General features: G+C 43.7%; 1 protein-coding gene across 1 annotated transcript; it reads left to right on the top strand.

Moving 5' to 3' along the window:
* The first annotated feature begins 15,468 nt into the window (after nt 1-15,468).
* On the top strand, nt 15,469-72,338 carry grin2ca (glutamate receptor, ionotropic, N-methyl D-aspartate 2Ca). Its single transcript, XM_079367205.1, has 13 exons — nt 15,469-15,602; nt 33,445-33,889; nt 44,208-44,809; nt 49,487-49,601; nt 54,120-54,331; nt 59,758-59,926; nt 61,751-61,904; nt 62,001-62,126; nt 62,868-63,097; nt 66,011-66,171; nt 66,283-66,470; nt 68,362-68,594; nt 69,349-72,338. The coding sequence occupies exons 2-13, from the start codon at nt 33,461-33,463 to the stop codon at nt 70,969-70,971; spliced, it is 4,242 nt and encodes a 1,413-aa protein (XP_079223331.1). The 5' UTR covers nt 15,469-15,602; nt 33,445-33,460; the 3' UTR covers nt 70,972-72,338.
* Nucleotides 72,339-105,048: the final 32,710 nt, after the last annotated feature.

The raw sequence follows: 105,048 nt of genomic DNA, 5'->3' as shown, positions 1-105,048 counted from the left end.
GAAATCTATCTCTTTCTTCCCCCCGGATCGAGCAATCACAATCAGGGTTCAAATGGAAAAGAAACGAGGGGTCAGAGTCTGAACTTATGATGGGAACAAAACCAGTCATCCCAGAGTCATGGCTGTTAAAGTCTATCTCAGGACACGAACGTTTGAAGAGCCGTGTATTGGTGCTCAGTGCAGGCTGCGCTGACTCACTCGTCCTACTTGTAGAAACATGACTGTGAGGACGTTTAGACCTTTTTTAAGCGAGACACAAGGAGCAACTGCTGCAGCCTCCCTCATGTGGTAAATGATGCTGCTGTAAAAGACTTTAACGGAGGTGTTTGAACATCCGCACGTTCGCCTTCTCACGGCCACATCAAACTATCACATGGAAAAGAAAAACACTCTCTCTTGACAAAGAGACAGAGGGACTGAAACCTTGTGACCTCTTTGGACCCCCAAATCCCCACATACTCTGTGCGTTATGTTGTTCGTTTTGCACTGTTTTTTTAGACAGTCTCAGGATCAGTATCAGACAGACAATGAGCAGCCTACGTTCCTTCAAACATGATGCAAATGTACACAGGTACTAAATAAAAGACATGAAATCACAAGCAGGACAGTTTTTGCTAAATTGACTCCAATGACCCGATGTGTCAATGCGACAAGTCATTTAACATCTCCTTAAAAACCTCCAATAATAGCAGCTCATTAAGTTTCAGCTCTTTTTGTAATTTGTTCCAAGCTAGCTGTAACACCTTTTTTTCTTCTGGTTCAGTTCTGACCTTTTTGTAGCAGACGGCTAAAGAAGATCTCCAAAAACCAAAGACTGTAAGATTCTGCACTCGTCTGACTGATGTAGGTCAGACAGTACGAAGGGAGCGCACCTAAAATAGCCTCGTAAATAATAAGTATATTAAGAACGCGTCAGTGTGTTAGTCCACGTGTACACAAAGAAGACGATCCAACGCACGCACACAACAAACCGTGATGAGTGAGCGCCTTTCAAAATGAGCGGTGAACCTCAGAGCTCTGTGATGCACAGAGTCCGCAGCATGTGAAGCTTTGAGACGAGGCGCGCATGTATAAAACATCAGTACAGTGCAGCACGGAGAATAACAGATCTAAACTATGCACAGATCAGTGTCTTCTGTTGTAAACAACGAGGAGGTTCAAGCCTTGCACAAAACAAATGGTGCAAGCGCCCAGGGCAAGATGTTTGAGACAAACACTCTACGAGGTTTTACACAAAAAAAAAATGTAAATTGTTAATCAATATGTGTTTCATATCTGATTCTAGCAGCCTGTATCGTGGACTTCTGGGACACACTTTACAAACAGGTAAAGCCTGGCTGAGACTGTGGGATGATCGGATTCCCCCTTTCCAACAATCCCGAGAATGTAACGTATATAACCCTTATAATCTGACCTCCAGCTCTTACTGAAGAATAATCCATGATTTAGGCGTCTCCCCAGACATTTCTTCACCCACACTGTCTTTTTTTCCTCTCTGCACAAATCATTCAACTCTTTTGTTTACGTGCGGTCACGTGAGTGGGTGCAGTAAGGTCTTTTTTATACCTGCTTTATGAAAAGTGTGAGGAGATAACACTTGACATGATTTCCATATCTTGTAGTGGGTGCATTCTTGAGATAATGGCGAAGAACATCTGTTGCGATTCTCTTTGTGTGAGTGTGTGTGTGTGTGTGTAGGTGTGTGTGTGTGTGTAGGTGTGTGTGTGTGTGTGTGTGTGTGTGTGTGTGTTATGCTACCAAGCGGCGACCTCCAGTGTTGAAAAATGAAGACGATGTGGAATTGTAAAGGAGGGAGGGCTATGTAACGGTTCATCAGGAGTCTTGAAACCCGCCTCAGCTCCACCTCTCAGTCTGTCGTCAGGTGGCCTGAAAGTTTTAAAACTCCTGAAGTCTGAGCCGGGCTCAATTTGAGTCAAAGAAGTCAAAATGCACCAAAGTAAATCTGATGAAAGAAATACTATTTTTCTGCAAAAATTGACTCTATAATGTGTTTACAAGCTAAAAAAAAAAAAAAAAAAAGCCCCTGACATCATCGTGTCCCCCCACGTCAGAGACAAAAACTTAAATTAAAATACACCACTGGTGATGTATTTAACAGGCTGTATTGCTTGATTTCTTTACTGGAGGTGTTGTTTCATTATATTCCCACATGGTGGCACTATTTACCTCTCATACATTCCTACCACAGGCCTCAGCGGCTTTAACCGTCAAGTGTTTCATCTTTGCTCTCGGGCTCGGCGTCTCCTCTGTCAGACACCTGATCCTCCTCCTGCGTGAAATATGATCTCCCCGTTTTATTCACACACGTAACGCTTGATTAAGGTCAGATGAGGATCTAAAATATGATAAAAGCATCTGTTGGGCTTCAATAGAATCTGTCAACCCAACTACAGCAATTGACCATAATCACACAATTATGAAGCGATGAGACACTTTGGCTTTATGGGGAGGGTGCTTTGCTAAAATGGCCCCACGTAAAACCCCATCTGTACAAATGGGCCTTGGATTTGAGCCAAAGCAGGGGCTAAAAGACCCGATATATCAAGTCACAGCACATCTAGCAGAGGGGGAGCGGCAAAGCGGCTGACAGAACGCCGAGTGTGTCGCTGTCAAAGGAAAACACGGCTCAAATATTTGTAGCCGCTATCAATTCTGTAGCGACAGGATTCCCCCGTGTCATTTCGGTGGCAAATAAAATTAGCGAAAATGATTCACGAGCCAAATGACTTGTGAATGCAGAGCAGCTGATAACACCCGTTTCATTTTCAGTTTAGTCGAGTATTTATGTGACACCAATTAATCTCAGCTGTCGAAAGAGACGGCCTAAGAAGGGTTTTTAATTTAACAGTGTAATTAAAACATGTGTTTTTATATCCACACATTTTTAAAGGTGCCGAAAGTCAAACTGTAAAACACAGCCTCCCCGCTTTTCTTATAATAATATTATAATTATATATATAATTTAATACAGGGATGAGGGATTTAACTATTAACGAGGCATTTCTTATGTATGTCAAGAAAAATAAGAAAAAAGGGATATTTTGTAGTTTTATTGTCAGAGAATGAAATTGTAGTTCGTGTGAGTTTATATTGCGTATCCAGTCTCATGACATGAATCAGATCCTGAGTTCAGAGTACAGATGCGTCCCTTTATGAGCTTTGGTTATATTATTTGTTGTAAATTCTCATTTTGCAAATGAAGTCATAATAATCAAACTGTTCTATGTCGGGCCTTTGAATGTCTTTAAAGATGGAGTCAGTAGCTTTGTTTGATGCAGCTTGTAACAAACCCTCCGTGCAGGACGCAGTGTGAACGTCTGCTGCATGTACCGACACTGCAAGCTACCGCATGCTAGCACAAGCTAACCACCTGCCTGTCCAAAAAGGAAGCAGACCAACTCAACGTCCCTGGGTGAAAGCCTCGTTTTGGAAAGAACTTTTATCCTTGTGAAATTCAAAGTTCGAATCCAAAGGCAACTGGACTTGGTTGAAGATCTCCGACAGGCTTAGCAGTTCTAAAATATTTCGCGGACATTTGGTTAGCATGCTAATGACCTTTAATTGAATGAATACGTCCACTTCAATCGTTTTTCTGCCAGTTCGTTTAGTGTCCAATCACTGAACTGTATTCACTCCTAAACTCACCTGTGCGCCGTCATGGTTGGAGGAAACACGCCAGCTCCCCGCCCAGAAACATCCCGCGTCAATTAAACCAACACAAATCCGCTCTGCAGACACAGCCTCCCTCACACATGGAGGCCCGGAAGTGAGGATTAAACAACAACATTTTTACATAAGTCTATATTTTACAGCTTTCATAGCTCCCTATCACATTTAATGAAATCAAAACCACTTATGTAACACTTTCTGTTTTCCTTTCCACAGTGCTTTCATGCTTCTCTGTGTGTACGTGTGTGCGTGCGTGTGTGTGTGTGTGTGTGTGTGTTGGGGAGGTGTGTGAGTGTTTGTTGGTGTGGATGTTTGGGAGCTGCAGATTCTCCGAGTAACTCAGACGGAGGAGGAGCAGCAGGCTTCTTGTCTGGAGCTGTAGACGGAGCATCCATCAGCTCGGCACCGCACCATCTGCTGCTAACACCACAGCGCTCGGTCCAGCTAAGTGCCATCTGCAGCCGAATGCGCTCACATCGCTCGGAGAAGTTTCACTTCTTTGGACGCGACACGTGACGCTGAGTGGATCGTCAAAGAAAACAACCGGCGATGCTTCCTGAAACACTTCTGGGTTTTTTTTCTTCTTTTTTATGAGATGAGGTGCAACGACAGTTAAACAGCATTCGCCCTGACATGGAATGTGAAAGGGATTTGACACTGTCTTCAGTTTATAAAGTGTAATTACACATTGCATACACTAGGGGGAGACAAACGCTCAGGAGACACACAAAGATTTACAGTATAATCTTTTTTTATTCTTGAGGCACCAGCAGCAACGCTGAATCTGACCACCAGGTGTTTTAAAGGTGAACTACCTTTTCATTATGTGGCTTTTAAAAGTCTTTTTATGGCCGTGGTCAACTTTTTTTGGTTTATTTTCAAGGTTTTATCTTTGGGCTTTGTATGCCTTTATTTTAGAGGTAGGAGAGTGGATTGAGTCAGAAATCACTGAGAGAGAGAGAGAGAGAGAGAGAGAGAGAGAGAGGAATGACATGCAGGAAAGGAGTCACAGGTTGGATTCCCGCCTGTATCTAATCCTCGGTACATATAGGCTACACACACCTCCAGCCTTGGTCAACATTTTAATCATCATATTAGTTCCTCCATATGTCTTTATTCCATACTGCGTTGACGTCTATTTTGTGTTTTAAATATTTGCGCCTGCTGCACGGTCGCCTCACAGCGAGGACGCTCCTGCTTCGTATCCCAGTTGGTGCATGCGTGGGTTCTCTTACTTCAGTCCACAGTCCAAAGACATGCCTGTTAGGTTGATTGGTGACTCTAAATTTCCCACAGGTGTGATTGTGGCTGGTTGTCTGCCTCTATATTTCAGCAACAGTCCAGCAGCTCTGACACAGTAACAGCTGGAGAAGAGGTCTAGATAACGGGAGTATTAGCACCTAAAGAAAGTCACCTGATGTCCCGGGCGACGCTGGAAAACCACCTCTAGATAAGTTGTATGTTTAGCATGGTCAGCAGAGCGCCACTCTTTTTAAACATGTCGCACACTAACCGTCCTGTGTGACACTCTCTCCACGCTGGGCAGCTTAATGTGATTGTGGTTTAATACCCATCATAACAGTGAGGAGCGGCCGTCATTAGGAACCGAGCCAGCCTCGAACTCACCTTCCCTTCTTCAGCCGGAAATAATGACAAGAATCCTGAAAAGCTTGAGCGCTAAAAATGGAAACAAAAAGTGCTAGGCTCGACAGAACGAGAGCTCGGGCCGCAATTTGTGGAATTAAGTGAGCACACTGCTGATGACCCGCGGCATTGTGGGTAATGCAAGGTCAGACAGGGGAGTCGGGTGATCTGAGGGCCGGGCATTAAAAGAGTCACTTTGTTGGCACAAAGCCGCAAGTCATGGAGAGCAGAGAAGGATGAAGGAACGAGGGAGAGAGGTTCAGAGAGAGGAAAAAGAGACAGAAGGAAAAATAAAGTGGAGTGTGTGAGGAAAGAGAATTACTTTGAGTTAATATCTGCGGCACATGATGCTGAACATCAGAATATATAGTGTTGAAAGATTTCATGAAAGATCGAAACAGTTCCTTTGTTAACATGACACAGAAGGTCGACACCTAGTGGTGTTGGATGGTAAATCACTCAAACTTTCCCACAAACCTAATTAAAGAAAATTTCACAGAGAAAACATAATGAGGTAGAGAATCAAGTGGAACCAAAAGTTAAAGCAAGGACTCGTGATTCCTTCCTCTAATGCACACTTCATAGGGAGGCTAAAAAAGAGAAGTCTTTAAATCTGCCTCCTGCAGCTAGGACTCTTTTTTTTTTTTTTGTTCTTTTTATCCATTCCCAAAATTAACTCAATTAGTTCCAGCTTTGTTCAGCGGGATGATGTAACTACTGGAGGGCAGTTTCAGCAAACAAGACCTCAAACACCAAATGAGGTACGTGGATTAATACCAGTCCTTTTGAAAGGTTTTTATTTTGTGGCTGTTTGTGAATTCATTGTCGAGATACGACAGAGGATCGAGAGAGTGCGCCTCTGTATATGGGGCTCATACTAACCAGTAGTAATAGTCATATTTAACAGAAGAAAAAAAACGTGCAATATGTAGGTAAATAAAGGAGATAAATTACTTTTACACTTAAAATGTTTGGGTCAGCAGTTGAGGTCTGAAATCAGGTGAATTTTCCAAACTGCTCTGATGTGATTCACGGTTAGAATTACAAACCTGGTGATGCTATAGATCTAACACAAACTCTGTCCTCTCCCTCCCTCCCTCCCTCCCTCCCTCTCCCTCTCTGCTGCCCTGCGCAGGATTTAGAACCACTACTGGTGTCCATCTGCACACCGGATTTAAAATGTGGCTTCGCTGTGACCCGTCTGTTGTCCGAGGCCTCTGGAGACGGAGGCAGGAGAGGACGCTGTGCCAGGAAACGCTCGCTCACTCTGACAGCCTCCAGCCTGCACAAACATGTGCACTAATGCTGCCTTTTAAATCACTATCGAGAGACACCCGGCGTTTAAGTCAGGCAGTCCACGCGGAGGTTGTCAAACAATCAGCAAATGCTTTATTCTGCACCTTTAAGGACCTTAGCTGGTTGCTTGTCTTTGCTTTCCAATTCTCATCATACATCAAATAGTTTACGAGCTGCAGGGTGTTTGTTGGTGCAGTTGGACCTGTGAAAAAGGAGGGTGCACATGAGAGAATCTGTGTTGTGGGCTATCATGCCCCTTGGTTTAATGCAGCTTACTGGGTGTCTGTTCCAGCCAAATCCATTTTTATTCACCCTGAGGATTATGGGACTGGTTGGCACGGCTGTCCTAGTAGCACCAAAGCCAAAAAAAAAAAGAGGAGCATGCAGGTGGATGCCCTGCATGCAGAGCGAGGAAGATTATGGAAATTGCATGTTTCCCCTCCTCATATGTTCACCTTTTAAGCCCAAAATCTGATTCAGTGTTTGGAAGTGTGTAAAGTTATCCCCGCGAGCGACCTTTAGAGGGCGCTGACACACCGCGGTGGCGACGAGAGCAGCTGTCAGGTGCAGGTGCTGAGGACACACTTCTCAGCCGCAGCGTGTTGTGTGAAGTCTCAGGGTTGGTGCTAACAAGAGCGGCTCGCCTGCAGAGAGCGTCCTCAATCAGACCTCTGAGCCTGTCAGCGCACACAGGAGGGGAAAGAAAGAGGAAGCTGCTCGCTCTGACGTCTCATATTGTTTTCATCCTCACACTGCATGCTCACTTGGATGGACTTCAGCACTTTCTTAATTTCTTTTTAGATTAACACAATGAAATGCTTTTTAACCCCTTTAAACACTTTGGAGGTCAATAGATGTGTGTGCATTAGGTCGCGTTTGTCTTCTTCTCTTCTAATGGTGTCAGACGGGGAAAAAGAAGATGTATATAAATCAACAACTTTGCGCCTCATGTGGCTTCATGCAGTGATCAGAATCAGCACTCGCGCTGCCCCAAACCTTTTTATCTTAAAGGAAAATCTGATGTGTTAAATGATAAAGAAAGGTTTTGATTCTTGAGTCTGTTGGGAGAAAATGTACTGGAGGCCCTCCGACCGGCATTCATCACCGTTAGAGTATGTGTGCCTCTTGTTTCACTCCCAGACAGTTTATTCCTCCATCAGTTTTTAATGATAAACGTTCCTTTTTTTGAAAGCAAGAAAAAAAAAAAAGAAGAAGCATGCAACGTGCAGCCCGGCAACGATAGAGAACGCCGCTTGATGGCGCCCCCTTAGGGAGGGGCCACAGACAACCCAGGGCCTGTCAGTGGAGGGAGGGAGGGGCCCTGATTGGGTGTCTTTTCTTTTGTCTGTGTGTAGTGTGGTCCACTTATGGTCGTCATGACAGTAAAAAAAAAAAAAAAAAAAGATAAAATCGGTTGCATACCTGAACATGGTTCTGTGATGTTTAACATAAAATCCAAAAGAAAACTATTTAAGAACAGTTTAGATAATGTCTAAATCACACAAGATAGTTTATTAGTATTGTTTAATATTACTGCACACTGTTGTAGTTAGTCGTGATAACTTCAAAACAACTCCAGCTTTAAATCCAGAAGTATTCATACCTGAAATGATACCACGGTTACAAACATCTTGTTTTTTCCATCATCCAAACTGGGACGCTGAATGAGTCGTGCAGGCTCGTTCTCTGCTGCCTGCTCGGTCTTCAGAGAGGGATACAGACCTGCTGCAACCACCTGGGTTATTTTCTTTAAAGTAGGAAGAGTGAAGGAGAACTCTGACCTAACGCTAAGCCTGCCTCCCGACATCCCGAAAATCCCTCTCAGAGTGGGGCTGATGTTCTGGAACGTTTCAGGACTCGTTGGCATACCTGTGACTCAGGTTATATAAACCGACTTAACAAGTGACTACAGGCAGATTGTGGTGTGTCGTCGGAGCACACAGAAAAGCAGCAGGGACTTTTAAGGGAAGGGGGTTTAACTCCCCTGCATCTTCAAGTCTTCTTCCACTGCTGAGACCCTGAGGCGTCACTTCTCTCTCTACTGTTCATTAAATGGGTTTTGATGACTTGCATTACTCCGCTCTGGTGTGCCGTCTGAAAAAGACGTTTTTTTATTCGTATACAGATTGGACGACGTAGTTACATCAGCTCTGAACACAAGTGTTCAAAAACAGGAACTAACGAACTGAAGAGCTGTGCTCAAATATTTCAGGAAGGAAATTAGGACTCGTAAAAATAAGATGTATTCTTCTCCCTGCTCTTTACCGAACATGATAGGATTCTTCCTGTTTTCCTGTGAACATCATCTGTGTTGGAATGCTGAGCTCGGTCGCGGATGGAGATAGATGTGAGCGTATACACTTGAATGTGTAGCAGACAGGCTCCATCAAGATGCCACAGAGTCTTTCTGCATCTTTAGCTCCTTTTTTGCTCCTCTTCTTTTCAGGCGACATCCAGCAGGAAACAAAGAAAATGAATTGGGGGGGTTGGGGGGGCGGGCCCTCAGCAGTGATGTTGACTTGTTTACAGTCACTGCATCATCCATCAGGCAACAGGTCGAGGCTTGGCATGTCTTCCCAGAGAGCACAGATGCTTAATGGCATGACAGGTTGTGTCCGGGCTCGGAGGCCCCGAGCGAAACGCCTCTGGCTGCAGGACGCAAACCGCAGACTGCCACAGGACGCCGAGAGCACTCTAAATTCAGGGCGACGAGGATGCAGCTTGAGACAAACGCCAGGTTAGAACAGACGTGTGACGAAGAGAGGGTTTTGTATCGCTACCTTTCTTTTGGAAAGCCTCGCCCAAAGCCTTTAATTTACATAATTCATGTATTTAAATAGAGGGAGCTGTCGGCTGTGAGGACTCGGGTTCTGAATCAAGTGAATCAAGTTATCAGGATTGGGATTGGTTGGTGGAGAAATGCCCGTTTCCTTCCTGGGCAGTGCCAGTGTGTCCTTGAGCAAGACTGCTTCAGGCCCTGTGGCAGCTCCTCCCTCTGACACTTTAAATCAGTCCCTATGTGTGCACGCTTCTATTTCCTACTTCACTTTTATTTCCTTGGCAGAGACTCACTAATATCTGGGCACAGATCGAATGTTCTTTGTGTATCTCATCTGCTGTTGTTTAACAAAACTCGCCCTAAACCCGAGATGTTTCCACACAGTTGGAGGGGGGCTTCTTTTTGTCGCCCACCGCAGCCAACCGTGTAATATTTGTTCAGCCTGTGCGTACGACATTCACGTCGATGCTTCAGCCTCTCCTTTCAGGATGTTTCATGAAAGGCTGCCGCCGCAGGGTGCGCAGATTGCTATGACAGCTCCCTGAAAAGGAAGCCAACACATTTTTTGGAGCTTGATTTGATATGCAGGAGAGAAGTGCATGCATTTTAAATTCAATTTAAAAAAACTTTATTTGTCCCCATGCAGGGGGCAATCAAATTAATTATCTTATTATATAAGATTTTTGGTTGTTCCACAGTGTTTCCTTTGTGGTTTTATTTGAAGGACAGTTCAGATAACAGGGACGACTTGTTCTACTTTAATGATAGAACAAGTCAATTTTATTTATTTTTTATTTTATTTTTATTATACATTTTGTTTTTAAAGTCTTACTTTGCCCCCCCCAAAAAAAGATCCAAATCAACACTTCCTTCCTGAATCGCTGCTTTACTAAACGCCACTACAACACACTGTAGGCCGACAGCAGCATGTGACGTTCTCCGTCTAACAGGCGGAATAAATCCAGACATTTGATCAGTCTTCATCTACACGCAGCATGTTTGAGATGAGCATTTGTTAGTGGAGATTTGTTTTCTGTTGTCGGGATCAGGGTGTTGGCAGAGTGCGCCGAGAGGCTCACTTTGCAACAGAGAACCCTGTGTGTCAGGGTGTAAGCTGAGACGCTATTGGTCGATATTTGGAGACGACGGAGATAAATTGGGCCCCCCTCTTGGGATCTACAAAAGCCAAGTATGGCCTTTTGCTGTGCTGTTCTTTTTTTCTTTTTTTTCCTTCTGATCCCAGACGTAGACACACCTCAGCAAACAGCTCCAAGAAAGAAAAAAAAACCTGCTTGTGAAAAAGAGCGCTGTGTTTGTACAATGACACCAGTTGGAGTCACGGCGACGGCTGACGTGATGTTTGATTTTTTTTCCTCCGTCGAGATATTATTTTGGGTCAAACTTGCCTCTCTGCCATATTGTCCGGTGAAGCGGGACAAGCCAGGCCACAAAGAGAGAGCATATGCCTTCCTTTCCCTATGCTGCCGCCCCTGACATGTGTTACTTCCTGCACAGCCCACCTGCTCAGCAAAGCCTTTCACTCTACGATGAATACGAGACTAAAGCAAAGTGTCAGTCTGCAGACTCCAGATTGTTGAAATGGAGAAATATGAGAGAGCTCCACTACACGGTTGTAATGTCTAATCCTCATGTCAGCCATTTTTAAAAAGTCACATTTTCAAGTTTCAAACCTATTCAACACAACTGCTCAAGGTTTCAGAGTCATGTGATGCACATGGACAAAGTCTGAGTGACGTCACTAGTCTGTTACAGAAGGCAGCCGCCATGTTGGAATCTAACGACAGGCTGGTTTTGAGCCTCTTGGCAAACCGCTACAGCGCCACTTCCTGATTGGCAATCGGATAAAAATCAACACTGTTAAGTTGTTGAAAAATATTCCCCTCCTCCCAACACTGTGTGCTGATTGAGACATTATCAAATCAGACCAATTTTGTTTGTTGAACGAAGCTGCGAACATGTTTGTCTGCTAACGCTTTGTGACGTTCATGCATTGAGAGCGTCAGGTAAGAGGGCGGGGTCAGTCACAGTATCAGTGGTCAGTGCGTTGCAGCATTACGTGACCCACCTTGGACGACACTCGGCACTCGGCATCTGTACCTTCTAAAACAAGCTGCAGCCGACGTGTAATTATCCGGTGGTTTACAGTCCTATCTGTTTGCCTTATCGATCATGCATCGATCCAAGAAAGCCAACCCTCTATGCTGTTGATCACAAGCAGGGGATTCATGGATGTTTATTGTGGTGCGGCAATCGATCTGGGTGACGCGGCCCTGCCTCCACCATCGGCCGCAGAGAAACAAATACGGCCTCGCTGACACATCTCTCAGCGCCGTCCTGACAGGCTCATAAAATCCCTCTGATGTCCTCCTGCCTGTGAGAGGGGATTCATTTTTCCAGGGATCCATCCACAGGGGAGAAATTAAGATTAATGGCTTCTTGTTCTCTGCTACAGTTTGCAATTGTCTTTTTGTGAGGGGAGACTCTTCGCAGCCTGTGCAATGATATATATGCAAATGTGACCTGGAAGTGCTACCAAACTCATGTGTTTAGAGTAAAAGCAGAGCACAGGAGCTAAAGTTAAAAACGTTCAAAATGTGGGTCAAGGTTATTGGATTGCACATTATTGACGGTTTATCATGCAGATCTGTTCTTGAACTCCAGGGGGGGGCTCATATCCTCAACCCAAACAGGTGAGTGGAGCTAAAATAGCCTCAGGCGGGGAGTTTGTGGCGAATTTCAGAGGAGAGGGGACAGACATGAGTCACCCGTCGACAGCCTGCAGTGGTCTGTTCGAATCCAGGCTCAGTCTCAGCGCGGCTTCGTGTCCTGAAAATCTTTCTGACCTTTCAACAAAATTCAACTCTACACGTCCAGTGCACTCGAGAAAACATCTCCATGGTTCTGTGCTACGCAGAGGAAGACACAAGGTGTGAAAAAAAAAAGGAGGGCCGGAGCAAAGAGGGTTGCTGATAGTTTTGATTTTTTTCAATATGGTGCACATTTACCTCGACGTTAGCCTAGCTTCGTAGCGCAACAAAACACAGCTCTTCTGCTTCAGTAAAACTATAACAGTGCAGTTTATTCATGCTTTAATGAAAAATCTGCTGAGGGCAGTTAGAACCTTTCACACCAGTATGGACGAGAGTGCTTGATGGGTGCAAGTCGTTTTTAGACAGACGGTTCTATTGAACAATAATTCAACTTTTCTAGACGTTGCACAAAAGTTCAAATTGTTTAGTTCGACATGCCGGCCTAACTTTATAACACAGATATTTTTAAGCTGCTGTTGTTGAGTTTAAGCTTGTTAAGCGAAAGAGCGTAAGTCTCAGATTTAGTCACTTTCCCTCCGGTAGGAATCAATACTCCTTCAACCACAGTCGGACATATTTCCGCTGAAAGCACATTTCCTATGTGATCAGTTCTTTCAAACTTTGAGAGACTCCTAATTACCAACGACAAACTGCAGCTGGAAAGCCCCCAGTTTTGAAGCACTTGGCTGCTGTCCTGCCGTCGTGAAGCCAAGTACAGTAGATTATTGACTCTTAAATCACCACACTCCAGAAATAAAACAAGAAGAAAACAATCTGCCACCTCGATTTGTTTATCATCGCTTCCTAACAGACCTAATCAGGAGTTATAAAGAATGACTGACGTTATTAAAGATGGCAGGTAAAAGACGAACACTCCTCAAATACTGAACATTCAACTCTGGCTCATATAGATTTATGTTGATTAATATAAAAATATTCCTAACCAGAACTTAAAGTGATAAGATATACAACATCAAATATCGAGTGAGCTCTGGTCTTTGGGCTGGACTTCTGGTATTGGCATCTTCGGGCAGGCTCCCACTATAGGTAATCTTTACCGTGCCCGAACGTGCAGTTCATTGACAAGTGTGCTTCAGCGCGGTCCGGAGACGACTGGGCCTCGTGTGAGTCCTAATGAAGGGAGGTTTTAATGCTGTGCATTAGCTTAAAAAAAATCACAAAATGCACCTTTAATTTAATGAGCAAGCATTAGAGCTTATCAGTCAGCAGACACGTGAAATGTTATAGAAATACTGAAGACTTAGTTTAAATATGCAGTGACATGCATTCAGGAAGCTCTAAGCTACACAATGCATGCTGCTGTTCCTGAAGAAGCTCTTTTTCCTGTCTTCTTTTTTTTTCTTCCAAATCGATGTTTTCCGGTCATTTTCCTTCTCTTAGCGTTTTAATCTGCGTCTGCCAGTGACAAGAAAAATGCATTTTGTTTCCTGCATTTGCCATTCAAGATTGTGTTGCAGACATTACAGCCTGTTCTGCAGCTGCAGGAATTTCCAAAACTATTCACCTGATAAGTCATTTTGCCCCCAAAATATGCAAAAAAAAAGTGCATGAAATACCCTTTGATATACCCGTACATGGAGAACATATACTGTGAATAAATGACTTCCCAAACATTCTTACACACGGTATCGTCCCTCACACACCGAGCTATTATTCCCAGAGATTACAGGAAGAAAAAGGCGAGCACTGATTCTGCTTGTCCCAGAGAGCATTTCAAGGACAAACCTGTTGATGTGAGCTGCAGCATCACAGACGAGACACGGAGCAGAACGAGGGACGCCAAAAAAGACCCGAGAATGAGTCGATAAATGAAAGATTCTCTGGGCAGAGTGAGGAGGGATGATGCATCACACGGTTGGGGTTGGAAAAAAAAAAAAAAGAGGCTGTAGTATGTTGAGAGTTGTGAGGCGGCCGGCGCTCCATCGGCAGAGGGAGGGAGCGAGGAAGGGAGGGAGGGAAAGCGAGAGGGAGGGCGGGCGGGAGGGAGGGAGAATGAGAGGATAAATCCTTACTACATAATGATTAGAGCTCACAAGCCCTTCCTGTGACACCGAGTGGAGGAATCAGGATTACAGCCGGTCAGAGATGCCAGAGTGAGAGCTCGGCTGATGACGGAAGGAGGGGCACAGGTAGGACAAGAAATAAACAGAACAACAAGTGCAAGTCACCGAAGACTACAACAACAACAAAAAACAAGGCGTGTTTCAAGCGGAGGCATCAGGGAGCAGAACCAAGACATTTCAGAAGACACAAAGTCCTGAGGCTGCTTCACATCTGTCCGCCTGTCCCGACCATCTGTCACCGGCCACTGATACCCTCGCTCCGGGCAGCTGGATCACATCTTCACCTCTTATTTTTCATGGAGCAGCCACAAGAGTGCAGCTCAAATCAGAGGGCGAAGAAGGGAGAGGCTGGGAGAGGAAGCCAAGGGTCACCCTGCACAATCTGTGATTGATGGGACTCACAGTGTGGACAGGTGTCTCAGCCAAAGATGGAGTACTTGTGTGTCTCTCAGCAACAAACTGAAGAGCTGAATGTTTAAGGATTTGGCTGTTTTTTTTTTCGTTGTTGTTTTTTTTTTTTTTTTTTAGCACTAATAAATAACAAGCTGGAAGTTTCTGGCAGCTTTTCTGAAGACTCATTCTCCCCGCCAAGAGTGGATTTATCTTTTTCCCCAGAGGTGAACAGCTGCTGAAGAACCCTCCTAAAAAAAGACAAATACTCCATGGGCAAGATATGCACACTCACAGGCTTTACCTCAAAGCATTCTGGGACATCTTACCTGAAAACCCTCTTCCGAAGGAGCTGTCTCAACTTTAAGTCTTTTGGGAAGATTTGGCCCGGAGCACAAGTGTAGCACCAGACAGTCAAGATTTGTTTTTTTACCTTTTCCTCCTTCTCCTCGAGCACCCGCTCACTTCAATCTCCCTCCATCACTCCGTCCGTCCGTCCGTCCTCCTCCTCTTCTTCTCTCTCTCTCTCTCTCTCTCTCTCTCTCTCTCTCTCTCCCCCCCCCCCTTTTTTTTTCACCAGCGAGTGATAATGTGACCTTCTGCCAAAGTGCTGGAAACCATGCCACCGTCGCAGCGGGCTCCTCTGTTGCTGCCACTGAAATAGACTCAAACAAGTGCAGGAGAGGAAGAGGAGAGGGAGGAGGGAGAGGAACGACAGGAGAGGAAAGAAGAAGAGAAGAGGGCCAAAAGAGGAGAGAGAGAAAAGAAAGAGAAAGGAGAGAGGAGGGGGTAAAAAAAAAAAAAAAAAAAACAGGAACAGGACAGCTGAAGCTGAGGACGCGGGATGAGCGGTGACGAGCCGTGGCTGGATGTGGATTGCCGACACAGGTAACGGATCACCTTCACGTGTCACTTAGACATCTCTTCACGACACACGATCACATGATGTATCTGCTTGTTTATCAGGAACGGTCCAAGATGCTCTTTTTTAACTTGTGTTGCAAAGTCTGGAAATGCTTTCTCCTTCCCTCTGTGGTGTTTGGAGGTGTGTTTTAGTTTGAAAGTCCCCTCTCTTCCTCCTGCCCCCCCCCCCCCCCCCCCCCCTTCCTTCTAACTGTCAAGAGAGAAATTATCAGAGCAGGGAGAATCAGATCCAAAGCGGGATTTGACAGCATCCTTGGTGAGGGGGGGGAATCAAACGGCACACACTGTTTGGTTTCTGAGCCTGTTGTAGGTGTGTGTTGTGCTTGTAACTGTTGCTTTAACTCACTGAGCTGCTGGCGGGATTAAACAGAGCAGATCGATGCGTCATTGTAAATAGTTAGAGCAGCTGAGAGGGGCTTTGATACCTGCCCACCGGACCCAGCATGCCGTCGCTGTTTGCTGCTGCTGCACGGGAAATTGAGCTGTCACTGAAGGGCGACTTTCTAGGATGTGAGAGAGCGAGAGGCTTCTGTCATTATTGAAGGATCCACTCGCTACATGTACTCCTTGAATACAGAACAGTCTTTTATTTTGTTTGATGAAGAAGAAGAAGAAGAAGAAGGAGTCTTGGTAACAGGAAGCTCAGTTTACCGAGTCAGTTTTAGAAATGCTTAAAAGTTCACAACACGTCGAGCACAGAAGCATGAAACGCTGTCACTGATGTCTTGGAGAGAAATGTACACGACCTTTCAAGGAGAATACCTGGCTGCATTTTTAACCCTTGATCTTGTTGAAACACATTTATTTTATTCTCTTGCTTTATTCAGCATCAAAGAATGAGCAGTAAGGGCATCCTTAAAGGAAGATTTGCACATTTTAATTGTTATCATTAAGGAAAGAATCCCAATAATGTTAGGTTGTTTTGTTGAGCTACGAATATATTGTTGTTTTTGGGAAACCTTAAACTTTTTTCAAATCAAACATTGACTATTTATTCTCCTATAAGATATGTAGCTGTGTGTCTACCTGTTAGATTGTTTATTTTGGATTATTTGGTATAACACTAAAAACACAATAGTATGCAAATTCACCCCAATTAAAATTCCACTAAGATATTGTTGGACGATCAATTCCCATTTTCTGTCACGTAAAATGTCTCTGAGTGTTGTGACATTGACGAACGTCTGAAGCTGCCGTTTCTGCACATAATCAAAAGGAATCTTTTTAAATGAGTTTGTCTTCCTGTAATGATGCCAGACGCTCTCACCAACCAATCTGAGCACGCTGAAAATGTGCCCTTTTAGATCTTCTTTAATTACCGTGAGTCCAGTGCAGTGCTGGTATGTTGGGAACCAACTGGAGCACTCCTAAAGTTATTGAATGTGTAAGTCATTTCAAAAGTGAGAAGCATAGTATAAAAAAGGAGCGAGGGGTAAAAGAAGATATTCCCTCTTAGGTTCACTCAGAGAAACGATCACGCACAAAAGGCAATAAATCAACAGATAACAGAAAACAAGAGCAGCAGAGCAGAGCGAGAAGGAAGCCATATTTCATATTAACACTTTCACAAGATCGGCCCAAATCGTCAGCTGCAAAGTGTAATAAGGTGCAGAAGCAGCTGCTTATCAGCGATGTGTTTCCTCATTACAAAGTGTCAAGAATCTGTCTGAACAAAGGGGCCAAGTCATCCATAACACTCCACTGGATGTGACTGAACCGCAGCCTCTCTTTATCTCAGAGCACTTGCTTCCTTTGCTTGTTTCCAAAACCGAAAATCGCCCGTGGCCCCCGAAACTGATTGGATGGAGGAATGAGAGTGAAAATGGCTTCAATGACCATGTGAGGTCACATGTCAGAGGAGGGTACAGGTTTGTGTGTTTGATTGGGAAACATCAGAGGTGACAGGGATGAAGTGAGAAAAAAAAGTTCCACTGGATCTGTTTCACACCTCTTTTACTGGCGTCTGTAGTTGAATTTAAAGGGCCAGTGTACCATTTCTGGACACAAGTGTTGTTATAAAAAATCTGATAAAAGGCATGATCATTTTCAAGTCTCCTCACATACAGTAGAAAGTGTCGGATAACCAAAGTTTCAAAGAGTTATTTCATCTACATTTAGAAGAGTGGGCAGGTGCAAACGGAGCACTGAAGGAAAGCCACTTTCAAAACCAAAAATGTCATCAGCCAAATAGTTTTAGAAAGTCGAACATTTTTTAAATTTGCTCGGCCTGAATTGGAGACGATTGACGCCAATTTTCCCTCCCCCCACTAATTCTAACAACTCCTAGGATGTAGCACTGTAGTCTTTTGTTATGGTCAATAACTCTGATCACTAAACTGATTGGTGTACATTGTTGACACATAAATTCAGGTAGTACAAGAGAGACCAGTATTGATACTGGTTTTAATATCAGAACAGAATATTCTGAAGGATGAGCTCAGAGAGATGAATCAAAATGGGTCAACGCTCCGTTCTGGTACTGGTTCCTGTGACTCTCTTTAAAGTCAATCAAAACCTACTCATGATCCCGCCACAGGTTTTATGTGTGAAGAATTCAACAAAGGGAGTAATGTTCCCATCTATTTTTGCAGCTTCTTTAAGTCTAGGGAGATTTATCAAAAAAATCATTCTGTGAACTACTTTCTTGTTCTTGTGTTATTTCTCACATTAAGGATGGGAAATCAGTGATCTCGTCACCATGGTTATTTTGATTCTATTTACCGAGATTAAATTAGATATCAGTCTTTCTCTAACTTTAATACAAAGAAGTTGAATACAGTTTCACATGTGGTACTAAAAGCCTTTTCTTTTTTGTTAATGAATATGTTTCCTTAAACTCAATCTTGTAAATTAAAATGAATAAGTGTAGTCATAAAACAAATCAGGGATCTGTAAGAGTCATAAAATGTCCCTGACAAGTTTAAACTTTGGACTAAATCATTCACCCTGTAGGTGTAGGTTTATCTCTGTGCAGATAAAATGTTGTTGCTTTTTTTTACCAGTTCCACCTGAGGATGAATGAGCCTGTGGAATGAGCTGCTGTGAACAGTGCGGCACCAGTTAGGCAGGTGAAAAATGAATGTTCATTATGTTATGCCAACCATATCTAGCTTCAGTAATTGGATGTACAGGTATATGCACGTGTGTGAAATAAGACCGTTTGGATGTGCATGTGTGTGAAAGTGTGTGTCAGGGCAACGTGTGTGAGGAGACAAGAGTTCTCAGCCCATTATACACACACACACACACACACACACACACACACACTCTCACACACACGTGCACAAAAACACTATCAGTCAGGACAACAGACTGACAACCATGATGGAGGAATCTCCTATGCTGGATGTCAGGCTGCAGTACAACACTGATCAATAACACTCCTGATATATTGTCTAATTAAGCAGATTTATTTTGGTTTAAACAGACTGCTGTCACACACACACACACACACACACACACACACGCTTGTTTGCCATCCATGTGAGGACCAAGAACCGATGCTGACAAAGTGAGGACCGTCCTCACATGTACCTGTTTTTCCTTACAACGGTAAACAGTGGAAGGTTCTTTTCAGTATTACACTCTTCAAGTCTTTTTCCTGAAAATTGTTCCTCAGACTGATCTGATTTAGATTAATAGAAACAGAAAAAAATAAAATGTTATTCGTACATAATCCTGTTAAAGTTGGCTAAAAATAGAAACTATAATAGCTTCAGCATGTATTCATATATCTGCTCATCCATCTGGCTGTTTGTTGATGACATCATTATGTTACATTTGGTAGGATGAAGGGAAGTCACAATACCAGATTTATAAACTTAAATATAATACTGGAAAAATCTAATGATATTGACATATATTAGGGATAAATTGCCAAACTTACAGTCAAACTCCTGCACACTCATACATCAGCAACATTTAGACAGCACGCTCTCTCATTGGTTAAAATTAAAGCATTGGTATTTCTCACTGCTACCAATTAATAAAATAACAGACTGTTTTTTAAAGGCACAGTTGCAAAAGTGTGCAAAGTAATGAAACGTTTACCAACCTAAGATTTAAGATTTAAATTGAGTTGACAAACTTGATCAGGCTGCAGAAGATTGTTGTTTGTGCGATCATCTTTAAATGGATCCAGAATAATGAAACATAACAGCAAAAGCATAACTTACACAACTAACAAGAAGAAGAAGTTTTGGTGACTTGACTCATATGAAAATACTCCAAGACATGACATGAACAAGAAAAAAACATGAATGAAGTCACTGCATTTTACTGTAAATAAAACAATATAAAATTCCTCGAAACACTTTTCCCTAATTTACTTTCATTTAACCCTAATTTCAAAAACTCAAATCTGTAAATAATTCAAATTATTTCCAGTCTGACAAATACATGCAAAAACCCCCAATATGTTTTGTGTTTTTTTTGGTCCACATTTTAGTGTTTGTATGTGTACATTAAAAGCGTCATATTTTTGGTTTAATTAATTAATGAAACATTTCCCTTAGGCTACGTCCGGGGTTAAAAGCAATTGAAAATATGTCAAGACTGTTGGCATTGATAAAGGTTAAGATGCTTAATGCATGTAATGAGTTAGAGTTTGTAATGTGGGATTATAGGGAGGTGAGTAGGTAGTAACCAGGCTTTTCAAATAGCACAAAGCAGCTGTCATCAGTTGTAACATTACATCCACAGGACATGTTCGTGCAGGAGGAGGCGTTGCTAATCTTACTTATATTTAGGAACAAAGCTCCTGCCCTACATCCAACCACCACGTCCCCTGTGAGTCTGTCCATCTTTTTTTTCTCCTTTTAGATCTCGAGCCAAAAATTAAATTGCTTAACTGTGGTGTTCAGGCCTCATATTGCTGATCTGCTGTGTAATATCAGGCGTTGTCAGAGATGTGATCCTGTTTTTAATCGTTTTAAATTTTCCACAAAAAAAAATCCTTCGTCATGCAAGTGGTCTCCCTGAAAACACAACATGCCCTCTTATGTCATTCTGCCTTTTTCACAGAACGTTGTGTTCATATCACAATTACATAAAGAAAGAAAACACATCCATTGCTTACAATGGCGTTCTGGAAATCAGTGTCGGTCTCAAGACCGGTCTCTACCCCACTTTTAAAGGTCTCAGTCAGGACTGGAAAGACTCCAAATTTTAAATCAAGATAGCCCAAAACCACCACTGAGTGGCCTTTATGCCACATGATTAATTTGATTCAAAGGGAAAACCTTTAATTCAGTCATAATTTGATTTTGACACCCTGGTTAAATCAGCAACCTTACCGGTTACCGTGTAAGTGAGAGACATGCCCGCTCCTACCCATTATGTGAGTATATGTAAATAATAGAGTATTAAACATAAATGGTAGAAGTACGGACAGTGACACATGGGAAACATGAGCGAAGAGCAGCAGTTTGTTTGAGAAGGAATCTTTATCAAAGGCCGAACAAAAACGTGTCCTCACTATCGAGGCTTAAACAAACCATTAGGATGATTAATCTATTTTTAGGGTTCTTTAGTAAATTGGGGTGCGCTGTGTGCGGTTGCATGTGAGCTGGAGCATCTCGCCGTGTATTTGTATCCAGCGGAAGGGGAAGAAATGACCTCTGGGTTTTATATCTCATGGTAAGCGGCTGCTTTGTCAGCTGTCCAGCTCTTCCGCTAACACTTTGAAGCGATCTGCTTAATCACTTGTTGTAAAAATCAGACCTCACGTCATCTTCGCCGTCACAGGAAGAGGAGAAGGAGGCTGACAGGACATGGGAAAGACAGAAGGAGGGAAACAAGAGACCGGGGAAATTGGGACAAAGAGATAAGACAGAAGAAAAAAAGAAAGAAAAACAAGCAACCATGCTTGCACAGAAAACTCTTTAAAATGGATATTGCACTGATTGACAGCCGGGCAGGGCTGTAAAACATTTACTGCAGGGGGAGTGGCAGAGGCTGCAGGATGTCTGAGCAATTTATCCAAGGTCATGAGAGAGGAGTAGTACATTTCCCTTCAAATCAGGCAATGCTACATCACCAGGTGACCCTTTTTTTTTTCCCCCGCCAATTTATTGACACCTGACAGGGCCACTTTTACATTTTCAAGCACAGATTGTGTGTTGTGATATCGCAGGTGAACGAGTCCTGGGAGGGGAGTGTGTGTGTGTGTGTGTGTGTGTGGTGCTCTTCTACTATGTAAGCTATCTGATGAGATCTTAAACTCAGGGCAGAAGAACTCTGACAGGATGTGTTGCTCTCTCTCCCCAAGTTTATGACTGCGCTCACGGGCACAACAGAGACTAGAGGCCCATTTATATTCATGGTGCACCTCATCTGACGTCCTGTCCCTGTTGAGAGGGAAAACTGACACGCCATGGGCGAAGGAAGCGGGGGGGGGGGGGGGGGGGGGGGGCTGTCTCTTCTCTCGTCATTCTCCTGCCTCTTGTGGATACTGACACTAACCTGTGCATGTGTAGCATGCGAGGGTGCATGTGCAATTTGTACTGCGGGAAAATTGATTAGCCTAATTGCTTCCATTCAAAGCTGCATGTACTGCTTAATTTTTCACAATTAGCCCTGAGCTGTGACACGGTGGGGAGGGTCCCACGTGAAGGATGACGATAACCTCACGAACCAAGCTCGGGATAAGGAGACGTCTCTCCCGAGTCCGAACAGAAAGAGCAGGTCGACTTTGCGTGATGAATCTAAAGGAACCGGGCAGGACACCCTGCACGAAAGCCTAACGATAAGTGACACAGGGTTTCCTGGTGGCTCAATTGGGAGCAGCAGCTTGTGACTGTGGCATCGCTAAGGTTTTTTAAGATTTCTTTTTTTCGCTTGCATTTCACGTCCCTCCCCTTCCAGAGCCTCGTGTCACTCTCCACTGACACCTAACAAACACAGCCCAAATGCTCAGCAGACCTAGAGAGATAGTGCACATAACAGACGACACGCTCTGGCACCCGGCTGCAGGTTTCAGGAGCTGCAGAAACACCCGGCCCCCGAAAAATGAAGAATTGTTTTCACTTAGTGTTGCAGCAAAGATCAATAGATCATCTACGGAGAAAAATAAAAAAGCCACAGTTGTTTATGACGTGATCTGATTGCTTTCTAGGGAGCGAGGTTTTACATTTTTGAGCTGCAATTATAGACATTCAGTCTGTGTCTCAGTTTGAACAGTTTCATAACCCCGAAATTATCCAACCAGCAATGCCAGCAAATGGTTCTACAGTACAGTACAAGAACTTGTTCCTAACACTAACACGTTCCTCCATCAAGATCAGTAATCTGACTCGAAGGGGTTCTTCTTCTCTTTCCGAGGCCAAACCGATGAAAACTGACAGAAATGAGAAAAGTCTTCCTTGATAAAGGTCCTGAAAATAAATTAAAAAGCTATATTCCTTTTCTTGCAAACATTTTTCTTTTACTTGAGGAATTTGAAAACTGGATCAACCAGCGTGTTTGCAACCTCAGGTGGAGAGAAGAAACTAAAAAGTGGAGAAAAACAACACTAAGTCTGTTTCGGAGTAAAGTGGAATCTTGTATCTTTGATGGATTTGTTCAGGATGAACTTTGATCAGTTTTATTTAAGTCGTGAGTCGTGTTCAGTTCAGGTTACAACAATTTAAAACATCCTGAATGATATTAAGGTTGTGATGTGGGCTGAACCTTTAAATAGCAGCAGGGACAGAAGCAGAAAACAATGTCAGAGCAATTTAATGCACTGATAGGAAAACACACACACACACACACATGCACACACAGATGCAAACACACAGGATAGATTAAAAACAAAGTGGTATGCTCATATGTGGATTAGAGCATGTGTATGTGTGTGTGTATGTCAGAGATCAGATGTATGTGTGGGCAGTCGCCGAGTCGACAGGGAGAGCAGGCTTGTGACAGCTGGACCAGTGGCAGGGGTGAAGAGGGGGGGGTGGTCTGGTTCTGCACGGGCAGCTATGGTTTCAGCTTAAACAGGGTCTTACACTGATCCCTGCTCTACATACAAATGCATGAAGCTGAGCGATGAGGCCGCCAAAGACTAAACAAGGACTTTTGTACTCGTGATGTCACCTGCCGCTGCAGGTTTAAAGCCAGGTCGACCCGCAAGGTCAAAATAGTAATACTAATATCAGTGCCGAGGCCAGTAAGCCTCAGGTGAGCATCCATCCATGTGTTATAGCAAAATGGATTACATTCACAATGCCATTGTAATCTCCAACCTCCCAAAGATTATTACCCTCCAAACACTTGCACACACAATCTGTCCATTGTGGCTGCACGGTGAGCTGACGGAGCCAACATTGTCTGATTGAGCGTTGCACTCGCCATAAATGTGATAAACAAAATGGGAGAGAGATATATCAAACATCTGTCCAATGAGACAGTGCACAGGCCTGTCTCCTTGGATACAAATATATACAGCATGTTGCTCTGTCTTTTAATCTTGTTTGAGCTGCATTTGATTCTTTCTTTCACTATCAAACAACTTTGACTATCTCAGATTGTTTTAATGTAAAAAGACTCAAGCCTCATCATGTGTTCAAGGTTATCCGCCGATGCTGCCGCGGGAGCTTTGCTCTGGATGGGATTTCAAAGACGGAACTGTAATAAAGCACAACTACAGTACATCGCTTTCCATCTGCTGTGGCATTTAAAACCTGCTGATCACTGCGCTTCCCATTCTATAGAGTCAGAAAATCCAACTGCTCAGTTCAGCTCCACTTCACGTTGGGATATTTAAATCCTTTAATGCATAGAGACACTAGCCAAAGCATGGATACCCTTCAACTGATTCCTCTCGCAGTATGTGAAAGTTTACAAGACATTTAAGGACACTCTTCACTTATACAGTACCCCATCTCCCGCCTGCAGTCCTTATTCAGGGGCAGCAGTAAAGAGCACATCAGATTTATTGGGATTTCACCCAGACAGCTTTTCATCTTGCCAAGAATCAATCATTTGCCATGTACAGTTAACGTATTGGCGTATATGTCTTAAATATGTCCGCAGAACCACTGGCAGAGAGTCTATGACAGAAACCAATCCCAGAGTGAATCTTGATATACCGTCATCTCCAGGGGTCAAAACAAACAGATAAATTACATGTGGCTGGCACTGAAAGCTTCCATTGTGTTTGGGGTCCAACACTGGAATAACTGCTGGACACTTCCTGAGGTGAAGATTTTTTTTTTTTTTCATGTGACAGCTTGAGGAGGCCATTCATCAAATAGCCATGATACAAGAGGAAGTAGTAAATCCACAGACAGCTTTAGAGATGGTCAAGAGGGTGAACTCTCTCAGCCCAGCTGGTCAAACCTCGTTCCATAGCGTGCATTATACCGGAGGGTCGCCGGTTCAAGTCCCGGCACGGACCAAGTCTGGAAACTGGTCTGGTAACTGGAGAGGTGCCAGTCCATTTCCTGAGCACTGTCGAGGTGCCCCTGAGCAAGGCACCGAACCCCAAAACTGCTCTGGAGCGCTCGCTGTGGGCAGCCCCCTCACTCTGAGACCTCTCCATTAATGCATGTCACTAGAACCCTGTTTGTGCATGAGTGTGTATCTCGGCCTATGTGTGTGTTAGACAGAGTGTAAACCGAATTTCCCCTCGTGGGATTAATAAAGTATAAATTATTATTTTAAACAACGTCAAACTTTTGGACTTATCAAAAGCCATTAAGTACCAACTTTTACTTACCAATCCCTTTATTCTCTACGTTCACAAACTGTGCCAATTTGCTTTGGAATTGATGAAGTGCATTCGTATCAAAAATGTTGGCCCCGGAACACTTTGACCCAGTTTCATCTGTTTAGCCTGAAGGGTACAGGCAAAATTCGACTTGGTTTAAGTTAAGAAATGCAAATTCAAAAATGTAAATAAACCAAAGTTGACCTCTTAACCTCTGTCTCTTTGGTGAAAGTCCAGTCTTATTTCATAAACTTGTCCATTGCCCACATTGGCCAACTCCTCCCAAGCAGACGTTAGTGTTATTTCTTCACTGTTACCTGTCTTGTAGACTTGAGCATACAATATGTCTGCAGATGGGATTAGACTGGAAATAGCTAAAAACCCTGCAGTGACTGAGGCAGATGCACAAGATTTCCAAAAGTCCTTCAAAATGGCTAATGATTGAATGTGATTTATTTGAATGGTAAATTGACTTGAGCTTGCATAGTCTAGTATCAATACGGGGTTAGGTTTCTTGCCCAAATGTAGATTGGACATGTGGCTCCGGGAGCTGGGAATCGGCCCCCCCATCTTTTAGGTGGGGAGCCAACGGGCTCTACCAACAGATGAAAACTTTATACATTATGTATTTCAGGCTGTATATCTCGTTACAAAGCCCCCCAAGACATATTTGTGTTTTCATTATTCTCTAAAGTCATTTTCGGAATTATCAATTTTGGCTGTTTGGTCTTTGAAATTAGTTTATTCTGTATCTTGTCCAGCTAGTTCCCGTTGACCCCCAAGCCACAGTACCAGCTGTTCATGCATCTACACACACGTTGTGTCCTTTGTGGGTTTTTTTTTTACAGTGAGTCAAATTCAGCCAACAAGCATCCATAAACGCACAACTTTGCCTGAAAGCATTTTCAGAATGACCATAACTCGCTGTTTGGTCTTTGAAATGAGATTATTTTGTGACTTGTCCAACACTAATCACATCATGACAGGTTTTTATTTCTCTGTTGTTTGCAATCAAAGTTTCTTTATTTGTGTGGAACAGCTTTTCAAACATGTTAATTGACATTGTGGGTGTCCATGAGAACAGAGACAGCAACAAACACAGTTGATTATTATCTGTCTTACAATTCTCTGACTCATCATTCTCCAAATGATCAGTAAAGGAGGGTCAGTGAACAGATGCTGGGTTGCAGATACATCTTTGGTTCTGGCTCTGTATCACAGCTGGGTCACAACAGTCTTAAAATGGGTCCCATTTAAACCAGCAAACACAAGCTGTGGTTGTAAGTGAAAGTAAAAAACACAAAATAAAAGTCAGCTTTGATGTTTTGTGGAGAAACTCCAACTGAGTCAAGCCATCAGTATTTCTGCATCCAGATGTTTTTGGCCTGTCGGCTGTTTTTGCTCGCACTGGCCTCAATGATGATGCCCAGGATTCAGATTAGTTAAATGCCCGTGGATTTAAGGAGCTTAGCGGGGCTGAATTTTATTTTAACCACAGCTTAGTTAAATATACTCATACAGGTAAAAGCAAAAAGAGGCATTGTAATGAGGTCTTTTCTCGTGCTGTGTTATCAGTGCTTCGAGTCAAATCTAGTGGTATCACAAAAACATTCACGTTGGCCTGCTAAGTGTCACAAGCACTCCTGTGAAAACTTCAATTTGTCACTGAAAGCCACCAAATGAAAGTGAAGACGAATTACTTCAGTCTGGGAGTGAAAAATGAGGAAGAGGGGGAAAAAAGTAAGAGCCGATAATGACAATTAAATGTAATCCTGCCGTAACTGTTATGGAGAGAATATTTTAATCACATAACTTTCGTTTTTTTTCGGAGGGTGGGGGGGCGGGGGTAACATGCAGCAAGGGCTGAGGTCGGATTCGAACCCATGGCTGCTGCAACAAAGACTGTAGCCTCTGTACACGGGGCAAACGACAGAGCTGTTGGCTATCCAGCGGCCCGTGGCATTTGTTCTTCGACATTAAACATGGCCTTACTTAGATAGCAGACAAATGTGTCTCTGTGGATGTGTTCTGCTTGCCTCGACCGAGTCGAGTGTGTCACCCCTGAGGTCACATTTGCTGTTGAGCCCCATCCCACTCCAGAATCAGAGCTCTGACCATGTACAGCAGGTGTTTCAGTACCGATCCACTTTAGATACTATCTCTATTCAAACTGTAGACCTCTTCTTCAGGCTGTCTTTTGTTCTTGTGGACATTTCTCTTTTTTTTTTTTCTTACCACGCTGAATGTTTACAGGAGTCCGGATGAACAGCTTTCTGCGTGAGTGCCAACTCTGTCCACCCATCCATCCACATCAGCTGCCTCCCATGTGATAGTTTCTGGGGGTATAACAAAACAAGAGATCTGATTCATGGTGCAGCTGGAGGTCTTTCTCAGTTAAACCTGTTGTCTGTAGGTATTTAAGGGAGAATTGAGGGGTTTTTTTCCAGCCAGGAGGATGAAGGATTCGTTGTCAGGGGAGTCACAGCACGTTTTTGATTTTAAGCCAAGCATCAAAGCAAATATTGATGCTGCAATCATCCCGTATGGTGATGCAGCAGATCCTCACTGGAGGGGCCTGTTTGGGATTAATTACCTCCTTCGCTCGTTTACACTGCGCATATGAGGTCTACTTTTTCTGTACTCTGCTCTTATTAATGACAGAGAAGTAATGGAGAGATGTCAGTGAAGTCATCGTTTACCAAAAGGCTCGGTGTCCCAGACGAGGAAGAAGAAGTTGTTGACTGTTTGGTTTGACGGATGGAGGACGAGTTTATCAGCGTGCGAGCCGCAGACGCACATGCATGGGTGTATTGATCATGTGGCAGAAGACAGGACAGATGCACATTGTTAACCAGCTGCAGCACAGGCGTCATGCCCAGAATATAAAAGCTGTCATTAAACACTGCACCGCTGAGACCTCGCCACACCGTCAGATGTGTTTAACACTGCGGAGTCTGCGGTCCCACGCTAGAATGAGCAACATCAGGAAATCAGTCCAAGGACTCGTCACCTTTTATCAAAAGATTACACTTTCCTCCTCTGACTAAACATTTCCACTATGCCACAAATGTGCCACTAAAGATACCAGAAACAACTGCAGCAACATCCAACATGCTGAAAATACATGAACAATACAAAGACAGAAAACAACTACAACGACAGCACATTGGTCGCCAAGTAGTGAGAGCATGCAACCCATGTTCAGGCTATAGTTCCTCCAACAGACAACCTGGGTTTGAATCCGACCTGTGGCTCCTTTCCTGCATGTCATTCCCCACTCTCTCTCTCTCTCTCTCTCTCTCTCTCTCTCTCCAATTAAAAGCTTTGTTGACGCAAGAGATCCAATCACATTCATCCCCACGTTCACTGTCTTGTGATGGATTCTTTCCAAGTTCAATTGGGAATACATACATTCACTGCAGTTAGATACTCTTGAAGTTCTGTTTTATGGAGACTTCAAAAAAAACGAGACCAAGGTTGGGTGCCGGTCGCTTCGTGGATAGAGCGCGCGGGCGGACCAGGTTTGAATCTGACCTGTGGCTCCTTTCCCACTTGTGATTCCCCGCTGCCTCTCTCTACCCGCTTTCTGACTCTATCCCTGAAAAAAGGCATAAAAAGCCTGTATTTGTATTTTGTAAAAAATATAAATAAATAACCACGGTTGATAAATGAAAATGCAATGTTTGATTACACTGATAGGAAAAAGGTTTATAGTATGAAAATAGGAAAAGAAATGTATGGTTTCATAAAAAAAAAAAAATAATTACACCGCATATAACTTTCTCCACCAGGCATTATTATTCTCATCACTGCATCTGCCAAAGTCATACATATAGAGCAGGAAGTGTCAATGTGTGCAAGAAATTCAATTCACCTTATCAACTATATTCAACACACAGCAGCAGATAACAGGCGGAACATGCAGCTGTGGATATTTGCATTATTACCTGTTCAGTTTATCAAAACGTCCGTGCGTCAGTATTGTGACGAAAGCAGGAGGAAAGCAAATTATGTGAAAGTGTGATAAAGCTTTTTTTTTCTCTCTCTCTCTCTCTCATGCAGCCTCTATCTGCACCTCTTGAAGCGAAGCTAATTCTGCAAAAGGAAGTGCTTCCACCGTATGTCACCCACTAGAGGGGGATAAGCACATCTTAAATGTTTGTTAGTCAAACAACACTGAAGACTGAGAACACAGAGGGGCCCACTGACTGACCGCCGCTGTTCAAATGTTTCCTCAACTCAAGTGTAATTAAATCTAATCTTTTAATAGATAGTTTTTACGCCATTAACGTGTTATTTTAGCCTTCATTATTTACTTTCTATAACAAGTATTAACTTTGAAGACAGCCTCATCATGTTTCAGAGACCAGTTGTTGCTCAAACTTCTTTAAAAAGTTAAGATGAGAGAGCTAACACATGCTGCTGTAGAGTGTATATGGATCACATGTGCAGGATGTGGACGTTTGTCATTCAGAGCACAGCTGTGCTAACAAACTACATACAGTTCAAAACTTGAGTGTAGACCTGGGCACAGCAATACTGTAGCTCAGTTGGGTAGGAAACTGGACCATCTTTGGTGCATGCCCTTGAGCAAGGCACCAAACCCCCCAACAGCTCTGACGTGCTCCATGTGTTGTGTGTCTGTGTCAGCATCTGTTTAACTCAGGCCTGTGTGAGAGGAACATGTCTCTCAGTAACAGAGGCCCTCAGGGAGACGGACTGTTATGACTGCTGAAGAGGTAAATGTTAGCCTGTTAGCTTGTGGGGAAATGCAGATGAGGAAACATCAGGCCTACTTTTTTCTTTTTTCTGTTTTTAATGTTCACAAAGTTACTTTAGCCTGTTTTTAATGTTCACAAAGTTACTTTAGCGTGGTCAGATCAAAGCAGAGTCTGTCCACAATCCAAGAAAGGAAAGGTATGGATTTGTCTTTTCAGTGCAGGTTAATTATCAGTCTCAAAGTTTTACTTTTGTTTTTTTTGGGGGTTTTTTTTAAACTGATGTCTGTTCGTCCACAATCATCTGTCTTTAATCAGTGTTTCGACCTCTCAATTTAATTTGTAATTTTTTTGTTAAATTAGTTGTTTGGGATTTTGGTAGTAAGATTTTGTAAGGAGTTATTTCTTTAAAGGTGTCCATATATATGTCTTAAGAGCATAATGTATACATGACATCATGAGCAGAACTGCTCCTAATCTAACCTGCATTTCACAGGGACCTTCTATCTGCTCCAGCCAGAGCCAAACAGACTGTGTGCAGAGATAATTCAGGTGTGATGTACCTGATCATGCATCCATCTCTTAAACCAACCGATGTCCACGCTGACTTTTTCATCCTTAACTCCAGAGCGATGCCTTCCTGCTGTTGTGTACACATGAGTGTTTTCAAAGGATTTTTCCCAAACGCAGATGAAAGCTCTTTCATTTTTTTCTTTTTTTGTATCTTTGCTGTTTATGGATTCTGCTGACTTTTAGCATTTCAGCAGGTCGGTGCCCAAAAAGAAAAAATAAAATCTACAAAGCCAATCTGCACTTCAGCTGCGTCGCAAAGCTGACGGCGCTATGAGAATGTAAACATCAGATAAGGTGTATTGGAAGCTTCTGTAATCCTAAGTGCTTTTCTGTTGTTATTTCCTTGCCTTGGTATTAGACGGCATGTTGACAATACAAAGCCTTGCCTCAGAGTTATTGATGACTCATACCCTGTTTGGTTTAATTCCGTATCCGAGGTTTGACCTTCATATATCTGCCTCAGCTGTTTCCCCCGCCTTGATTAAACGCACAGAAGGTCGAAGCTTTTAAGCATTTTGACCACGTACGTTTTCCCCTGTCAAAGACATTAACCCTAAACTACCGCGCTGCTGTCGCTGCTGAAACATGGCTAATGTCATTGAAAGGAATGTGGCGAATGCCCTCTCACGGTGGGGACTAATCAATTCATAAAATGATTTACGAGCCACTTCCTACCTGGAGAATCGCATGTAGGACACAGCACGTACAGCTTCCTGTGCGTGTGTGAGGTGTTTCATTTGAAGTTCAGCCTGTGACATGAAACACAATCACGTGAAAGATATGCAGGAGATATGCATCCCTTCTCTTTACTGCCGACCTGTTTCACCCCATGGCCAAAGAGCGTCTTGTGCATTATCCTGCTTAAATGGATGTACAGTAAAAAACTATGACAGCTTTCCAATCATCTTTAAGCAAGGACTGCTGTCTTTCAGCTCATTAAATCGTCCATTTATCGGTGACGTCATTACATTTTGTTACATGAGTCGTAAACTTCGAGATTCAACGCCTCAGGCCTGCAGGGAGCTGGGGGTTTTTTAAATCAATAATAACAGGGGCCTTAATTATTCCTGCAAAAGGGAAATAAGGTTTCTGTGTTTTACGACAACACATTTGTCTGTTAACGATGTCATTACAATTGTTTTGTATTTTCAACACAAGAAGTCAAGGCAACTGTGTTTGGCTGCAGGAAATTGCTGTTGGAATATCCCAGTGTAAACTTAGACTTACATTACAGATTTAAGTCATATGAAGCATTGATAGATATGATGAGAAAATGACCACTGGAAATATTGTGCACCCAGTTTATAAAAAAAGGGTTAATTAAAAAACTAAATGTTATTAATTGAAGTTCCTGTAAGGTGCTTTTAGTTGGTTATATAACTGACCAAAATTCCTCTTAACGACCTAAACTGAATTTGGTTGATTCAAGGTCGAGTCAGTAGCTTTTCCTGAACAAATACAAAAGTAATGCTTCATTCATTTACCAGATGCTGTAATCAAAGGTCCAGCTCCAAACATGCGTCTGACTGGATTTTGATGTTTTGGTTGACTGAAGATGTTATCTGGGTGCAGAATCTGCCATGGCGTCCAGTAGATTTGTATCTGCTCCCAAACTCACCCTCACGCTTTCATTGGTTTTGGGGAAAACATATCGATATAGCTCACTCTGTCCCACACAGGATGTAGAGCTGGGAGCGAGCTGCATCACACAGCGACACGGAGCCCCGTGCAATATCCAAATCTCTTGAAGTTTATACACTACAATCAAGCCGGAGGCCATGACGCCTGGCAGGGATTATCAAGGGATTACAATACATTCACCCCACTGGGATTCCATCACATGGTGGATCAGATCTGTGTGACAGGGGACCAGTGTGCAACACTCCCGCAGGGCCACCAACACAACTGTGACAGATTTCACAAAGAGCCTAAGTCCGTCTGACAACTCAACACAAACCAGTGTCTGGCTACAATGAGAACGCTAAACTGATGCTACGGGCTTTATCATCACGCTGCCATCAAGTTTCTGCTCCATTACCTTCCATGGAGCAGAAAGCAAAGCAATTAGAGGTTTTTGGAAGAAGTGAAGATGGTTTGGCTGGGAGGTACTGGTTGTGGTCTATTAGCAATGCAAAGCAGCCCAAAGAGCTTTGATTCTTTCAGATTTGAATGCCTTGGTGAATACAGACTTTGCCGTTGTTATAATTGAAACATCAAAACCAGAAATTAACAATTTCCCAAATGACTTACAATTCATTATAATCAGACTATACAAGTCAATTATTTGTGGCCAGAAACCATGCATGCAGACCCTTTGTCAGATTATGTTGGAATGCTTCGAGCCACTGGAGAAAAAAAAAAAATTAAGCAACAGCATCAAAAGTAATGTCACGAGAGGAAAATTACAAATCCTCTTGTTCTCCATTTGTTGCATTAAACACTGGACACCATCTGTTGGGTTGGACCGTTGAATACGACAGCAGCAGGGTGGCAGCTGCCACCCTAAGACGTAACAGCCTGGCCACAGCCTCATGTCGCACGCTGACACACTCTAAAAATACAACTCCAGCCTCCGTTAATGGGCTCTTACACTGTCTTAGTTATGGCAGACAGACCGGCACACTGAGCAGAGATAACGCTAAAAACGTCATTAAATCAAAATCAGCCAACTCGAAACAAAAGGCAGTTTGGTGGCCCGCCCAGCTGGGATTACTACGTATTATCACAACGTTTAAAAAAAAAAAAAAGACAACAGCTGAACCTGTGTATCTAATATGTCAATGCCCACTTCTGACCCTTCTCTTCCTTCTGCGTCTCCCTGCAGGCAGTAGGTGACTGAGATGGGCGTTCGTCTAGGCTGTATGAGCGACTCCCCGTGGTGGCCGCCGCCGCTGCTGCTGCTGCTGTTCTGCACCCTCCCCGGCTGTTCGGGAAGGCCGTTTGTGAATCCGATGCCCTCTGTGAACGTAGCGGTGGTGTTCAGCGGCTCGGCCTACCAGACGGAGATTAAGGGGAGGTTAAGCCGGGAGAACTTCATGGACCTGCCTCTGGAGGTGAACCCCATCACAGTGCTGGTCAACAACACGAACCCGCGGGCGCTGCTGACCCGCATCTGTGACACCCTCTCCACCAACCGAGTCCATGGGGTGGTGTTCGAGGACAACGTTGGCTCAGAGGCCGTGGCACAGATCTTGGACTTTATTTCCACTCAGACAGCTGTACCCATCGTTGGCATCAGTGGAGGATCTGCTGTCGTCCTGCCGTACAAGGTCAGTGTGGGGACACGGTTGGGGACGGCTGGTTAGGGATTAAGAGACTGATTGTTGAAATCTCATTGGGGGAACTTAATTGTATGTTGTCTATATGTCGAACGCATTAACGATTTAAGGGGAATCTTGATTTGACCAAATCTTGGCCTACTTTATATAAATTTAGTGGCCTGTATGAGCAAGTACAATCAGCTTTGGACTTGCACCAGTATATTTTCAATTCCCAGCTGGTTAACCAGCTGTAATGGCTGGATTTATACTCATCAGGGCAAATGCACCCACTTAACGTCCACTAAAACTGCATGGATTTTCCACTCCGATCTGACAAAAGCAAGGATGTGATCACTGCAGAGACAGACTTTTGTATAGGAGGAGACTGAACCTGAAGCAGCCGATTTATGTTAATCTCAGATTCCACCAAAAATCATTTTTCAACTTTAATCTTCATTCTAAGACAACACAGTTCTACATAAGAGTTGTACACCTTTCACACGACTTTCTAAGCTTTGACTTGGTACTGAAGGTCTAATGGTAAAAACTGAACACAGAGTCTCACTTAATGCGCCTTGCAAGCCTGACCGTATCTCCAGGTCATTTTCACTGATTTCATTCAGTCTGCTTCTAACTGCAGCTACCCGGAAAGCTTTATACAGTAATGAACACAAGAAATGACAGTATGAATACAGATTATCAGTCGTTAACAGCAGCAGCAGAGATGCCACAAGCTAGAGTGAACCTTTCGACTGTAAATCACGCGTAATTTCCTAATGTTATAGGCTAAATGACAGACTGGCATTCATGCGCTGAAAGAGGCAAGCCAAAAGCATTTCATCTTTTCTAGCTGTCATCCTCGTTTCTAACTGCTATAAATTCAGAGTTTTAGGAGACAGAGGCAGGAGCTGCGGATAGATCAATCTCAGAGCTTGAGGAGAAACCTGCAGAGTATTGTGTCATACAAACAGAAACGCCAATAAATCACACATCAGTGATGAAGCAGGTCCCAGCGTTTTTTATTCAGACCCTTTCATTTGAGTCGGGATGTTCCGACGATCTCCGCAGAAAGGCTATCATCAGGGAATCTGTGATGAGACGGCAGCATCTTCAAAGACTCAGGTTTTCACAAGGAAACTCTCTGGCAGGAGGCGGAGAAGTGTGCAAACAATAAGACAGAGAGAGTGCTTTTTGTCCTCAGGCCATCGTGCTCTAATGTAACAGATCCAATCATTTGTTGGTAAAACTGAAGCTAAAGTTTCCCTTTTACATTCCTTATTTGAGAAACTTATGGAAGATCTTTACTTAGGAGTGAAACTAGCATTGAAAGGAGGAACGTCAACTCTGCTGCATAAAGTAGAAGTACTTCTTAGTACCTGCATGATGCATGATGATTCTCTCCATTACTTTCCTCTCCTGATTTTCTCTCCTGAATTTCTTTCTTTGATAATCTCGACAAGTTAAATCAAAACACTCAGTGACTAAAGCAAAAATAAAAATATAAATAATTCTCGTATTTGGAGGATTCATTTTGGGAGCAGTCAAAAAAATCTCACTGCAATTCCAGTTGCAATGACATTAGTGTTAATGAGCAGCAAAGGACAGGGACAATCTGTCACGTTAAATTGACAAAATGATTTATTAATTTCTGAGACAGCAATTTGATCATGGAGGAATTACAGCTGCACAAAGTAAAAAAAAAATCATTCAGGGAACTTTGTCAAGGTCAAACTGGAAACGTGATCTTCACCGATGCAGTAAACTCAGGCTGAACTTTCTCACTGCTTAACGGTGACACGCGTGGGGTAAATATCAGCATCTCTCTGTGATTGGGGGCATAAAAAGGGGACATGTGACCTGACCCCCCCCCCCCCCCCCCCTTAAATTCTAAATCCAATGCCAAGCCAAAGCGTTGCCTGTCAGGTGAGGGAAACATATCAAGAGACGCTTGTGACACATGCTGTCTAAGCCTTCAAACTGCCTTTACAGGTGAAGCTGTAAGATGGAGCTGCAAAGACCCATCTTTGAAAACATCACCATTTACTACAAACGGCTCAGCCACGGAGATCCACTGTAATCCTTTTAGGATGGCTTTTTATTTCTGTCACTTTAGCGCTCACTGCAAAAGAAGACAAACCACCACCATTTAGAAAAGAATATGTTCCTTCTTTCAAAAAGAAGAATAAAATTAAGACATTAAAATGAACAAATTAGATTTACTTTTTTATTCCATGCCATTAGGATGATATTAATCTCTAATCCAGGATGTGTATAAATCAATAAGAGTGGAGAAACTTTCATTGAAAAGAAACAAAATAGTATCATGATATGGACATGTGGGTCTGAAATACAGTACAAAGCATCATCATAAGAACAATACACCTGAATATGCATCAGATGAGGAACAGATGAGGGTTGAAGGATTGGGCTCTCTGCGACACCACAAAAACACAAACAAAGTTTCCATCTAATGACGTTTACAAAGTCGAGTGTGCAACAGAAAATAGTTTCTCATAATTATCTTTATGAATTCATGAATATGGGGAAAAGATAATAAATCAAATGCATGATGATTTGCACTATCACCTGCAGCTACGTGAAAGTTTGCACACCTTTAAGTTAAATGATAAACTGAAGTACATGTTGAGCTATAGTCACACATGATCTCCAGCAGGACGGCCTGCGCCACACACGTCACGTCATCACAGCTGGAGACGTCGGACACGACAATGACAGTTTTGGTCCTTTAGGATTCGATGCGAGACATATTCACAATGTCGTCAAACATGTGGTAAATAACATTCTGCCGCACAGAAAAGAGTCTGAATTTGCATCAACAAAGACAGGTAAAAGTCAGCACACACCGACAACCTGCTTACAGCGAGTGTCCCTGAATTTCTGTCTTCAAGTATCTGCCTCCCCCAAGTCTGGGTAAATCCAGGGGCAACATTCTTGCTGTGTGCGTTCGCACATAAAAATTTCACGGTGAATGTGTGAAAACATCATTGGTCCGTGAGAGACCACTTTGTGAATAACACTGAAACAGTCGTTAAAACTCTGATAATATGATCTTGGAGCCAGCTCTCCTGTCAACTGCATCCATTTCAGAAAACATGTTGGGTGATATTGTCATTAGCATGGCTTCTCAGGGGCGATAAAAAAGATGTCATTTAGCAGCTAATGCCTCCTGCTGCTCATTCGTACCCTGACAATTGGAACGTGAGGACAGCAACAGCGACTCAATCATAATAAATCTCCCAAACACATGTTGTATGAGATGAGCGTAATTATAAAGGCTGACAGCTGTTAAAATGAATAACTGCTTTTCATCAGTAATTAGCCAGTGAATGAAGTTAAGACCATTAATATATGCTATGAAGTGATCGTATTAAAAGTGCCCTATAGGACAGGGAGCGCATGCATAATTAATATAGGCGGTCCCAGTTGGAAACCAACCGTAATCTTCTCCTACCCACTGAGGTACAAGGTCTCTGATGGACACCTCATCACATGCCTCACATGATAATTACTTCCTTTTCTTTTTGCAAATAACAATCTATAATATATAGGGCCCCCGTGCACTCAATGCTCGCCGTGTGATTGGACATGTTTTGTCCCTTTAGCGATTAATTACTCTAGATTTAGATTGATGGTGCCCATTTTCAAAACACCAGGACAGTCAGTGGTCTCTGCTCTGTGACTAAACTGCAAAAGCTCAAAACTTTGTTTGACAACAAGTCATGGTTTAATGCCAGATACATGTTCAAGGTTCAAGGTTCAAGGTTCTTTATTGTCAATTTCAAAATATGTCAGACATACAGTGAAATCGAAATTACGTTTCCCCCCTCCCCACGGTGCAATGTAGATAAAAAAGGTACGGTAAATAAAATAAAACAAGGTAAAAAAGATAAATAATATTTACATTAATAAACCTAAATGTGCAAAAAGTACAAAGTTAAATAAAATGTAAATGTAAAATGAGTATAAAACAACATGTCATGCTACAGTTCAGTTGTTCTGTTTTTAATCAATCAATCATTATTTGTGTAGCACCAATTTATAACAAGTGTTATTTCTGCGTTACATACCGCACAAAGACAACTACAGATTACATCCCACAGAGGGACATGTTGCACAATCTAGAACGGCGTAAGCCACGATTATGACTAGTGCTAAACCAGCAGTGACAGATATCATTCTGTCACTGTTTCAAAAGACGTTATCCTGTTTGGATACCACCAGTACTCACCCATCATAAATGCTACGTTCCATTTATTCATATTTAAGAGCAGTAGATGTATTCATGTGCACATGACAGCGCTTTACCTCGCACGCCGGGCTAAATTTAGTCCGACCCGCTCAAAGTCTCCTCAATAATGTGGAGCACCACCCGTCGATTGATTTATAGGACGCTGTCAGAGGTAGTCAACAAGGCATTGGAGCTCATTCATTTTTCATACATATCACTGGGAGCCGAGTTTGATCTTTCTGGAAGTGACAGCCCAGAACAAAGATGATAAACCAATTCCTGTACAAATGACATTTTAGTTTATTGATCGAGAGCAGAGGTGCCATTATCTTCTTTCTTTATGAAGAGAAAAGTAAATTAAATAAAAGTGAAAGATCTGGCAGTGAAGGAATTCATTTAAAACCATTTTTTAGTTAGAACTCACTCAAGCTAGCAGCCATATATTTACTTCAGGTGGAAAAGAAATGAAAGCTCCGCACTCCACCATTGCCCTTGGATCAATCAGTTCCCACGGGCTTGGTCAATGCGTAAACACTGAATAGATCAATAGTTCCAATTATGGCTGACACAAATGACTGAAATGTTTGTGTAGCCCAAAGAAAGCTGGACCTGCACCTACTTAAAGGCTAAAAAAAATGGCTGCTTCTTTGCCAGAACATAAAAGCGCAGAGTCAAAACGAGCTGATTTGTCACATGCTTTCCAGAACATGATTCACGAGTGTTTCCTCTACAATTAGTAAACCATTTGGCAAGGTTCAGGCAACTGAAAAACATGGGAAAGATTGGGGAGACAGTGGGCTCACATTGTACCAAGTTTGAAACCAATCTGCTGTCGTCTGACGAGCTCTGCCTCAGGGGGAGACGGTCGACTTTTTGGACCTTCTCTCGTCTGTGGAGTTTCCCTGTGTTGCTATTATTTACAGATATATTGGGTATAACTTCAGACAAAAAAAGGAATCCAGTGATGTCCTTCGGAAGTATTTTGACACCCAAGGGGTTAAGTATACTTCTGTAACCCAGCTACATAAAGTCATTATACATTTAGCTCCTGACTCGAAATCGAAGGCATCTGTTGAAGCATTCATTGTGAGGTAGGACAGAAGACATCCTGGGAGCGCCGGAGATGTAAGCGAGCAAAACTCTGAGTGTGACACCAGCATGCTCCTGATTGTCTGAGCAGGAACATGAGCCTGGGGCTTCTTTTTTTTATCCTGCTTTCTTTTCACAAAACCTGGGCTGCATTTTCAAAACCACTGGCACAGTCACAGTGCAGTTTGTCTAGACTGAGACAGGGAAGCCTAAGGGGAGAGAGACAAGACAGCTAGCATCTTCACATGCTGTCTAACTTATACCACGGAGAAGTGAGGTCGGGCGTGTGGACAGAACAGATGTCACCAGAACACTGATAAATGAGCAGCTATTCTACTATCTGCGTGTTACGGAAATTATTTTCTGCCAAGGAAATTGTCCTGTTTCACACCGTTCAGTGTGCCCAGTTATATTTCTTCAAATCTTGGACAAATAAAAACATAGACAGTGTCAACCTATAGACGTCCCATTCAACTAACAATGACCTCAGAGTTTCACACAGGATGTAAAAATCACAAATATTTATTTGCACCTTCCATCACCTCTGACCACCGTCCCAAATCATCTTTTATACATCACTTTACATCAGATTTATTTTTTCACAGTCGTGGACTAATCCTGTGGCCATATTAGAACCAATTTTTCAAGTTCTTGGTGTCGTCTCAGAATTAAAAGCAACACTTTGTCCTGACTCGGTGTTAGACTGGAAAGACTCTTAAATGGATTTTAAGTCAAGACCACCATTGATTGGCTTCACTTCCATGTCATTACAGTAACACGAAGAAAATCGCTTCTTTCTAAGAGAATAAAATAACTTTAATTTATCCATGATTTGATTTTTTTTTCCTCCCTGGTTACAGGCGTTTGGCCAAATGCAGGAAACGTGCACATTCTCTTTTGCGTATCTCGTCTAGCTCCATTCACCATCTTTTATAGTCTTGTTGTGTTCAAGTGGAAAATGTCCAGGGAGATACAATATGTGTCTGTTCTCGATCTGCTTGTGACGTCAGCAGCACAGGAAGGTGGTGCCAGGGCATTTCCTGCTGCGTGGCGGAGGCAAACATATGTCGCAGCGAAGAGCCGTGGCCAGAAGTCACTCCTCGTAGAGAAAAAAAAAAAGAAAGAAAAAGAAACACCAGCGAGGCAGCAGTTCAGTCGTCCGAGCCAAGCGACTTCATCGCCTGTTTGATTTAGATTTTTTGGATGCTCTCACACACCTGAGTCATTGAGACAACCTTCAGCTTTTTGCAGAGAGTCTGTTTTGGAGAAGGTGAAGACTGCTCGATCGTGCGCTCCATAAATGAAAACAAGTGTTGGTTTCAGTGTCATGGCCGCAGCTCTAATATAAACAGCTGTGGTTTTAGAGATAATCACTGCTTTACACTCTCATCTAACTCAGACCAGTGTCAAAGCATCTAAAGTCTAATCTTCTGGCTGAAGAGCATTCACTCACCACAAGGTTTGAATTCCCCCAAAAACGTTTCAGTAAGTGTAAAAAGTGTTGCTGAAGTGTTGGGGAGAGAGAGTGACCTGTGCGGAGTAACGCAGCCTTTCTGCTTGTGTTAGTGAAGCAGTGTGAGGTCTGTATATTTTACTCTTGTGGATATAATCTCAGCCTTGAGAAGCTAAGCTTTCCACTCAATGGCTGTAATCTTCTTTGGGACTGTCGACTATTACTGTGAGCTTCAGTGCACAACACTGTGTGACGACAGCTTACTGCCTGATAGAGTCATGGTCCATTTTCAAACGGGCCCAGGTTATAATCTAACATGTATTATTTATAGTATTGGGCAATATGATCTTTTCTTTTTTTTTCATTGTCAGATGATGGAGATTTGTCATCCAGCGGAGATTTCTCCAACCTCTTTCCTATCACTGTCGTGTTGTTCTGCATCTACGTCATCTTTCAGAGGATTTAGAGGATTTCTCTCTCTTTGTTATGTCGGCGGAATATCAGCATTTATCTGACTGACTGTCCAGAAATAAACTTTTCCAAGGGATTATTTTAAGAAAAAAAACACATAGCATTGTTTACCCCCTGACAATTTCGACTGTGCTCAATTTGACTGTTTTCAGTTGTCATCAGCAGCTTCGGGAAGGAGTGCAATGCAGCCAGGAAGAGTCTAAACGTCATCTTAAAGAGGCTGTTCCAGATGGGGAATAAACATGTTTGCCTTTCGATGCTGCATGCATTTGGCTCCTAAAAGAGGACATCAACGCTGGTGGAAGATTCATTTCACATTCTGTGTAACCGACTGTGACTGTTTGTTTGGCTCCATCTGCAGACATATGCCTTTGACCATACTGTACACGCTCTGCGCACTGACTGCAGCCGCGCCTGTGGTAATGCCCCAGGCTCATTTGGACCGCGCGTCACTCTGCCCTCTGCTAATTGAGCTGTTGAGAGTGGAGTTTGCGAGCGGCTTTTTCTCTGACTACACCCTCAGGCTATTCTGCATGTATAAGATGTACTGAAAAAAAGACAAACACACACACCTGCACGTACACACTCTGGCGCCTCGGCACCTGTTGGGGAATGAAGCGATTGAGAGTTGTTGTGTAGATGCAGGAAGGCAGCAGCACGAGCAGGAATAAGGGCAATAACTCTGACAGATTAGCTGTGGGACAGTGAGGGGAAGGAGAACACGAGTAGATTTATACCATCTTCACAAGCCTCTCCGTGACTAACCTGCATAAGATCCCTGCACACACTGTGTGGATGCACGCAGGCAGCCGCCCAGCCTCCACTGCAGTCCAATCCATCTCCGTCCACATCCTGTCTCTTACACTGAGCTCACAACGATTTCACGTAAAGACGCAGATAACTGAACGTCATTAATATGAATATAAGGTAAGATGAGGCGTTAAAAATAAATGATACGAGCTCTGGGTTTTAATTGGATGAGTTAGAAATGAAAAATTGTAGTGTCACTGATTTTGTTTCAGCTACACTATTAAGCATATTTTTTATATTCTAAGAAAAACTTCAAAGCTGGAGCCATCATTTTTCTTCCACAGAAAGCTTTAGCTTAATTCAGTTATGTCGACACTGTGTCTTTAGTAAGCAGAGCCGAACATGCTAAAAAAAACTAGCCTTGGGAGATCATTATTATTGCATAACCACGTCAAAGCTGATCTCACTTCAAATCTGCAGAAGCTAGAGCGTTCCTTCTTTCTGCCACAGAAGCCTTCAGAGGTGGTCTTGATTTCAAGTCTGGAGTCCGCCCAGCCTGAGACCGAGACAAGACTAAGACCTACGTTTTGTATGTAAATACAGTGTTGTACTGTGGTACTCAAAATCGGTCTTGGTCTTAAGAAAGGTCTGAAGACCACTTTCTCTCGGTCTCATACTGGGCGCACTCCAGATATTAAGTCAAGACCAGAAGTCGTCTTCAGAACTTTCTTAAGACCAAGACTGAACATTATATTTACATACAAAATATTATGGATTAGACTTTGAAGACTCAGCCCACCTGACAGTGACACCATAATAAGCAAAAGTAAGGAGGAAAGCAGCTTTGCACCATTTCGTTTTCATACCTTCAAGGGTTAATAAATGGATGGATGCCTTTAAAACTAGGCCTTCAAAAACCTCTTTGTTACTGTATTTAGCTGCAGCCCTGTGTGGGGATTTGAGAAAAGGTTCTGAGAAAACAAGAGCAGTGACAAGTGAAACAAGGCTACAGAAAAGAGAAAATGTTTTCAGGGGGGCGTGAGCACGGTTACAGTCGGAGGCACAAAGTCAGAGGATTTAGCCGTGACGTCTGAAATCGTAAGATGCTCATACATCACAAGAGCGCTGAACTTCTCTCAAGGACAGCAGGGAGACAGGCGGAATAAGATCACAGGCATGTTTGCTGTCTCACAATACCTGACCCCCCCCCCGCCCCAAATGCTCCGCTCAGAGGGGCCCCCACCTCGGCATGGTAGAGGGAGGGTCAGGAGGGGGCCGACTCTGACAACCTGACAGAGAGAGCGAGGGAGAGCTTTACCGACGGCGGAGTCAAAGCAAATACTTCTGACGAGACGAGAGGCAGGACAGAATTTTAAGATGAGCATCGTCAAAGAACAATAAACTTTATTTTCACCCGCTCACGTTGACACCTGCCCCTCCTACTAATGAGTCCTCGTTAATGAACATGTTTGTTTTGCAGAACGACGCGGCACAGCAAAGACGAGGCCGAGTAATTGAAGTCTGCTGCAGAATAAATCATCTCTGATAAAAAAAAATAAAGAAAAATGTGAGCGAGCTTCAACCAATCTCTGTCACGTTACTGATGATTGCCTTGAATAAATACAGTGAAGACAGACAGACGACGCTTTAGACAACATGTTGAAGTTTGGCTCTTGTTTCTGAAAAGCATCCAGTTCAAAACAAATGAAACAAAGTTAAGTTGTGATTTGCACCGATGAACACGGTGGCGCAGTGGTTAGCACGCTTGCCTCAGGACCTTAAAGTTCACCTTGAAGTGTGAAAGACTGCTCAACATCATTTCACTGAAAATCTCAGGAGAAAAAAAAGACGACACACCACAAAGAACGGCTCCCTCTCCCCTCCATGTTTTTTTGTTTGTTAATAAAACAGTAAAACAGAAAAAGCCCTCGCCGTTCTTCGTCTCTCAAGGTCGTCTCATTTTGCAGAAAACGCCGCCCACATTGATAGTGCCATCCCTCTGAATTTGCAAGTATAGATGACGGCCAGTGTCTGCGCTGCAAAAGTAAGACGTGCGAGTTTATGTGATGAACGAGTGCTCGGCCCCCGGAGAAGCGAAAGAAAGCAGCGCTGCATGAGGGATTTATCCTTCCGTTCACAATGTCTGTGTGTACGCTTAAAGGTATAAAGAGGGTCTCCTAGAGTTTAATCTGCACATTAAACAAATGTAATTAAGACGTGTTAATTTGCTTGTTGGTTTAGAGCAGAATGCGTGCAGAGAGTTAGCCAACCGTAAAGGTCGTCGTGCACATATTCACGTTTTTATTATCCTCCAGGGTGAAGGCTCCAACTTCCTGCAGCTGGGCTCCTCCATCGAGCAGCAAATCAACGGCATGTTCAAGGTGATGGAGGAGTACAACTGGGACAGCTTCGTGGTCATAACCAGCCTGTACCCGGGCTACGAAACCTACGTGGAATATATCAAGTCCTTCACAGACACCAGCTACTTCATGTGGGAACTTCAGGACATTCTGACCTTCGACATGTCCGCCGACGGCATGAACGACATCCGAGCGCGGCGGCTGCTCCAGCAGATCGACGCTCAGGTGCTGTTAGTCTACTGTTCCCACGAAGAGGCTCAGTACCTGTTCAGCATGGCAGCCGATTCTGGATTAGTAGGGCCGGGCTACATCTGGATTATCCCCAGCCTGGCCGTGGGGAACCCTGACATTCCCCCTCCCGACAGCTTCCCCGTCGGGCTGATCAGCATCATCACAGACCGCTGGAGGATGAGTCTGAGGAAGAGGGTGCGGGACGGCGTGGCCATCGTGGTGAAAGGGGTGCAGAGTTTCCGGAAGCAGAGAGGCTTTGTTCCCGAGGGCCAGAGTGACTGTCACAACCCCGTCAAGCCCGCCGCTACTAATGACACTCTGTTCAGGTAAGAACAAAGTCTGAGAGACAGAAGTGCAGCTTTTTAAAGATTCTGTTCAAGTTTTAAAAATAGGGAATTTAAAATTTCCTTTTATTGAGCTGGACAATGAGTCCGTTGTTATTAATGACACTCTGTTCAAGTCACATGCCAGGAGCCAGATAGTCATATTGCTAATATTTAATGAACCATGCCTTAACTTGACCTTAGCATCTTGCACCTTCCAAACTCCGGCACCACAGTCCCTAAATAAAACGCTGGAAGTCTGTCTGAGTTTTGTTGTATAGGATCATACTTAAAGAACTAACAGCAGGGCAGTTTTAGTTGTCCAGTTTTGTTCTGGTTTTCATGCATGTAAAAAAAATAAGCGCAGATGGAAATTCACATTCTGAAATGCTGCCAAAAATCCTTAAATGCATTTATTCAGTCTTGATGAACAATGTTTGTCGGCAGGTTTTCGCACACTTGTTTTGTGTATTTATACAGGCAAAGACTCACAGAGGAGCTGTTATGTCTCTGAGTGCAAAGACTTCCCCTTCATAACCTTCATAAAAACAGGCACCAGGGCCTCTGTAAGAAAATGTTCATAAATGATAAGAGTGAGTTACAGAGTGACGGCTTTCCCCATGGAAACAACTCTGCAGATGTGTGCTGTTGATGGTGCTAATGAATGAAAATTGAGAATGGACCCCCTGTAGCTTAAGACCATCTCATGTATATTTGATGGCGTCTCATTAGTTGTATTAAAGTAGACACAGAGGACACTTCTTCAATCGAGATAGAACCCCCGAGTGTTTTAAAAACGATCCTTGAAGCGACGGTTAATGCAGCCGAGCAAAACGAGTCAAATCCAACAACAGGACACATTTTTAATCATTAATAATGAAGTCCTCACACCCAGGGGCCAGTCCAGACTTGGGGGGGTGGGGGTGGGGGGGTGGACATTGAGTTCCACATTGGAAAACAGCACAACTGGACAAAGACACAGCACAGTAAGTTACAATAAAAAATATAGATGAGAAAAGAAAAGAAGAAAAATGGACATGATGGGACGAAGTGCATTTGACAGAGCGATACTGTCGCTGCCCGAGGGAACAGGAACAAAAAGGCTGGCCGCAGGATGACCTGTCGCGTCCCTGTTGATGCTAAGGGCGCGTGACAGGAGCCTATCACAGTACATATCTTCAAGACCCGGCAGGCTGAATCAAAGTGTTTGCTTAACTACTTACTCCTTCTGCTCCCGGCCTTCCGGTTGAGGGTCGATGAGGTATGAGCAGGGGCCCATGCCTTTATAAATCAATGAGAACTTTTTCTGGAAAGTGTCAAATCTTGACCCATGTTATCTCAAGACACTTTATTAAATTACTTTCAGAGTAGGAGTGGTCCACTTTGAGCAAAGCCCTCGCTGCTTGGCAAAGGAGCAGCTGCAAGGTAGAAAAACTTCCTTTAGCAGGAACGGAAACCCGGAGCGGAGCCAGCCATCTGCTGTGACTGTGTCGGGCTCGAAAGGTTGGATAGAGAGTAATGCAGATGGAAAGAGATAAATAGAGACAAACAGCCCAACAACAACAACAACAACAACGAGTAAAACAGATTTATGGCCACAGTGACAGTAACAGAGGAAAAGGTATGTAAAAGCAGTTTTTCGCAGCCAGCTGGCTCAAATAGTTTCTAACATTTCCCAATGAGCAGCTGTTACTTTGGCTCTTTTCACGCAAGAAAACTTCATGGTTTAAAAACAGCTATTTTACATTTGCACTTAAAAGTCCAACACCGCCTCTACCTGCTAATTTGAATGAATCATTGTGAGACAATCACATTGTTTTGGATGGAGAGCGCAGTGAGACGAACGAGCCAACAAACGGAATGGAACAGGATCCTTTGTTCGTTTGGCCGGAGGAGTCTGTTAGCTTTAAAGACCACAAACTAACAGCTGTTAAAGGTTGTAAAAAAAGCAGCACCTAAAAGGTCTCTCTGAGCAGAAGTTTATAACTTATGTACGCTCACACTCTTGGCATCACAATATGAGACAATATGAGTGCTTTTATTGGATGGGCTTGCTTGAGGGGAACAGTTAGCAGCAGAGTTAGCAAGAAGTTTTAGCTAGGGACAAAATCATGAATTTAAAGGAACAATATGTAACTTTTCAGACTTACATTAGTAGATTCAAACGTCCATTTATCAGCACAATAAACCAAGCTATGTTAGCATGTTCAAGTTTACATACAAATACATTCATACATCATTCTTGCGCTGATCGCCTCTCTCACCTAGCGTGTAATAACTGTACTGTACTGTCTCTATTTTTGCTATATTTAGCCACGGCCTAAACCAAACGCTCCACATGCTAACAATTTGAAAACAACGGGCCGAAGACGCCTGCAGCGTCGTGTTTGCTGCAAAACCTGGTAAAAGTAGGTACTGCACATTGCAGTCACACGGTTAGTTAGCTTCTCGCTATGTTCTCGCCAGCTTTGCCCCCTCCGCTTGTCAACAGCTGCACGTTGTCTACGAAGTGGCCGGCGTGATTGTCCACCACGTCGCTTACAACAATGCAGTTGCACTTCGAGACCTTTAGTTGGCGCCAGAGCACACAAACCAAATTCCTACATGTTGTTGCTTGTATTAGTCGAGCTGCAGTTTCTCCCCATCAGTCTGAAGCTTTGGACTCTCCAACAATTCTTTTCATTTTTTTTTAATGGCAACATACCCATCTCCCATCTCTCGCACAGAAATACTACAGATCTTATCAGGTGTCAGAAAAAGTAATCACATGCACTTGCATTTTCTGCAGGCAATAGCCTCTTTTATTGTTTCCATTAAGATTTGTGTGCACAGCTATCCCTGTTTTGTAGAAGCAGGTATCAAAGTGGGACTACGTGTTGTCTTTAATTACTGATAAATCACAAAGGTGCAGCAGAGATGGCTCGTTGTTTCTGGCCAAAGAGTGGTTAACAGTTGATTATTTATTCATGACTTCCCATCTGTTTGATGTTGTGAGGAACATTTTATGGCGACCGTCACTCTTCCAAACTGTGCCCTGCACCCGCTGCCATCCATTCCCCCCCCCCCCCCTCTTCTCTGCACCATATCTCTTGCAGACTGTCAGGGAACAAGTAGAGGGGCAGGGCTTCTCCTCATTTAAACCATGCCCAATGGAGCAATCAGTGCCACGGAACATGAAGCAAATCCGTCTTTCTTTTATTTTTTATTTTTTTTATCAATTCAGCAAAGAGAAGACCCAGAAAGAAAGTGGTTCAGCATCATCGTTAGGCTCGCATGAAAGCAAGGTCATTCAAGGAGCTTTGGGAACGTGTTGTGTTTATGTGAGTTAGAGTAGACGGGCTGCTAACAGGACAAAAGCATTGCGAAACAACAAAACCAGTCACCTGTCTTTCAGGGTCGCCAAAGCTGGAACAGAAACAGCTTTTCCTTTTTCACAAAGCCACATCATTCCACTAAAAAGGGGAAAATCTGGAACATTATCTCCGGCTTTGATACAGTGCAAACCGCTCGTTTTAGACTCTCTACACCCAGCAGGCACGACTGGAGCAGAGGCAGCTCTTGTCGGTATCGTGAAGGTCGGCGTGATAGAACAAAGCACTTTCTATTAACTTTACAGACGGCTATCTCCTCTCTTTTTCCAGCCACTTCAAACATTAACATCCCCCTCGGTTCTCAGACTCGTCTGCACTCAGAGCTTCTTCTTTTTTTTTTTTGTCTTCAAACAAGCTTTGATAATGAGTCAACTCACCTGTTAATGGGATTATGGCAGATTACCAGATTAAATAGGCTTTTCACACAGACCGAGCTGAAGGCTATTCTGCCTCCCAGCAGGCTTTTCATCGCCTCGGCTGGAGTGACAGCTGAGGTGAGAGAGCAGCGCCGCAGGTTTGATTTCACAGGATGTGAAGGATGGAACAATGGAATCACAAGAGGCAGGTTACACATTTCTGGCTCTCATTTATTTTTTTATTTTTTTTTAAGATTACAAACTCAGGGAAGCAGCTGGATTTGATGCCGTAAACATTTTTGAAAATATCTAAAAATGCAAGAAAGGTATATTACACTTACATCTGGAGTTAAAACATTTAAAACAATGCAAAATCAATCAGGTAACAAGTTGCAGGTAAATTAAATGTATAAGCATGTTTTTTTTTACATTGGTGTCCAAAGCAGGGTAAACTTTGCAGGATAATCAGGCTGATTTTCTTCTGATGAAAGTTAGCAAAGTGGATTTTGTTTGATGATTTTTAGGATAATCGTCACAGATTTTTTTCCGTGGCTGTGGCTCATGTCCGTCGTGCCCTTGGGCAAGGCACTGAACCCGAAGTTTTGTCTCGTGCTTTTGCCGGAAAATGTGTGTGAATTACATGACATACCAACCTGTTCCATCAGCGTGTAAAAGAGCTAGAAAAGAGTGATCTTATCTTAAAAGCAAGCTGGATGATAACAACAGCAACAAATCCATTTTTACCGTCACCACGTCTTTGTACCGAGGTCAAAGATTTTCTTCGTAAATTTTCAGTTAAAGGAAGTCAAACATAAACAGCCATTTCTTCCTGCCGATCGTCCGCCATGTTTGTTTGCTCTGAAGTGGCGGCTGATCAGCAGGATTTCCAGGTTTGAGAGTCGACGCAGCTTACACAGACACTGACAGTGTTCCTCTATTGTTCCCCACTGCAGGCACATGCTGAATGTTACCTGGGAACACAACGACTTCTCCTTCAACAGCAACGGGTACCTGGTGAATCCAGCCATGATCATCATCACTTTGGACCGAGAGAGGCAGTGGGACAAGGTGAGCGCTTGCACAACATGGAGATCTATTACCTTAACAGAGGCAGCACTTTCTGTGCAATCACAGCTGAATATAGTGGACGAGGACTTTGTTATCAGAACAGTGATGGAAAGAGAAATCAGAGGAGGTGCTCTGCAGTATCACCGTGAATTTGACTGACATCTTTCTCTTCATGCTGGCTGCAGAGTGATTTCATACATCACTGGCTTCTTTGTCAGGAGTATCCCAATGAAAGATCATCTCCTAATCACACACACACAATAGTAGTTCTCTCACACACTCACAGAGACACACCTCCCCTCTATCTCTTCAAAAGATGTTGAAATAAATCCAACACACTCTTCCATCAGGTCATTTTGCAGCAGCGTGCCGCTTCATTGGCTCTGTCAGAGACTGAAACACAGGTTCAAATAAATGAGCCTGTGGGTGTGGACGTGGACACCAGAGTGGAGGGAGTTTACCTGCTGCGCTGATTTAATGCATTCTGTTTTATGCTTTAAAAGAAAACTGAAGCATGCATATCGATTCTCACAGCAGAAGACTCTATCCTTGAGAACCTGGGGTCTCCTGAGGCAAGATATGACGTAAAAAAGAAGTCGCGTACGATGAAACAAAGTCTGTTTTAAGATGCTTTAATGAGATGATTTGCCTTTAATCAAACACTGCAGTCCAAACGTGTGCGCGGAGATCATAGCGTTCAATGCATACAGCCTACAGCCGTAAACCGGTCATAGAGAATAAATGTCACCGCCACCTTTTCACCATCGCTCACTCTGACTTTCTGCAGAGAAAAGAAACACTATGGGGGGCTGATAAAGTCTGGGCTTTCATCCTGCAGGTAGCTGGAGGTTTGAGTGAGTGTGAAAGCTCAAATCAAATTTGAACATTGGGATCGGGGCTTGATCGTTTTTGAAGGAGGAATGTGCAGCATTGCACGTGCACCGTTAAGCGGTTACAGGTGTCCTTTACTCGAGCTGCATTTGCCTTTATCCTGCATTGTTGTGTTGGCAGGCCAACACTTTAGCTTCATGTTGCATACAAACTGGCAAAGAATAAGTGTGACGTAAAGACACTTATTGACATCCAAATAAGCAGTGAGTGTGTTCCTCTTCTTTTTCTCAAGCCGTTGACTGGTGGTGCATTTCTTTCTGATCAGTCTGCGAGTCCTCTTACTGTCACATGAATCACAAAAAAAGTTTAAATGTCCCATTAACACCCCGGCACTGCACTTCCTGTTGATGAAGAGGAGACAAAAAAAAAGCTGCATCAAACACGGAGACGATCTTCTTCATTTCATGGGCAGATGTTTGAGTGAAGGAACACTTTGCAGAGTGCAGATAACAGACACGCTCTTCTCACTCTTCTCTTGGCGTCCTGTTGCAACTCTTCTTGGAGATAAAGGTTTTTTTTTTTTTTTTTAACTATCTTAATGTGGCTTCCTTCTCTGACAGACGAGACAGCTTGCCCTTGAACCACCTCGAAGGTGTTGTAGAGTCGCCTTTGATTTTATGGAAACGTCAAAAAAAGTGCTGGACTGACTTTTACATTCCCTTTAATGTATTCCGTCACATGAAACATGAAAGGGAAACGTCTGACAGAGAGAGACGTGTCCTCTCGTTCCCTCATTGACTCCAGCATTCATTCCCACCACCATGACCTTACTTTAAACCTTCTGTGGAAGAAAGAGAACGTCCATGTTCTTCGCCCCTCCAGAGTCTAACGTTCTGCTCGTTCCAGAAAAAACATTTCGACATTTTTCACAGTTCAATCTCCGACGCCTCTGGCATCTTTTCTCTGAGAGAAATCAATTCCACCTCTTGAAGCCTTTCAGTCAGTGTTCTTATTGTACACATTACGGGTGGTCACCTTATCCAGCCTGAGCGTGACGCTGCACAGACGGATGGCTGATGCAATACACTCCTCGCCATGTGTAATTCTTAAAAGTCCAATTTTCATACTTTACTTGACTCTCACAGACTCTGTTCAGACCGCCTGTTCAACGTGTCATATTTACGCCCCCTGTGGCGTCTTTCCCGCTGTATGAGTGTCACAGAGGCGTGATCTCTCTGTATAGGCGTCACAGGGGCGAGACAAAGCTGTCCATCGAACCCAGGTGCTGACCAAACGACAGTGCTGGAAAATGCACACCTTCTTTTTGCACGATTCGTGTTTTTTAGTCAGAACGTGAAGCGAGCTCGTTCCAACACAACCGCTCTGTATTCACCGAGGATGAGCAGGATGAAGACGACAGGCAGATCTGAAGGATCTTTGGACATAATGTAGGGTGGATGAGCAGGTCGTGGTTCGTGCACCGTCTCCTGAACTGTTTTGTTTGGTGTGCACGGCGTCTCCAGTACGTCCACATATTCTTTTTTTGTGCCCCGTCGTTTTCCTTCAGCAAACGGCTGTCTGCATATTTAGAAATCGGAAAGTGTCTTGGGAGCAAGCACAGCCAGGCGGACTTATCCCAGACAAAAAAGGATGACCAGCAAGTGACCGTGAACACATTGTGTAATCCGCTTGTAAATGTCCCCGTGTCAACTCAAATCAAACCTGAGCTAATTATGCAACAAATGCTAATACTCTGGTCCAGTGTTGGGACCAGAGCGGGGAGAAAACAATCAGACATGCTGTGATCAGGCACACTTTGCCCCTGCTGCTGCATGTTTGCCTCCCAAAGAAACCCCAAAAACAAAACCAGTCAAATAAGGCCTCAGTCAGATATTACTAGAATGTATCGTTCAAGCGCTCCAGTAGTCTTTTTAAAAGCTGTCGCTGTGTCGTAATACTTCCCTGTTGGCTGTTCAGCACATTTTACGACTTGCTCCAAAGTCACAGTGTCTCAGGGAGATGGAGTGAGGGGATGACAGAAGAGAGTGTCGACAGAGAGAGAAGGAGCCCCGGAGGATGATGGGAAGTGTTCCTGTCACTGCTGTTGTGATATATGGCACTGAAAAGCTGCTGTTCTCAGGATGCATATTTGTGAAAAATCACAGCTTCCCCCCTGGAGGTCGTGGACGAGAGAAAGATCAAAATAAAGTGTTTTTTTCTGAAGGATTTTTACAAAATGCGCACAATGAAACTCGTGTTACTGCATTTAATTAATTTTTCAGGCAGGTAACTGAAGACACCTTAAAGCAATGTCTGACTAAACACAAAGAGAACATCCTCACTTTTTTAATTTAACAGAATAAAAAAAACAAAGATCCGTTTGTTTTTCAAGATGAAAAAGAAGAAAGATTCTCCACAGCCGAAGAAAGCTAAAGGGACACAATGTTTCCCTGGAATTAGATATTTTAAATGAAAGCCTGAAAGCCCGTGAGCGGAGCGATGTGTGAGCAGCAGGACGGATCAACATGACTGACAGGAGAGATGAATAACAGAAACGTTCAGAGAGAATCGGGACGTTTGCTCTTTTTCTCCCCCTCCCTCTGAACTCTCTCTTTTTATCGAGGCGACTTGTGCAAAAACAAATAACTTGATATCGTGTGCAGAATATTTTCCCCACCTTTTCTGCACTTTTGTGCAAAAAGTGTCTGATGTTAAGCTTTCAATAAATCAGCCTCATCCCGCTGTGCTTACAGGCCAATACAGTACAGATTGTAAATAAATGGAGAAAGCCTGAGTGATGTCATCCATTGTTTATCGCCGGCTCTTTGGAAGCTCATCAATGGCAGTCGCCATGTTGGAATTGCTGTCTCAAGCTAATACTCGTGCCTAACACCAAAGTATTTAACATCAATATATCTTACCGTCCTTAAAATCAAAAGTTATAAAAACATTTCCAGGCTGTTTCAATGATTGTTGATTGGTGCAGCCGTCTAAAGATCTGTAGATGTGTTTCCTAATCTCCCCGTACACAGTTAGCAGTCAGTGTTGTTGTCTCTATAATTGGTCCGAACGGTCCTCTGTGACCTTCAGTGCTTTATTTCTCTCCCTGATTTGAACATCCAGAGTCTGTGAGTCAAACATGTGGAACGTGCTGCTTAACAGGTCACGGCTTCTTTAAACGACGGAGCTTGAAATGTTTAATTTCAGATCTTGATTATGCATTCGCTTTGCTTGAACGCCCATTTCCCACACCACAACCAATTAAAGCAAGCTCACTGGTAACGCAGCCAAGGGGGTTGGAATTGCCTTCATTACATTTGATTTGTAATTGCTCTCTCTTCATACCAAGTGACCCCCAAATCAATTTCCTGTAAACGCTTGATGAACTGCAGAGCTCCTCGCTGCAGCAGGTCGAGGTGATCCAACAACATCCTGGATGTCGCTAAGGGATCGCTCTGTGTTTAGAGTTTAGGACAGACATGCATGATAACCAACATTTCTTGACTTTTCAGAGCTTCATACCTTTCTCGTATGCTAAGCTGTTTTTTTTTAATGTGTCTCTTCGAGAATCATTGCTGTCTGAAAAACACAGATCAGCGTCACACATAATGGTAACCATCTGGACTTTGGTGCAGAGATTTGTCACTGGCTCCCCTTGGCTCACCTCTTCTCTTTCCACGCCTTCAGGTGGGGAACTACGAGTCGGGCATCCTGCAAATGAGATACCCTGTGTGGCCTCGCTACGGCTCCTACATGGAGCCCGTGTCGGATTACAGGCACCTGACGGTGGCCACGCTGGAGGAGAGGCCCTTTGTCATCGTGGAGGCCGTGGACCCTGTGACTGGTACATGTGTTAGCAACACCGTGCCCTGCAGACGGCAGTCCAACAAGACAGAGGCGTAAGTGATGATGACACACACCAACAGACACTCACGCTCCCTCGCGATCTTTAAAAGCTCAAGGGGATGTTGATGCTATTAGAACAACTTCAACCACTATATTGGGTGTTAAACAAGAACAAGCTGAAATTGTTCAGTTTATATTAACAGGTGAGAACTTCAGGATAAAGTAGTGCTGTAGTCAAGACACACCTGAGACCAGAGTGCTCCGAGACAAGACCACACATATCAATAAACAATCCTTAACTGGAGTGCAGGCAGCTTGTCCCTTACTTAGACCGCAACACCTGGAAAGTTGTGACCATAAACAAAGGATGAAAATCTAATTATGAATGAGAAAGAGGCATTTCATTTTTCCAATTCAAAGTAACGATGCAAGGAAAAAAAAAAACCTTGATTTAAAATCTGGAGACCTCCCAGTCTGACAGACGGAGAGCAAGACTACAACACGAGGACAAAGCCTTAGTTTTTATCATCTATCTGTGTTGAGGTGTTTAGATGTACATTTTCCAGTATCTGAATATTGAATAACTGTTTGCAATAAAAAAAAGAGTCTATAAAGGCCTTGAAATCCCAACTGGAGCGTAGATATTTTGCAATAATAGTCAACTGCTGCATAGCGTCCTAAAGTTAGGAAACATGCAAAGTGTGGCTGAACTGGGGTTTATTTATACGACATACAAGTCAGCAGGAGTTTGTACGCTTGATGCAGTGTAGCAACGGAAACGTGATTTCACTTTGAGTTTTAATCATCTTCATATTCTTTGACGGATAGAGGCCAGAGGATGGAGCATTTTATGGGTTCTCCACACTTTTACTCCATCGTATCATCACATTAACCCGAGTGAAGTCAGCCTCAAATCAAAGAGTTCTGCGTATGCAAACCCACCTGATATGCCGGCACAGACCCACATGTTAACACGCTCGGCTTAATTGATTTTGTATCCAACTTCAGAGTGCCATTAGGGGTGAGATTAAGAGGCTCTTCCCCTGCCATTAGCCCCGGTATGGCTTCTTATCACTCAATGAGACGAGATACTCATTAGACTGCTTGGCCAGAGTGCAATATCCCAGGGATCACCTGTGACCCAATCAAGAAAATATATGTGCTGCATGGTGGGGTATCAATTAGATGGGACGATTAGGCCATGTCATCAATCCTCAACACCTACAGACTGATATCGGTGTTCATTAGTGGAGGAGAGAGGGGCCGGCCATGACCCATTACTGACAGAAGTGTTAACGAGACGAGGGGAGCGGAAGATGAAGAGCGCGTCCCTTCAGTGTTATGAAGCACTTTGAGGTGCGTCATCATCGCTCATGCTGATCAAATCGTCAAGTGCACAGTCTCCATGTTGGACAATGGCATGAAAAAAAAAAAGAAAAAAAGAAAAACTCCAAAGCAGAAGCAGATAAAGTCAATAAGAGGTTGAATGAAGCCATCTGCACGCTGGTCAGCTGAAACAATGAGCGATGAATAATGCAGGAACAGTTTAAGAGGATGGTGAGACTGAGGCTCCAGTGATTGATTTTGGTCATTCATCGTTCATCTTTGACTCGACTCAACGATTAGCTCTTACTGAGTGAGTGGAGTTGAACAGGTATGCATGACTTCCTGTGATTTTGCAGCCAGCGTGAAGTGGATGAACTGCGAGGTTTTTGCACTTCCCAATTGAGTTTTCATCACTGGATGTTAAAACCGCTTTTGTATTCGGGCCCTTCCCTTTGCTCTAACTCATGAATGTTTGCACAAACATGCACACACACTGTTTCAGACTGTTCCTAAACAGACACATTGTGCCACCCTGCAGAAAAGCACCATTAAACGGTCATCTCTGACGGAGCAGGACTTCAACTACCAAACATCCCAAATCATTCATTGGGAAGCTTACCGCCCAACATCCCATCATCCTTAACGCAGCTTCGACTTTCTTTACACAAATCTTCTCCACCACCTGTAAAGGTTCCCTGCAGCAATAAAATGCAAACATCCTCAACTCACATCCGTGCTTTCTAAATGTGGAGCCATTGGTCATGCAGGTTGTCCATTCCAATCCCTCAGCCCCGATCATCGTTGGTCTTCAGAGAGGCCGAAGATTACGCCGCCAGAACCCGCCTCTGACTAAAGCAGCCCAAAGCAGTTGACAAGTTATTCCCCTTTGAGTCGCACGCGATCCTCCAGTGGAGTCAGAAATATCCGAAGCTTCTTCGCTGCTTCGACACGACTGGCAGACTCTTCTCCCTCAGAGCACACTGGCATAGATTAATTCAGAGGCAAAGCCCTGGTGAACACTGGTATCGACCTGGGGAGATAATGTCATCACAGATGAGCTGCTTTCAAGGGGAGTTAGATCATAAGTTGATTAAATTAAAGCTGAGTGAAGCAGCCCAACGTGGAGCAGCAGGGCCCGGAACAAAGCGCCAGAAATCTGCACTTAGCAACTTCAAACCGGCAGATTTCCCAAGATAATGTTTGAAATCTGTAGGAGCTTTCGATGGTGCTAATGTGACGTCTGCATACCTGCGTATACGGTCACGTATGTGAGGGTGATGTACCCTGACAGCACAGCGGGTCATCACACCTTGGGCAGAGAACTTACACACTCCTGCTCATTACGAGCTTTTCCCAAAAGAATTCATTTCAGTTCTCCCGTTTGTCCTTTTTGTTTATCTTGAGAGCGATTCATCCAACTGTCTTCACGCTGGGTTGTAATATCGCCGAGGGCTGAAATGAGTGCAACAATAGAATCAGAACAGCACAGCAAGCAGTACCCATTTTAAACTCTCGGTGTCTGAGCTACATATTGGTCCCTTAAACATCAGTAAATGCTAAGAGATGTTCGTGTTTTAGCCAGACTCTTTTATCCTCAATCACACTAACGTTTCTCCGAGACAGACCAATCTTCGAATAAATTACCCCACGCGTGATTTAGAAGCTGTTCCCAAAGACCCCCGTGAAGCCACTGGCAGGCGTCTTGGAGCCCAGCCCTGACTCGCTGGCAGCTGCTGAGACGGGGGACGTTGGGGCCGCTGTGTTTACTCTGGCTGTGCTGTGGCAGCCTCGTTTTCCTCCAAAGTGTTCATTTGTTTCGGTTTGTTGTGGCCGGGCTCAGTCTGTTCGTCTCATTGCCTCTCAGTCCTGATGTGTGGGGGCCGAGTCCATTAGACCAAAGGGCTGCCGGGGGGGGGGTTATTAGTGCTCTCTGCATCTCACCCTTGGCGCACTAGTTGACTGCCACATCTCCTCAAACAGAGGGACCAGTTTTAAGCATGTTGGAGGTTTGCTTTGGTTTGAAATCAACACTCAATCATGGACCAAAACCTGTGTTTAAGACAAAACAGAAACATCTTCTCATATTCTGAATTCATCAAGTTAAACACTATGAGTGTTATGGGACTTTAACTGTAACTAATGAAGTCAGCAAATCAGATAATCAGTCTGATCACTGGAGGAGGTTTCCATTTTGTCCGCTCTTTTTTTTTTTTTTTTTTAAAGATTCTGCGATCAATTCCAAGTAACAATACTTACACATCTCAAAGATGATTGGTTGCCATAGGTTGATTAAAGCCTGGTCCTAAACAATGCAGAATCCAACAACCACTGACAACCATCATTCATGGCCCAACTTAAACGAGCAGTAATAATGCTACACAACGAGTTAATCTGATGTGGTATCAGCAACGCCTCAAACATCCAAAACCTCAGAGAGCGTCAGGCGCTCACGCTCTCTTTTGCCTAACACGAGAAGTTCTCGGATGTGTTCAGTGATGTTGGCAGATAGAAGCAGAGAGCGCACTTTCATGTGTGATTTGAGGCACACACTGAGTCGGAGCCATCCAGCTGTTTATTTTTTCTCTCTTTTGGCATGTGCTTCCTCTAAATCAGCTCAGAGTAAACGATGTTTTACAAGACTGCAGTCTCCGTGTTTTCTGCCCGACTCCCATCACCGGCGTCATCTTGTTAACGTGAAACTGAAGGGCGTTTTCATCCCCGTGTTCTTGGAAATCCTTCTGATAAGTAAAGGGGAATTGATTTTCAACCCTTACATCAGCTTCTTTTACTTGGTATGCTGAGCCCCAAACTGACACTTTAGCTTCTGCTGCGTGCTCCGTCTGATGATCAGAGCTGTGTGCAAGCACGCACACCGGCTCTCTCAGTCGGGGTCACTCGCACAGTTGTGGCGTGTGGTAGGAATTTACACAGGCCTGCGTCCTAATTAACACTGTTTAAATGTCTGTAGTACACGCACGGTATCAAAGTCTGGATATGTAAATGATGACTCTTAGAGGGGAGAGGGAATCTGCACACATTTACATACAGAGGCTTTTTTTCTCGCCCACTCGTTCGGTAACATTTTCAGAGGTCAAGTCGCCATCATCAGCTCCAAATAATGCAGCGATGAGTTTCACTCTTGTCTGCCATTGTTTTCTCGTGATTAATTTGTGTCAGATTTGTTTTGTTGGGCCCAGCTGTCGGTCCATCTGTCAGGGCCGTGACACAGTGTGCGAGACTGCGGAGTAATAGCTCTTACTCTACCTCGTGCAAAATCCCAAACTTCCTGGCTCAGAGAGAAATGTTTGTTTTATTCTTCTGTCTTTCCAGCACATGTTGAAAATGACTTTGATGACTCCAGCTTCCTCCCACAGTCCAAGCACATGCTCGTTAGCTTAATTGGCGACTCTAAAGAAAAGCCTGTTGGTGTGAATGTGAGTGTGACTGGTTGTCTGTCTCTATGTGTCCGCCCTGTGATTGACAGGCGAACAGTCCAGGGTGTAACCCCGCCTCTCGTCCAATGACAGCTGGGATCAGACCCCCCACGACCCAGAATAGGAAAAATCAGTAAAGACAATGAATGAATAAATACTGAAAGACACTAAGGGCATAATGTATAAAATCTGAAATTTTCATTTCAGGCTTCTCCAGTTTATTGTAGCTCTGCTTTAACCTCGTAGTGCTCCTTTTATTTATGGAGGCTTTGCTAAGTGTAATAATCCCTCGTTGAACTGTTCAGCTTTCTACTAATCCATGTTGACCTTCACAGAAAAGTAGACTGAAAAGTTTTTAATCGTTTCAGAACTCAAAGTTTTGTTTTTATTTAGTTTATGGTGGAGGACCAAAGCAGTGGACACAAATTGTCTCAACCTAACAAGTCCGTCAATATTTCCATTTTCCTCCATTCGAAACAAGAGCCTTGGTTTTATTGGTGATTCCATATTATATTCATTATTAATGATCTTGGAGGTAATTGCTGATTTCCTTCCAATTGATAACACATAATGGGAGTTTAAAAGAATCGTCGATGAAAAGTGAGCAGGAACTTGAGTGTAGAGAAACCACTTTTAAAAGAGGTGACCTCTAAAAAAAAGAATCTAAACTTTGATTATGAATGAACCTTTGTTCTTGTCTGTTGTTCTCCCCTTTAAAGGATTGTGGGTCACACCGAGCCGTACACCAAGCTGTGCTGTAAGGGCTTCTGCATCGACATCCTGAAGAAGTTGTCCCGCAACATCAAGTTTTCCTACGACCTTTACCTGGTCACCAACGGCAAACACGGCAAGCTGGTGCGAGGCATCTGGAACGGGATGATCGGAGAGGTAAGAAGTAGCACCAGCTGGTCGGGTCGAATGATTGATTAACTGTTCATTTCCAAAACGGAGTTTTCTTATAGTCGGGGGGTGAAGTTTATTTTCCACAATACATGACCTTCAACTGCAAGCTTTTGTCAATTGAGTCTGGTGGCTTTGAAGAGCGATTTTTAAGCCTTTACGTAGTTTTGGATAAAATCATTTTACCGGTTAACAAAGAGGTCTATCAGTGTGTCAGGCACCTTAAATTAGAGTATTAGCCAACTAGTGACAAAAACGAGAAGAACTTCAAGTGGATCCACTTTGATTCGGACCAATTTTCTGCAAAGATCAAGTTGCAGCAACGACTACCTGTTTAGTTTTTTCAATCCACAGCTTTGATTTCTATATATTTTTACATATATATAAATATATAAATGTGGGAATTGTGCACCATTGTGGTATTAAAAATCAAGCTGTAGATGATGATGTGATTACAAAACTGTGTTTACCAACAAAGAAATTGGATGAAAACCATTTCCCGACCAACGTCAAAGATGAATATTGATTAATGAGTATCCGAACAGGCACCAAGGTCACTGTGTTGGCTGAAGGAGGGACTGGTGAACAGAAAAGGAGGCGTAGGTGTCCTCGTGAATAATCTCCACAGTCCCCTGGCCGGCCCTCCTCTTGAGGAATTGGTGGATGCAGCCTTACTTTACCTTATTTATTTATTTTCACACAAAAAAAAAAAAAAGAGGAAGGCTTGTGCTCAATGAGGCATCGACCTCCATAGGAAAGGTAATGGCTTGCATGAGGCGGAGTGTCTGGAATGTAAATCTACCGGCTCTCCATCAGTATGATAAACTGTGTGTGGAGTGGCACACACGGCTGAAAAGAAGAAGAAAAAAAACAATTAGTTTCAAACCCTTCAGGTGGAGTCTGAGTCGCTCAACATCGAGCCCTTCCAATATGGGAATCTGGACACCAGAGAAATTCACCTTATGGTCAGCCTTTTCCAAAATGTCGATTAATATCCTCGGGCATCCCGTGCAGAAGCTTAAATTCTGTTTTAGTGTCTCAGTCATTTTGAAAATGAATGAATTATTGCATGATCAGATACAGTCCATTATCTTTACAGTTATCAGTCAGTCAGCTGCCAAAAACAAAACAAATCATCAGACAGTCTGACGCTAAATTATCAACAAGTCAATGTCCTGGTGAACTTTATAAAAAATGAAAATGGGATTTTTAGGGGCGATCTCAATATTGTTACTCAGAAGAGAAAAAAAAAAAGTCAGATACTCGTCTATCTATCTTTGACCCTCTGCTAAATCTGCTGCAGACGATGCGGATATTAACACCTACTGGAAAACGACCACAAAACCGACTTTCTCGACATGATCAGCTCAAACAAAGACAATTCAAAAAGTACCAAACGAAAATATCACTTCCTTTAAGCCAAAGCGCCACTGACCTTTAGCTTAAGCAACCAGTCCCACTTCCTGCTTGTAATATTTGTCAGCAGACATCTTTTACGCAATCGGCATTATGCTATATGCTGAAGGATTACAGCTGGATTATATGGTGAATCATGATCGACGGTGCATTGTTGGAGGCCAGATCACATCGGAATAGGCTTTTGAGTTGCGTCCATCTGGAGGAAGCAGACAGGAGATCACTTGAGGGACGGAGGGTCGAGTTTGTTGACATCACACACAGAGATGAGATTTATCTCAAAGGTCAGCGTGGACGTTAAGTGTCGGGTCAAAACCTTATCGAAGCGTTCAAGCAAAACATCTGTTTGCATTTTGACTTTATAAACATCAAAAGCCCCCCCGTCTCCTTTCGCAGGTGTTCTACAAACGGGCCGACATGGCCATCGGCTCTCTGACCATAAACGAAGAGCGCTCTGAGATTATTGACTTCTCCGTGCCATTTGTGGAAACTGGGATCAGCGTGATGGTGGCCAGGAGCAACGGGACTGTCTCACCTTCGGCCTTCTTAGGTGAGAATCTCCTCGGCGCTCGTTTGGAACGCGGATGCTGATCTTGTTGTTTTGGACTCTTCGCTCATCTCTCTCTCTCTTGCCTGATCCCTGCAGAACCGTACAGTCCAGCAGTCTGGGTGATGATGTTCGTCATGTGTCTGACCGTCGTCGCCATCACAGTCTTCGTCTTTGAGTACTGCAGTCCAGTCGGGTACAACCGCAGCCTGGTCACCGCCAAAGGTGAGCGCCATGTTTTCTCAGCCTCTGCCGACTTACATTAAGGGGCATCGAAAGTGACATCAAACTAGTTACAAAGCTGTCCATCATGCACCATGTCATTTTCAACCTTCCAAAACTTCAAATGCTAAAGTGAGGTTTCATGGCGCTATAATAATAACTTTTGTTTTTGTTTACTTGCATAATAAGAGAAAAAAGGAGCCCGAAATGATTTCTATTTCTGCACATCCACACACAGAAGGCTCTCGAGGAGCTTTAGAGAACAGGTGAAATCCAAGCCTATTTACAGCCAGCACATATTGGATCAATGCCTGGAAAATTGAGATAGTGCAGTTTCATCTCTGAGACGTGTGCTTTATGAGATATCTAATAATGGATGGAGAAAGGCCAAAGGGGGCCCGCACTCACCGCTCTGCTGCTCGTCTTTGTTTGATGCATTTTCGGATGAGTCACAGAGATAATGCCAGAATATTTTGCAAGGTCAAACAAGGCTTGTTTTTTTTTTTTATCATATAAGAGACTACAAATCTGTTCCAGATATTTCTGTGGTTTCAACTGGACGGATTTATCTCTTAAGACCACCAAACAACATTTACTTTTGGTCAGGGCACAAAATATCCTGATGGTTAACTAAAGCTATTTTTTTGGAAAGATGCTATTTTCAGAAGTCCATCACAGACATATTGAGTCCTTTGAGTATTATCGCAGCACGTTCTCTGACTTACACGTCCGCTCGTCACGCAGACCCCGGAGGCCCAACCTTCACCATCGGGAAGTCAGTGTGGCTGCTGTGGGGAATCGTCTTCAACAACTCGGTCCCCATCGAGAATCCAAAGGGGACCACCAGTAAGATCATGGTCCTGGTCTGGGCTTTCTTCGCTGTCATCTTCCTCGCCTCCTACACGGCCAACCTCGCCGCCTTCATGATCCAGGAGCAGTACATCGACACGGTCTCTGGACTGAGTGACAAAAAGGTACGGAGCGACGTCGCTGTCATTGACAGTGCTGCTGTGTGTGTGTGTGTGTGTGTGTGTGTGTGTGTGTTTGTGTTGTTGGAGCCTACTGCTGTGTTTGATGTACAGCTTAGGAAAAACACAAAGTGCTCTATTGTGGGTGTGTAAACAGCATGTGGTTGAGATATGAAGGCAAATATCCAGAAAAGACAAAGTCATGGCCGTGACTTTTCACTCTCCCACAGAAAGGGTTACATCCACTATGTGGGGAAATTGAATTACATCCCCGGACTCTGTAGCTCGGGATGTATGTGAAAAGCTTATGAAATGTAATACATTTGTGGATTTTGGGGGCCAGACAGTGGTTATGAATTCTTGTATTATCTTATGCATATTTGTCTGGCTTGGGGATCTGTTTAAAGGAGCATTGACAGGAAAATCCGCGTTAAACCGCCAGCACAAGAAAATGGTTTGTCGACTTTTTTTTTTTTTTTTTTTTTTGCTCGCAGGCAACTTAAGGGATTAAAGAGGCGTTTGAGGAAAAGACCAAGCTGTCCAATGTTCATTATCATTCAGGCAGAGTCGTTTACAACTCTCGGCCTCATTATACATTAAGTCTGCGAGGCAGGGGAAGAAAGAGAAGCGCTCTGACAGCGAGGCCGCAGGTTACCGAGGAGCCTTCTGTAAGGTGGCGTGGAGAGAACGAGTAGGTTGAACTGCTGTTTGTCCAGCTGTGCGAGAGCCCTCAGGTTAAGTAAATGTAAATGAGGAACAAGATGAAGGCACAGACAGTGACCTTGTATTGGAGCAGGGAGTGATGAAGACGAGCGGAGAGGCTCTCCGGATGCCGTGATGTAAAGGCAGATGATTACCTCCAGCTTCCTGAACGGACACTTCACTTATAAGGAAAGTCCTTGTGAAGGGGTAACATATCATGTTAGCTCTGACATGGGCCGACCTCCTTCAATTTATTAGTGTCCAATCCACTCCACGTAGTACCCTATAGACTGCACGCTGTATTAACATGGGCATAGTCCCATTGACGTCACCAACTGGTATCTGAAGCGCCATTTTTAAACACAGTGACGGAAGCTGCCATATCGCCACCTAATCATAAACTGTATATAAACATAAGAAAATCATTTATTCATCCCACAAAGTGAGAAATTCACACAGTTACAGGAGCAAAGCAGGAGAGCAGAAGAAAAATCACACAGTGCAAAATTAAATGAGATAAAAATGTAAAAAAAAAGCATAAAAAATATCCCCCCCCAAAAAAAAGAAAAAAAGAGGCAGTGACAGGGCAACAGTTGTTGACACGATCATGCACACAGTGCAGATAAGGATGGGCATGTGATTGCAAAAAGTGGTCCCATAAATTATGACTGCCATGCAAAATTAAATAAACATGGATAAAACATGGATGAAGACTTGGTATCAACCATTGGTTTCTGAAACCCGTCAGTCGGGGGTGGCGACTGACGGGCTGTAGTAACATGTAAAGAGGTGGAGCAGAGGTTTTATGCCTTCTGACAAACAGCTGCAACGCAACCACCTGTCAATCAACTCAGTCATGCCTCTTATTATGAATAACTCTTATTTTTCATTAAAAAACAAAAGGGTCAGTGAGTAATCTTTTGAGGTTGGAGGAAATGCTTCAGTAATGTATTCCTTCTTAGTGTTTAATGTCAGAGTAGCTTTTGCAGACCTGATCCAAGAGGGCGAACCACTCAGATTGTGAATTTTAGAAACTTTTGTTTTTGTACTGAACCACACGTGTGCTGTGCAGGAACGTAAAGAGTCCTCAGGGACAAACGTGTGATTCGGGGCTCTTCATATAAACTCGACCTTGTTGGACAATTCAAGGTTTTCATATCAGATTGCAGCAGCGGCGGCCTGCTCCATATCCAAGCCGTCCTGACATGATTTTACCTCTTTTTCTCACACACACAAAACTTCAGCACAAATTGTCCCCCAGGTAATGTACTGAGAACACATTTGAATAAGGTTAATGAAAAAGTGCTATTCTGTCGATTGCATTGTCGCCCCATTCCACTTCCTGTCCTCACGGCTAATTAAAGAAATACAGAGCTGCCAAATGCAAAAGGATAAAATAGGAAGTTAATTTCTTACTGCAGACAATGGAAGGATATCTTTGCACAGGGAGACTTGATTATTGGGTCTCTGAATTGTTAGGTGTGTAAAGTAACAGATAAAGAGCCAGCAGGAAGAGCAGCACTAAATCACTTAGAAATGGATTCCCTCTTTCTAAAGCATGGCACTTCTTAGTGACAGAAAATAACAGCGGCAGTAACGTCTGAAAAGCAAGCAGGAGGACGCAAAGACAAACTGGATGTGATGGCGTGCCATTATGTGCTGATTGTTCAGTAACAGGAGCTGCAGGATATTCTCCACACCGTGTTGTGTGCACACAGTATGCAGACAGTTTTAGTCAGGTAGAAACACATCAGGATGCATTCGTCATTCTTTTGTGTGTTTGATAACTTGCAGGGTTCTCATTTCAAAACTGTTCTACGAGAAGTATTTCTGATGCAGGTGTTTCAATGTGCACGCACACACGTAGAATCACCTGCCTGTAAAAGTGCATTTAACTGAGGGTTTGTTTTTTTTTAATTGATATTGCCTAAATGCCAGAGGTGGGCAGTAAGTTATCCCTGCATGTTTTGCCTCATCAGCTGCAGCTTTTGCCCCGGGGTGAATTTCTTAAGTTGTGCAGCACATTTAAAAAGAACAAATGTCTGAATTACAAGCGAAGCAAGATGTGAACTTTTGTTTTCTAAATGGTGCAATATCATTTGTTTTACCCGATATCCTGCAAACCTTTTCTCTGAATAATTTAAAAAAAAAAGAAATTCCTATGCAATTGCATCCCTGATTCTGTCATTGACTCTTTTTTTCCATCTCTCTTGACAGTTTCAAAAGCCACAGGAGCAGTACCCTCCGTTCCGCTTTGGTACGGTCCCAAATGGCAGCACTGAGCGTAACATAAGGAGCAACTACCCAGAGATGCACTCTCACATGGTCAAATACAACCAGAAGGGGGTGGAGGATGCCCTAAACAGCCTCAAAACAGGGTAGCTGTCTGCCAATGATCATAGCACATATACTTAAAGCAGGACGGAGAGGCAGCGCAGAGCCAACAGCCATTTGAGTCAAATAACAAGCTCTTCTTGTAACCCTGCTAGGAAACTGGATGCCTTTATCTACGATGCTGCTGTGCTGAATTACATGGCTGGCAAAGACGAAGGCTGCAAGCTGGTGACCATTGGCAGTGGGAAAGTGTTTGCTACCACTGGTTATGGCATCGCCCTGCAGAAGGATTCACGCTGGAAACGGCCCATCGACCTGGCCCTGCTTCAGTTCCTGGCTGATGGTAAATTCTTCATATATATACACTGGATGTCAGGAGTCAGGGAATATTTAGCAGTAATACTTTAAAAGCCGTATTTGCAAGTTTTCCATCAACCTAAAAAAGGGGAATAAACGGAGAGGCAGAGACGTTTACTGTCTCATAAGAGTTCATAATGTACTCTGATGATACAATGAAAGCTGCAGAGGGGGAACTGGGAATGGAAATAGGGTACAAAATATTATTACAGTTAAATTTATAGGAATGAGAGACACGCCATAAATGCATGTCAATGAAGCTCAGATGTGATACTTATTCTGCTTGGCTGAGCTCCTCTGGGAAGTCATTTCGAAGCCATTGAGCAAAGGCTTGGTCACCTTTGGCAGAAAGATGCAATGGATGTAAAGAATAAATTACGCTGAGAGGAGTGAAGCCAAGTGCTGTGATTTGTTTCCCCTTATAGACTGAAAGCAGCTGTGAGGTGCTATTTAAACAAAGAAGGGATTCTCATTTGAGATGGCAAGTTAGAAAACTGAAGGAATGCACACAAACAAAAACCAAACCAGAGAAAGTATTCTCTGACGGTTAATGTTAATACCATGGATGAAATATCCAAGATGTTCCCCCAAATGATTTTTTCCAATCATTTTCGGCCATTTTTTCCTTGAATTAGATAAGACAGCTGAAGAGAGAAAGGAAATGTTAGGCGGAGAGAGTAGATATTGACATGCAGCAAAGGTCAAAGGTCAGATTTTAACCCACGACTGCTACGAGAGTACTGAAGCCTCTGCACATGCGGGTCAAGATCTAACCTTCAGCCTACTTTCACCCACGTAATTATTGGTTTCGACATTGAAAAAAAGATCAAATCGGGCGCTGTTAGCCTAGCTGTTAGCTTGCGTGCTCAACGTGTGGAGGCGGTGGTCCTCCAAGAAGGCAGCCTGCGTGCAAGTCCGACCTGGAGCACGTCATTTCCAACCTCTTTTTCCTTCCCTTGATTACTTAGAAAATAGTCATTGAAGAACGATGCAATAAGTTTCCAACCTGCATGACGAGAGAAATATCTGAAGGTTCAGGAGACGTTAATGTGAACGGACGACAGAAAGAATACAACACTATCAAGAAGAAATCTGTATATATTACCTGATTATATTTCCACTCAGAGTTTAGTAGCAAATGTAATCACTCCCTCTGTTATATTCAAGGCTAATGTTTACTGAGCGCTATCTTTATGTGCCAGCATCCGAGGCAGGTGGTTGGAATGGATAGTTGAACAAAGTGCATGACTTTATGTCCTAAACCTGAAACCATTATCCTCCCCTCACTTTACCCACATTTCAGTTTTCTAAACTTCATTCCTGCATCAAATGTTATTCCTCCTTTTGCACCAAAATGCAAGCAAGTGGCTGTCCTTGGGGGCCTCCTTTACCCGCTCAAGCTCTTCCGCTGCATAATCAGACAAAGAGCTGCAGCCTCTTTCCTGCTAACGCTCGCTCTAAGGAATGAGGATGTTTGTGGAAATGGTTCATAGCCCACTGGGAAAGGCTTGCAATGTGTGGGTAAAGATTGCAGGGAGTAATACTCAGTGGCCTAAAGAGTAAAAAAAAAAAAATATCCACACTATCGCATCATATGTGATATCAAGGAGTCATCAGTAAAAAACATGTTAGCAATGTTTGAAAAGGTCAATCTCTTGTTTTGTAGCAGCCAATGTTTTTCTTCTTCAAGCGACAACTGATTTCAAATTAAAAGTTTATTAAGTGGCAAAGATTGGATTGTGTGTTTACTGAATCACACAGAGCTTAGTCATGCGTGAGACGCTCACGACTCCATGCAAACTCATTTCATAAAAAGGTGTGATGGTGTTTCATTACGAACTCAAACTCAATGCGTAATCTGTGCTCCTCGCTCCCAGGCGACACACAGAAGCTGCAGACCGTCTGGCTCACAGGGATCTGCCGTAATGAGAAGAAAGAGGTGATGAGCAGTAAGCTGGACATCGACAACATGGCAGGGGTCTTCTACATGCTGCTTGTGGCCATGGGCCTGAGCCTGCTGGTTTTCGCCTGGGAACATCTGCTCTACTGGAAGCTACGACATTCGGTCCGCAAATCAGAAAGCCTGGATTTCCTCCTGGCGATCAGTAGAGTAAGTAAAAATGTTCTAAACTGAACAAGATCTCTGCATCAGGGTGTCAAAGTCATTCAAATGCAGGATGAGTAACAGAGCGCTTCTTGCAGACAGAAGTTTAAAAGTAATATGCAACAGCCTTCATGCAGGAAAGTTTCCTTGTGAGAATCCTTTAAAGATGATTTAGGAATATTAGAAATGCTGTAGGTCGTATGAGTACACAACCGCGTAGCTTAAGGGCATCAACAGTATAAAAACGAGAGTACAATAAAAGGAGATTAAAGCAATAAAAAGAAACTTCAGGGATACTTGCTGAGATATTCTGATCCTGCAGAAATTGAATTTAAATTGTCCCATTAAAAGAAACCTTCATCTGTCTGTCGGAGGTGAGATTTAGCATTCCGAACAGACACACAATTTGAAAGTAAGATAAAGCTGGTGCGATGGAATTGGAGAAACTAATACAGTAAGTGCATGATCAGCAACTCCCTCGTTTATATGCCCGAGCTGCTTTTAAGATGAAGCTGTGTGCAAACAACATTTCAAACAAGGCAACGTGAATACTAAAGCAGCAAAAGACAATGAATCTCTTTCTGCACCGACAGGCTCCGAAAGTGTTTTTTTCTTTTGCCTCATTTGCTCAGTGAGACAACACAAATGATGCAGAAATTGACTGAAATTAAGTACGAGGACGTCGAAGTGGCACACGGCTGGAAGACTTTTGGAAGTTTAATAAAGTTGCAGGGTGCTAATTTCACTCCTCTGTCTGCAGGGCATCTACAGCTGCTTCAATGGAGTCGAGTCAAGTGACCGCAACGGGAGCATGCCGAGTCCGGACGTCACGACTAACTACACACAAGCCAATATGCTGAAGATGCTGCAGACAGCGAAGGACATGGTGTCCTCTGCCAGAGTGGAGAACTCCCTGGACAACGCCACCAAGACAATAGAGAGCTGGAGCAGGCGCGGGGGCGACAACGTGCGAGTGGGCCTGCCACCCAGAATAACCACGACAGACGTGACTCACGGCCGCCTGCCCTACATCTCCAGCATCACGGACAACCACTCGCCGTACCCTCAGAGAGCTCTCACGCCGACCTTTCCTCTTCATTACGGGGACAGCGCCACCCAGCCTCTTCTTGAGAAACCCCGCGTGGTGACCAGGCCGACGCCCTTGCGTTACACGCTGCCCTCCAGGGGCAGCCAGCAAGTCATGGAGAGGACTCTGCCCATCTCCAGCCTCAGCAGCCCTCACCTCGCCATGAGGGACACGTCCCCCTCCAACACCGCTAACCCCCACCACAGCAGCAGGCTGTATGTGGACAACCAGCCCCGGCATCAAACGTCCCATTTCATCCCATATCGAGAGTTCCAGGTTCCTGATATCTACGTGGAGCACAAAGGGCCTCTGAGGAGGAAGTTCAGTTACCCACCTGACTGCGTGAGCCGTAGGAGGAGGTCCCATACCTACATGTTTGATGCTGCAGACCCCAGAATGAGAGCGGACTACGATGAACCTCGATCCTGCCTTGCTGAGTTAAGAGCAAATCATCTCCTTAACAACCATGCCCCTGTTGCTGCTGCCATGGCCCCCCCTTCAGGACACTACCCGGGCGCCAGCACCAGCTGCAACTCCTGTATGAAGTCCTACCTGGAGCCGGAGATGGACGAGGTGCCGCTCCTTGGGAAGGACAAACTCAACCGCCGAGCCTCATTCCTCAAAGCCACATGGGGCAACGATCGGATCCATCAGGTGGACGAAACAAAGCCCAGCACATCCGCGGCTCACTCCAACCGCTCAGACATGCCGGACCTTTTTCCACGGGTGGTGGTGGCCAATCAAAAGCCTCACAAGCTCTACGGCAGTCTGGGACACAATCTGTCCTGTTACCCCCTGGCTGCTGAGCCTGCCTACTTGGACCCGGCCCACATGGGATCCTATCCCTACAAGCAAAAGCTCAAGTACTCTGACTCCACCCGGCTGCCCTCTTACAGGGAAGCCATCCTGCAGAACGCCGCTGCCCTGCGCCGCTCCTCCTCCACGGTGGTGCACAGACACTACTCCACCTACCTGAACTCGTACACAGATTTACCTGTGTATGTGGGGCCAATGGCCCAGGGACCAGCTCAGTTCTACGACAGCTCAAAGGACATGTGCCACTTGTTTCCCTGCACAAGCCACTGCCCTGACAACACGGCAATGCTGCCTCGTATGAGCGACAGGCCGGTGGTTTATCACAACAACATGTTTGGGCCCTACGATGGCACAGGGAAGAGGGAGGAGCCAAGCCCTGGGAACAGGGATCGGAGGCAGGTGTTGGTGGCGCGCAGAGTCAACAGTCCCTATGTGCCAAAGCCCTGGGGCAGAGTGTCCAGCCTGGAGTCTGAGGTCTGAGCCCCCCCCCCCCATCCTTACTGGACCTCCACTCAGCTCTCAAAGGAAGCTCTCTGAGAGAGGCGTGCCTGAGGGGTTCTCCCCTCAGCCTCTGGTTAAAGCAAAAATTTAACTCTACACCGATAGTGTATTTGAGAGTGCTGACTCTCAATTATCAGTGCAATAATATCATGGGCAGCGACATGTAAAGGAGAAGAATATTACTGCTGGGACTTTGTAAGCCAAACCTAAAGTATTATTAAAAGAAAAGGCTATGTTGAAAAGTATTTAATATAAGAATTTAACCTGTTGATTGTTATTTAAAGGATTTTTAAATGCTGTGTTGCTATGTGAAAGAATTCTGGGAGACAATATACTGTAGCCTCTCAATCTGATTCAACTTGAGACATTTAGTTATCTCACTTTTCACCAGAACCATTTCAGTACCCGACGTTGTCAAATGAGAGATAAATTAAGGTTATTTTTCGGATCAAAACATATCCTCCGTATATTTTCTAGGTCTACTACCTTGGGTTTGCAGATGCCTCGAGGCTCCATTGGTCTTTCATGTAATTTGAGTGGGATTTAAAAAAAAAAAAAAAAAAGGGAATCTATTAAAAGTATCATGTGTATTTCCATTGTTACAGTACCCTTTAATAAAGAACAAGGTCATCTCAAGGGCCTTTTAAAATGGTCTGTCATCTCCATTTCAGTTTCTGAATTTGTTGTGGTCTGTGTGTGTGACCCATGTGAGCGGGCCGAGGACTCAACTTTATTTCCATAGGAGTTTACACACAGCACAGTTGATCCAGTCATGCACAGAGCGCACGCCTCCCCGCCGGCTGCAGAACAACAAGAAACCCCCGGACGGAGACAAATGCAAAGCAGCCTCAAACAAAACACGACTCATCGTAACTTATCAGCAGCATGAATGCATCATCCAACACATGCAAAGCTACAGCCAGAAGAAAAACAGCAAAACAATGCATTCATTGTTATCACTGCACGTTTACACACGAAACAGGAAAAACGTGATGGCAGAGAAAACAGCAGCGACACAAACCAGGAGTGTCAGCAGAAGCTTTTACAAGCACATAAACAACGACTGAACAGAGACATGTTTGTGGCGCTGCAAATTCACTGCACACAGTACACATTATAGTTTTATAGTACACTGTTTTTAGAGGTTGGTGTAAAGGGAGACAATACAATATGAGTGATGTCAACTTTAAAATGCTGCTGCTGAATCTCTCGGTTTACAATGGACTGATTTTATCCACATTAACCCCTCGACGCCTGAATATGTTTCCAAGTATTAAAACGTTTTTTTATAAATGTGTTTCTGCTTTCAAGCCGATGCTAAATTAAGTTGAGAACGTTTATTTGAAAATAGCACATAAAATAGATATTACATAAAAAAACAGCACATCAAAGGGATGTTGTTCTGTCTCCGACTGGTCCTATGACAAACTCATGCTTGCAAAAGGTTCCTAGGTTCGTACTGAAAGTGCATCAAGCGGCAGTGGAGGAATACGGGCGCGATTTCGGCTGCATTTGGAGCAGAAGCGGTTTGATGCAAATTCGTGACAACAGGCGTCCAGGGGTTAAACACCCATCTATGTTTGGCATTGAGTGAAGAAAGTCAAATTTCCTTCAGTTCAGAGAGAACACTTTCCTCCTCCGTCAGAATTCACGGAAACACGCCGTCCATTACAACTCAAAGGGCTTTTTACACCGCAGGTCACTCCTACACATTCACACACAGTGTTGGCAGAGGCTGCTGTGTGAAGTGTCAATCAGTTTTAATGAATCAATTCTTACGCATTTACACGCAGCTGACGAAGCAGCTAGAGCAACTTGGGTTGAAGCGTCTTGCCCTCAGACACATCAGACCTGCGGCTGCAGGAGCCGCTACGCCTGAGCACCACGGTGTGATCTGTCCTTCTTTTGTCGTCCAGGTTTGCAGATTTGAGGTTTGTTTTGTTTTTGTCGCTGATGACAATAACAAAAAAAAAAAAAAAAACAGCAAATGTGATGCAATAAAAGAAATGTGCTTCTTTGAATCCAGTTTCACCGGCTGGTGAACTCTTTAAAACCCAGACAAAAAAAAACAAACACCCTGACGTTGTACAAATGAAGCTAATACAGACGCAGAGCTGAGAGCCAAACTTTTTTTTTTATTCTTAATCCTCCAAAAGAAAATACTCATTAGAGGAGAGGAAACTCACATTAAAGAAAACATAGCAGCCTTAAAGTCTCCTGTCACAGCAATTACACAGAGTTATATAAAATAACCATTAGCACAGAGGTCGGAGTGTAGCAGCCCTAAACTATCTGAAGAACTGGAAAAGAATATAAAAAGTCCTGCAATTAAAACTTTTTTTTTTTTCCAGAGACAAACAGAGATTTAGCGTGTGCAGCAGGGACGCTTTTATGTATTCTGCTCTCCTCTCTGAAAGCTGCAGGATTGATGGCAGGGCCGGCTGATTGCAGAGCAGATGATAAATGATTCCACACATGCAGATAAAATATCATCAGCCATTTGCAAATGTCCAAAAAAAAAAAAAAGTCCGCCGACACGCACGCACTGTTGTAGTCCTGGACTGCATACTGCTGGAATTATGGAGACCGTTTAAAAAAAAAAAAAAAAAAAAAAAGCGTGGCTCTCTGACACTGCTGGAACCACAGCGGAGAGGAAAGCTATTAACCTTGATCATTATTTCACATCAGCAGCCGAGTTAGAGCCTCCATCAGGGGCGAAAAGCTAGCAGTGAAAAATATTCATAAGTGCTTTTTTATTTTATTAATATTCAGCACGTGTTGGAGAAATAATTGAAGCAGAGACGAAGCTGATTATTCGTGGAACTGCATCAAAATAAAAAAAAAGTTTGAGTCTACAGAGGAAGTGAGGAACCTTCTCAGCGTGGCGCTCTTCTTAACTAAAGTCTCTCACATGCTGCGTCTGAGCACTTTTCACCGAAGCCCAGCACCGTACAGTAACACGAGCCCTAATTGGACAAAGAGAGAGATTAGCACTTAATAAGTGTGAGAACTGACTCACAGCTGAATTAACTCATTTTCTGGAACCTTAAAGTTAATTCTCTTTGGACGAATATATTTCAGCGTGCTCTCTAACCAGACCAATCTTTATTCATTTCACACAATAATTAAAGTCTCATTCTGTCATCCGTGTGCTTTGTAACGTGTCCAATTCATTCCCTCTCACTCCTCTCTCTGAAATGTGTGAATTCACAGAAAAAAGGCGGATAATGACGACGAGTCGGGCGATTCATTTTCAGATTTAACAGGTAAAATACGGTGAGAGATCACATCGAGCATCAGGGAACGGTTTGTGGAGAATATTTCACTCCTGATTCCCTGAATTTATCGGAAAAAAAAGAAAGAAAAAAGTCAGAGGTAAATCAGAGCTGCTGCTGCTGCTGTGGATATAGAGCCTCAGGCGTCCACTGAGGGAGACGTTTTAATAAAATGCAGTCCAATAATCAAAATTAAAAAATATTGTTTTTTTAGTGCAACCACACTGACAGTCTTTTTGGTGATATGAAGTATCTGCTTTGGAGGATAAAACACTGCAGATCATTGAGGTCACGCATAAAGGGCATAAGGGGGGTCCCTTAGCTCCACTTTACCAACCACTGATCCAGATCCCGTATGTATCCACCGTGTGAAGGTATGAATGGAAGAGAGTATGAGCCAGCCTCCTTCCCTTCGCTAGCATCGAACCCGTCGTGCTGTGCTGTGATCACAGGAAACACACTGCGTCACTCCAGCCCACTTTCCTCGTTACAGTTCTCCCTGTTGAGTTCAGCCAATCGACTTTGTTTCACAGAGAAACTTCACTAAGGGGCCAAAAAAAAAAAAAAAAAGTCTGGATGAAGTTCGGTTGAAAATCCCTCATTTGCAGGCCACTCTTAAAATCTTGGGGGAAACGTTCAGGAGTTTTGTGCAGGTGTTTAAAGGATGGACGTGCTGGAGGCGGAGCTTTGCTTTGTTTTACTTCGACTCTCTGTCTATACTTTACCCTTCACCGGACCCCTCTGCTAAACCCACAGACAATGTGTTAGTGATGTGTTTAATCAAACCAGCTGGATGGGTTTGAGTTGGCACAGAGCCATACTTCACTTTTACACACACACACACACACACACACACACCATAAAACTGACCCGTCGAGGCTCTTCTCATTAGCTCCGTCATGATGTGTGGACCTGATCCGGCTAGCTGAGCACTTTTCTGCAGAGACCGAGCCCTGCTGTCGCGTTTGAGGAATCCTTGAACTCCCCTTCCACCGCGGCGACGACACAAAGCTGCAGGCGGGACCCGGGGACAGCGAAGTAAAAAAAAAAAAAATCACATGGATAGATATTGATAGAGATTTATAACTTATATCTCCCTGAAACCAAAAAAAAACACAAAGGCTGTACCAAAGAGAAGGTGCAATCTTTTGTGTTTTTTTTTTTTTTTTTCAAAGCAGCATGATGAGAGCCAGATCCAAAGAACACACAGTTGGTGCTCCGCTGCAGGAGGAGCACTCAAACACAAACTTACCTCAGCAGTCTGAACAAAGACTTGGCATCCTTCGCACAGGTAAGACCTCTGAGTGCCCAACCCAATCACTCAACTCAAAGAAGCCAAATGCCACCTGACAAATAAACCTCAAGGTGTCACATCCTGCTGTCGGCCCCTCCGAGTCTCATCGTCGAAGACTTTGCTTGTTTATCTTTTCTAATCGACATGAGAGGCAGAGATCTTTGTGCCTTGTTTGCATCATTTTCTGAAGGATGGAAATGTCTGAAGTCGCCGTGTAAATAACTTTTTGACCTTCTTAGCGAACAGATAAACAGACTCCGAGGAGGACAGCGGATGCTTACACGATTTCACATCTCTCAAGCTGTGCACACTGACCTCTGCAAGCACCCGATGGGGAGCATTCAATTAAACACATGCATGCTGTGTCATGGTTTTTTGGGCGACACATTTATTTGCACTACTTTACGTTGGGTGACAGAGCATGCACTCTTCTGAAGGATAATGTCCGGCTTGAACTTTTTTTTTTTTTTTTTTTTGACCAAGGATGAAGCGGGAGCCTTGCTGACTTGGCCACTTGTAAAGTGCATACTTGCTCACTTGCATGGGCTACTGCAGCATTTTAATGGCACTCAGCCATCAGAGCCAACTGAGCCTCTACTGTGATGGTGACAAAAGTCTTTTACGGGCTGAGGAGGTAGTGAGATCTGATTCGCCCTCCTCTGCAGCACCGTGTAATTATGATTATTAATGATTTTAAAAATACTTTTTTTTTCTTAAATTGATCACATCAGAATTTCAATTATCTCTTTTGCATTGTATTAATCAACAGAAATGCCCGTTTAGATCATGTCCTTACTGCGTTTCAGGTCTTTAGAGGACAGATCTATAAGCCTGGGGAACAGATTTAGGACTGGCCCCTGGCAGATCCAGTCTGTGGGAATCAATCCAGTCCTCTCGGCCCCAGAGAGCTCCAGCATTACGTTGTATTTGCAGGCAGATGCCTCGGCATCTGGACCCCGGGGTTAGTAAGCAACCGTCAGTATGTGCTGGCGCTGAGAGAATGGTTTGGGGGTCGGCGAGTCTGCAGGGCCGGGAGCTTTCCTGCGGAGCAGATTGCTGGCCATGATGGGGCCTGATTTCCATCATCCATTATCTAAGACCTGCACATAAGTCCGGGTCCCACAGGAGCCTTCCCTCTGAACCCCGCTCTCAGAAAAGATGGCGGGCCACATGTGAGAGTCTGTGGTGCCAGGACAGCGAGAGAATGACAAAATTGCGGGTGGCACAAGCAGATATAATGGGTGTGGATCATGTCATCATGTAATTACGTAAGAAAGTCGTCTGGTTTGGAATCGTTTGTTTTCAGATAAACAATGAGTCACTGTGATGGTCGAGCTGTTAAATTATATGAGATTAGCTTTAGATTCACATCCTGGACCTTTAACATAAAGGTAAATAATCACACCATATAAATGAATTTATGTTAAATAAATTAATTCAACCGATAAGATTCATAAATCTCAGCGACAGCAGGAAAAAAAAACAACCTGAACGACGACAAGAGTATGAAAGCTGAGAGGTGACTGTATGTGTGCGATATACACACTTCATTTTCGTGCACATTGAAATACGTTTCTGACATTTTACAGTCGACATGAATACTAGCTTCATGAATATCCAATAAGTTTGAATGCCTCAGGATGCTGTCTTCAGCCTGTCCTTGTTTAAATGTCTGCTTTGCCAATTGAAGGGAACAAACAAAGATTTGTAATACAACACGGAACAGTAAAAACAAATAACTGTGTCCTTGGGAACACGTCGCTGCACTCATTTAACCACTTTGTGCGAAATGTTTTCAATCACTAAAGCTGGAAAAACACTGCAAGATTCTGAATTTTTAATGGCTCTGAAGATAATCTTCAAAGATTATTTTTTTGTGGTGTGAGGTGTGTTAAGAGTGATCCTGACTGTGTGACGTCTTTTTAATATTAATATATTAATAAATGATATCCTGGTATGAGAGGGGAGGACGCTCCTTGGGTGTCGACGAGGAAACGAAAATATGGCCGATTGAATCAAATCAATTTGTACTCACCTCCACCTCACACTCAAACATGTGCAGGCCAAAGTTACAAAGTCTCATTCTTTGTGAATTTTTAATAAAAAACAAAAACTATGAGTGCCAACTTTCCTGTCTGTCGTCTTTGTTAAGAAATCTCTCAACGCAGGCCAAGCTCAAGTCGATCGATCAAGACTTTAATGACCCGATCCCGCCGGTCCCAGCCTGGTTTCCATTCACCCTTTAAACATTCATTTTTGTCCAACCACATTTAGCCATCTGGCTCAGGCACTCAAACCAGTCTCCCGCTGGTAACACTTCACTTCCCCACACTGCAGTAACACTGATCATACAACATGCAGTCATTTCTGATCATGCAATCAGAGAGACATTTGATCGTTTGACAGAGAGAACAGAGAGAGAAAATAAGGTGACTCTCAGCTCATTTTCTAAACCTCACACTTTGCCTTTGAGCTCTTGTGAAATCTTAAGAGCACCTGGCTCCTCTCAGGAAGTCCTTCGTAAAAAAAAAATAAAAATAAAAAAAAAAAAGTCAGGAGGTATATTTCTCACACGGTCTCCCTTCTGTTTTTCCTTTGGGGAGTTGACTTACAGTTTTGACCTCGTGACACTGATGAGTATTTATCCTCCATGAAAGTGGCACGCCATTAATTAGGCAGCAGTTTGATCAATTAGCACAAAAAAGGCGGCGACTGGAGGCCATTTGGAAACACAATTGATTTTATGACCTCCTCCCTCCTCCTTTAAACCACACTCATGTCTCTAATGACATGCCACTTATCTGCTCCACAGCACACGAGCTTGCATTCAAATGAAGCGTTCACGTCAGCGGAGTCCAACGAGAACCTTGTTCTTCCCTCCTCGTTACCCACAATGCACACACTCCAAACATGGAAGATAACAACAGGGGTTTGGCATCTTTACAAATGTCGTGGAGGAGGCGATGCTCACTCAGGTGGCCGTGTGGTGGACGCTGTAGCTTCAGTGTTTAGCCAGCTCTGCGTTCTAACCTCTCTCCATGTTTCAAAAGCATCTCCAACATTGATCCTAGTTTGAGCAGCTTTCTGCTGCTGGAGCTTATTAGAAACATGCAGAGGCTTTTTAGCTCGGGTACAATCACTTCTATCTGAAGCAGTTCCACTGCCCGCTTCCATCGCTGCAACACCTGTTCACCTGATAACAGCTCTCATATCTGGCAAACCCAGGGGCGTCCAAAACGGCCTTCAAAGCCCCGCCTACCTTCTCTGGTCCAAACAAATCCAGAGCATCCAGGAGCAGATTATCATAAAGAAAGATTGTTTAATTTTTTTTATTTGAAGCCAACTTTACATCAGAAACAACACACACAGTGTGGAGACACACAACACAGCTTCCCTTATACTAGTGTATGGATTTACTCATCAATATAAGATTGGCTTCTTTATGGATGGACATCAGCTTATCAGTGGCATCCACCTCTAATGTCATCCGGTACCAACCTTCAAACCCATATCAGTTTTATCCCTTGTCTCATCAAGTGCTTAATCCTCTAGCATTGCATGTCTTTGGTTATGGCTGGTCCAAGGGCAATGGGAGTGCTTTAATGGGGTCCTTCCTTCCTCCCCCATTTCATTTCCTAAGTCAATGAGAGACTCGTGAAAAGGAGGACGAGCCAGATCATTTTGGAGAGCTATTCCTTTTCCAAGTAATGAGACGGAGAGAGAGACGGATTCAAGGTTAAGTAAAAAAAATGGAAATATTCTGCCTGCGATTGATTCACTCACCTTTTCTTCAGAGTTCATTTGTAAGAAAATGGTTGAGACTGTCTTTGTATGCGCGCTGGGAGGCGTGTGTGTAATCAAGGTAAAAATCAATAAAGGCCTAATGTCTCCAGAAGAAAGTCCAATGTCAACACGCTTGTCTACTTAACCCTATTTAACATTTGAAAGAATGGCTTCCCTGAATGCTTCTCTATCAGGCAATGCAATGAAGGGAGTGAACAATGAGAGACGCTTCCTCTATCTGCAGAATGACGATGAGGGCAGCGCTCACATCAAACCTCACAAGCTGGAAGAGAACAGGAAACAACCCTCCATCTCAGCAACGATTAGCTGCCATTGACTGACTTTCCACCACAGTTGTGGCCACACCTACTGCGTTCATATGAGCGTCCAGGTTTCCAGACCAAAATGACTTAGGGGTGGATCGCAGGTGAGACTAACATGATGTTTGTAGAGAAAGAGCCTTCGTGCTCAGCAAACCTTCGCTGGATAAATAATGCATCAACAAAATTTATCATCGGCTGTTTCAACAGATATCAGTCAGCTGTTACATGTCAACATTATAAACTCTCCAAATCATCCTCAAGGCCAGGAAACGGAGTTACAGTACAGGTGTCATAAACCACATCCTCCGCGCCGTATCCCTCCAGATGACGCCATCCATCAGTCCGCTTTGATCCGTGAATTGTTTTCTGCTTCAAAGTTAATGAGCCTCGGTCTCGGCAACAAGGAATCGACTCATCCTCATACTCACCTATGGATTCCACCGGCGCAGACATCACAGATGGTTGACTCCTGATCATTTTTGCTATTGATTTTGGACACAAGGCCGAATGTGGCACAGCAACAACACAAAGAGAAATGACGGTATAAATCTGCTCCGATACACGCGGCACACAGGAGGGCTCCACTCTTCACAATTTATAAGCGATTAGGCAGAGCGAGGGTCATCCTGACAGTTTAGGGTGGAGCTGAAAACAAAAGACGAAGTTTCTGTTTGGAGTTTGAGAGAAAGTTTTAGTGCCTCATCAACTTCTACAACAGCTTTGTTTGTGCTTTTATCATGATTGTTTACCTCGTTTTTCCTGCATTTCAACTTTTCATTGAAACTTCTCTTTGAAGCAGATGAGACATTCTCGGTCTTTGTGCCTAAAAAAGAAAATCCTCATCATGGATTTATATTGAAGGAGACGTGTACCCGGAATGTGTTTTTTTTTTTTAAAGTAAGTTTCAAACATGTACAGCTGAAATTTCCGACAGCCAGGAGGAGGGGCTGTAAAAAGAATCCACAAAGATGGCCGACAAGCGACAGAGCCCAATGCTGTTATGGTGAGTTTTGTTTGATTTCAGAAGTGGGAAAGTCCAAGTCGCCGCGGTTTCTTACATCGTCAGCAACGCCCTCCCGAAAATTCCGACTTGTTAACTCGGAGGAACTTGAGTAGCGTAGTGTGTTGTTAACGACTTGTATGAGCTAACACAACACAAGACACTTCATAAACTCCAAGTGGTGCAGAACGCTGCAGCCCGGATCATCATGACATCACCCCTGTTCTCCAACAGCTCCACTGGATCCCGATCACGCATCACATACAAAACTCTCCTCCTAACCTTCAAGGCCCTCCATAACCTTCAAGGCCCTCCATAACCTTCAAGGCCCTCCATAACCTCGCCCCTCCTTACCTCACTGACCTCCTCCACATAAACACCCTGAGTCGAACCCTCAGATCATCTTCCTCCCTCAGCCTCCTCATCCCTCCTGCCCGCATGACCACCACGGGGTCCAGATCCTTCAGCCGCTCAGCCCCCCCCCCCCACCTCTGGATCTCCCTCCCACCTGACATCCGTAACCTTGACTCTCTATCAATCTTTAAATCACGTCTCAAAACCCGTCTGCTCAGATAAGCCTACTCACTCTGATTTCCGTCCACTCCTGTTTTTATTGTTGTTATGTAAATCTTTCAATCTCTCCTTTCTTAACTTTTTATGTTTATGTTTTATTGTCTTTTTAAAACCTTGCATGTAAGGTGTCCTTGGGTTTTTTTGAAAGGCGCCCTCAAATAAAATGTCTTATTATTATTATTATTATTATTATTATTTATTAATATTCATGTTGCTTGTTTGACTTGTTTCCAACTCGTAACTGTGAAGTTACAGAAAATTACTGAGAGATTAAACCGGTGTTAGGAAGATGTTTCAAAGTGTCTTTTATATGTATTTCTTATATCTAAGCGTTTTCTACCTAAGTGTATCCTAATTAAACAAGTGTTTACTTTAATTTAAAACAAACACCATTAGTAGAACTTCACATTATCCACGTTTGCAGATATACTATAGATCTCTCTTGCACACAGAGAACTATAAGAAAGCAGCAGCTCTACGTCTGCAAATACAGCCATGAATCTACTCCTGTCTGACGTGTGAGGGAGGCTACTATCAGGCATCCATGTGTAATGTAGTGCACATTTCATCACGAGTGTCACAACAAAATAGAAACATCAAAAGTAGACATAAAGAGATAGCAACACAGGAAAGATTGAAACATGTAAGACACACACCCACACACAATCGGAGATAGAGAGAGAAATAGATTGTGTGACGAAGCGAGGTAAGGAGTACATGCACTCCTCTCTGATGTGGAAATCTCCCTGGAGGAAATCAGCGAGAAAGTAGAAACCATTTATGTGTTCGGTCCTCCCCATTGCAAAGACATGATCCTGTACACACACACACACACACACACACACACACACACGTCTCTGGTAGCTGGGCTATCTTGACCTTCACCACGCTCTACCTGTTGTAAAGCCTCTCAATTTGAAGCTCACTTTGTGCTGGATATAAAAGTGGAGCGAGTGCTTGCATTAGAGAGTAACGTGTGTTGACACATCCATGAATTCCAATGAAAAACAAACGGACACCGGCAAAAGACCCAAACGTCCAGCTGGCCTCTTTGGAGGTTACAGACCATTTAAAGGAACAAACAAGGCCGACTCTACGAGCTGCTTGGCTTCAATGCTGCCGATGTGCTGAATGTCATTGAACCAGCGAGTACAATTCTTTTCTTGCCCACTCACCAGAGGAAAGTTTGGGCAAGTGGCAGATTATTAATTGGTTTTGTAGACATTTTGATTTATGTATATGCTGACCGTTTCACTGAGTCCCAGAGTGTTAACCCCCCCCCCCCCCCCCAAAAAAAAACATCTCTAAGTGAGAAAATCTGAACATGAAAGAGCTATTTGGACCTGCCACTTAGAGTAAGGCGTTTTTTCCAACCAAAAAAATATCAGGATCACCCGGATCCCAGAAGAGGACTGGAGTTAGACTGGGGGAAAAAATCCCAAAACTTTGAAATTGGTAAAGCAAGGCAACACTTTGACAAGATAGTGACTAAGTAGAAAAGCTAAACATTAGGGTTGAAAAAAAAAAGATTAAGAATTTGTTCTCAAGTACATTTTCGGGTCTTTGAGTTCTGATAATCCAGATTTGGTAATCCTGTGAATCTCTACCTGTGTTTGATTGATGTAGTGATTCCGGGTTAAAAAAAAGTGGATGACTAAATTCAGATCATTGTTATCTGGATAAATCCTATTTAAAATACAGACCTGTTGGATAAGGATAAAACAAAAATAGAACTCTTGAAGGAAACAGCTGCAATGGAAGATATATATATATACTGTATATAGTGTGTGTGTGTGTGTGTGTGAGTGTGTGTGTGTGTGTGTGTGTGTGTGTGTGTGTGTGTGTGTGTGCAGTAACAGCAGCTGAGTGTACCGACACTTTGCCCTTTGCTGCACCTTCAGTCCCACAGGTCTCTCGTTCTACACAAATTTGTTCCCTCTTTGCTCGCCCTCTTGACTCCTCTCCTCTAACTCGGTTTTTATCTATTATTCATTATTTTTATTTTTCTGCAGCTTGCAAGAAAACATTTCAAAGTCACTGGAGACCAAGGTCAAAAGTTTCTTCACAGCAGATCACAGCCCCCGAGAAATCTGAGCCACTGGAGACTCTAAATAAAGAAATACACTATGGACATTTTGCAGCTTGGCAAACAATATGTACATCCCCTATACAGAAATGAATGCTAAGCTATACAAATGCAACTTATGTTATTTGAAAATACTTTTGTATAAAAGCCTAGACCGACCATGCTTTCTAATCTGTCACTATGATGCAGGAACCCTATCTATTTTTTTTCTCGAGTGGAGAAGCCTTATTCTCTTCTGTTAAAAGGTCCATTATTCTCAAAATCTCCAGAAATGGAAAGTTATTATTTTCATTTTCAACCTGTGTGAAAAAGTCTCAGAGCTCCCCAAATCATGTCTGCAAAGTTTTCTTGTTCTAAATCCACTCTGATCCTGTATTTGATCATGTCTATAAACCCCTCTATTTCAGCCCTGCTCAGAACAGGCTGTTTCTGTGTCTGTAGCTTTAAATATGTAAATGAGCTGTGTCTGGCCACGCCCCCTCTCTGGAAGGGCCTCGGGTGTACTCGCTGCTTTCTGGCTCCATGTCCTATTGTTTACGGTGAGAAGGCAGACTCAGAGGGCAGAACAAACACCTAGCTGTGGGAGTGTCACCCACCTGGGGGAGGGGCTACTGCCCTTTGTGATGTCATGAAGGGAACATCTCCAAACGGCCTGTTTGAGCACACATTTTCTGAAAAGTGGAGCAGGCAGAAGACGGAGAGGATGGACTTTTCTCATTATTGTGGGGTTTGTAAACAGACTAGAGAAACATATTAGAGTTAAATAAAACATGCAGAAGTGGATTTTACATAAAATGTGACCTTTAAATATTGAGGCTGATGCGCTACTGAATAATGGTTACTCCCTGTTATAAAACTGTCAGCTTAATTAAGTTACTACAGGTGTGACACACCATCTTTACATAAAAACATGGCCCTCCTGATCTCTGATAAACCAACATAATAAGAGGAAGTGACCTTGTATTTCGTTTTGATTCGGGGTTGGCTAGCTTGTTATCTGTACTGTAGATAACAAATCTAATTCTGGAGATAATGCTTATTTTAAAAAAGGGGGAATGCTAGCCTTGTTTTTAACTGATGTTCTTCTTTTATGTGGCATAAATAAAATACACTAAACATTAGATGGAGTCTTGACGTTTGTTACCTCAGTCTGCAGCTGTTAATTAGGTTTTAATGGCTGCCCTGTAATCCTGGATTGAAAAAGTCCCTGAGGAAAGAACGTCCACTGAAAACGATCGTTTTCATCAGAGGCAGCCTCAGATTGTGATTGTGAAGTGTTAACAGAAACGATCCAAACAGTGATGCTCCTGCTATTGAAGTGTGAGGTCCTTATTTTAACCACAAACAGCTGTGACATCTCCCACTTACAGCCACCAGACTCCAATGACAAAAGCAAGTAGTTTAACCTTGCAGAAAAAAAAAAGGCAGGTGCAGGTACGAACAAGCAACTTCAGGGGCAGCCTGCTTGACATTTTCCAGAATTATTCAAGAGTGCACGATAGAAATGGCTTCGAAGTCAAAACTGACTGTAAGCATAAAAGTCTTATGAATGCAAATTATTCCTGTGGTTCCCTCCGGACTATGAATGTGGGCTTGAGGGACACATGAACATTTTGATTCCATCACGCTGATACAAACAGGTGGCTCTCTGTGTGTTGATGAATGTTTGGTCACACTCAATCTGTCCATTTACTCAAACCACCCCCGTCTTCCCTATTTGACTCTTTGATGAAGCCGCAGATTCTTCTGTTCTCCTGCAGATACTTTCGTTGCTATTATTCATCAGCGTCCAAGATTCTGGAAACTTTTTTCTGAGCGCCCGCCAACATCGCGCCATCTGTCTGCACCTGTCCACCACTGGAGGTGCTGCATGAGGAATTGATATCTGGCGTTCCAGCTCTGCTTGCAAGAAAAAGGACAGGAGGAAAAGGTTGCAGACTAATAACTGCAAATTATAAGAAGGCACTGACATCCACTGAGCTAATCAGTCATAATGGTGACACTTTGGTCTCTGCTGGCGTCAGCCCCCTTTGAGTCATCGTTTCAAATTCCCCCCTAAAACACTGGCTCAACTCTGACGTGTGGATGAATAAACAAATGATTCCAGAAGAAGAAAGAATGTTCCATGGTATGTATTAGAGAACATCTGTTGTAAGCCACAGACGTTTGTGCCCCGCTGAGCATCTGCCTCTGCAAATTGATTACCCAGGGGGGGGAGGCCAGACTCTGCCCCCCTGCCACACGTTAACCACAGCTGCTGCTTTGATTAAAAGTTGAACGCAGGTTCGCTGTTCTTCCCAAAGCAAGGGTGCAACTCTGAACTGCTGGGACCAGCGTTATCAGTGGGAGACAGAGACAGGGGAGGAGAGGCATAATAATCACTGATCAGAATACTAATGTTATATCAGCTCCAAAACTGACCACACTGGAGGAGACTAAAGGCCGGATTCACTAAAACTGGTCTTTTGCGGATCAAAGCCTGTCAAATGTTGTGTATACCGAAGCCATCTGTCATCAGTTGGGGCTGTCGCTCCAGTCAGAGGCAACAGATGCACTATGGACCCAAAAGTAAACAACAGGACAGTGGAAGGATGGCTGGTGCAATCCCAACAAACCTAGTTGACATTGATAACAGATGGCCAAATTCAACCTCCAATGACTTGTATATTGGTTAGCTTCCCTGGTTTGATCCAGAACGTGTTCTCACCCCACGACGAACTGAACTCTGGTGCACTGCGAAACAAACCAAGACCCCCCTTTTCATTAGAGCATTCAAACCAACCCAAAGCAAACAAAGCGATTAGGTATGAAATGCAGCGTATACTGCGCTGAAAATCATCAGGCACAGCAGTGCTCTTTGCTCTTGTTTTGTGTCTGAAGGTGAGAGAGAAGCTATCTCTGCACCTCCACTCTGCGTGGGGCTGCAACCTCATGCTGACCGAGCACAATTTTGTCCACATGAAGACGATGAGCCAGGAAAGGGGGCGGGGGGGGAATAATAATAAAAAGGTAAAATGAGTTTCAACTTCTAAACAAAAGTTCTTCATTGAACGAAATATGCAAGGGTAAAACTGAACAGATCAAACATCCTCATCGTATGTAAGGGGTCCAAACCGCTGCACACATTCAACCCCTGATTACTGTATATTGATAATGGTCTCATAAACAGAGGGGGGCCCAGTTCATCCAAAGCTTTACTTTGATGAAAGTTCATCAGTTCAAACAGTTGCGGATGATGTAGCCCATTCCTTCTGATCATGTCCCGATACTTCGAGAACATGTTATTTACCCAGCAGAGGGGCTGAGGCTTGCTGCAGCCATCCAAGGAAGAAATCGCTCAAAGCAGGAAATTGGTCTGAGGTTTATCCTGCCTTCACAAAATTACATCTTCATGGACCAATGAAAAGAGCCTCTGTGTGGGTTCCCTCTTCCGATAACTAATTAACTCGGCCACTTCCAACGGAAACGAGAATTGACCTTCGAGTCTTTTTCTGACATTTCTGGAGCCGAACATCGATCCCAGTTATCACAGCGAGTCCATCTGTTGTTTCCTCCCTCTCACATGAGCAGCGCCATGCTCACTTTGTAACTTTTCTCCTGACCAAGTCCTGTGGTCAAAGTTTGGTGTGCTGGGATCCTTGAGGAAAATCTCAAGCTTTAAACACCACCATGTCTCATGGCATGTACCATTGTGTGTTGATTGGAGCAGCCCCAAATTTGTTTTTTTGCAGAGTCTAGAAAAATAATTAAAGTTGTGTGCACCTATAGTGCGAAACCCAGACACCGAAGCTTTTGGTTTCCAAATCGATAAATATAAACGATCCTGCAAGTGTCAAAAGTTTATAAAAATGGCGTCGCTCTTGCTGCACTCTTAATAACATTTGCTTAATCGAGGCAGCGATTGCATTCAGGACATGACAGCAAAGCAAAGAACAAGTGCATCAACGTCCTTTTTTAAAAGGGATGAAAGCAGTCCGAGGTAAAAACACAAACTCGACAAATTCCGGTAAACGGATTTTGCCTCACTCGAGCCGTTAACGTCAGAATGAGTCGACAGTTTCAGGCGCTCTGTTTGGCCTTGTGCTGAGAGCATAAATTCATTTCTGAGGACCCGCGCTGCATTAATCAGCTACAGCTGTTTCAAGCACTAGATGCTCCAAGTCTAATTATAATGATGAATAAATATCGACATGGCCCCTGAATTACATTATCAATGCACCGCAGAGGAGATTTATCAATGCTCCCTGCAGCCACTTGGGGAGTACTTTAATTGTTATTTATCTTAGATATGAAAAGCAATTAAATGACTGTATTTTGTCTGTGTGCACTGAAGTGAGGGCAGAGACTGAACGTTGGAGCGGCGGGTGCAGACTGCGATGGAGATTGAAGAGGACAGTTGTAATGGCTTCACGTCGTCAGAGAAAACAAATGAGCGGAGAGAGATTCATGATTTTTAATACAAGACAGGGTTCATTGTTTACAGAGACGACGGCACCGCATTTAAGCTAACGACACTTGATGTACTGTAAAAGCCAGAAAGTCCTCACACTGTCTTTCATCCAGACATAAAACACAAAACAAAACAAGAATGGTAAATGGCCTTGAGCTTATCTAGTGCTTTTTCTCGTCTTCTGACTGCTAGTTTTACACTGCAGGTCAAACATATACATTTTAGAATCAGCTGGGGATCGAACCCCCAACCGTCCGGTTCAGAGACAACCACTGCTGCACACGAAAAGCTTAGGCCGTGTCCGACACCCATTCCCTACTGGCTGAGCATTAGCTACAAGCTACAATGGATATTTTCATGCTTTGTCCCTAACTAACAGGCCTATTTAATTATCTTGTACCAGGCGGTTCATCTATATTTATGCTGTTAAAAAACACATTTCTGTCTGTTGTGTGTATGTGACTTTTCGGTGCCTCTAGTGGACACTTAATAAACTGCAGGATTTCACACGTCCGCATTGGCTTCATTTTTCAGCACCAGAGATTTCCAATTGGTCCCAACTTTAAAGCTTTAACACCATTAGGTTAAAGTACTTTCTAATTTCAGAGTTTTCTGTATATTGGCTGAGAAGTTTCATTTGGATTCAATAAGTAGAGAATTGTTCATTGCTGCCATTCAAACTCACAGCTGAAGGTGCAAACGATAGCTGAAACTGTCCTCGTGCTCCTGTTGCATTAAAGTAGGAGACGTGAAACTGGCCATTCGAACAGCTTGTCATGAATCCCTTCATGCGACTGTAGTTTTGTCGTAAAGTATATCGTCTCAGAAATAGCCTCTCCGTCCCGTAAGTAACAACGACACCAGCATGACGTGAATCATTGTTGTTCAGTGAGATGAAGCAGGTTGGTTTTGATGGCCGTGAAGGAGGCACGCTCCATTTGACAGACAAATAACACATTATCGATCTGGGGTGATTCTTGGAATAAGGGGTGACGCGGAAACAGACAGAAAGATGAAAAAAGAAAATCACATTGAAAATGTGGTTTTCACTCCTTTGTTGGATTCACTTTTTTAGCCACTATGTGTGATGCAATAGAGAAGTCAGCAGGAAGAAGAAGAAAGGCCATTTCATCAGTTGAAAATGACTCCCGTCTCTTTCAGCTCCTAAGAGTCATTTTGTCACGGTGCACTTCCCAGAACCCTTTTCCCACACTCGCCATAATGCCCGTTTAGCCCTGGACCTGAGATTTACAAAGTCAATCTGCTGCCACGCTGGGGGAAGAGTCTCTTATTCCCCAACTTACTTGAATGCGATGACCAAAGAGGAGTTTTCTAACGCTCAGCGAGCAATATTGTCTTCTGCTGTTTGCAATTAGTACATGAACTAGCCTGCAAAGTGACGGCTGACAGCTGATCCTGATACTCAATCTCAAATCCATTTAAAAACTAAACATCACCGTTTCCACCATCGGGGAGCAGCTGCTCAGTCTGTAGGAACATGTGTGGGAGGATTTGGACAAAAGTCACGTTTTGTGTGGAACAAATCTTAAAATTGGTCTGTTAGTTCAATTCCTGAGCACTGTCAAGGTGCCCTTAGGCAAGTCACCGAACCCCCAACTGCTCAGACCCTGCTTCACATCCCTCCATTAATCCATGTCCATAGGATCCTGTTTGTGCATGTGTGTGTGTGTGTGTGTGTGTGTGTGTGTGTGTAGTGCATGTCAACGCAGTGACATTTCCCTTGGAGGAATAAATAAAAACGTATCTTATCTTATCCAAGTGAAGGTCTGGCAGGATTTCAATTCAAATCAAAAAAACTTTATTTGTCCCCGGGGGAGAATTTTTCTGTTTTTAGCAACTGAAATCGAGTCACTGGTGCTGCACGAGGGTTTATAGAGAGTTTATTTTATCCTCTTTTTTTCTGCGTTTGTCACTTGATGTAGAGAATCAGTCTTCTCTATCTGTACCAAATTTAGACTTGTTCCTTTAATAGAGATAGCTTCGCTCCCTCTGGCTCATATTGGTGAAGCGACTGATTGGTGGAGAGAAAGTGCCATCCTTCAAACCACAATACGGGCAAAGCTGAAGAGCACTTCACTGCACAGTGTCATGCATCACACACGTGTCCTCCTCCGACCTTGACATGGGACCTGTCAAACTACTTCAACAATCATCTCCGTGGTGTATCGACGCTTCAAGGCTACGGAGCTGAAAGAAGGACAATCTTCCTGCAAGGAGAAAGGATTTGTGGATGCTTGAAAAAGCGACTAATGAGATTTCATTGTCGCACACGGTCTCATGAATCTCAAATGTAATCTAAAAGACTCACAGTGATAAAAACGTGGACCAACAACAATAAATGCTTTAGCGTGCATATTCTGACACGTATAAAAACGGTTCACATGGGGGTTTTTTTGTGTTTATTCAAGGCTGTTTTCTACACAGTCAAAACATCAAATCTCTTCCAGCCTTCAGCTGGCCGTGAGCGGACAAACTCCCCATCTCCAGAGAAGTCACGGGGTTAACAAACAGATCCTTCATTACAGCCAAAGCAATCTCCTGCTCCCACACAATTAGTGGCGGAGCTCCCAATAGAGCCGCGACAGCAGCGAGCAGATGTGCTGTGTTCTCCCCACTTCATCCAGGAGGGGAAACGTGGGCTCACGGCGGCCTCCTCCCTCTGCACTCTGCTGCTGTGCTCTGTCCAAACAACAGGCCATGCATTTTTCCACAGACGGTGGGATGCAGAGTAAGCTGCTGCCGAGTTCCCTGGAGCCAAAAGAGGGCCTCTTAACACATGATGCAAAAAAAAACAAACATCGTCCAGGTCTTTTAGAAAACTGGTTTCATCCCTTGAACAGTGTGTCTGCTTGATTTCTGCAACACGTTTTATTATACTACATCAGCACAAAGTTTATATCTAAGAATTGTTTTCTTTATTTAAACCACGTCTATGTTTTATACAGACAAATGTAAAACTCATGATGGCAAAAAGAAGTGAATAGTTAAGTTATCAGGTTTCTTTAGATAACTCGTGTCGGTCTCAGCTGGATGGTCAGCCCTCATTTTGCCCTGAGACAAGAAAAATATGTTTTTCTTTGCTTGAAAGTTTTCTTCATGTGATGCAAAAAGCGTCATATTGAATCACATGACGAAAACTTCCAGGCAAAGAAAAACATATTTTTCTCGTCTCAGGGCAAAATGAGGGCTGGATTCACGACCATTCAACACTACTACCATGTTTCTAATGATACACAGCTTCATGCAAATGGGTGAAGTATCCCTTTAAATGTTGTGCCAATCATTGTGCTGAATGAAAAGTTATATTAATCACTCGAGTCAGTATCCTCTTTTCACCTGGAATATCTGCACCAAATTGAAAGTTGGTCCTTTTAATAGAGCCGTATTTGCTTTCTGTGGCGTCCATGCTTTACACAGATGATGGTTGTAACGCAGAGCTTGATTTTCCCAGCAGCCGTCCATTTTTCTCAGCTCACCTGCGCTGAAACACGAGGCTCATTCTGAGAACACGTGCTTCATCGTGATGAACAGTCCTTCATTTATTGTCATGTTGAATTTGCACAAACTGGTCTGAGCCAAGCCTCTCCGTTGGGGGAGGAGATAGCGCCTGACAGGGCGGGCGTGTCCTTCGAGGCTGACCCAACGGGCAGGGAGGTCGGGGATCCGTTCACGTGTGAGAGCGAATTGATGAGGGACACCAACAAGACGAGCAGTAATGTGCTCATCCATAACGTGCTGAGCAAATATCCCGTCATTACTGCACGCATTGGGGTCCAAACATACATTAGCATTGATCATCGCAGCACAGAGCTACCTGCTCGCACCAACTGATGACACCAATCACAGACTTAATGAATCCCACTTAGCACCAGTGGCTAGTTATGCCAGAATGATTAGTTTCCCAGAAAATTGGAGGCACACATCTGTCACAAGGTGCTACGAATGCTTGGCGTTACTCTAAATCATATCAGATAAGCTATAAACTATGGAGTCCCTGTTTCCAGCTGAGATGGGAAACTTGATGATGCTTTACAGGTAATTTTGCTCATTACAAAGTGTGCAGCTTTGATCCACTCTGCTGGCGTTTCAGAGTGCCCTTTACATCAAAGTGAATGCAATGCTAGTTTGCATTTCTTCCAATGACTTTGGCCACTTAGCAGAGCGATGAGCCGTTACATGCAGCCTTAACGACTATCCTCCTCTGGCTATTAGCAGGACATGTCGGTGGATTTACAGCTCGAGGTGTCAGAGTGTGAGTAAAGTGATGTGGATTATTATTCTCCTCAGAGACGCAGACAAAGGAAGGGGACAAAGGGGTTGGATTTTTTTTCGCTGACGGGTTCAATACACAGAAAGACAGAAAGTGTTGTTAGTGTTTCACCATGTGCCAGGCTGACAGTTGTGAGCCAGTTTCTTTGTTTCTGAGGTACAAAGGTCCTAAAAAGCAAAACTTATTCAGAAGGCAGAGATGACACTCTTAAACAGAAGTAGACGCTGAACATCGACAGGGAGAGTCAAGCACGTTGACTTCAGACGGTGAACAGAGAGACAAGAAAAAGAGTTCCTTCCAAAAGTTTCAAATTCAGTTTGAGTTTTCATTCCCAGCCCACATCAAAAAATGCTCACTCAGTTCAATTCACCACGTCTTTCCATTCAGTTCATTAGATGTAAAAAAAAAAAGATTGCAGTTTAATGTCCCAAAGGTTTTTAAAAGGAAAAAAAAAAATGATTGAGACTCTCATCTCAATCTCAGCCGCTGTACCTCCACGATCCATGACAAGGATCAAAAAACAAATACATGTATGTTGTGAAGCTCATGAGGAGGCACTCTTGGTTCATGGTTGTAATATGTGTTGGAAAAACAGGGTGAAAACGAGGAAGAAAAACAAGGCTATGAAAGCTGTTAGCAGAAATCTACCTCGACAACAAACTGGGCTGTGTCGAACGTTCTTCAGAAACTTTACAGCTGTGGTCGGTCAGACGTCCCTCTATATTAAAACAAGCTGCCATCTTCACTCAAAGCTTCCTCCATTTAAAGATGGAGGCGGTTCCATTCATGGATGAACGTGTATGCGTGACGTGCCGGGGAAGCCTCAGCTGAAAGTCACACTTGGTGCAACATGTTCCAATCGTGTGTTTTTTGATCAGTTTGGAAAAAAAACAGACTCACAACAAATCAAATGTGTCCAACTTAGTTGTTCACTTTCTCCATCCTCTGTATGGAGAGGAAATGTAACAGTAAGTTTAAGCATGTGAAGTTGAATGTTTACATTTGTGCCTCCGGCCAAAAGAAAATTACATCCACTGTTTGTTTGTTTTTTTCCTTCCTTTTGTCGGATTCATTTTGCATTCAGGCAGCGCTCACCTTGGAGATGCAGCATAAAATGTTACACAGAGAGTGAGTAAAATGTATTTCCCTGCAAGGAAATGTTTGCATAATGAAGCCGCTCTTTGTGACAGTTGCATGCAGCATTTAAATCACTAAAGCCTTGTAAGGCTTTGCTATCAACTCTTTTTTTCTGGGCTACAACCGCAGAGCTTTGATTTTCAATTGGCTCCAAGAAGATCACAACCGCAGGTGAGGCTCCTTGGAAATGGGAAACGGAAAAGGACTCGAGCTTGTCGAGTGCTTTGCTGGTATTCTGAAGGTCAAAAGACTCCTTCACAAGTCATATCGTCCATTATTCAAATCTGTACTTGAGTGAAAGTCCTAACTTTGACTTTAGCTTACCGTAATGTTTACCGTCATTTAATACAGCTACGTGGTTTAATCCAAGGATTAGCAATGTCATATTGAGAGTGTTTTTATGTTTCAAAGCATTGTGGCCTAATACGTTTTAGTGAATTGTCTCCAAAATGCAGCAGCTGAATTATGATAATGTGATGTTTACATACTGTCATGTCTGCTTTATGTAAAACCTCCAGGATTAAAAAAATAATAAAAAAATGTTGATTTGTGGCAACTGTCAGATTAGCATCAAATCATCCTTCATTCCACTCTCACACAGCTGAAGAAGCCGACGATATATCACAGAGATGATGGAAGAAAAAGCCGACCTGTCTTATCTCTCCTCTCTGTTTAACTTTCTGCCGTCGATGTTCAAGTTTAGTCTGATATTGACTTTTCTGTAATCTTGATTCATTGCAGCTTCTGTTTGTTTGTTTGATTGAGTGATTGTATCTTTCAGAGCTCAACGTAGTTTTTAAAAAGTGTCTATAAAATCAAAATAGTTTATTTTTTATTTTTTATCACATATTGATTGTCACTGTCCCTGGCACCAGACCAACAATGTTAGTGATTCTAAAGTTATAAACGTAGGTTTTATGAATGATCTTTAAAATTCAGGACGCTACTTTTACATGTTCATATCCCGTCTAAAGAGAAGGGATTATTATGACCAGTCAGATCCACCTGCAGTTTAGTTTATGAGTTTAGTTGTCAGGGACCTTGGACAAAAATAACAGAAAGAAGATGATTCGTACCAGATTATAGCAGATTACTCATTTCTATATCTGCAGTCCCCGGGCAGGTCAACACAGAATACGATGAATCATGTACATATATGTACATGTGCTAAGACCGAAGACTCCACACAAAGACTACATTTAAAATAATGTTTGCATAATGTGGGTGGCTATGGGTCAGTTGGTCTCAGCTGGATGGTAAACCACAACACCTCCTACCATTTTCCCTCATCACTATGGCACCATGCCCCCTGATGGGGAGAAACTCTGCAAGAGGTACAGCGCGTCCCAGGCGGTGTGAAGGTGTGAGGAACATGATGTCCATTGTTGTGTTTGAGCAGGTCATTCCAGATCTGTTTGTTCACCACCTTATTTGCCTCTATGAAGGTTTATTCTCTGATGGGCCCACTGCCCAACAGAAATGTAGTCTTGCTTATGTAAATTATGTAATCTGTGCTCTTCATCACAAATTGGTCCTGTTGCTTCAGTGGCAGCGTATGAATGTGTATGGATGTGGATGTTTGTGTGTGACGTGGTGTAAAACGGAGTAGTCAGAAGAAGAAAAACGCACTCTACAAGTTAAAGCCCATTAACTATGTATACTGGCATTAAGTTTGTCTTAAGCTGCCGGCACAGGAAGCAAAACTGACTTAAAATAAGATAAAGAGCTCATTTCAAGGAAGTTGACTGGTGAATTTATTTTGAGAGTCAGCATAAAACAAGAGGGGTTAACAAAGCTTAGGGGTGGATGCAGAGGACGCCCTACATGCAGCTGAACACCATCGTTCCCACTTTGCAAGAAACACCCGGTGTCTCACACATGACCGGCCGCATTAGCGGAGATTTAAACACAGCGTTCCCAGACTCCCTCAGGAGAGAAACAAGAGCGCTGGTCGCCCACGACAGAAGCAAGGCAGGCAGAGGAGAAATACATGCGGTAAATCTACGAGCAATTTTCAGAGGCAGGAGGTTGCGTTTCAGAAGGGACAAATATTATGTCTCGTCTCTGTGAATACAAGCCATAAAATACAGATGTATCCTCTGGTCCTTGGAGAGCGTATAAAGGCAAACCAGCTCAGATTACTCAGACTGCAAGGGCACTTGTGTTTATCACACGGACAAAGTGTGCGATCAGGAAGCTGTACAAGCTGTTTGGAGGGGATATAAGGGTGATATTTCACTTTCCCTCCACTACTTTGACTTTTTCCGATCGCTGTGTCGGAGCAAATCTCTCCAGGTGATGACGTTTATGTCATTCTCTGCTCTACTAACAGATTTCTGTTGTCTCAGCAATGACCAGTGTAGAAAAGAAGTTGTGGCTCGATGGCAAAGACATGTATTTGTCTTCAAATGTTTAAGTTTGGGGCCTGGTTCACACATGGATTGCATGGTTTTTGCACCCGCTGCACCTGTGCAAATGAGGCAACAAGTTTGCTGCAGAGCAAACTGCTATGTCTATTCTCTGGTGCTTTTTGCATGTACAGTAACTGAATGAACCATTTGGCGTGGAGTCGTCAGAGGGAAAAAAATAGCATCCGCGGAGAGTTGGTGGTAACTGCGCCGCTGGATTTTCAGTCGATGTCATGCTCTGACTTTCCCGTAACAAAATAATTCCAACTCTGTTTGACTTGAAAACAAGTTATCTAAATTCTCAACCTGTAAATATAAGTAAATATTGCCCAGACCTTGAGATGGAGAGGAAAGCAGGAGAAATTGCTGCACATTTGTGTTGCTTTTTGCAGCCACAATCCATCTTTAGTGAATTTCCAACTCGGTTATTGGTTGCTAATAAGCTTCATTATTCTGGAGTAAATAAGTAAAGGTCCAATAAAAGATGATAAGGTGCTTCTGGAGACACCATGACTTCACCTTGAGCAGAGGTGACCGTGTGCAGGTGTTGACATTAGCGTCGGAGACGTGACCGATGTGAGAGTTCTTGGCACTTGGCGGCACATGTGGGGTCTGATTAAGCATCCTGATGGACAAGTCATTTGAGCGTGAACAAATTGGAAGCTGAGGTTAACATTACTGCACCAAAGTCATGGAGAGATAGTGTCGAGATGGGGACGGGTGAGGAGAGAAACAAGGCACCTGGAGACTAATTAGATATGACATCCAAAGCCTGCTATCAATTTGCACCCTATACACAAGCTTTGGCAGGACGGACCAAGAGCAAGGGCAAGGCAGCCAGGTAAGAAGAAAGAAGTGAGGAGAGCTTATTGAAGTGTGAAAGAGGGAAAATTAATTACTGTCCTGTGATAATGAAGAGTTTTCTTTTTTCTTTTTTTTTTTTTAAAAGGAAGTTCAATCTCAACGATCCAGTCAAACACATCCAACAAGGACAGAAAGTGCTGAAACAACCGTTTAATCAGAAGATGAATAGCTTCAGCGTTTAGCATTTCTGGTTCCAGCTTTAGAAGAGGGAGGAGTTTCTAATGTTCTGTATTATTTCATCGAAATTAAATATCTTTGGGTTTGGACTAGTTTCGAAGAATACCCCCCCCCCCCCCCCCCCAACAGATGGTGAAATGGAAAATCTTTGCACTCTTTGGGTTGTTGTGTGTTCTTTGCCTCCTGGAGCCAGCCTCAAGTGGACTCTGGACGCACTGCAGGAATTTGCACTTCCACATTGGCTTCATTTTAAAACACTGGATGTTGCCGCTTGGCTGTAATGCACACACAACTGTCTTTGGCAATGACGCCAACAAATGAAGTTGACTCTGACCTTGAGATTTCCCTGGCTCGGTTCTTGGGTCTTATTTGAGTTGTTCTTTTATCCCACACCGCTGTAGAATAACGTTCCTCTGAGGGCTTCGTCTTGTCACAGAGGTTTTGACCGTCAGAGAAACCCGAGTATTTATGACAACAAAAGAGGAGTTTTGCTACAGATGCTCTCCGCTGTACAAACTGTAGGAGGCTCGCAGCGGCGGAGGACGGAGACAGGAGGGACAGATGGCTTCAGACGAAAGAGGAGAGGGTACAGCATGTCATCAATTCATTTGAACCGCAGCCTGAATCCCAAATGATGCTCCGGTGGAAATTTCAAAGACGCAGCGACAGATTGAACATCAAGCCTGTGAGGAAATACGGGCAGTGCGAGTTTAATTGGGAGCGCAGACGTGCAAATCCACTGCGGCATCAAAGGTGACTCCAATTACGAGGAACTTGTCTATTCAGGCTATTGATTGTGTACCGCTGCAAGACGTTGCTCTAAATTTGGTAAGAAAGGTTTAATATCAACATTTTGAGCAACATCACAGCAAAAAATCTGCAACAGATATCCCTTAAAAACTGCCCTCCACTATCTTTATCGCTTTACTCATTACGCGTCGTAGGGGACTGGAGCCGATGCCAGCTGTGACTGGGAGAGAGGCGGGGTTACACCCTGAACTGTTTTCCAGTCAATCCCATTGTTATTGTTTTGATTGAGAGCCCCCTGCTGGCGGGAATTTATATACTGTGCATTTAAAAAAGTTAATTGAAGTATTAAGATCTTTTAAATGTTGTGCCTTTATTTGTTAAGTATTTTAGCTTGATTTTCTGCAGTCACTGAAAACCACTTTGTGCTCCTAGCTTGCAAAAGTGCTGCACAAATACTAATATGGTTTTTTTTCCCCCCCCAATTGCCAGAAGCAACATGTTTCATCAGTTAACACGTATCTGATGAAAAGAGAAGCAATGTGTCATGTTTCCTGCACTTCAAAGTTCACTCTCTGTCTGCTTTGGAAACACATTTCCTCCTGTGATGACACACCGGGAGATCAGAGCTGACTGGAAGGAGTTTTGCTTTGTGTTTAGTTTCACCTTGTGTACATCCTGTTTGCCTCCAGTGTTTCATTAAGTTTGGCCAAACCTACAAGTTCCTTCTTTGCCTCATCTGTCTTTGTAGTGCTCGACAGAGACTCTGCAAATCTCTGTATTTCTACATCAGATACAGACCTACAGCCCCAGCCACATCAATCCAAACTTTGTCACTTAATCCTCAGTGGACGGGCTCACGTCACAGCCACATCCTCATGGAAGCTTCTGGGAGAAAAAAAAAAAAGAACATCAGTCACTCAAAATGCAGCAGCGGCTGTGGAGGCTTTGACCTCAGAGAGATTCTTTCAAAGGAACGGAGATTCCTGTTGTCATACTGAGTAGAAGGCGATGAAATCATGAACTGAGTTAGAGATGGCGACAGACTGTGACCTGCGTTAGACTCACAGAAACAGCAGCTCGGGATGGATTAGTTCACTTGAAGAAAATAAAATCAAAAAGAGCCAGAAAAAAAAAAAAAGATCTCTTGCTGAAATGTGAGGATGGTTTTTGTGTGGCAATCAAGACACACAAAAACTCCAACAGGACAGAACAGATTTTAAAGGTTAATATTGAAGGGGACATTGGAGAAATATTGTCGAACTTGTATTTCTGTCATTCCAACAGATCTTTTCACTTTTAGAGGTATTTTTCTCTCCAGTAGTTTTGGCGTATTTGTTTGACTTTAAGCCATCACTGCTGCCACCTGCTCTCAGCACAACACCTGACTCCTCCATAATGAGAGAAGAATGCACGGTGAATGATGATTAGCCGTCGCCTCGGTAACCCTCAGGAGGGCAGCTAAATATTAAATCATTAACTTTGTTGACCTTCTCGCAGGTTTCCTTCAGGTGTGGCACAGATTTCACCCCAGAGAGCCGACAGACACGTGGAAGTGAATTTTAACGAGGCCGTTCGTGACGCTCGTAATGACAAAAACTCGGATATGCAGCACACGTGAAGAAGTCTGTTTTATGGGTGATTAACAGTGAGAGTTTCTCTCTGGTTAACATTAACTTTTAAACACAAATAAATGACTCATCAACCTGATTTATAGAAATTCAGGGACAATTGTTGTAAGTATGACTGCACAACGAGGATCAATATTGGAGATGCTTTTGAAAAATGGAGAGGTTAGTACGCAGAAAGTATACCGCAGATAGGTTTCAAGTAGGAGTATACAACTGCGGTACCACTTTTAACTACTTTTCAAGTTAAAGTAAGTGTCAGAGCTCCTCTTCATCATGTGTGTGAAGTGTGTTGTTGTAAATCCACTCTGATCCTGTATTTGATCATGTCTATAAACCCCTCTATTTCAGCCCTGCTCAGAACAGGCTGTTTCTGTGCCTGTAGCTTTAAATATGTAAATGAGCTGTGTCTGACCACGCCCCCTCTCTGGAAGGGCTCGGGTGTACTCGGTGCTTTCTCGCTCCATGTCCTATTGTTTACGGTGAGAAGGCAGACTCAGAGGGCAGAACAAACACCTAGCTGTGGGAGTGTCACCCCCCTGGGGGAGGGGCTACTGCCCTTTATGATGTCATAAAGGGAAAATCTCCAAACAGCCTGTTTGAGACACATTTTCTGAAAAGTGGAGCAGGCAGAAGACAGAGAGGATGGACTTTTCTCATCATTGGAGGGTTTGGAGACAGAAACTTATTTAGCCTTTGCAGCGTTAAAGTCACATCACATACATGTCACAGTCAGTCAGAATCACTTCTTTCTTGCATGTTTGGATGACTGTGAAACACAAGCTGTGTTGTATCTGTTTGTCCATGAGGCAGTGATGGATGAACGTGGCATGTATAACACATCACAGGATCTGCTGATGGATTTGGAGGCTTCACTGTGCTCTGACAGAGGAAACTACAATCTGATCCCTCAGATCAGATTCACAGCCTGTCTGACACCCACACCGTCCCCCTCATCTCACACACTGAGCTCCAGCATGTTTGCTTTCTTTCACGCTGACAAACAAACAAAAATCCACGTCAGTCACTTTCCGAAATGCTTGATATCTATTCATTGCTTAATGTTTTACTGTAAGGGCACAAAATAACACTACTTTGGGCATCTCCATTTTAAAACCACCAAAATCTACTGCATCACATTTTTCTCCGAAGGAAAGGTCTGGAAGCAGCTTTCTCCACCATAAGTCCGGCATAGGGAACACTGCATCTCATCTCATACTGGAACGGCACACACCAGGGTACAGGGCACCTGTTGGTCCACCACCAATGGAGAGGACATTATGTGTGATCAGCTGGAAGGGCACCAAAAGCGACGCAGACTCTCGTTTACACAGGTTTTCTCCATTTCAAGAGGACACACGAGTCCACTGCATCATGTGTTGTCCAATGACAGGGCACCGGAGAAGACAAGGCATCTTTTTCCTTGGGACACTGGAGGACACTTCCTTGCATAATTTGCTAGTAGAAGGACACCTTAGAGAACGCTGCATTGGGTACCACGTTGTGTCTACAGAAGGAAGTCAAGAGACTCTGTTTCCAGTTCTCCCGCTAGGAAACGCCATGGACGCCATGTTTTCTCTGCAAGAAGACCAAGCTACAGCAGAGGACACTTGTTGGGATTTCTCCACTTTAAGGGCAACATAGTGGACACTGCGTCACATGATCTACTGGACAGACACCAAGGTTTGCAAGAAAGGTGATTTTCTTCATTTCAAGGTGCCAGAGTGTAGACAAGAGTGTAAATGTATTCCATGAATTCACTGAATCAAAGTGCAAAAACTTTAAGTTGAAATGGTGTGAGCACACACACACACACACAGCAGCTGGCTCTTAAATGGTTAAAGTATATTTTATCAAAGTAAAGAAAAGGAAATCATTTCATTCACACAGTGAGGAGTGCAGCTGACTGTTTGCGTTTGTCGAGAGGACGATCCCCCCTGACATCCTGATACAGAGAGAAAATACCAGCAGCAGGTCCGACGACGGCCGCTCCCTCTCCGACTGTTTGCTCTTTTTGATCCTCGAACCACGGGAGGGGGGCTCCTGTGAATTCTGGGTACATACTGGCAGACAGAGTCACTGTCAACTCCGAGCTCTGCAAACAGTCCACACTGAGGAGACGACGGCCAGGACCTCCGAGGAAAACACAGACAGCGGGATACTCGCTCCCATTTCTACCGCAGTAACCGGAAACTTCTCCTCCTTTCTGAAATCTAAACGATTGAAATCAGGGAGATGCTTTTAAAGCAACGGGCCACATTAATCTCCCCCTGCAGGACAATTTTCAAGGGCTGGATTATCTGTGGAAGAAAAGCACGTTTAAGATGAATGAAAAAATATGCGAGTAAAGGAAACAGATCAAACTGAAAAATGGTCATAATTGATTTTTCCACCCTTCACTGTTGGCGTTCTCTCCCGAGGTGCAGGGACTTACTATTGATTATTTATTGGCAGAACACCAAGCCAAAGTTCATTTGGAGAGGGACATTTGTTACTGCTTAATGATTGGTCACCTTTAGTCCATCGCACTTTCAGATACGAGCCAATCAATTACCCAAAGTGTCCACTGAGAACAAGAGAGAGATACTGGCTGCTTTCACTTTGCCGTGCTGTTCTGGTGTTAATACAGCTTTTTAATCATCATCATTATTATTATTATTATTATTATTATTATTATTATTATTATGTAGCTTCTGTTTAAACTGCTTCTTCTTTTATTTCTTTCAATACATTTTCATTTGGATCACTGTGGCCTAACACACCAACAGAGGCGCTGCTCGTCAACAGACAGCTGATCAAACCACAGCGTCGCCTCAAAATATACACATTGTGCAATGACAGGAGGAAACCCTCCTAACGGGGCCCCATAAGACAGAACTGACCCTCAGTGCCCTGCTGAGTGTTGCGTGCATTATTGCTGTGAAAATAATATTGGACGCTGGCTGGAGGGGCCCTCAACGAATGTTTGCCTCGGGCCCCAACAGACCCTAGAAGCTCCCCTGCACATCAAAAGAAGTAGTGGCATCGCAGGAGGGACAGATCCTTGGAGTGTATTTCTTATTTAAGAAATGCATTTACTGAAATGTTTAGATACAAGTCCAGTGTCTGTGCTCACACTGCACCATATGACTCCATGTCCAGCTTCAGCAGCCTGCTGTAAGCGACATGTTGGACTCGTGTGTGTGTGTGTGTGTGCGTTGTGAATGAGTGACTGAGAGCCACTCGCCGTGGCTGTGTGCTCCGTGTGTCATGGGCTGAATCTGTTAACCAGACAGGTGTCAGGGTCTCCATCTCCCGTAAAAAGCTTTCTCAGTGAAGCGGCGAGCAGCAGTCAGCAGTGAGGCGCTCGCTGACCCAGCCGCTCTAATGGAGAGCCGAGCTGCAACCACAATATCTCTCTTTTTTTTTTTTTTTGTCTTTCTCTGTCTGCGGAGTCAAAATGCCTTCCCTCACACCCGCCTGAATAACCAGTACAGCGGGGTTCCCAGTGTTTCAGTACACATTGTTGGACATTATGTTGTGCTCATTTAGCTCCTGAGCTGAAATGACTCGTGAAGGTTCAGAGACATAATGCAGCCTGGATTAGGATTAGATGAAAATGGCTTTTTAAAGGCTGATGCTGAAGTGAAAGTATTTCATATTAACATGCCTCCCCCCCTGTCAAAAAGTGAAAGGCTGCAGGGATTAGTGTTTTCCTGAGGATGGAAAAGCCTTCCCAGACGCTGAAAACTCTCAGAAACGTTGCATATTGTGAGGCGGACCGGTGTCTCCTGAAGGGATTAAGAACAATCAGCAACAATAAATGTGTGAGGAAAGAAGAAATACTCACACACAGGCAGTATATGTGTGTGTGTGTGTGTGTGTGTGTGTGTGTGTGTGAGGGATGTGTTGATTGATGAATGGCTGCGAGGGTCAGCCGGGTGTCAGACGGAAGTGAACGCCTCCTGAATGCAAACAGTGCGTCAGCGTCTGCTCGTGCTCATCTGAATGTTTGGTGTAATGGTGATAAATCTTTCTGTGACACTCTCACCAGACACGACGTCGGCAGAATATTCAACCGCAGCTCCTGTCGATATACATCCAAGAGGACGACGGGAGGATTAAAAAAAAAACAACAAAAAAACCGTCAGATGTGGTGGAAGGAATGTCAGAGGTCAGGATCCAAAAACGAGTGTGCAGGGTTCAGTGTCCTCCGGGTGGATTAGACAAGCGTGCTCCTCAAAGATGGACATTTACTGCCAACACCAGGTGGCAACAGAGAAAGCACAAGTTAAGAGTAAAGATGACGATGAAGCGAGGGGACACACTACACAGGATAATCTCTCACGAACAAAGTCAGCAAAGGCCGGGCTATCTTCCCGTGGTGTGAGATGTGTGAAGAGTGATTTTTAACTTCCTCCAAAGACAATCAGGGAGCCACCGACCACACGGTGCTCAAATAGTCCTTAATGCTTCCAGCTGAAGGCACCTTCATGTTGCCTCTCCCTGCTAGGTGAATGGACACTTTAGAGAACATGGTGTAGTTGGAGTCAGGAGACTAGAGGAAACAACCACTTCCTGTCTTTCTAAACTTTCGTCTCGTGTACCATCATACGACCACCTCCGTCCGGCATGACGTTCAGGCTGTCGGCTCAGTCGGGGGCTTGGCCACCATCCCTCAAACACTGTGACCCTAATCTCTCCACACGACTTTCTCCTAAGCCCCGTTTGTGCTGATGAACCTTGCAGCACCCGGGCACGAGCGGGGAAAAAAAAAAGAGGTCATTAAAAAAAAAAAAAGGGAAGCATCTGTGTGGAATTAAAAGAAAGCCATCTGTCAGTACAAGATGAGACTACACCTGGCTGCTAATGAGATCCGAATGTGCTAAAAACCTCAGGCAGGGAAATGTTGAATGTGAGTGATTTTTGGAAACTCACAAAGGCAGTTGGCAGATGACGTAGATTCCAACTTTTAATGCCTCTTTTTTCCGTCTCACTCATTCTTTCGGGTACTTAGTGAAACTGCCAGTAAACAAGCCCCGGGCGCTGCTTAAAATAAATGCAGTCACGTCTTATCTTGTAGCTACTGTGTTTACCGCCGCTGCCTGAAATGACTCCCGTCGCCGAGGCCGAGCCAAGGTGAGCGGCGACCTCTCCGACAGGAAACACGCCACCTGCTAACGAGCGCAGGGCGCTCCGAGATAGCACGCTGTGTCCGATTTCCCTCTGCACCGTGGACTGTGACTGGAGTCTGCAGCGGCCCGCCGTGTCCTGCTTCTGCTGACACTTAATAAGGCCGCTTGATAGAGTCATAATCGCTTTCACCGCCGGGGCTCACCTGGGGGGGGGGGGGGCAGGTCTCACAGAAGCACCTGAAGCAGCCGCAGTAAATAAATCGTGTAATAAAGCTGTGGAGCAGAATGGGTTCGACTGCAGATGGTCCAGTGTGTGTGTGTGTGTGTGTGTGTGTGTGTGTGTGTGTGTGTGTGTGTGTGTGTGTGTGTGTGTGTGTGTGTGTGTGTGTGTGTGTGTGTCTCCTCCCAAGGACAAACATGGGAGTCATTCCCGGATCATCCAGCAGGCCTCACGGGCTCTCAGGGAAGAGTCAGCGGCGTAGATAAATAAACTTTCAGACTTTTCAGTGGGGTCGCTTCGCTTGCAGCAGCAGCAGCAGCAAATTGGCAGCGATGACATAAAAGTGGAGAAATAAGGGCGCACGGTGTCTGGTTTCACGAGGCTGGGATACAGGAGGAAGAACTTTGGGTTATACGAGCAAAGCTGAGAGTTACAAGACTGATAAAGGGGAAAAGATTCACTCTGATAGAAACAGTTTATAGAGCGAAGCGTGGGCGACTTCCCTCATAGCTAATATGCTAAATTATACAAACTGTACGTAGGAGGAGCTGCTGTGGCTACGTCCATAGAGTCGGCCGTCTCTCAACCGGGAGGTCGGCGGTTCGATTCCCCGCTCTTGTCATTGAATAGAATTGTTCCTGCTGCTTCGTCAGAGGTGGATGAGTGTGTGTGTGTGTGTGTGTGTG

Source organism: Symphodus melops (genome assembly GCF_947650265.1).
Source record: "Symphodus melops genome assembly, chromosome: 17".
Taxonomy (NCBI): Eukaryota; Metazoa; Chordata; class Actinopteri; order Labriformes; family Labridae; genus Symphodus; species Symphodus melops.
This window is presented reverse-complemented; position numbering and strand designations above follow the sequence as displayed.

Excerpts from the sequence above, each read along its gene's own strand:
- grin2ca (XM_079367205.1), top strand. The coding sequence starts at position 33,461 with ATGGGCGTTCGTCTAGGCTGTATGAGCGACTCCCCGTGGTGGCCGCCG. Across the intron at positions 44,810-49,486 it reads ACTAATGACACTCTGTTCAG|GCACATGCTGAATGTTACCT; the intron begins GTAAGAACAAAG and ends TCCCCACTGCAG. Across the intron at positions 59,927-61,750 it reads GGAACGGGATGATCGGAGAG|GTGTTCTACAAACGGGCCGA; the intron begins GTAAGAAGTAGC and ends CTCCTTTCGCAG.